Source organism: Tursiops truncatus, chromosome 10 (genome assembly GCF_011762595.2).
Source record: "Tursiops truncatus isolate mTurTru1 chromosome 10, mTurTru1.mat.Y, whole genome shotgun sequence".
NCBI lineage: Eukaryota > Metazoa > Chordata > Mammalia > Artiodactyla > Delphinidae > Tursiops > Tursiops truncatus.
Window position 1 is genome coordinate 28,633,667 of NC_047043.1, and position 144,179 is coordinate 28,777,845.

General features: G+C 40.0%; 3 protein-coding genes, 2 long non-coding RNA genes and 1 other non-coding gene across 11 annotated transcripts in view; 2 read left to right on the forward strand and 4 right to left on the reverse strand.

Moving 5' to 3' along the window:
- Positions 1-900, reverse strand: part of TDRD6 (tudor domain containing 6) — a 12,784-nt gene extending 11,884 nt beyond the window's left edge. Inside the window, exon 1 of the mRNA XM_019949705.3 lies at positions 1-900. This exon is cut by the window's left edge and continues 5,176 nt beyond it. Within this exon, the coding sequence (XP_019805264.2) occupies positions 1-900 (900 nt within the window).
- Positions 901-9,324: 8,424 nt separating this feature from the next.
- SLC25A27 (solute carrier family 25 member 27) lies at positions 9,325-39,280 on the reverse strand. 5 transcript variants are annotated; one of them, XM_073810648.1, is made up of 10 exons: positions 38,975-39,280; positions 36,265-36,456; positions 34,402-34,486; positions 30,820-30,942; positions 28,496-28,608; positions 24,799-24,883; positions 20,322-20,414; positions 19,612-19,714; positions 17,679-17,712; positions 9,325-9,962 (listed from the first exon to the last, which is right to left on the reverse strand). In XM_073810648.1, the coding sequence occupies exons 1-9, from the start codon at positions 39,078-39,080 to the stop codon at positions 17,683-17,685; spliced, it is 930 nt and encodes a 309-aa protein (XP_073666749.1). In that variant the 5' UTR covers positions 39,081-39,280; the 3' UTR covers positions 9,325-9,962; positions 17,679-17,682. The 5 variants fall into 5 exon arrangements, with proteins under 5 accessions (XP_073666749.1, XP_033720017.1, XP_033720018.1 ...); XM_033864126.2 differs by lacking the exon at positions 9,325-9,962 and adding an exon at positions 11,813-14,236; XM_033864127.2 differs by lacking the exon at positions 9,325-9,962 and adding an exon at positions 11,813-14,336.
- A 189-nt stretch (positions 39,281-39,469) lies between these two features.
- On the forward strand, positions 39,470-104,572 carry CYP39A1 (cytochrome P450 family 39 subfamily A member 1). 2 transcript variants are annotated; one of them, XM_073810649.1, is made up of 13 exons: positions 39,470-39,893; positions 43,092-43,227; positions 46,243-46,417; positions 47,932-48,081; positions 49,318-49,411; positions 51,460-51,540; positions 58,955-59,062; positions 64,350-64,440; positions 79,577-79,710; positions 86,871-86,966; positions 87,812-87,900; positions 101,308-101,395; positions 104,051-104,572. In XM_073810649.1, the coding sequence occupies exons 1-13, from the start codon at positions 39,717-39,719 to the stop codon at positions 104,120-104,122; spliced, it is 1,491 nt and encodes a 496-aa protein (XP_073666750.1). In that variant the 5' UTR covers positions 39,470-39,716; the 3' UTR covers positions 104,123-104,572. The 2 variants fall into 2 exon arrangements, with proteins under 2 accessions (XP_073666750.1, XP_019805564.1); XM_019950005.3 differs by lacking the exon at positions 51,460-51,540 and having other exon boundaries at positions 39,472-39,893.
- Positions 67,172-67,280, reverse strand: LOC117314071 (U6 spliceosomal RNA). Its single transcript, XR_004528752.1, has one exon. It is a non-coding gene; the product is annotated as a U6 spliceosomal RNA (small nuclear RNA).
- A 3,141-nt stretch (positions 104,573-107,713) lies between the features above and the next one.
- On the reverse strand, positions 107,714-111,377 carry LOC141279725 (uncharacterized). The gene is made up of 3 exons (XR_012334432.1): positions 111,132-111,377; positions 110,859-110,941; positions 107,714-108,583 (listed from the first exon to the last, which is right to left on the reverse strand). It is a non-coding gene; the product is annotated as an uncharacterized lncRNA (long non-coding RNA).
- Positions 111,378-119,596: 8,219 nt separating this feature from the next.
- LOC109552492 (uncharacterized) lies at positions 119,597-123,067 on the forward strand. The gene is made up of 3 exons (XR_004528416.2): positions 119,597-120,709; positions 121,064-121,144; positions 122,626-123,067. It is a non-coding gene; the product is annotated as an uncharacterized lncRNA (long non-coding RNA).
- The last annotated feature ends 21,112 nt before the right edge of the window (positions 123,068-144,179 follow it).

Here is a 144,179-nt window from a genome sequence, read left to right on the forward strand (position 1 = left end):
ATAGTTCTCATCCCCTGTCCCGGGGGAACCCCTATATATCTGGGCCATGCTCTCGGAGAGGCGGTGGACCTCCTGCGAGAAGCTGCGGAGCCGGCAGTGAATGCGGTGGGGATGGCACACCTGGGTGACCACCATGGGCTCCGTCACGCCCAGCTGCAGCTGGGGGTAGAAGTAATCCAGGCCAGCCTGCTCCTGCTTGGGCGGGATTCGCGGGACGACCGGGGCCCCGGGGCCCAGGACAGCCGCGGTGGCCGAGAGGTAGCGCTTGAGCAGGGAGCGGAAAAGGCCGTCGGGCACCTGCCGGGCCAGGCCGAGCTCCTGCATCTGCTGGCTCAGCTCGGGCACCTCCAGGAGGACCAGACGGTGGAGCAGCAGCACGTCCAGGACCCGTCCGTGCATCTCCTTGCCCTGCAGGTTGCTAAGGAAGTCCACGGCGCTGGCAGCCCAGTGCTGGGGCTCGGCCCCGCCCACGCCGCCGCTGCCGCCCGCAGGCACCAGGCCAGCCAGCACGCAGCCCAGCACCTCCGACGGCAGGTGGAAGAACTCGCTGCGCCCAGGCGCCAGCGAGCCCGCGCCGACCGTGATGGTGCGACCCTCGTCCAGCAGGAAGACGCGGCTCTCCTGCGCCTGCCGGCTGACTACGCGGCCACGGTGCCACAGCAGACCTGCCTGCACCAGGCACAGCTCGCCCGGCGAGGCCGAGGTGCCGCCCAGCGCCCATGGGCCGTGCGCGGCCGCCGCCGCTTCCTGGATCTCCCGGCTCAGCCTCACGTACTCGTCCCGCCTTTCGCCCACCAGCCCCCAGAGCTGCACGGGGATCACCGCAGGCTGCACGTCCACGAAGGACACCCGTAGCACCAGCGAAGCCCCCGGCGTCGGCAGCCCCGGGGTCGAGCACATCTCTGCCGCGCCGCCCGACCCGCGAAGCCCCCGCGCCGCTGGAAGGAGAGCCCCGCAGACTCGGGCTCGCAGGACACACGGACTGGGAAGGACACCAAGCCGGGCGACCCCGCCGCAACGCCGCCTCCGGGCCTCCCGGACTCGCGCTGACTGGTAAGACCCTGCGGCCCGACCAACCGCCCACGGTTGCGCCCCCGCGCAGGCATTTGTAGCGCGAGGTGGCCCGGCTTCTGGCCGCGGGCGGCGGGCGGACCTGCTTACCTGTGCTGGGGGGCGCAGAAGGGGCCTCGAGGGCCGAGACGTGGCGGGATCCGGACGCCACCTGCCTCTTCTCAGAGCGCCTTCGACTCTGGAGCACGCAGGGAGTCGGCCGGGCCTGGGGCGGCGGCGAGGCCCAGACCACGCAGGGACCTCCTTTTCGGCCGCCCGGCTGAGACCGACGAAGCCCGGCGAGCCCGGCGCGGTGCTAGCCATTGAAGAACCGGGGAGGAGAAACGGAGGCGCCCACCGCACGTTCTGGGTGTTGGGCCGGAATTCTCGGAGGCCCGGCGCTCTCCCGCTGCGGGCCGCGCGGTGGCGCTTGCGCCCCCGGGGCAGGGCGTTGGCTGTGTGCTCTCAGCGTTGTGGCCTCGAGCAGGTCGCTGACCGTCTCTTCTGGGAACCTGTTTGATCGCCTGGATGGATACAGTTGTGATAAGGGTTAAAGTATGAGAGTATATGAAGACTGTTAAATGTTTCTTTCCCTACGATTACCCGGTGTGAGTTTCTTTGCTGTATCGTTTGCCCACTTTGCAGGCGTTTAGTCTTCATTTACGCACGGAGCTAGCACAGAACTGGGCTCAGAGAAGGAGGTCAAGAGTTTTGGAAGAAACATGACTTCCAACGCTTGCTGCATCTGCTATGGCGGAGGGCTTCTTGGCTGGACTGTCGTTCTTTTTCCCACCTAAATCTTACCAAGGTAACCCTTAGGAGACTCTGTTTGTCAACGGGAAGGGGAATGGAAAAGTGCAGGCAAACTAGGCGTAACTCCCAGAATTACTACATTTGTGCTGAAATGTTTGTTCATTGGCGAAGTTAGGCACAGTCCTAGGGGTTTCTCATACTTTTCCACTTCACTTTTTCACATTGTGAAATGTCATCAAATTTAATAATAGATGAAATCAAGACAGTGCTTAATATAACCCTGGCCTGACAGTGTAAATCTCAGTGTCTTCAGTCTATCCAGATTAGAGGTTGCCAGGTGCTTCCAAAGCCTCCCGTGCTTGCTATGCAGTTTCACATTGTGTGGCAGTTGTCTTTGATCACTCTGTCATCCCACCAGCTTGAAAGCGCCTTGTGGCAAGAACTGTTTGTTGCATTCCTGGAATCGAGCAGGGGGCTGAGGCAATAAATACTCGCTGAATGAATATATGAAAGAATGATTTTGATTTCTCTAAAATATTAGACTTTTACCTGATAAACTCATCCTAGAAAACTCAGTTCAATTTTCCAAATTTTCTCTAATGTTTTACAATAATAATGAAAGAAAAATAAACATTTGGTTTAAACACATCTAGCAAGTTCTAGCTCAGATGTGTCTTCCTCATGACTTTACTATTCCCAGGCAGAATTGATTATTCCCCCCTTTTACATGCCTCTATTATATTATCTATCACATCTTGCAATTGTTTCCTTTTGCTCTGTTCTGCCAGAGTGTGAACTTCTTGAAAGCAGGAACTCTTCTCATTTATTTTTGTATTCTCAGTGCCCCACACAGTGCTGGACTTTTGATTAGCACACAATAATGTTTAGCAACAACAAAAAAGTAGATAATCTGGCACTATATCCTTGATGATGGAAGAAAGGAGTTCATTATAAAATGGTCTTACTGTCATTTGGGATTGTTTGATCCAACATGGAATCGTGATTTCAACTAATCTTCTATTTCAGTTCAAGCTGTATAACGCAGCTCTTACAGAGACCACAGCGTTGTAGACAACAATCTAAGCAAATGACTTCTGTTTCCTGTTTAACTTGCTCCCCACCCTTTTTCTGTAACTCAGAGCCTCTAATCCTCAATGTCAAGGTGTATCGTGTAGCTGATGGGCTGATCGGAGCCATTCCTCACATCCTCCCAGATATTTCCAGTGTCCTGCCTCTGCTGCAACTGGGATAGGTAGCTTTACTTTGCTCTGTCTTGCTCTGCTGCTGGACAGGGATCTTTAAAAAATCGGACCATGGCACTGTGAAGATTAAACTCCTGCTCTATATTTCCCATACTTTATTAAGCAAAATATCTTGAGTTCCATAAAAAATAAAAAAACTTCCATCTTCTATTTTTTTTAATTAGGGAATTCCCTGGCGGTCCAGTGGTTAGGACTCCGCACTTTCACTGCCGAGGGCCCAGGTTTGATCCCTGGCTGGGGAACTAACATCCCACAAGCCATGTGGTGCGGCGAAAAAAATTTTTTTTAATTAAAAAAAAATTCCTTAATAAGACACCAGTAGTCTGAAGAAGTGGTATCAACTGTTATATATGACTTGTATTTACAACCTCAGTGAAGCTTAATAAATTAATGATGATTTCCTAACATGAAAGCACAAAACTTCCCTCCTCTTAGGCTTTGAGGGCCTTGGCCTCAGAAAAAGTGAGAGGGAGTAATCCGATCCTTTTACAAATATTTAAGGGTTAAAAGAGAAAAGGATAAGGTGAGGCTTAGAATGTTTCTGAGAGATATTTGGATACTATATTGTGAGTTATTTCAGCATTTTTTATGGAAAAAATGCAGAGAAATTGGGCAAAACATATGAATCATTTATTCTGTGCTATCATATCTGTATATGGAGAACTCTAAGCAGAAACACGTACACTTTAGACTCTGTAGTTTCTAACCACTAATTAGCCCTGTTTAAAGATGCTTACTTAGAAGATTACTGTTCAATAAATATTTTTTAAAAATTATTTAAGTGAGAAATACCCTGTTAAGAGAATGAAAGGACAAGCTAAAAGGAAAGATAGGGAAAAAATACTTGTAAACCACATGTTTGACAAAGGACTTGTATCTGCAGTATATAAAGTACTCTCAAAACTTAACAGTAACACAAAATTGAAAACGGGCAAAAGATATGAAGAGACATTTCACTGAAGAGGATATACAGATGGCAAGAGCAATATGAACAGATGTTCAACATCATTAGCCATTAGGGAAAAACATTAAAACCACAAGCATATATCATGACAACCTAGGATAATGACTAAACTAAAGCAACAGTGATAAATATCAACACCGACCAGAATGTGGAGAAACTGGATCATTCTGATTGCTGGTGGGAATGTAAAATGGTAGGCCACTTTTTAAAAACTAAATATGTACTTACCATATGACCTAGCAATTGCACTCCTGGGCATTTATCCCAGAAAAATGAAAACTAGGTCCATGTAAAAACCTCTACATAAATGTTTATAGCAGCTATATTCCTAATAACACCAACCTGGAAACAACCCGGATGTGCACTGGGTAAATGGTTAAACAAACCATAGTACATCCATGCCATGAGATATGACTCAACAATAACAAGGAAGAGTAATGAACTCTTGACACATGGATCAACTTGGAAGGTTCTCAAGGGAATTATGAGTGAGAAAAAAAAAATCCCCAAAGATCACATACTGTATGAATCAATTTATATACTATTCTTGAATTAACAAAAGTAGTGATAGAGGACAAATTAGTGGTTGCCAGGAGTTAGGGATGAGGGGAGAGGGGATGAGTGGCTATAAAGGGATAGCAAGAGGGCACTGTTCTGTGTCTTGAATATGGTGGTGGTTTATATGAATTTAAGAAGGTAATAAAATTGCATAGAACCAGACACCCACACACACTTGTAAAACTGGTAAAATCTGAATCTGTGGGTTATACCAATGTCATTTTGCTGGTTTTGATTGTATACTACAGTTACTCAAGATTGGAAGATGTTATCATTGGGGAGGACTGGGTGAAAGGTGCATGGGACTTCCCTGGACATTTTTTGCAACTTTATGTGAATCTAAAATGATTTCAAAATGAAGTTTTAAAAAAATTCTATGAAATTCAGATTTCAGTGTCCATAGCTAAAGTTCTATTAGAATATACACACACACAAATAATTCAAGACTGTGCTATTATACGGGGTCAATTAGAGTAGGAGGAGCAAACCAAGGAAAGTTATTTATCTGTCCTCTTCTTTCCACATCTGAAAATGGGTTTAAGACACAGACCTTATAGGAAAGTTCTGAAGCATGATTTAAGTACAGTTAACATGTGTGCATTGAATAAATACTTGAGATGCAGAAAACCCCATAAAAAGTCCCTGGTTCTCATCGCAGGATGACATGGACAATGTACTTTTCTAAGTTAGTTTTCTCATCTATAAAAATGGAATTATACCTAACTTTATTATGAAGATTAAATGACACAATATAGATAAAGGTCCCATCACAGCCCGCATATAACAAACTAGAGTTATTAGTAGTTAAATAAAATAAAAATTTAAAATACTTTCTTAGTTCTACTAAGTTAAAGGTTAAAAAATCTTAAATTAGATTTTTTTAAAATTAGGTTTACTGAGGCATAATTTACATAGAGTAAAACTCACTTTTTAAATTGTGTAGTTTGATGTTTTGACAAATGTACACAATTACATATTTGTATACAGTATACAGTGTGCATTTTTATATGATATAAATGCACATCACCACAAATGTACAAATATATAAAGTTGTAAAGGTATACCATCACAGATAAAATATAAAACATTTGTATTATCCAAATAGTTTCCTAATGCTTCTTTGCAGATTACCCCCTCCCTCCATCATGGGCTCAGTTCCTGGCAACCACAGTCCCTGGCAACGTCTGTCCCTCGTAACAACTGTCCCTATCATTTTGCCTTTTCCCAAATTCATATAAATGGAACCATACAGTTTGTAGCCTCTTGTGTCTACCTCCATCATTTAGCATAATGCCTTTAAATTCATCCATGTTGTTTGTATCAATAGTTTATTTTTATGATTGAATAGTTTTTCACTGTATAGACATACATTTATTTGCTAGATAATGGACTTTCAGATTATTTCCAATTTGGGGTGATTATCCATATAACTGTGTAAACATTCATGTACATGTTTTTGTGTTGACGTAAGTTTTCATTTCTCTTGGGTAAATACTAGGAGTAGGATTGCTGGGTCATATAGTAAATGTATGTTAACATTATAAGAAACTGTCAAATTATTTTCCAGAATACCATCATTCTACATTCCCACCAACAACATATAAACTGTTCTGCATCCTCAGCAGCACTGGATATTGTCAGGCTTTTTCATTTTAGCCATTCTTGTCTGTAGTGGTATCTTATTGTGGTTTTAATTTGTAATTTTTAATGTTGTTGAATATTCTTCATGTGTGTCTCTGCCATCATCTGTCTTCCTTGGTAAAGTATCTGATCAACTCCTTTGCCCATTTTTAAAGGTATTGTCACCTTAGTTTTGAGTTGTAACAGTTCTTATATATTCCGGGTACATGTTTTGTTATCAGATACGTGTTCTGTGTATATTTTCTCTCAGTGTATGGCTTGTAATTTTCTTTTTTTTAAATTAGTTATCCATCTTATACATATCAGTGTATACATGTCAATCCCAATCTCCCAGTTAGTCACACTCCCCCACCACCGCTCTCCCCCCTTGGTGTCCATATGTTTGTTCTCTGCATCTGTGTCTCAATTTCTGCCCTGCAAACCGTTCATCTGTACCATTTTTTCTAGGTTCCACATATATGCGTTAATATACGATATTTGTTTTTCTCTTTCGGACATACTTCACTCTGTACGACAGTCTCTAGATTCATCCACGTCTCTACAAATGACCCAATTTCATTCCTTTTTATGGCTGAGTAATATTCCATTGTATATATGTACCACATCTTCTTTATCCATTCATCTGTCGATGGGCATTTAGGTTGCTTCCATGACCTGGCTATTGTAAATAGTGCTGCAATGAACATTGGGGTGCATGTGTCTTTTTGAATTATGCTTTTCTCTGGGTATATGCCCAGTAGTGGGATTGCTGAATCATATGGTAATTCTATTTTTAGTTTTTTAAGAAATATCCGTACTGTTCTCCATAGTGGCTGTATCAGTTTACATTCCCACCAACAGTGCAAGAGGGTTCCCTTTTTTCCACACCCTCTCCAGCGTTTGTTGTTTGTAGATTTTCTGATGCTGCCCATTCTAACTGCTGTGAGGTGATACCTCATTGTAGTTTTGATTTGCATTCTCTAATAATTAGTGATGTTGAGCAGCTTTTCATGTGCCTCTTGGCCATCTGTATGTCTTCTTTGGAGAAATGTCGATTAAGGTCTTTTTTGGATTGGGTTGTTTGTTTTTTTAATATTGAGCTGCATGAGCTGTTTATATATTTTGGAGATTAATCCTTTGTCCATTGATTCGTGTGCAAATATTTTCTCCCATTTTGAGGGTTGTCTTTTCGTCTTGTTTATAGTTTCCTTTGCTACACAAAAGCTTTTAAGTTTCATTAGGTCCCACTTGTTTATTTTTGTTTTTATTTCCATGACTCTAGGAAGTGGATCAAAAAAGACCTTGCTGTGATTTATGTCAAAGAGTGTTCTTCCTATGTTTTCCTCTAAGAGGTTTATAATGTCTGGTCTTACATTTAGGTCTCTAATCCATTTTGAGTGTATTTTTGTGTATGGTGTTAGGGAGTGTTCTAATTTCATTCTTTTACACGTAGCTGTCCAGTTTTCCCAGCACCACTTACTGAAGAGACTGTCCTTTCTCCATTGTATATCCTTGCCTCCTTTGTCATAGATTAGTTGACCATAGGTGTGTGGGTTTATCTCTGAGCTTTCTATCCTGCTCCATTGATCTACATTTCTGTTTTTGTGCCAGTACCATATTGTTTGATTACTGTAGCTTTGTAGTATCGTCTGAAGTCAGGGAGTCTGATTCCTCCAGCTCCGTTTTTTTCCGTCAAGACTGCTTTAGCTATTCGAGGCCTTTTGTGTCTCCATACAAATTTTAAGATTTTTTGTTCCAGTTCTGTAAAATATGCCATTGGTAGTTTGATAGGGATTGCACCGAATCTGTAGATTGCTTTGGGTAGTGTAGTCATTTTCACAATGTTGATTCTGCTATCTGTTTCTATGAATTTGATTATTCTAGGTATCTCATATAAGTAGAATCATATAATACATGCTAATTTGTGTCTGGCTTATTTCACTCAGCATAAAGTTTTCAAGATTTATCCATGTCATAGTGTGTCTCAGAATTTCCTTCCTTTTTTTTTTTTTTTTTTGCGGTACGCGGGCCTCTCTCTGTTGTGGCCTCTCCCGTTGCAGAGCACAGGCTCCGGACGCGCAGGCTCAGCAGCCATGGCTCACGGGCCCAGCCTCTCCACGGCATGTGGGATCTTCCCGGACCGGGGCACGAACCCATGTCCCCTGCATCAGCAGGTGGACTCTCAACCACTGCGCCACTAGGGAAGCCCTTCCTTCCTATTTTAAGGATGAATAATATCCCATGGTATGTATATACCACATTTTATTTACCCATTCATACATTCATCTGTCAGTGGACATTTAGATTGTTTCCACCTTTTGTTTATGTGAAAATACTGCTATGAACATTGGTGTACAAATATCTGTTCAAGTCCCTGCTCTCAATTTTTTGGGTTATACCTAGACATGGAACTGTTGGATCATATGATAATTCTATGTTTAATTTTTTGAGGAAACCACATACCATCTTGTATAGCAGTTGTGTCATTTTATTTTTTCACCAGCAATGCACAAGGGTTCCAATTTCCCCACATCTTCACCAACACTTGGTGTTTTTTATGTTTTTAGTAATAGCCATCCTAATGGGTGTAAAGTGGTGCTCACTGATTTTTTTTGCATCTATATTCCTAAGAGATATTGGTCTGTAGTTTTCTTTTTTATAAATGGGTTTAAGTATTTTGGACTGTAAGTAAACAAATGAGAAGTCAAGGATGTCCTGAGGTTTCCTGGCTGCAGTACGAGGCGTGTAGCACAAGAGAGACTTCTGGAAGAAGAGTACATTGTAAAGGGCGGTGAGAAAGGATTGGAACAAAAACTACTGATTTAATATTGTTAATTTTGAGCTCACAAGGACTGTGGGCCATCCTGGTGGAGAGATAAAGTTGGCAATTGAGAAAACATGAGTAAAGCTGGATAAGTCAGTAAGGACCAGAAACACAGATGATGGTAACATCTACCATCTACTGACTGCCTAGTATGTGTTTGGGAATTACCAGCCCAAGTGTAGTAGCTAAAGTCAGAGAAATGTGTGGCTCCTCCCAGAGAAAGAGTGAATTTTGAGAAGAGGGCCAAGAACAGAACCTTGAAGAACCAAAATTTAAGGACTTGGCAGCAAAGAAACAGCCAATAGAGACTGATGAGGAGAAACAAAAATATAAGTGACAGGAGGGAGTGGTATCATGGTAATCAAAGTAGAATATGATGTCAGAAAAGAAGGGACTAATTTTCCAACGTTTAACTAATGTCAATTTTATTTTCGTCTTTTACCTGTAGCCAGTGAGCATGTCCATCACTGTAACTATTAGTTACCCATCCCTTTTAGTCAGAGCAGAACTGGATTAATAAGGAGAACTGGATTAATAGGGAGTACCCATAAAATAAAATTTATAGCGACAAGGTATAGGTGTTCTTTTTTGCTAATGTATTTCAAGTCTGACATTCTAAATTAAGGTACTTTCTATTTCGATTCTGAAAAGTAAAGATTAACATTTAAAAATCATCTCTAAAATTTGTTATTATCATTTTAACTCAAAAGCACACCAGGACAAAACCACACTAGGACAAAACAAAACCTTTCACAACTCATTAGGCATTTTAAAACATTTATTTTAAAAATCAGAATGATGCACTATATTTACTCACATATATTCCTGTTTGTTACCAGTTATTTTCAGCAAACAGACATCTTTAAGCATCTTCATCTGCTTTTATCAAACCTTCAAAGTGGATCCTGCTGCTGTTGACAATCACAGCAGCCTGTTGGGGGTAAAGTATGGGGAGAGAAAAATAATCACATATTCCTCAGGATTCATAAATAATAAAACACTCGAGTGGGTAAAATGTACATACAAATAGTGATATAATTTTCATATACACTCTAAAATGAATAATATAAACTCATCACATATTTATTAACTGTTAATTGACTAACCAAATATTTTGTATGATTTAAAACTATCAAATTCTAGATTTTTGTAGAATAGCTATTAAACTGATGAATACTTATTTAAAATTATAATAATTACATATGTTTAAAGACACAGGTCTTTTGAAAATGCAGTTAAGCACTGCACATGGTAAAGAATCTCTTGAAATTGAGTGTTACTGACCTGACACAATTATTCTGAAGGTAAGAGGAAAACAACATATGGCTTAATCACGGGTACATAAATGTTTCTTTTTCTTTCCACCCCTAAAAATCTCTGAATTCAACAAATACCTTCTAATTGACTTCTGTGTGAAGTTTCAAAGAGAAACAGAGATGTATTGCGTGACCCTTGCTTGCGAGAGTTCATTTGTATAGGGAGGCAGACACACATCCATGCAGACAGACATCCACAGAAGAAGCAATGGGAGCATGGAGGTGTTGGAGATGTTCAAGTCTTCAGAGATCATTCTAGATGTTAAAGTAGGACTTCCCCAGTGAAGGTGAAGATGAATGGTGGTAGTGACGGGAGGAGAGCTCGGCGGACAGCACAGAATGAACACTGCCTGGGAAGCAGCCACGTAAAGAGCATCTCCAGAGAAATAAGTGGGGCAATGAATTTGCAAGGTGGTAAGGTGCAGGTACCGAGTAATATGCAAAGCTTAGAAAAATGGGTTGAAGCCAGGTTGAGAGGGTCTTGTATATAGTGTCAAAGATTTTAATTTTTCTTGTGTGTGTGAAGGAGTAATTGAAGGTGAATTGCAGGGTGACGTGTCCAGGGTTGCCTGAAGGAAGAGAACTCTGCTACTAGGTGAAGGAAGGATTTCCAGCCACATAAAAAGTTTGTATTCTGCTGTAAGGCCTGAATAAAACTTTCCTCATCCTAAAACACAAGGAATTCATTAAATCCAGGAAACAACAAATCCCAATAATTTTTTTCAATCCTATATTTTTTTCACATGACATTCATATAATGGCTCTCTTCAACTACATGCAAGTTACGATTCTAGAGTTCAGTCACTTCATCTGATAAAGAAATGGACATCAAGAGAAGAGAAGTGAAGGGACTTGATCATAGTTATACTACTTTATCAGGAGGAGAACCCAAAATAGGATAAAGGTCTTGAGAATGCATGTTCAGCCTTTCCTCCACATTACCTGGCATTCAATGATAATATATATTTGTTTGGTAATCATTTTTAAAGAGGTCTGATTTAATTGGGGAGAAGAGAATCAAATATTTTCACCTTCAATGTTTTTAACCACCAAGTATTAAACATTTTTCCAATGGAGGTCCTGAGGGAATCTGTTTTCATTAACAGAAAAGGATATGTATAACTATTTCAATTGTACATAAATGGCTATACTTAAAAATTTGAAGATGACAGAAAAGTAATTTTTTTTACACTTAAAACCTCCCTGAATTTGTTTCCTTCCTTTTTTTCTTGGCAAAGTGAAAGAAATTTCAGACTAGTCTTATGATAGGTACAGATCTTAAAATAATGAAGCCAAAATTAATTGATTCACATCATATGTAACTTTTGTTGAGTACCTAATAGCAAAGAAATGCTACTAATGAGAGTAGAGATTTATATAAAAACAAGACAGTCCTACCTCTAGTGGCTTATAATTAAATAGGATTTGGAGCACTTGATAAAGACACATTATTCTTCACTAAAAGTGAATTTAAGAAATGTTATCTCTTTATTTAGATAGATATGCTAATTCACTTATACATATAAAAAACAAAGGACTGTATATAATTAAAAATAAGAACATGTATATTTTTCAGTGAGAAAAAAAAAATCATTTGTGAAGAGAAAAAATGGGGAAGCTAAGCAAAGGAAGCTCAGAGGTTAAGTATTATCAATACTGAGCTGAAGATAAATACCACCAACAGTTGTATTATAAGAAAGTGGGCTGAAATGGCTGTCTTTCAGTATGGACACAAAATTACTGAAATTTTATTTCTTTTTACTTACTGTGGGTTATTTGGGAGAGGAACAAGATGATTTCAAGTTGGTAAAATAAAGCGAAGTTCCAAGATACATTAATGAAAATGATTTCACTGGAAAAGTATAACTGTGATAGGATATATGTGTTGGATCTACAGGATTTGGTCAGATTCTGGAGGGTCTCTATGTTTTAGCTAAAGTATGGTGACTCCATTCTAAAATGTATGCTAAAGGCAATTCAAATTCATTTAACATGTCTAAGACAGGAAATGCCATAAAGAAAAAATCTGTTTTTGGAAGATTCAATAGCACTGGGCTGGGATGTTGTGAAGATAACATAAGGCATTTACTTGGTACCTAATCAGGGTACAATAACTGTCAGTTGTAATAATAAGTAAGAGATCTGTATCTTTATCCTGGCTCTGCTACTAAGTAAGTTATGAGCATGAACAACTCTACTTCTCTAGGCCTCTGTTTCCTAACTTAGACAATGGAAGAATTAAACCAGACCATCCTAAGGAGTCATTTCCAGTTAAAAAAAACCAATTATTCATGTTGAATCCAGACACCAAGGAATAGTCTCACTATGTAAGCAATGTTTTTACCTCAAGCCCCTCAAAGAATAAAGCTAAATAAAGTTTTTCAGGGTCCAGTTTGCATATAATTATTTTGATCCAATATGTACTTGATTTAAAAATGTATAAAATACACACAAAAAACAAAGTTTCCTAAAGCGGTTCTAATACAGAACACTTGAGAACCTAAGTACATAATATTATTTTAAATATATTTAACAACTCAATTCATACAGACTGACAAATGCAATGGAAAAGTAGACCACCGAAAGATTTTAAGAGATTAAACTTCACATTCTGTAAATTCTACAAAAACGATAAACCACTGCATATTAGTGCATCACATTAAAATATATCTTAAAGCGTACTTCCCCTCTTAAATGGCAGCGATTATACATCAGTGCAACCACAGGGTACTTGTAAACTTTTTTCTGTTCCACATCATTCATGCCCATGATAAATCCTGTTTGCTCGGCTCCACGGTCTTTCTTGGGTCTGAGCTTTTGGGGTTTTCCTATTTTGACAGTTACAGCCTCTACCCATAACTGTAGCCATCCATCCAGAAATGCACACTGTCTGAGGTTGCGGGGAACAGGTGGTATAGAGGTGAATCTGAAGAAATCTCTCACCTTTCTAAGAAAAGGGATGTGATTTAGTGATTGGAGACAAAACTGTACACCATAAGCAGTTTATACTTATCACTTTTTAGGCAGGAGGCTTTGTCAAATTGAATAAGACTCAGGCTAGAGACAGCTTTAGTGTGATTTCTGAGTTCTCTCTCTCTAGGACCCTAAGCGTTAGGGAAGGGGAGATTAAGAAAGGATTTATGTCGACTGACTTCATCTTAGCTTTGCTGTTAACGTGCCACTGAGAGGCTGATGGTAACAGATGTTTCTTTACTACAAGGACCTGTCCACTCGAGCTTTAATCAAATAAACTGCGTTTTTCATATATTGAGATTCTTGAGAGCTAGCGACAAATTCAAGCTGGAATGGGATATGTCACAAAGCAAAGACTCTTTTCTGTTTTCATCAAGATGTGGTCGGTGGCTGTCAGGAAGTCCTTAGCCTGTGTGCTGGCGAGTTAACCAGTGAACACAGATCAACTAACGACAGGGCACTGACGGAAAACGGCTTCTTCCCTTGAGATCCAAACATCATCTCAACTTGATTCTTTTTCATCCTCCTGGCAAGAAAAGGTACATCAACTTCCTTCAACACTAGGGAAATCTCAAAATGTTTATTCATTCACCTCCCTTTAATTTAAAGTATGCACACTTTAACGGCAACAGAAAAGTGAATTATCAAATTTCAGTCGTAAATACTGACACGACAGGTTAAATATGTTCCGTGGTCATTATGTACGTATGTATTTTTCCACATTACTGTTGTCTGCTTCAGGTCTAAGATGCTGTCTCCCTTCTGGCATTTCCTCCTCTAAGCAAGCTCTTCAGCATAGAATAGCATCTCGAAGGTCAAATCTTCTTGCTCAAGGTAAGTGGTCGGGATTTGACTCTTCCTTAGAAAACACTGGGCTGGGTCTCATTGGGAGGCCTTGTGTGATCCAATCAGGTTGCTTTTGAACAAAAAGAGGAGTCAAAGAGAACGTGGGTTTCCAGATAAAAATAAAGTGCTGCCCCCTATAAATCACAGTCTCTGTGGAGTAAGGTGTCTTCCTAAAGAGGTAGAAATAATAGGGGGTGTATGTTGCAGATGCCCGCATTTCAATGATAATGAACACTGTATCTTTAAGGGCTGCATCTTTAAGGGCTTAAAATGGACTGACTCCACTCATCTCTCTGATTTTTTCATAAGTAAGCCAGAACACCAGTGACCAAGGGGTCTGAAAGATTAATCAAAGAAGTTAGTGCATATTTCAAAGCAATTATAAATCTTCTACACATATGCATACACATCTTTGAATGATGAACTCATTTTGAATCCACTTAGGCTGAAAACAAGTATTTTGGTATTTCACCTTTGTAGAGCACCTTATAATTTACAAAGCATTTTCATGTCTTATTTCTCACAGATTTCTCTGAACCATTTACAATGGAAAGGAAAGGTACTGATATCCCTATTTTACAGATGAGGACACTAAGACTTAGCAATCAGATGCCTGTTAGCACGTTGTGGAGCTAGACCATGGGCTTCTGGCTTCCATTCCAGGGTTCCTTTTACTGACTGTTACTGGATAAAAGGCTAGGGCTCAGCGTGCCTGAATTCTAGGCTGGGCTCCTCGCCTCTACGTGTAGTTCACATGTGGAGCATGACAAGGGGGCACTTAAGAACTTGAAAGTGAAGATGAAAGATTATCCTTTGAGAGCTAGGTCATAAAACCAACACCTGGTGTATCACCTAATAAATATAAAAATTCACATTAAATGGAGAAAAGGGCTTTTAACTCAAAGAACTGACTATGAAGGTGTAACTGTGCCAAAAGGAATTATAAGGGAATGAGGATTATTCAATAACAGAAGATAAAAACGCTAAAGACACAGAGGGAAAATCACAGAGGAAACACTGGAAGCAGCCATCAGAGAAAGTGTGTCTCGGATCCAGTTCTCATCTGGTTTGGTTGATAGGTTATGGGTAATATTGATCAGAGAGGAACTCTGATCACATTAGAGTGGAGAAATAAGCTTAAGCAATTAGAATGTAAAATGTATTTGGTTAGAAAGTTTGTAAAGCGATATTTATGTCATTCGTGTTTGGAAATATTGAGCAAGTTATACTGGTAGACTGAGAATATAATAGTGGATTTAGGAGAAGACATCTTAGTGAAATGTACGAAGACACAGACAAAATAAAGAAGTTGTGACGAAACCAGTCTTGTGACAATAAAAATGAAGTGAGCCAAGGATATGACTGCAGTTGGATCTAGAAGCAGAGGTCTTAGTTAAGAATGGACTAGGCAATCATTCCTACTTGCTCTGGTAATCAGACTTCTTCATAGCACCCAAACTATATGCAAATGAAATAAATATTCATCAGGGATTGAGCAAAGCGAGGTCATATTTTCTCTAACTAGTGGAAGGAACTGGGATTGGGTTTAGCTGGGTTTTGAAGAGGAGTTAGAGGAAGATCATATAGCCAAGTAGCACGCATAGTATATAAACGGGATATACTGAGACTCTTCGTAGACGCGCGTGTGGCCAGTACATGCTTTTACTTGTTTTTTCCTCACTGGCATAGTTGCACCACCGAAAATAATCCAAGTGTATGTGAACCCACGTTGTCGTAACTGCTGGAAAAAAAAAGTTTTTCTCCATTCCTATTACTGTGGGGCTCAACACATAAGTGCTCTTGGGTGTATCTTTTTCAATATTAAGTTCACAAATAAGCTCTTCTGTTATTGTTCTGTGTTCAGCAAGCAAACTTCTGATTATAACTTGGCTCCCATATAGCTTGAAGTTAGCTGTCCAGAGGACTTCAGCATCTGGATCACTAGCCAAGTGTATGTCTCAGTGTGGCTGAGCCAACACTGTGGTCCAGTCATCGGTTTCAACGAGCTGGGCTGAAGGGTATCTGTATGTGCAAGGCCAGTTTACTCGGAAGTGCTCAGGAGTTAGGCTTCTAAGCTCAGGGTTCTGCACTGTGATAGATCAACGAGGCAGTGCCACCCTGGTCATCTTTGGTGGTAATCCAGCCTGTCTCTGGTAACGTTTCTCCATCACCACGACCTGTCTCTTTTCTTTTAAAACTTCTATAATGAGCTGTAGGATCTTGAGAAATTCAGTATACTGTCTTAGTTAGGAGCATGGGTTTAGTTAGAGTTGAACAAACTTGCAGTTAATTCCCAGCTCAGCCATATACTAGCTACGTGAACTTGAGCGAGTTTCTTATATACCCTGAGCCATGTTTTTCTAATCTGAAAAAGGAGGATAACCCCACCTATTCTACTAGGTTCTTGTAAGACTTAAAAAAATAATTAATGTGTGCAAAGAGCTTAGCACAGAGCTTGTCATATATTAAGCACTCATTTTTGGGGTCATTTATACTTCGTGAGTCTCACGTATAAAGAGAATGGGTCAGATCAGCTGGTCTCAGCGCTCCTTTGTACGTGATATTCTCCCTGCCCCTCACTTCTCCTGACCGATTTTGTTTTTCATCAGTGGTCTCTCCCGTCCTCATAGTCTCTCACACTAGAAACATCAAAGTCCCATTTCCTTCTCTCTCTCCCTCCCTTTCCCCATCTGATCATTTACTAAGTCTTGTGGAGTCAAGCACAAATGTTCCTGGAATCCATCTCCTCTCCATTTCCACAATCATCTCCTGGCTAGACCACTGCCGAAACGCCCTTTCTTGCGTTCTAGCTTTCAGTGTAGCTTTGACATTGCTGCCACAGTAGTCTTGTCCCCAAGCAAATCTTAGCACATGGCTTCCATGTTCAAACAGATGCTTGCTACCTGCAGAGTTTCACCTAAACTATTGAACTTGCCCCCCAAGATCTTTCTCAGCCTGGTCCCTAAGTGCTCCTCTAGCGTTCCCTCCCACCACCTGCCCGCTGAGGACCTACTGTCCAGCCGCACGGAATTTTCTGCAGTTCACCAGACATGACTTGGTGCCCCTGCTCATGTGGCCCCCTCATGCCTTTCTTGACCTACTGATCAAGAAAACACCTACTGATCCTTCAAAGCTCAGATCAAATATCACCTCTGGGAAGCCTTCTGGGACTTCCCAAAGAGTTCAAGCCATTTTACTCCACTACCTGCGTTCTCCTCTTTTGTTCACAGCACTGGTAGCCTCTTTAGTAAGACTATGTCCTCTGGAGTCAGACTGCCTGGGTTTGAGTCCCTGCCTCCACAGTTACTAACCACCCGGACCGGTCAAGTTATTCAGACACTTTACGCTATTGTTTCCTCCTCTATAGAAGAGAGAGATGATAGTAACCTACTAAATAGATAGTTGGGAGAATTCAGTGAGTTAATCTGAGAGCATGGTTAGCATAGCACTGGCCATATACCAAGTGATTTAGTAATATTAGCTTCATAATTTCTGTAATTTTAACTACTTACGTGTCTATCTTCTCCCATCACATTGTACGCTCCTCTAGCGCAAAAAAAAAAAAAAATAAACATCTTATTTCTTGGTATTACCAGCACTTGTAATAGTGCCTGGTTCATGCAGGCCAAGTCAATATCTTCCTTTCCATTAAACAGCCACAGATTTGAGATAACTTCAAGGTACAATCAAGACAATCAAAATTGTATTTCACAACTTAGGTATGCTTTTGTATCAGATATTGCCAAGGGCTTTGGCTATTAATTTCATGTTAATAGATAGATACCTACTACCCTTGGTGCTGTCATTTATCCCCAAAGCTTCAGTTATTATCTGTGTGTAGACAGTGCTCCAATCTCTATCTCCATCCTCGTGATTCTAAGATCCAGGCCAATATATTAAGCTAGTCATCTAGACGTCTCTTCTTAGATGACCTATGAGTATCCCAAACTTACCATATCCAAACTAAACTTGTCATTCTACCACAAAATCTTCTTCCCTGCAAATGGTCCCCATTTTAGGAAATTATATCACTGTTTGCTCAGGGCAGGAATCTGGGAATGAAGCCCGACTTTTCCTTGCCTTCTCCAACCATTTCCCCATCCAGTCATGTTCTTTTTTAGCTCCTTTCTAAATATTTTAAAATTCTATCTTCTTCTGTCCCCATTGCTATATTCCAGTCCAAGTTATCATTACCTGTCATCTGTCACTACTCCTGGTCTTTCCTCAACCCGCATGGCAGCCAGAATGGTCTTGCTACAAGTGCACACGTCATCAAGCCAATGCCCCTCACTCTCAGGGGTCCTGTGGCCCCTCCTGATCTGGCCCCTGCCTGTCTCTGGCCTCACCCTGTGCTGCTCTCCTCCACGTCTCCGTGCCCTGGACAGCTGGGTTTTCTTCAGTTCTTTGAACGTGTCATATTCTTTGTCCACTCCATCTAGTTCCTCCATCTAGAATGTTCTTTTCTGCCCTTTTGACCTGGCAAAGTCCTACTCATTCTTCACATCTCAATTCAGAAGTCCATTCTCCAAGGAGGTTTTCTTAATCTCCCAGGCTAGGCTGTCCTTACTTGCTATATATATTCTGATAGCACCAGGGATCCCCACCCCATGCCCCCGACTCTTCCACTCATTGCTGCTGGTTTCTTACTCAGTGTTTGTCCTGACCTAGACTGGAAGCTCCTGACCTAGACTGGAAGCTCCAGCACTGGAGCAGGGGCTGAGACTCTTAGGTTCATCCCAAAGCCAGGCATTGAGTACAGGGCTTTGCATGGAGTAGGTGCTCAGTTAATATTATTATATCATATTGTGTAAAGTATTGATTGTTTGAATTTCTAAACCCATAACTCATCCATTCTTTCAAATATGTTCAAACTTACCAAATACTTGAGTACCTTGTTTTTATTATATTTGTTATGTTACTTCCATAAGTCTATCTAATTCTACATCTTAGTTCACTTCAATAAAAAATAGCATCTAGACCAAATAAAAATTATATAATGTTTTCTTCCTAAGCAGAGCTTTGTGGTGATAAGTATTAATGGGTAATGCAACATTTATCATCAAAGTAACTAATTTTGTTTGAAACAGTAACATTTTGATAGGAATGGTCTCTAGTAATGAAATCTGTATACCTGTCTCAAAGTGTAATATTTTGGCTAAATAGCAAAAGGCTTTACATTTCAGAACAATCTATCTACTGGCTTTCCAACAACATAATATCAACCTATTCATTTCTGATGTAACTGAATTATTTTACCTTAATCTACCAAGGGACTTGGAGGTAAAAGAAAATGAAAAGAGATGTAGAAAAGAAAGAAAGAACCATGATTGGGGGCAGAACCATGCCAAAAGCCAGAAGAGAAAAGGATAATATTTAGAAAGGAAAAGTGATTTAAGAATCAATATAAAGAAAACAAAAACAAAGGCAGGAAAAACCTAACTTTACCATTCGCAGCCAGGAGGGTAAAAAGCCTTTATAGAGACTCATGAATCCTTCTCCTTGAACAGCCTGAATCAAGCAGTCAGTTGATGATTTATACAGAAGGCCCCTAAAAAGGAAAGAAGACAATTTTGTTAAATTTCTTATGTGTAAATAGATGTATAAATAGAATGTTTAAATGGTCTAAGAAAAGTTACTTAACTATTTTCTGCTAGCTTAGAAAAAATAATATTGGTGGTTCTTTATATAGAGAGCACCTCTTTCGGGTTTAAAGATATTTTCAAGGTTGAGTTTCCTGATTCACCCCATCCTTGGTCTGATAACTTAGAATTCACTCCACCCGATCTCTTCCAGAGAGAACATACTGTTTTATATCAGGTCAAATTACCCATGTTACCTCTAAGTCATAAGCTTCTGAAGGAAGTGCTCTGGAAATTCTCAGCAGAGTATATTTTCAAAAACTCTTTGAAAACAACAAGGTCATAATGAACACCTTGTGTCTAAATAACACGATGGGTAAATTAGCTTATTTCCCCAAAGGCACAGTACTTTTCCATCAGACACAAAGCAGGTAACTGCATAAAAACAACTTCCTGGTTGAACACATGTAAACACAAAAATACATTTCCATCAAGAATAAATACAGGGAAGGGTCTTTAAAGAACAATATTATTACAGACATTCAGATCCATGGATACTGAAGACTTTCTGTCTACCTTCCTTGTTTATCTCGCGGTTGGTTCATTATTCGGCTTTTGATGACATCAGCGGGTGTTCCCAGAATAGAAGCTACCAGTCCAGAACATAAACTATAGATACAAATAAATGAAATCGAAAGATAATATGTAGCAGTTTCTAAATTTTAAGGAAAGGAAGGGGATTTGATATTTAGAAAGAATGGAATAATAAATCTAGTACTATAATATTCTTCGTAATAATGCTGTTTTAGCTTAAAATCAATGATAAATTAATTCATTAAAGAGGTAGAAAAAAAGAAGAATCTCCAGTCAACAAATATACATTGAACATCTGCTGTAGGCAGGCACTCTTGTAGGCAGTAAACAGGACAGATAAGATCCTGGCACTTACTCAAGGCACTTACTTGGGAGAGGCAGAGGAGAAATGAATAATTTCAGATGTGGTTAGTGCTATGAAAAAAATAAAATGAGATCATGTGATAGGGAGTAACTGGGTGACAGGCAGTCATGGAAAGGCTCGTGGGTGACGGCAGGTCTCGACATAGATGCTTCCTTCTCACCAGCTAGATGAGAGACTAAAGAAGCAGGCAGAGAAGGCTAATTTAAGGAGTTTGATTTATTCTCGATGCGAAGGGAAGTCATTGAAAGGATCGTTAAGTGGGGGAATCACATAATTTGGTTCATAATTACCCCCTCTTGAGAAAGGCTTCTGCTCAGTTACTCAAGACAGACAAAATGGATGTGGCCAACCCACTACAGAGTAAATCAAGATTCTGTAAATGAGTGACTGAACAGTTCAGAGACCACCATCAGTTCCTTATGAGTGTGGGCAGGAGCGAGGCAATACAGGAACATTATCGACATCCCGTAACCCGAGGACCCATTAACTGCTGTAAACTTTTCCAGGAGAAACACAGATGACGAGAAGGGGGAGTGGCTATCCTGAATCACAGGAAATGGAAGGCCCAGGACCCAGGAGGTGGCAGCTAAGTCCACAGACTGGGATCAGGGGGGTCAGACTGGGCTAATGGAAAGCTAGAAAGAAAAACTGTAGAAAACTTTTATGTCCTTCTGGAACATCAGGTACCTCCCAGAGATAAGGATCCCTGAGTTCCAGGCCAAGCAAGGCCTCTGAAGTGTCTGAAGGCTCTGTGGCAGGGCGGCTGAAGCTGCGTTAGGAATCGTCACACTCTGTTGCTCTAACCTGCTGCAGCAGGAAGTCCCCGAGCTCTTTATGACTCTTGCAGCTCAGAACTGATTGTTCAAAGTAGAAACTCACTTTAGGAATTCTTGAATTCAAGAGAAGGAGCCCATATGACCTATTTACATCTTCCAGCAAATGACCCGACCGTGCATGTAACTTTTCTTGGGCCTTTGTCCACATGACAGGCATTGCCTACGTGGAAAGAACTTACTGTTTCACCATATATATCCCAGGAGGTGTAGACTGCTGCTCTTTTAACATTCTTTCCTATTTGTTCAGATACTTTGCAAGTCCAAGTTTAATATCATTTATTTTAATATACCTTCACGTTTTTACATAGAAATGTCTCCAACTAACACAAAATTCACCTACGTTCTAAAACTTAGGTCTACTAGAAACAGCATACAAGATCAATCAAGAGGTAAGGAAGAACAAAGAAACAGGATAGAAAAAGGTACACAATTTCCCCCTCTTGGCTCAAAAGATTGGAGGGAAACGCTACAATTTTACTCGTCCATTTGCTTCAGAGAGGCTGGGTGCCAGCTCTGCTTCACACATAAGAGCCAAGAGGAGAAACGACTTCTACCAGAGTGTTAATATTATTAATAAATTCTATTTTTAAAATGTAGGTAGCCCTCATTAATTAGTAGTCACTAACTAATTAATTTACTATTAAAGGATTTATTTTTACCTGTATAATAACCACATCAAGAACGCCCTTTGGCAACTGTCGCCCCATGTGGCACACAGAGACCTTAGGGGCAGCTGCCAGTGGTCTGCCTCATCCCCTTCTTATCAAATTGTTTTGAGGAGGTAGTGTGATCTGGCTAGGCTCCTTTAAAAAAAAAATATTGAAAGAGAGCAAACAGTATATTAAGGAGGCCTCCAGGTAAGATGGTCAAAATGAGAAGAGAGAGGAGTAAAAGGAACGTCAGTTTCATCAAGCTACTTGGCATGAACATTGCTGCTTTTTGCTATTGACCTTTATCACTCCTTGCTAGTAACACCCCAAAATGAGGCCCAGGACATGGCTAAAGTGATAATGGACCGAGAGTGATTGGGTAAGTCTTCTGTTCTCTCTAGGAGACCAGATGGCCATCTGCAAGGCTAGTTTGTAACAGTCCATCAGCACTCATGCTCATCTGTGATCATCACACAGTGTAAGCTAACCTTTTGCACAGTTTTACCTCTCAGTAGCCTCGTGATCTAAAAAGAGGGAAGAGGGAATTTTTCTGGCTTTTCTGTTCTGTATAATTGCCTGAATTAATTCAACACCCCAGCTTTCTGCTGCGTCCCGTAGTAACGTACTTTGCCACCTGCCTCCCCACCTCCCTAAAATCCTAGCCACAGTCTTCTGCTGCTCCTCCCTCACCCCAGAACTTCATTTTACTTACACTATTGTTTTTAATTGTGGTAAAATATACATAATGTACAATTTACCGTTTTAGCCATTTCTGAGCACATGGTTCAGTGCTTGCGCCACTTTTACTCCTCTTCTTCGTACCAGATTCCTCTCCCTCAGATGCTGACGGCTCGTATCAATCTCTCGACTGCACGGCTGCAATCCCCTTCGAACCTCCACGATCGCTCATTTTACCCCGTGACACAGCCTGCAGAACTTCCAGATCGCACAGCACTGTTTACCTACTTAGCTGTGAGTCTGTGGTTAGCGACTTTCAAGCTGCCTCACGTACCCACAGACTCCTACCAACCCAGTTAAAAACCCGATCCAGCGTGTGGAGCTCAAGAAGGAGCCAAGTACCAGTCACCCCATTTTCTTAAAACCTGACTTAGAGAACAGTAAGACGAAGTTATTTCAGATGAGGGCTGGAACACAGTGATGAGAAATCCTATGTCTTTCCAAAAAAGACAGATCCATTAGGTGGAGTTGGGTCCGTTAGGCAGATTTACACCTGCTGGGAAATTCTTGAATCTTAAGTTAGAAGTGTGGCATTTTGAAGACCATTTGGGTAGAAAGACAATGAAAAAGAAACAAGAGGTAACATCACTGTGGGACTGTTAGAACTGAATATCCTGCTCTGAGAATAGATCATGACACTGAACAGACAAGCCTCTTGAAAGACAAGAGTATCTCTCAAGATGATATGGGTAGAATGATTGACTGGGTAGAAACTGGGGAAGAGTCTCACAAGCAGAGCGAACAGCATGGACAAAGATAGTGAAGGGAAGAATGTAAGGGTGGGTACAGATATCCTAAGGATGTTTATAGGACAGAGGCCTAAAATCCTCAGTCTTCTCTGTGAAAGAGGTGGCTGGACGACTGGCTACAGAAAATATGGTGTCGCTTGTGAAAACACCTGGAGGAAAGTTCGGAATGTGAAAGAAAGCTGAGCAAAGACAGAAAGATTGCCCTAGCGGCACTAAAGATAACACTTTAAAAGAGGAAGAAAAAAAAAAAAAAAAGAGGAAGAACGAAGAAAAACTACTCTAGGAATATTAAGCTGACCCTGAAATTTGGAACCGTTTATATCTATGTCTATTTGTATCTCCAGATATCACTAATTTGGCACTTCTCACATACTTTCAGGGTTGTCTAAATAGCATAAAGGGTCTAGAATTTGGAAACAGGATCAGAAGCTAAATAGAATCATAAGGACCCTCGACATCTATAAAGTTAACTCACTCTAATGGATCATTTGAACTTGTGTTGCAAAGAATTTAAGCTGTTTCTCTTTCCTAGGATGCTCTTCTTTATCGTGTCTCTGTCCGTCACAAGCCACAGCCCTTCAAAAACACTTATCTAATTCTGTCTCCTTCGTAGGCCCTTCTGAGCGGTTATTTTTTCTCTCTGCACCTCCCACCCCAACTCTACAGTAACTAGTTTCTTTCTTTTAGCACTTACTGTGCAGTCTTTTTACACTAGTCTTGTTTTTTCCCCTTGGTACACTCCCTGGGAAGGAGTGTGGTTTACCTTTTGTACCCACTGCAGGGCCTTGCACAGTGCCTTTAACCTAAACGATGCTCAGATATACCCGTTGAATTGAGTTGGAGAATCAGTTATCAGAATCTGACCCTGGGATGGCCCCATCAAGGTGCAAATATTTGGGGAGGTTTAACCTGAAGCATTCTGCAACTCTGCCCCTCCCTTCCCCATTTTAACTGCAATAAACTTTTAAGAAAATTGTTCTTTATAAATGTACTATTGCCTTTCTTTAAGGGTGATATCAGTAGGTTCTCAATCGTAAGAGACAAAAGTTAGAATTTATGCCAAATATGGAAGAAAGGGTGAGATAGGAAAAAATAGAAAGAGACAAGCTAAAACAGTCTTACCTTGATAAGCCATGAGTCATGATATTGTCCTCCAGTGGTGTATTCAAAACCAAGTAGTGTTTCACTGTATCGTAAGTGGTTAAATCTGGCAATACATAGAAAAAGAAAAAGCTTAAATATCATTCATTCAACAATGAATGTCTTTTGTGTCAAGAATGCGCTAAGAATGGGGCAGGAATGTGTAGAAGGATGAAAGATCCCATTCTTGTTCTCAAGCAGAGGAAAGCAGATGGAGGGGGAGGAAAAGAGGAAGAGAGACAGACACCCAATTATATCATTTGAACATCTGAATCCAGCTCTGCTTAGTCAGTTCAACCCCTGCACTTTTCAGTGTTGGAGCTGATGAATTCCTTTTTTTAGCCTAAGTTAGGTTGAGTTGAGATTCCGTCACTTTAAACAAAAGGTCCTGGTCATTATTCTACATTAAGTTTTGTATACTTTTTTCCTAATGACAATGAAGAGCTGTTGAAGGGTTTTAAACGGGGGAGGGATAGATCCCAATACTGGAGTTTTGTAAAGATTACATACACCAAAGTACAGAGAAGGGAATTGGAAAGAGGTAAGAATGGGTAGATGCATTTTATCATTCACCAGATATCTGAGCACCTGCTGTGTGGTAGGCGCTATTCTAGGCTCTGGGGAAAGAGCCGTGGACAAAATGAACAAAATCCCCATTCTTTGTTGGAGGCTGAGACAATAAACAAGTAAGTAAACACATGGCATTTCGGATGGTAGTGACTGCTCTGAAGACAAGGCAAGGAGAGGGGACAGCGAGCGTGTGAGGGTGGGGAAGGTTGGTGTATGTGAATTTAAATAGGGTGATCAGGGAAGACCTCGCTATAATATTTGAGCAGATACCTTAAGGAAGCTTGAGAAAGTACACTTTGTAGATATCTATGACAAAGCGTCCCGGGCAGAGCCACAGCCACAGCGTGTGTTATAGCCCTGAGGCAAAGTCAGCTTTGTATGTTAGAAGAACAGCAAGAACACTAGTTTAACAGGAGCAGAGGCAGCAAGAGTTGGAGAAGGGGATGATTTGAGCAAAGGAGTGACTGACCGGGGCCACGATTTACAAGATCACTCTGGCTGCTCTGTTAAGAGTAGACTATCGGGAGACAAGGCAGATTAGATATGAGGCTGTCGCGGTTCTTCTGGTAAGAAATGATGGCGGCTTGGATAAGAAATGATGGCGGCTTGGATAAGAAATGATGGCGGCTTGGATAAAGGCGTTGTGGAGTGCTGGTCAGAGTTCGGGTGTTTTGAAGACAGAATCAACAGGATCAACAGGGATTGGCCAGCAGATTGAATATGGAGGGAAGGAAAGGAAGCAAAAATGACGGCAAGGTTTTGAGCTTGAACAATTTGAAGGACACAGCTGCCATTTATGCAGATGGGAAAATGAGAATGGACTAATTTAAATGTTTTAAGGTAAGATGAGAGGCCCCAGTGATCCTGATTAGAAAAATTTCAGATGCACAGTGGGACAAAATGGCTGTGGGGTGTATGTGGGGAGACTAGTTAGGAGACATTTGTAGTGGTCCAGTAGGAGGAGATCAATACTACTTGGACAGAGCAGTGGCTCCAGGGATGAAGGGAAGTGGATGAACTTGAGATATGTATGCAAGACAGAACTGGCTGGATTTGGTGACTGGTTGGCTGTAAGGAGCAAGGGAAAGCAAAGAGATCAAAATCAGGCCCAGGTTTCTGGGTTGTTCAACTAAAAAGATGATGATATCATATTTTGAGATTGGGAAGAACAGAGAAGGAAGTGATTTAGTAAATGAGCTTGGGTTGGACACATTCAAAGTGATATATTTAAGATAAGCTGGAACTTGAAAGAGAAATCTGGGCTGCAGTAGATTTTGAAGCAATAAATTGAGAACGACAATCTGAAAGGTTTCCTGAAAACCAAAATATCCACCAATATGATGCAGCAGACATCAATGGACTGAAATAGCAGTATATAAAATAGATTTACTCCCTTTGATGTTTGAGTGATATGTTACTATACCTCTCAAAAATGCTATTTATCAGGTTCTTAGAATCATATAATTTTGGTCTTAGGAGTCTTTCATCCATTGATTCATTCACTAAATGTTTGTTGATTATGTACGAGGGACTGGGGAAATGAAGAAAAATGAAACATAGTCCTTGCCTTCAGGGGGCTCAAAATCTAGAGGAGGAGATAGACACATAGTAGAAAGCAATGAAATGAGGTAAAACCGGTAACAGAGATAAGCACGGGGAACTATGGAAACATATAAAGGGCATCTAACACACCGTGACCTGGGAGGGGCGGCTGCAGGAGGTCTGGGTAAAGTACACGGGTGGGGAAGACACCTCAGCTATGTATGAAACGATCTGCAGAAGAAAACTAAACAGAAGAAGAGGGATGAGGACAGAGAGTACAGAGGTGAGGAAGAGTCTGGTGTGTGCGGGCAGTGGAACATTTTAGCTCTGGACTCTGCTTCCCTCTCTGCTCCAGAGTCAATGAATTGCTCAACCCCAGAAGACACAGGTTGGATTATACAGGCCTGCTGTGTTATGTTATGAAATTTCCACTTTATTCTCTGAGTGATAAGAAGCCAGTGAAGGGTTTTAAAGATACCAATAACATGTTCAGATCTGTATTTTAGATAAAGCTCGATGGATACTGGGTACAAATTTGAGGGCAGAGGAAGAGACCAGTTAGAGGGCTGTGGCAGTGGTCTAGTTGTGTTTTGATGGTTACTACTGTAAAAACAGTCATTTTAAGGATACTAAGGTAGTAGACATGAGGGGGGAAACTTTCTTTTAATTGAAATATAGTTAATGTATAATGTTATGGTTATTCCAGGTGTACTACATAGTGATCTGACATGTGCATACATTATAAAAAGGTCACCACAATAAGTCTAGTAACCATCCGTCCCCATACAAAGTTATCACAATATTACTGTAATAGTTCCTTATACCGTATATTACATCCCTGTGACATATTTATTTTATAACTGGAAGTTTGTACCCCTTAATCCCCTTCACCTATTTTGGCCTCCTACCCTCCTCTCCTCTGGCAACCTCCTGTTCGTTCTCTGCATCTATGAGTCTGTTTTCATTTTGTTTTGTTTTGTTTTTTAGATTCCACATTGAGATCACATGGTATTTGTCTTTCTCTGTCTGACTTATTTCACTTAGCATAATACTGCAGGGGGGCATTTAAGAAATATTTAGAAGATAGGAGAAATTAATGACTGAATATGGGAAGCGAGAGATGGGGATGAGTTAAGGAAACATTCAGATTTCCAGCCTGAGGTGCCCAGCTGTACAGAATGGATTACACGGCAAGAGGAGCAGGATTACTGGGGGGAAAGATTTGTAGTCTGCATTTAATGACCATCACATACGGTACATATACCAGTTTGAATCTGAGAGGAAGGTATGGTGTGGAGCATAGCCCTTAGAAATGGTTTGGTATTATCTCCTTATCGTCACAATTTGCTAGTTTTAGGAAATCCTTTTCATACATCAGCATAGAGTAAAGTGAAAATATTCTAGGGAAAATATTCAATTATGACATTATAACATAAGGGAAGACTGTTGCCAGTACATATTATTAAAAATAATAAAATACATATTCTCATTTTCCCCGATGGAGTGCTTATAATTAAAATGATGAAGGCGATTAGGACTTCGCAGAATTCAATGAAGTTTCCATTACCTCCCATATTCACCAGCGCTGCTCTTTGTATATTGGGTACCCAGCCTGCCCAAAGCCCACGTATTCCTCCTTCAGCTAAGATTTTTGCAAATGCGTGATGCACACCACGAAATCTAAAGGAAAATAATAATAAATGTGAAAACTCTATGCGTTCCTGTGTTTGGAATGCAATTGTATAAGCTTTGCCTATAGCTGTTATGACTTAGAGTAAAGTAACATCTTAACTATCTAGAATTGTTAGAAATTAAAGCAATCCACGTAAGTCTAATTTCCAGATAAACTTATTAGTTTTTTAGAAAAAAGGCCCACTTTTGATTTAAACACTTTTTTATGGAGAGCTTTATAAACTGTGACATCCTCTTCTCAGATTATTAAACAGATTAAAACTCCTTTCTTGATATTTTACATCATCTGTGCCCATATTAACTATAGGCAGGAATAGTGGTTATCAGACCTCTGAGTTCATTTTACTAGTATTGTGGGAGACCTTCAAATTTTGCAATTTTACCAAATAACATCAAAAAAAATCAATTCTCATATCATCTCATAAAAGAAGTGATATTTTTAGACCAAAAAGGAGGGAGGAAAATTTCATAAGAGTTCTTAAAACTGAATACTTTGGGCTTTATGAAAATTTATTATCTTGCCTTTATTTTGCACATTTTTCTATACACAGATGAAAAATGGTGCTGAACCATGAACCGAATGTGGAAACCTATGATATAAAATAAAAGCCTGGGTTTTATATAGTCAGACATACCTGGTGTCAAATGCCATCTTACTACTTACTAGCTGTGTGGCTTCTACTCAGGCATTAAACTCTCTGAGTCTTACCAAAAAGAAGGACATTCATAATTGCTATTATGCTATATAAGAAATATGCTCACGAATGAGGTCACATTAACAATTGCACATTTATTGTGCACTTATTAAGCACCAGATTTTTTATATACATAAGATACAAGTTATTCCTGAAAACTCTATGAAGTATGTATTATTATTCAAATTTTCATCTGAAGAAACTGAGGCTTAGGGAGGTTAAGGAACTTGACTAGGGTAACAGAGCTAAAATGTGGCAAAGGCTGGATTTGAATTCCAGATTGTCTGATCCCAAGGTTCATGCTCTTTACAACATTAAATACTTTTTCCTATTATATCAAACCCAAAATGTCCAACATTAGAGACAGAGAAGGAAAAACATTGAGGTGATCAGTTAAAACTCAGACATTGCTGGACCCCAACGGTTCCTTCTCTCCATGTATCAAACCAAGGCAACATTACTTCACCCTGCTACATAGTAATCAGAAGTTGTTACAGGATGACAAAACGGGTCCTGGGATTCTGTAAACTACTTGGTTAAGTCAGTGCGGTACCCTTTTCTCCTCTGCTGTACATGTTACTTATCTCCCTGTTGGGAAGGGGGCCTGGACTGCCACAGCCCAACCCCACTTTCCACTGAGTCAGCTGGAAGAGCAGCAGAGCAGAGGGCAGTGATCGTGGTGAACCTCCAAAGGAGGCCCCCAACCCCCCCTGACCTCTGGCTCAGCGGCACACCCGCAGTGTTCAGAGGATCAGACCCCTTCATACTCAACTCAGGGCATCCTGCACTTTTCCTCTTTCCTGGGAGAGGTCTGTCTATCTATCTGCAAGACTTGCCCCTTTCCCAGGGGAAACTGCCTAAGTGGTATTTTAGTAAATTGTTGAACAAGAGGCCCTTTGAAGAAAGGCAGACTTTGACAATATAGGGTAGTGCAATAGGAGAATTTTATATCACAACAGCATAATAATAATAAAAATTTGGGAAAAGAGGAGCGAAATTAGGGAAGGAGGAACAATTTGCAAGGTTCACCTTGCTATTTCCCTTCCTTCAGAGAGAAAGGGAAAGAAAGCAAGCTTTCTGGCACCTCATGAGCCAGGCACTCTGTCAAACCATCTGAGACAGTCCCTTTTAAAGATGAAGAAACAGACTAGAAATGTTAAGTGACTTCCACAATGCCAAGCCACAGTGGCAGAATCAGAATTCACACCAGGGCAACTGTTAATGATCAGACTCTTTATATCAAGCTGCAGTAGGGGACAAATCTAGCTGCCTTGTCTGGGAAAGCAGCAAAGAGCGATGCATATGTACAATCTGTCTGGTAGAGAACATGTACACATTGTCAGGCAAAGAAAAGGTCCATCTCACCTCTCCCCTTAGTGAACACCACTTCCAAATTAAGAGTCAGAATTAATGTCTTTCCTGAATGTTGGGTTACAAAAATGCATAAGTCATTAGGGAATGTTCAAGGGGGAGAGGAAAGTTACTCATTGGTTGGAGAACTTACCGCAGTGGTTTTCCTTCAAGTTTCCTTTTTCCTTCCATTTGCATCTGAACCTTCACTAGGTCAGTTGGGTTGGCTAAAAATTGGCCAACAACACCAGCCATCATCCCTCCAATCACTGATTTCCTAATTATAAAAGGGGATACATTTTTTTAAAGGTTGCTATCAATTTCACAGATTCTGTAGGGAATAATATGCTGGTACAGCCCCTGCATTAAGAGATTTAAGACACAGTGAAGCAAAGAATAGACCCAGACAAATCACAGAGGTTTGTCTGTTTACTGATGGGAGGGTTCAAGGACCCGGAGGCGTCGAAATTCAAATCTGAAGTGCCAGGGGCCTTTCATGGCCTGAAATTCAAAGGAAGGGCAGTTGCTTCAAAGACATAGTTTAACTACAGTTTAATTCTGACCACAGGAGAATAAAAACAGCATTGATGTAATCAGTTTAACAGACAAAGGCTGGTAGGTCAATTTTTTTTTTTTTTTTTTTTTTTTTCAGTACGTGGGCCTCTCACTGTTGTGGCCTTTCCCGACACGCAGGCTCAGCAGCCATGGCTCACGGGCCCAGCCGCTCCGCGGCATGTGGGATCTTCCCGGACCGGGACACGAACCCGTGTCCCCTGCATCGGCAGGCGGACTCCCAACCACTGCGCCACCAGGGAAGCCCGGGTAAGTCAAATGTTATGGATTACTATTTTAGTAGTTTTCCAAGGGGAAGGGGTTTTGACAATGCTCCTCTCTTTGAAGAAACTCTTTCTGTCCCTGGACTCTTCCTCGTCCTCACCTCCTGGAGCCAACAGGGAACAAGTCTAGGCTATTGTACTTAAACATGCCCTGAATCCTTCATCTTCTCCCTACTCCAGCTGCTCCTGTCTCGGGACAAGCCCCAGTCATCTTCTACTGAGATTATGGCAGTGGCCTCTTGGGGGGAGAGGGGTAGCTAATTTCTTTGTACTCTAAAACAATATTTGAAGAGGTACAAATGAGTACAGAGTAGAAAAGGGTCCCTATCCCCAGTTCCCCTCTTCTGAAGTGATCGCAACGACTAGTTTCTCTTATACTTTTCTGGAGATAATAACAATGCGTTCACTGAATGCATTACATCAGGCACTGTTTTAAGCACTTTTACAAATATCATTTAATTCTCAGATAGACTCTATGACATTAGTACCACTGTTATTTCCTCTTTACGGGTGAGGAGACTGAGGCACAACGCAGTTAAATGACAGCTCACACAGTGAGGAGTACAGCCAAGATGTAACCCCCAGGCAGTCTGAGTGCACAGTCCACAGTCTTAACCACTAAGTTACAGCTGACGGCTTGTGCACACGTGCGCATATATATAAAGTATCTTTTTTTAAAGTACAAATGCAGGGCTTCCCTGGTGGCACAGTGGTTGAGAGTCCACCTGCCTATGCAGGGGACATGGGTTCGTGCCCCGGTCCGGGAAGATTCCCACATGCCGCGGAGTGGCTGGGCCCGTGAGCCATGGCCGCTGAGCCTGCGCGTCCGCGTCCGGAGCCTGCACTCCGCAATGGGAGCGGCCACAACAGTGAGAGGCCCGCGTACCGCAAAAAATAAACAAACAAACAAAACAAAAGTACAAATGCAGAATGCCAGGTTGTATACTGTTCTGCTCTTAAAGGTTATCTCTGTCAATTCATATAGAGCTGCCTCATTTAAAAAACAGTTTCATAGCATTCCATTTTATGACCACTCCATAATTTATATAAGCAGCTAACTCTTCACTAAGAAATGTGAACATTTATATGACATTTGATTGATCCTGCCAAGTTCCTTTTCACAATACTTGTATCAATTCTTGCTCCCACCAATCACCTATGAGCATGACTGTTTCTCCTCACAGCGATGGGTGCAGTATGTTACCACTGGTTTTTCTCTTTTCGAATCCCATAACCACACCTCCTGTGTGATTGTTACATGATTCTACTTATTTAGGCATCTGTGTCTATTACCGTGAGTCTAGTCAGGGACTATGTCGGAGGACCATGCCTTTTTCATCACTATATCCTCGGTACTAAGTATAGGACTGACACAGCATAATCACTCAGTAAAGACCCAGTGACTGAGTGAATTGTTCTGACTGGGTCAGAGGACACGGAGGCAATCCACCCTGAGAGCTGGCTTCGGTGACATGTTTCCTTTGAACTCCTTACCTAACCCTTTCTCATCTGGAAGAAATTACAGAATGCAAGAACTTCTTCATTCCTTCCCCAACTCTGGGAAAGCAACTAGTATAGCTTAAAACATTACAATTTTTCAAAAACAGCACCAAGAGATTTTGCCTGGAAGATGAAATTCTACTTATTGCCCTTTTCTTATAGTTGTGACTTGGATTTTTTTTTTTTCAGCCCAAAAAAGATATTGTAGGCATCTTTATATGTTCTTCATATAAAACCCATTCTTCAAATAGCTGTGTTATATCTCCCTGTATAAATGTCTCATAACTTATTTGACTACTTCCAAATTGCTAGTTATTTAAATTAAAAAATTTTGCTATTATCAACACTGCTACAGTCCATATCTTTGTGTGCATGTGTGTGTGAGAGAGACTCTATGCATAGGTACAAATATTTCTGAATGATTCTAATCATAAAGGAGGAGTTGCCAGGTCAAAGGACTACACATTTAAAAATTTTAACAGGTAAACTTTATGCTCCAAAAAGGTTATAGTAACTTACATTCCCCTTAACAGTTTAATGGCTAAAAGTGCTTATAATTAATTTCCCTGATTACTGGTGAGGTTTTTTACATTTTTACATGTAAATGTAAACATTTTTACATGTTTAATGAACACTTACATTCCTTCTTCTGTGAGTTGCCTGTTGATATCCTTTCTTGATTTTTCCTTTTATGTTCTTTATGTAGTTTTTATTGATCTACTGGAGTTCTGTGTATTTTACTTGTATTAACCTATTTTTCTCTGTTTCTATTTTAAATGTTATAAGCGATAGGCACTTACATTCATCATCTCATCTAATCTTACAAAAACAAAATCCTGGTTGTAGGTATTAACTTCCAGAGCAGAGAAAACTGAAGATAAAAAAGGTGAAGTAGTTTGCCCAGGCTACATGGAAATAGAGCAGGAATATGAGCCCATGTCTGTTTGACTCTAAAGCTTAGGGTTTCTCAGTAGAAAGAGGCATAAAGAAGGTGCTCCATAAGAATTCTTTTAATATTAAAATATTAAATAATATACACATAATTTTATATAGGTATATACATGTATGTTTGTATACAATATGCAGTAAATGTTCAATTATTTGGATTTTTATTGTAATTATTTATTATTTTAAGCCTATACCTTGAGGCAATTTTGGTACAAATGCACAATTTTATACAAATCTAATGGATAAATAGTAAAACCTTCCGGGCACTAGTATATTTTCTTTTTCTTTTTTAATTGAAGTATAGTTGATGTACAACATTAAAGAATTTACAGGTGTACAATATAGTGATTCATAATTTTTAAAGGTTAGGCTCCATTTATAGTTATTATAAAATATTGGCTATATTCCCTCTGTTGTACAATACAGTATATTATTTTCAAAACAAAACTTACCAAAGGGGATAATGCTTATCTTCACTTTTGCCAAACACAACTTCACGGAGATGTTCGTAAGTGACCATTCGACCTCCAGAGTACACTGTGCAAGACAGAGCATTGAAAGGGTGAATCTGGCCCTGTGTTTAATAAAATAAGAGGATGCTTTGACATGGCCTGGTCAACATCTCTAGCTGTGTCTTTCTCTGACACACCCTAGGCTTCGGACACCTGGTCTTGATGGTTCTCCAAATGGGCATGCCTTTTAAAACCTCAGGCCTTCTCCTGTGTTATCTGATCTTTCTTGAATGGCTTCTCCCTTTCCTGACTTGCTAACTCCTCCTATTCTTTCAATACTCAACTCAAAGAACATGTATTCCGTACCCTCTGACCTGGCCTCCAGTGTTCTAGGCTGTCATTGCACCTGCCATGCTTCTCTGATCCCCCAGAACTATCCAGGCATGTGTCTAATACGGCATTTATCATCTTGATTAGAAATTAACTTGATTTTCTTGTTCATCTTTCCATCAGACCATGAGCGTTTCAAGGCGGGTTTTGTGTCTTTTCATTATACTATATGCCCTAGTACAGAGCTTAGTACACAGCAGGCATTTTCACTCAATAAACATGCACAACTTCACTGGATAATTTATTATGTTAAGGTAATTTTTCAGTCAAGTGTCAAACATATGAAATGAATCTTAACTGTAAAACCACAGATGGTGGTCAACAAAATACAAATGAAAAGAAGTAAAACTCAAGACGATAATGGGAAGCAAGGAGAAACTATCAAAAAAAAAAAGAATGAAAAAGAAAAATTGTGAAAATCAGTACATGGTACTCATATAGAGAGCTTTTCTTGATATCTGAAGAAGTTTAATGAAGTATTTTAAGATATTCAAAAACATACAAAGCACCAAAACAATAACAGTCTAATCACACTTCTGGACAGTTCTTGGTGAATACACTCTAACCTGCTCATCTGGAGAACTGAAGCTTTAAAAACACAGAGCTGGTAAACATCAGTACTGGGCACTTTTCTGATCAAGGGTCCCTACGTATTTGAGGAATGATTATGATTAGAGAAGAAAAACGCCATACCCGTCCTATCTCCTTTTGAAGGCAAGTTTATTCTCCTGTCCACAAGCTGCAACTCAGCAACTCCTATCTATGTGAGTGCCCCTTTGGAAGCAGAGCAGAAGAGTGTTCTCATTGGCAGCAGTGTAATTTCGACTACTTTCCTTTCAGAGTGACTAAGGACCCACCTAGGTAGCCAGAGAACTGAGGAAAAAATCACCTGTGTTGCATTTACTCTATTGCCAAGGTTGGATTAGACAGTCATCCCTGTTCACTTTCAGATCAACCTGGCCTCTGACACATGGGACAGAGACTGGTGAGGCATTGCACTCAAATATAGTTTAATTTTCAAAGAATGTAAAAAAAATATTTTTAATTTTGTGTTTAAAGTTCCTCAAGTGGAAAAAAAATCAACTATTCATCTTTTTCTTTCTTAAACTTAAATAAAAAACATTTTTATTAGGAAGATTTTCAAGCATACAGAAGAGTAGAGAAAACTAATACAATTCCCTATATATCTATCATGGAGATTTATCAATTGCTAACATTTTCACCATATTTGCATCTTTTTTTTTTTTTGCTTAATTATTTTCAGTTACATTAGAGACATCATGACAGTTCATCCCTAAATACTTCTGTATGCATTTCTAAAACCCTAAGGCTATAATTCCTTAATAACCTTATATTCATTTATCATATTAGCAGAAGAAAACTAGCTGGCTTTTGAACACAGCTCAACAGGAAAGCAGAGGAGACAAACACAGAACTCGTGACAAACTCACCAGCTAGAATCAAGATAAATACCTATGTGTCTGTAAATGGCAGGTGTCACTCCTTGCCAGAGCTTTAGAAAGCCTTCCTCTTGGACAATCCCCAGGGCCGTGCGCACCATGCCCCTATAGGGAGCAGACTCTCTTGCACCGTCTCCCAACCGAGCAAGGGCAGCTTCTCCTTGTATTTGGAGTCGAGTTTTTGTGAGATCGAGGGGAAAGGTTGCTAACAACAACAACAAAAACAAAACGAGGGGGAAACCCATAACATTCAGAGAAACAAACAAAATTTTTTAAAAAATCACAGGACCCATATTTTAGTCAGCACAAGATGGGTGATTCTCAAATTTCAGAATACATCAGAATCAGCCAGGGAGGTTGTTAAAAATTACACATTTCCTAGCCCCACGCCTGTGGAGTCTCAGTAGGTTGATGGGGTTTAGACATCAGTTGATTCTTATACACTCCCAAATTTGAGAATCACTGTCCCAGAGCAGCCCCAGAGCACCAGAAAGAAAGCAAAAAGTGACAAGCCCTTGGGTTCTTTTTCAGTCAGAAATTTCAGTCCAAAACCTACTTTAGTCCTTAATGTTTGCCTTCCAATGTGAATAATTTCCAGTATCCATTGCCTGTGATGTGCCCTGGACTGCAACCATGATTAAGAGCCAATGTGACTTTTAGAATACTGTACTAGTTATGACAGGTTCTTAATAAATGCCAGATGAAGCTGAATTCTGTCATTTCGTGGGTGATGTTTGCATGTAGACGAATCACTGACCTGATGTCTGAGAAAGAGAAGATGCAACATAGGGTTTATCATGTCTTTTATATCAAAGGGTGGCAGGCTCAATATTCTTTCAATTAAGGAATATGTTGAGTTGGTTTTCCAGCACTGATGAGTTTTATGCATGGCTTCCTTACAAATACCACCTGTACTTGAAAAATTTTTCCCTAATGATTACATCTTGAATTAGAGATAGACCTCTCATCTGGAAACAGAGTGAAGCTAACTGGCTCACATAAGGAAGATCAAGCTCATAACTTTATACACACAATGATTCAGATAAGTTCATTAACATTAGTGACATTAAGTAAGTCTTTTCAGTGACCACCACCTGATACAAAACCATAGCTATGCCTTTTCCAAGAGAACACAGAGACGGGGGAAGAGAATATTCAGTCTTAACCACTGGTCTTTGGAAAAGTTAATTATCTTGCTGTTGGTTTTTCTAAAACACAAGTTGTGTGCACATAGAGAATTTAAGCAATCCTCTGTTGACATATGAAACCTGAAAAGTCTTAAGATATAGGCACCTCTATATTAGCATAGGTTATGCCTCTTAAAATCACTTTGGTTTTCTTGCTGGTTACTTAAATAATGCTTCAGGTTCTGATCCTAAATCATTTTGTACTCAAAACCATCTCATATTTTGATTCCCCTTCCCCCATTCAATTCTCCATGAAATTTTAACAGGAGGAATGTTCCTTTACAAAAGCCATTGGTCACAGGGGGAACATCAGGTTAAAAAAAACAAAACAAAACAAAACCGGAAACATACCTAATCATTTAGCAATCTGCTTTTAAAATCTGTTTAAGTTAATGAATTGTATTTCAGTAGAAACAATGAATAATAAAAATTCGCCATCAGCTTTGGGAGAAGAGAAAGAAAAACAAACAGAGGGTCCAAAGGGCAAGAGTGGAGGAGCACTAAGGGCAAACAACAGATCATGTTCTGCCTCTGCTGGAAATACAAAGTACACTCATTTTAGAACAGGACAAACTAACATTTACACATCCAAGCTATTCCTTTTTTTTTTTTTTTTTTTTAACGGGCAAGAAAATGAAAGGGTAATCTTAAAATGCACAGTGAAGGCAGGGAAAACACAGGCACTCTAGTCACAAAATTCTTGGAAGAAACACCACCTGTTCTTGCAAGGGCATCATAGTTCTGCTCTAGGTAGCCCCTTAAGTTTTCTCTGACTTGCTTATGCAGATGTAACTGTTCATCCTCTCTGCTCTTATGATACTTAATAACATCTTCATTATAATAAGTAGCATAATGTAATTGTCTGTCTCTGCATGTCTCCCCACCAGCCTGTAAGAAGGTCAGGGCTGGGTCTTCTGAACTCTATCTCTACTGTCTCCAGCACTGTCATAATACTGTTGCAATTAGCGGTTGCCTTGCCTTGGGTTTAACGTTTATATATTATTAACTTCTCAGAGTCCTGCAAGGTAAACACAGTATAGTTGAGTTCCACGCAAAGAGGTCAACTGGCAGATGCTGAGTGGATGCTCGGTAAGTGATGGGTAACGAACTTAAGTCCCACAGGTTGGGTTCACAACTTGGACCCAAAACACAACGATATAGTGAGGCTGCGTAAGAATATAAGTAACAGAGATGACCTCAATAAAGATGAAGAGTGGACTGGGTTTTAAAAAGGGCATCCTCACGAAAGAGAAAATGATCCCTATAGAGGAATGACAGCTCAGGAAGCTTCTAAACGGACACATTCAGGCGCAATAGCACACCCGAGGGAGACGAAATTGGAAGGAAGAGACCTTCGTGACCTCCAATCCCTCCTCCTTACAAGGTTGGCCTTGCCCCCACCCTGCCACACCTGCAGGACAGGTGTGGACCAAGAGGGCTGCATCCACCCAGAAACGAAGCCACCCGCCCGGTCCCCCACCCCCGCGCGACCCCTCGACGACTCGCGGGGGAGGCCCAGGCTGGACGGCCGGGTACCTAGCTCGGCCACGGTGGCCGCGCAGCCCGACAGGAGGAACTTGCTCGCGCGGGGCCATCTCTGGGCGAGCGGCGAGAGCCTCTCCTCATCCTCCGGAGTCGACATTCAGCAGCAGCACGGGAGGACGATACGCCCCTTCTGGCCCGCGCCCCGCGCCGCGGCTGGCCTGCCACCTGGCCAGAGCGGCTCCTCCTCAACCGGCGATCGGCGGGGCGGGGACCATTTGCCTTGCTCGACTCCGCCAGATGGGCCCACCGAACCTGCACCCTCTCCCTAGCAGCCTCGGGCTTGAGCAGCCCAGTGGGGTGAATTCGGAAAACAACGCGAAGCCCGCGAGGCTTCTGGGAAATGTAGTCTGCGTGGCTCCGCCCCTCCTGGACCGAGTTCTCTGATTGGTCGCGGACGAGCCGCCCGCCGCGCCACCAGCCCCGGTCTCCATGGCAACAGCGCCACTTCTCTTCCTCCACCCCCTGCGCCCACACGAGCAGGATCCAGCCCCTTCCTTCCGTCCCGCGTGGCCAGAACTTGAAAGAAAAGTGGACGTAGGAGGGAGTGATGATGCAAAAGTTACCCAAAAATTGGGGCGGGGAAAGGAGGCTACACTTAGGAAGGCGAACAAGCTGCAAAAGGAAAAGCGGAAAGTTGGGAGGTCGGGAGGGTGCCCTGTTCTGGGGGAAGGAGCAAGTACCACAGCAGCGAGACTTTTCCCTTCTCTGATTCAGGAAGGTGCTAGACAAAAACATGGAATTCATTTCCCCAACAGTGGTTATAATCTTAGGTTGTGTTGCTCTTTTATTATTTCTTCAGCGGAAGAACTTGCGTGGACCCCCGTGCATAGGGGGCTGGATTCCTTGGATTGGAGCTGGATTTGAGTTTGGAAAAACCCCTCTAGAATTTATAGAGAAAGCAAGAATCAAGGTATGTGACCTTAGCAGGTGGGGTTTCCGGAAGAGGTAATGTTTTCTTTTTTATTTTCTTTCATTGTATCTCAAGTGCAATGTTAGAACATGGGGAACCTACCTGCTGACCACAATTAAACGATCTAGCCACTTATGAATTCCTCAACGATCAACAACTGTGTCTTATGCAAGGTTTTTCGAAAGAAACAGATTTTCATCAGTTATAAAGTACAAGGCAGCTTGTAATTGCCTTTTTGGAAGTAGAGATTAAAAGTGCTAGTTACTTCATCGTAGCTAAAAAATCCTAAGTGTATACATATTAACTAAATGCTTGCAGTAATTGGGAAGACAGAAGCGTAATACAAGTAATTTCAATTTGCTTAATAAATTCGTATCCAGATCAAGAGTTAACACCAGGCTATTGTAAAAACTGCTTGCAAATTCGGTCTTTACAAACATAGTGGGCACTATATTTTCAGCTGGTGTTATTTGGTGATAACATTTTCACTGTCCACTAAGGATATTAGTAATTGTTGTTGCAGCACATATTTTTGTCTTTAAAATAGCTTTCAAATATATCTTTCAAAAATAGTACATAGGTTACTGCTTTTTTTTTCTTTATTTCAATGGACATTCTTGTGTGTATGCTCCTGTGTGTGTTTGTACTTTGCACTTACCTGATTGTTTCATCACAATGACTTCCTAAAAGTGAAATTGCCCAAAGGGCATTAAATTGTTTATATTATTGTGTTACTCTTGCAAAAGGATGTACAAATCCTTTTTCCTTTTCTTTTCCTTTTTCTTTTCCTTTGAGTGTAGGGGATTTGCCTCGCTCTTCATATCCTGGACCACACTAAGTACCATAATTCTTGTTAGTCTAATAGATGAAAAATAATATCTTTTTTTTTAGAAGTCTCTAACCATTCTTTATTTTTCAATACTCACACAATTTATACTCAAGATTGTATTTTTGAAAATCTTAGGGAAAAATACTATCTTTTAAAGAAATACTTCTTTGTCTCCCATAGCCTTCCTTAGGTATATGATTTTGATAAGTCTTAAGGAATGTTTCTAAAAGCTTGTCTCAGAAGGTCAAGTAAGGTCACAAAGATTATTCTGTTTTCTTCTAAAAGGTTTATGGTTTTGCATTTAACATTTAGGTCTATGATCCACTTAGAGTTAGTTTTCTTGTAAGGTCTACGTAAGGGTTGAGTTTCAGTTGGACCTCTGGATGTCCAATTGTTCTAGTATAATTTCTTGAAGGACTTTCCTTTCCTCATTGAGTTGCCTTTGCAGCTTTTCAAAGATTAACTGACCGTATATGTGTAGATCTATGTCTAGCCTTTCTATCCTATTCCATTGATTTGTATGTCCACTCCTTTGTTAACACTGCACTATCTTAAATACTACAGCTTTATAGTAAATCTTTAAATCAGGTAGTGAAAGTTCATGGTTTTTTGTCATTGATGTGGCATTCAAGATTATTTGCATTTTAATATAAATTTTAGAGTTGGCTTGCCAATATCTATAATAAAGACTGTTGGAAGAATGTTTGGAAGTTTGTTAAGTCTATGGAAAAATTGAGGGAGAATTGACTTTTTAATGATATTTTGCCTTCTAATCTATGAACTTCCTCTATGAACTACCTCTCCCGTTTATTTAGCTATATAATTTCTTTTAGAAATATTCTGTAGTTTTCAGTGATGGGGTCTTGCCTGTGATTGTTAATTATTTTCTGAAATATTTTATATTCTTGAGGCTATTGTAGATACAATTGTTTTCACTTTTGTTTTCCAGTGGTATCCCTCTGGCACATAAAAGACACAATTGTTTTTGTATATTAACTTTGTATCCTGTGATCTTGCCAAATTCACTTATTAGTTCCAATAGTTACTTTGTAGATTTCTTAGGATTTTTATACATACACAATATGTCCTACAAACAGATAAATTTATTTCCTGTTTTCTGATCTTTATGCCTTTTATTTCTTTTTTCTTGCATAAATAAAGAGGGACTTCTAATATATTGTTGAATAAAGTGGTGTGCATAGACAAGCTTGTCTTCTTCCTAATATTCGGGGAAAAGTGTTCAATGTTTCACCATTAAATTTCTTATTATCTGTAGATTTTTTCACAGGTGGCTATTTCAGTCCTGACCTTGATCGATACTCAGAATTCACAGATGCCACAGGGAAATAAATGATGACCTATTGTCTGTTCACTTCTACACACTTCTCTGTGGAGTTTTAGTCCATTTAGTTCTTATTGTTTCCCCAACTCTCTGACGCCTTTAAAAATATGATCTTTGTTATCTATCCCTCTTTTCTCTCATCCTACACAGAAACAGAAGCATCTGCATGTTTTAAAAGCTGCAAAATATTCCCTGAATCATTTCACTTAAACAGTCACCTAATGATTGACATGGTTTGTTTTCCATATTTTACTATTGTAAATAATGTAGCAACAAATGTCATTTCTATGTGTGCAAGTATATCTGTGGAGTAAATTATCAGATTCAAAGTGTAAATGTATTTTTTAATTTAATTTTTATTTTATATTAGAGTATAGTTAATTTACAATGTTGTGTTGGTTTCAGGTGTACAGCAAAGTGATTCAGTTATACATATGCATATATCCATTCTTTTTCAGATTCTTTTCCCATATAGGTTATTACAGATTATTGAGAATACATTTGCAACTTAGAGGGAAATGGGAAACTTTGTGAGTGTTTTGAGCAGAGGAGTGATGTGATGTGATTTAAATTTTAAAGGGTCATTTTGGGCACTCTGTTAAAAACAGGAACATAAAACTAAAAGAACATAAAACATAAAACTAAAAGAACAAAGTTCAACCATAGGTTGTTTCTAACCCTCCTGATAATCTTGAAAACAGGGCTCAAATATCACAGTGTTTGATATAATTTCCAATCATTATTTCTAATTATTATTTCTACTACCAGAAAGGAAGGTACAAGCAAATAATAACACTATCAAAAGGAAGGTTAAATATTACAACAGAATAAATTAGGATTTTTATAATTTAGATTTTGCTCAGTCAAAATTTATAATTATTATATATAATCATAATAGTTTTTATCTTGACCGTGAATTCAGCATTGGGGCTCTTGAGGAACACTGTCTGAAGCATAACCATGGTCCAGTAACTTATTTATTAGAAACGCTTACTAATATGGTCTGTATTTATGTGTTTTCTTTCAGTATGGACCGATATTTACAATCGTTGCTCTGGGCACCCGAATGACCTTTGTTACTGAAGAAGAGGGAATTAATGTGTTTCTAAAATCCAAAGAAGTAAATTTTGAACTAGCAGTGCAAAATCCCGTCTATCGTACAGGTAAACAGTATTTTCAGATAGTTCATTTGAAATGCAACATGGAATCCAAGAGCAGTTTTAGGTAACAATCACATCTTCACTCCTCTATCAAGAATGAGGCAGGCCCATTATTCTGTTCTTTAGAGTAGGGATAGAAAAGAGTATGTGATGAATTTAGCCCATGTAGAACAAATTATTAGCAACCTAAAACATTTGGATATCCATTAGCTATGTGTAAGAGGTGAGGTCACCTCACTGATGTTTACTTGGGAAAATATTGGCATCTGCAGCCTGTTGCAGCTCCCAAACTGTCACTAACTCTGCTCTGCCGCTGTGTATACAATGTTATACAGGCTGTAGCTCTTGGCTTTATCTCATGTTGCTACTCTGCTCCTTGAAAGTAGAACTGCACTGCTTAGTAAGCCCTTTACTATGGCATTTCCTGTCATAGTCCACAGGGTTATTGAGGTAAGTGGGGCTCAGCTTCATATAATTGGTGCCCTTTCTTTCCCCATCCTCAGAGACTGCTGGACTGAATTTGTCAGCACGCTTCCAGTGTGACTGTCTGCCTTTCTTTCTTTCTTTTCTTTTTTTTTTAAAATAAATTTATTTATTTTATTTGTTTTATTTTTGGCTGCGTTGGGTCTTCGTTGCTGTGTGTGGGGTTTTCTCTAGCTGCGGCGAGTGGGGGCCACTCTTCGTTGCGGTGCACGGGCTTCTCATTGTGGTGGCTTCTCTTGTTGCAGAGCACGGGCTCTAGGCACACGGGCTCAGCAGTTGTGGCTCACGGGCTCTAGAGTGCAGGCCCAGTAGTTGTGGCGCATGGGCTTAGCTGCTCTGTGGCATGTGGGATCTTCCTGGACCAGGGCTCGAACCCATGTCCCCTGCATTGGCAAGCAAACTCAACCACTGCGCCACCAGGGAAGCCCGTGTCTGCCTTTATTTCTTCCCAGGCTGCAGACATACATGCTGAGGCCATTTGTCCTCCCAAGAATGCAGAGCTGGTTCATTTTGTGCCTGGTTCTTTTCTCTGCTTTCACAATGTCTGTGCTTGCTTCTACCATCTTTTTTCTCCTTGCTTCCCTTTTTGCATCTTTCTTAGGTTCATTTTCATATAGCTTCTTCTTATGCGTTTCTTGCCATTAAGACAAAAAAGTTTGTTTTCAAGGCTGTCAGTTGATCAGTAGCGTGATGATTGTTTCTTGTTGCTTGTATGAAAAAATCACAACATGCTGGGTCCAGTTTTTTGACCCTTTAATGCTTCTTGATATTTAGACTATGGAATTCCAGATTAAAGAAATACAAATATTTTGAAGACTCTTGATCTGTAAATTCACATATTCCTTGAGAAAAATATACCCACTTACTCACCTATCATAGGTGTATTGAAGTGATCACGTTTTTTCACTTCTGCCTCCCCTGGGGACTTGCATGCTTAAATATTTCTATTTAACAGATGAAATATCTTAATATTTACTCTTGAGCCAGCTTCCCATTCCTTTCAATTATTCCCCTACCACGGAGACAATGCATGCTCAGGAAGTCCACAAATTATTTTTCATTAACTTATACAAAATGTATCCTACATGTAATAGGATGATGAAATATAAAATTAAAAATTAGTTTTTGGAAAACTTACTTTGAAGACAATAAAAGAGGATTAAAGAAAAATATAAAGGAATAGTGTAATGAGTTTAAAAATTCATACACTTAGCACCCAACCAGACCAGGTGTGAGTATCAGGAAAGGAGCGTGAACACTAAGATAAAGGAAACAGTGGGGCTAAAGCTATTGGGGTTAGTTTAGGAAAGCCCTGCTGGTGGAGGTGATATTCAAGAAGACACTTGAAGGAGAGAAGAAGTTAGCAGAAGAAATGTATGGCTTGTAGGTGGGGGGGGGGGGTGATAGGGGTGGGAGGGTGAGATCAGTCAAGTAGAGAACATTCTGAGCAGATAGAAGAGCTCATGAAAACGCTGAGATGTATAAAAGAGTGTGTGTTTTCAGTATACCTGGGATTTATGTTTGGAGGGAGAAAGGGCTAGCAATGTGATTGTAGAGCTGGAAAGAGGGTAGACGCCTTGTAAACTTTGTTAAGGATAGGAAGCCAATGAAAAGTTTTAAACATGGAAATAAAATCACTAGATGTGTGTTTCCCAGAGGCTTCCTTAATCACCCCCATACAAATCATCCCTTAAGGTGAATTACCCTACGGACTTTCACTATCTCACAGTCTATGTTGGATCTTCACTTACTTTTATTTGCAGGAGGTGATTCTATGTATTAGGTGAATTTTGGCTCTAGTCTCTGCTGATCAAGGAATAGAGAGGGAGGTCTATTGACTGTTTGCTTCAAGAATTGGTTGCATAATTCAAAGAGTCATGTACCACAATGTTCATTGCAGCTCTATTTACAAGAGCCAGGACATGGAAGCAACCTAAGTGTCCATCGACAGATGAATGGATAAAGAAGATGTGGCACATATATACAATGGAATATTACTCAGCCATAAAAAGAAATGAAATTGAGTTATTCGTAGTGAGGTGGATGGACCTAGAGTCTGTCATACAGAGTGAAGTAAGTCAGAAAGAGAAAAACAAATACCATATGCTAACACATATATATGGAATTTATTTAAAAAAATGGTTCTGAAGAACCTAGGGGCAGGATAGGAATAAAGACGCAGATGTAGAGAATGGACTTGAGGATGCGGGGAGAGGGAAGGGTAAGCTGGGATGAAGTGAGAGAGTGGCATGGACATATACACACTACCAAATGTAAAATAGATAGCTAGTGGGAAGCAGCTGCATAACACAGGGAGATCAGCTCCGTGCTTTGTGACCACCTAGAGGGGTGAGATAGGGAGGGTGGGAGGGAGACGCAAGAGGGATGGGGTATGGAGATATATGTATACGTATAGCTGATTCAATTTATTATACAGCAGAAACTAACACAACATTGTAAAGCAATTATACTCCAATAAAGATGTTAAAAAAAAAAGTGGTTGCTTCTTTTGAAAAGTGTTTTCTCTGTTTATAGCATCAATCCCAAAGAATATCTTTTTAAAACTGCATGAGAAACTTTATATCATGGTGAAAGGGAAAATGGGAACTTTCAACCTATATCGATTCACTGGACAACTGACTGAAGAATTACACAAACAGCTGGAGAATTTAGGCCCTCATGGGACCATGGACCTGAACAACTTAGTGAGGTAAATAGATGCCTTATTATTTAATTTTGTTTTTTATTTTTTTGGAATAAAAAAATTTGAAGCCTATACATTGGACTTCACAAATTTTCTGGTGGATTAATGACGTCTGTCTAGCTAGGCGATTAAAAGATGCTATTAATCTTTTAAATTCTGATTAATGGGCAGTTTTCAGTTAGCATTTCAATTTGAAGGTAAGCAAATAGACCAATAGAATCATTTTAACACGTTTTAATAATAATTTCTCCCTAGTCATTCCTTATAATTTTGTATGCGCTACATGGATTTTCCTCATGTAATTGTCATGCATCCAATTTTGATAAAACATTCAGTGCAATTTGTGATCATTAGAAGAAGAGGACATTGAGAGGAGAGGGAAGAGGATAGAATCAGAAAGTAGATGACAAGGGTCCAGGAGATGTCTGTGAGACTTGACAAGGTGGCTGAGGGAAAGCCACCCTGAGCCTCGGTACTGAGCCCAGGTCCTCTGAGAGGGGAGGTACTGAGAGGCAAACAAGACAGGAGAGGACAGTGGGGGGAACCACGTAGCACCCAGCCATGTTCTGGAGCTTTCTGGCAAACGTAAGGGCTTAGCAGGGAGCTGTGAGAAGAATTCCCCACACGCGCAGGGCGATTTGGTAAACCGAAGTTACCCATGAGGCACTTTTCCATCTCAGTGGGATGCTGGAGGCATGACCAACCATCCAGACTCAGAAATACAGCAACATCGAATAGTTTGTTAGGGTTCCAGAAAGAGAGAGAGGAAAAGTAAAAACAAAAACAAGCAACCAATCAACCAAACTTTTAACACGCCCAATATCTACAACAAAACAAAGCAAATTCTTGAATGACTTTGAAACTTGGAGGGAAAGGAGATCCTGAGAAATTTCTGTGAGGAAATGATGGTGAATAAAAATGGAATAAACAGTACTTAGTGTTACTAACCTGGGGCATATTAACAATCTCTGATATTCCCTTATTTAAGGACCCCACAGAAATAATTTTATTCACCTGAGGGAAAACTTGCTGATGATAGATACTATATTTCAGTCTTTCGGTATAGTTCAAAGTTATAGGATCCTGGGAGATACTAGGAATTTGGTGACTGATATTGCCCTTGATTCTTCGTTTGGTTATTTTTGGCTGCTGTCTAAAGGTACGAACTGTATCTCAGTTATCGTTATTATTTGCTAAATAAATGCTTGTTGAAATCATATTGAATCGAGCTCTTTCTGTGTGTCATCTCACATTTGTCAGGATCTAACAATACTTGCTTAGAAAGCATTTGAAAATCTTCAGATAAATAAGACCACAATTTCAGTTACCCCTAAGTTATCTTGAGCACAGAAAGCAAATATTAAAACCTCTTAAGAATGACTTCCCCCCCCCAAAAAAAATATATCACATATGATTGTCTACCCCTAATATATAGCTATTCAATAATGCCTTCTTTTGTAACCTATGCTTTTCTTCTGTGGTCATTGGTTCTGACGTTTTATGTGTTTCTATCTTTGTAGGCATTTCCTTTACCCGGTCACAGTGAACGTGCTCTTTAAAAAAGGTCTGTTTCCCACAAATGAGAGGAAAATCAGGGAGTTCCATCAGCACTTTCAAGCTTATGATGAAGGTTTTGAATATGGGTCCCAGTTGCCAGAATGTCTCCTCAGGTAGAGAGTTGTTTCCTATGTTAATTCCCCGATCAAGCTCTTCTCAGCTATTCATACATTTCTCTCCTTTCTTTGTTCTAAGTAGCTATAACAGCAGTTTAAGTGGAAGAGACAGAAGCTATTTCTTAAGACCAGTTTGTGTGTGTGTGTGTGTGTGTGTGTGTGTGAATTGAGGGAGGAACTGAAGAGAGATGGATGATTTCCTCTTATTCTCATTTTGAGGAACAAAAACAAGAAGGAGAGGGGAGAATATGAGAATGAAATGCAGAATCTATTTTGAGGCCTTTTATGCCATTTACAACTTATTATTATCACAGTCATTGCTACATCATCAAGTGTGACCCGTGTCAGAATCCGAAGTCCTTATTCTCCCTGAGGCAGAAGTAGGTGTGGTCAAATGTATTTCTCACAGTTGGCTCAGATAAAAGTTTATAAAACGGTTTGATTGCAAAGTAACACATGATATTTTAGTTTCTTGGCAGTTGGTCTGAAATGATGACTGGTCAGAAAAGATTAAAAAGCTTTTAGTCAGTTTGCTTTGCCTCACTTAACCCAGCAACGGGTCCCTGGGCAAGATTTTGATCCTGCTGTGACTGACAACAGCCAGAGCAAACTTAGACCAAACAAATCATGAGCCCTGTTTTCTCTCTTTTTTTGTTTTTAATAAATTTATTTATTTATCTTTGGCTGTGTTGGGTCGTTGTTGCTGTGCACGGGCTTTCTCTAGTTGCAGTGAGCAGGGGCTACTCTTTGTTGGGGTGTGTGGGCTTATTGCAGTGGATTCTCTTGTTGCGGAGCATGGGCTGTAGGCACGTGGGCATCAGTAGTTGTGGCACGTGGGCTCAGTAGTTGTGACACACGGGCTTAGTTGCTCCGAAACATGTGGGATCTTCCCGGACCAGAGCTCGAACCCATGTCCCCTGCATTGACAGGTGGATCCTTAACCGCTGCGCCACCAGGGAAGTCCCCGAGCCTTGTTTTCTTATTTAGTGCCGGCCCTTTAGGAATGCAAATGTTTATTTGCAAAAGATACTAAAATGTGGCTGCCTTGCCCCCTCAATTTTCCTTGTGGACTAATAAGTCTGAAGGTAGATTTCTCATGAAGTTCCAGCTGAAAATGAAGAAGACATTTGGAGAAATAATTAAAATTCCATAGACATAGTCCCTTTTCTGCTGTGACTTGTTACTCCTAGAGTGCTTTCAAATTAATTTATCCACATATTTTTTCTCACCTAGAAACTGGTCAAAATCCAAAAAGTGGCTTCTAGCACTTTTTGAGAAAAACATTCCAGATATAAAAACATGCAGATCTGCAAAAGATAATTCCCCGGTAAGTATTCCTTAGCTTTTTTTGCTAAAATACCTGAGACGAAAACAGTCATAAACTACAATTGTTAAAAAAATATTTTTGCTAAAAATCATGAGATGTGTTACATAGATACCATTTTTGTGCCAACCACTGTGTTGGATGTTTACATACGTTATTTTATTATTGCATCCTCACAGCAGTGAGGGAGATATTAACCCTATTTTACATAAGAAAAAACTGAGGCTACAGACAACAAAATGACACAACAGCCTGAGGGTTTTTTTAATATTTATCGATTATACAGTTGGTTGTGTCAACAGTCACAGGTGAGAGTTATGGCAAATTAGGCAAAGATAAGAAAGCTCGACAAAGTTGACTTTTTTCTTGAGGCCACCAAGGCTAATTGTTTCTTTCTTCAAATGCAACCAGACAGTGTGGTATAATTTAAAAAGCAACGCACTGGGAGTCACTGTCCTAAGTGTCCTAGATCTGTGGTTCTCTACACGTGGTCCTTAGACCAATGGTACCAACGTCGCCTGGGAAACCACTCAGGGCAAAACGCTAGGAGCCCAGCCATCTGGGGTTTTATACACCTTCCCGATGGTTCTGATGCTTGCTAATGAATGGTTCTCAGCCGTGGCCACTCATTAGAATCTCTGAAAGCTTTTGAAAACTACCTGATTCTCCAGACTCACCGTCTGGAGATTCCTTTTGGCCTGGACTGCCTGGGCTCAAGTCCAGTCACCATTGTGTGACCTTGGGCGTGGTACCTAACCTCTTGGCCTCAGTTTTGTGACCTTGGGCATGGTACCTAACCTCTTGGCCTCAGTTTTATTAACAAATAGTTAATATTTGTAAAGCACTTGAAACATAGTAAAGACCGTGTGAGAGTTTATCATCGTTATCATGGAAGAAATCATTTCATATCTTTTAGCATTGAAAGATGATATCAGACATTTTTGTTTGTTTGCGTTTAGTTATGATAGCAAGTGATAATCACAAACAACTCTGCTTAACACTGGAGAGGAAGATCACCTTAGAAAAAAAGGAATGTGCGAATGTTTGGGGATCTCCCTCTGGAATAAAGGGAATAGAAAGCTAGACTGGAATGCCCTTCACTGACAAACTATGTTTCAGCTAAAGAATCTATTTTATAAATGGATCCAGACAAACACATTTTTGTTTTCATTATTTTCCAGGATTTAGAGGTAAAGCCATGTGTGTATAAAAGCTGTACCCAAATAGATCTGTAATCTATGAGCCTAGAAAACAGGGGTTTTAATGCCCCAGTTAAAACTCCCCGCTGACAATACTTCTAAAATAGCATTTATTTTTCTTACTCTGAAGAAATGAGGCACTTTAATCATAGGTACTCGAACTCCCGCTTTGAATAAAGACAAATTTTGACCTCTGCTGATGCCAATTCAATGTTTATGACCGGGATAGAATTCAGTTTGAACACTCATGAGCTGCGTAACTTCATTTTTTAAAAACTGTTTTGTTTCTGTTTTCCTGCAGCAGTGTTCACACAGAGTTTACGTTTTTATGCCCACAATTTTTTAAAAAATGCAGGCTAAGAAGAAAATAAAAGATTCTGTTGTCTTTTACTGCATGAGTCGATTTCAATGTCCTAGTTAAGCAAAGGACTGGAAGAAGTTTTTTGGTTTTTTGTTTTTTAAGTATTATACACACGTTTTCTCACATCATAACTTTATCACGTTTCAACATGAGTGATTTCTCCCATGTTATTCTAGATATAAATTAAACTAGTATTTTCATTTACAATTAAGACTGCACCACAGAATAGCATATCAAAAGAGTGAAATACATCTATAGGATCTTTCATGAAATATAAACTTTGTACCATAACAACTTGCATTGTAAGTCTGATAGAAACCAGGAGTAAATGAAAATTATACTTCAATTATTTTCAAATCTGGTAATCCATTATTACAGAAACAGTAACAATAAGACATCACTAACGCTTACGGGGTACTTACCCTGTGCCAGGCGTAGTGTTAACACATTCCACAAATTCACTGCTCATTTCTTTTTCGCAACAACTTTAGTACCTGGGAAACTGGGGATTATTAAAACCAGAAAGCCAGGGATCAGAGCGGTTAATCACTTTTGAAACACTACGTGCCTCTGTAAGTAACAGCAACAGCCTCTCGTCATGTATTTTCTTTGAGAGTGATGTAATAGGTATTTTCTGTGTTGTAGGATCTGAAGAAAAACCACTGCGTTCTGGTGCAGCGCAGTTCTCTGAGTCCCTAACCCATGAGAGTTAAGGACTGTGTCTCTAAGGGGCAGCATAGCCTAGTAGCTAAGACTGTGGGCACTGGAGCCAGGGCCAGCCTCGCAGGATTCGAATCCCAGCTCAACCATTGACAAGCTGTATGTCACTAGCAAAGTTCCCTAACCTAATCGTGCTTCCATTTCCTCAAATGTAAAATGGTGACAATAACAGATCTACTCCTTGGAGCTGGGGTGAGGAACGAATGCTTAACTACTTGTGAAGCCCTTAAACAGTACTTGCCTTCCAGAGCAGTGACTGGACTTTAGCTACCATTATTTCTGTTACCTAACTTGAATTAGTTAAGATTCGAAGTGCACAAGTAACTTAGTGAAAATGTTATAATGTCTGAATTTGTTCCTCGTGATGGGGATGACCGTTGGCAAAGGCAAATCTGGGAAGCCTTCCAAGGAAGGAAATGCTTTCATGGAATTTGTGTGATGACTTGAGAGCAGCCATACTAGGTGACCTTGGAGAGGCCCTGATCTGACCTGGCACCGTCCATGTCAAACGTCAGTTCTCTGCATGGTTTTAGAGTATTGCAATATTTATCATATACTGGTTTGGCAATTCCCTTACCCATGATATGTAGGCTGAGAATTTGCATGGCACATGGGGGTAGGGTTTTCTCCTGAATGCTCCAGAGATCTGTGTTGTTTGCATTTTCCTAAGAGCAGATGTTAATTAAAAAAAGAAAAAAATATTTAAAGATAACATTCGTCAAAATGGTAATGTGTACTATGTTTTGTTTTAAGTACTTTATAGGAAGTAACTCATTTAATTCTCACAACAATCCTGTGAGGTAGGGTCCATATTATGACCATTTTACAGATGAGGAAATTGAGACACAGAGAGCTTAAAGTACTTGCCCAAGGTTACCCAGCTATTGAAACCAGGTTCCCATTCCACATGTAAGGATCTTGGAAGTTGCCACTTCATCCTCACACCGAGTAAAAACTTAACAGACTGAAAAATCAACAATTCTTGAAAGAGAGGACACAGAGCAACCTGCTGCCCCCAAGACTAGAGACCAACAGGCAAATACAGGGAGTTGACATTTCCCAGAGCACAGACCTGAGAGTGGAGACTGCCGTGGGAACCTGCGCCAGGGTAGGAAAACCCGAGCTGTAATTAATGAATTGCTAGAGGTTCAGTGCAGACAATTCTCAGAGTTCAAAACTCCATGGGACCTGGGACCCGGTCATAGAAGGACCTCCACAATACTGTGAAACTTACCTCCAGGAGGTGGACCAGTGAAAAATCCCCTAGGGCTTCTGACAGGGGAAGGGGGAAAAGAACAAGTTTGAAATATGCCACAGTGCTCTGTTCTTAACCAGGCCTGCCCTCAGGGGAAAATAGTTAAACAGAACTTAACCTGCTGGAGGATTATCAGAGCCTAACTGACCTGGGGAAGAGGAGTGTCCAGTTGCAGCCACCTCTAGCCATCCTGTCCCACCTAAGGAGGGAGAATAAGACTGAGAAACACTTGTGAAGTTCACAGTCCAGAGGCACAGGCTCATGAAAAGACAGAGATCTAATCATAAGACTTGAATGCTTCCCCTCCCCTCACACCTAACCACCACATTACTAAAGACCTATTTATAGCCATTCCTTTTATCCAGCACAACATGTCTAGCCATCAAGAAAAATTACAAGGCAAAAAGAAACCTCCACAATTTGAAGAGACAAAGCAAGCATCAGAACCATTCATGGCCGGGATATTAGAATTAACAGATTGGGACTTTAAAAAAATATATGATTAATATGCTAATGACTAAATGATAAAGTAGGCAGTATGCAAGAACAGATGGACAATGTAAGCAGAGAGATGGAAATCCTAGGAAAGAACCAAAATGAAATGCTAGACAGAGATTAAAAAAAAACCAAGTGACAGAAATGAAGAATGCTTTTCATGGACTTATTAGTAGCCTGGACACAACTGAAGAAAGAATCTCTGAGCTAGAGGAGATTCAGTCCTTGAAAACCAAAAAGCAAAGAGAACGAAGACATAAAAAACAAAAATAGAACAGAATATTCAAGGACTGTGGGAAAACTACCGAAGATGTAACATTCATGGAATGGGTATACCAGAAAAAGAAGAAAGAGATGGGAACAGGAGAAATACTTGACACAATAATGACTCAGAATTTCTCCCAAATTAATGTCAGACACCAAACCACAGATCTTGGAAGCTCAGAGAACACCAATCAAGTAAACACCAAAAAAACTACACGTCAGCATATCATTTTTAAATTACAGAAAATCAAAGATTTAAAAAATCCTGAAAGAAGCCAGAGGGAGAAAAACAAACAAAAAAACAAAGAAAAAACCCACTATACCTATAGAAGAACAAAGATATGAATTACATCTGACTTGTCCTCAGAAAGCATGCAAGCAAGAAGAGAGTGGAGTGAAATATTTAGTGTTGAGAGAGGAAAAAACATCAACCTAGGACACTGTACTCTGTGAAATTGTCCTTCAGAAGTGAAGGAGAAATAGAGTCTTCTTCAGACAAACAAAAATTGCGGGAATTTTGTTGCCAGTAGACCTGCCTTTTAAGAAATGCTAAAAGAAGTTCTTCAGAGAGAAGGAAAATGATACAGGTCAGAAACTCAGACCTCCATAAAGAAAGAGCGAGCATGAAAGAAGGAATAAGTAAAGGTGAAAAAGAAACTTATTTTTTCTATTCTTAATTGATCTAACAGTTCAGATTGATATCAACTTGATAACAGTTTGTTCAGATAATAAAATAGCAACAATATATTCAATTATATATGCTTATATGTATATTATATGTATATGCATGTGTGTATGTGTACTTATGTGTGCTTATGTATAAGTGAAATGAATGATGGAAATGATACAGGGACAGGAGGGAGGAATTAGGATTATTTTGTTACTAGAAGGTACTTACACTACCTGTGAAGTGGTACAGTATTATTTTAAAATGGACTTGGATTAGTTGTAAATGTATATTACAGACTCTACAGACTCTAATAAAAATAAAAATTGAAGTATAACTTGATATGCTAAGAAAGGAGAGAAAATGGAATCATATAAAATGCTCAATTAAAATCACAAAAGGCAGGAAAATGGTGGAATACAAAAATAAGAACAAAGAATAAGGGCAGCAAATAGAATACAGTAACAAATATGGTAGATACTAATCCAGCTATATCAGTAATCACTTTGAATGTCAGTGGCCTAAATTAAAAGACAGAGATTGTCACAGTGGATCTAAAAACATAACCCAACTATATGTTGTCTACAAGAAACCCACTTTAAATATAAGGACACTTTATATTTAATATAGATTAAAAGTAAACAGATGTAGAAAAACATACCGTGCTAACACCAATCAAAAGAAAGCAGGAGGAGCTGTATTACTTTCAGACAGAGCAGACTTCAAAGGAAAGAAACTTATCAGGCATAATGAAGGACATTACATAATGACAATGAGGTCAGTCCTCCAAGAAGACATAACAATTCTTAATGTGTATGTACCTAGCAACAGAGTGTCAAACTACATGAGAGAAAAACTGATGGAACTTCAAACAGAAATAGATGAATCTACTGTCACAGTTGGAGACTTCAACACCCCTCTCTCAGAAATGGACACATCCAACAGACAGAAATCAACAAGGATATAATTGAACTCAACACCACCATCAATCAACTGGATATAATTAGTTAAGACTACTTAATCCAACAATGGCAGAATACGTATTTTTTTCTCAAGCTTATATGGAATATTCACCAAAATAAACCACATTCTGGGCCATTAAACACACCTTAACAAATTTATTAGAATAGAAATCATATAATGTCTCTTCTCAGCCCACAGTGGAATTAAACTAGAAATCAATAACAGAAAGATAACTGGAAAATCCCAAAATACGTGGAGATTAAACAACACATTTCTAAATAACACGTGGATCAAAGAAGAATTCTCATAAGAAATTAAAATATTTTGAAACAAACTAAAATGAAAAACCAACCTATCAAAATTGTGGGAAGTAGTGAAAACAATGCTTAGAAGGAAATTTATACCTGGAGGTTGAAGCAATCACCAGTGGCCAATGATTTAATCAATCGTGCCTATGTATGAAGCTTTCATAAAAACCCAAAAGGATGGGGTTCAGAGAGCTTCTATGTTGATGAACACTTGGAGATTTGGGGAGAGTGGCATGCTTCAAGCAAGCACAAAAGTTCCTTGGGGGCTTCCCTGGTGGCGCAGTGGTTGAGAGTCCACCTGCTGATGCAGGGGACACGGGTTCGTGCCCGGTCTGGGACGATTGCACATGCTGTGGAGTGGCTGGGCCCGTGGGCCATGGCCGCTGGGCCTGCGCGTCCGGAGCCTGTGCTCCACGGTGGGAGAGGCCACAATGGTGAGAGGCCTGTGTACTGCAAAAAAAAAAAAAAAGAAGAAAAAAAAGAAAAGAAGTTCCTTGGCCTTTACCCCTACCTTGCCCTATACATCTCTTCCAGCTGAATGTTCATCTGTAGGCTTTATCGCATCCTTTTATAATAAACCAGTAATCTAATAAGTAAAATGTTTCAGTTCGGTGAGCAGCTCTAGCAAATTAATCAAATCTGAGGAGGGGGTTCATGGGAACCTCTGATTTATATAGCCAGTCAGTTAGAAGTACAGGTAACAACTTGGACTTGCAACTGGCATCTGAAATCCAAGGAGGGGGTCTGTGTAACTTCCAAGCCTTAGCCAGTTAGTCAGAAGCACAGGCAATAACCCGGGCTTGCAGCTGACATCTGAAGAGCAGGGCAGAGTCTTGTGGGACTATACCCTTAGCCTGTGGAACATGATGCTATCTTTGGGTAAATAGTGTTATAATTGAGCTGAATTATAAGACACCCAGATGATGAACCAAGCATTGTTTGTGGTGTGTAGAACCCCCCTCACACACATTGGAAATTGGTACCAGAACCCCTTTAGCAAGGATGTCCCCTCCCACCACTCTTTTTCAACATAGTACTGGAAGTCCTTGCTAATGCAATAAGGCAAGAAAAGGAAATAAAAATTATACAGATTGAAAGGGAAGACATAAAACTGTCTTTGCTTGCAGATGATGTGAACATATGTAGAGAAAATCCAAAAGAATCAACCAAAAAACTACTGGAACTAGTGAGTGATTTTAGCAAGGTCGTAGGATACCAAGTTAATACACAAAAGTTAATTGCTTTCCTACATGCCAACAATGAATAAGTGGAATGTGAAATTAAAAACACAATACCCTTTACATTAGCATTCCCAAAAATGAAATACTTACATATATATAAAACAAAACAAGATCTATATGAGGAAAACTGCACAACTACAAAACTCTGAGGAACAAAGTCAAAGAACTAAATATATGGGAATATATTCCATGTTCATGGATAGGAAGACAATATTGTCAAGATGTCAGTTCTTCCCAACCTGATGTATAGATTCAATGCAATCCCCAATAAAAAAACCCCAGCAAGTTATAAAATTTTATGGATTCTAAAATTTGTATGGAGAGGCAGAAGACCCAGAATCACCAACACAATGTTGAAGGAAAAGAGCAAAGTTCTTCAAAGAAGTGATGCTATCCAACTTCAAGATTTACTGTAAAGCTTCAGTAATCAAGATAATGTGGTACTGGAAAAGAATAGACAAATAAATTAATGGAACAGAATAGAGAGCCCAGAAAGAGACCCCATTAAATATAGTCAACTGATCTTTGACAAAGGAGCAAAGGCAATATAATGAAACAAAGATAGACTTTTCAACAAATAGTGCAGAAACAACTGGACATTCACATGCAAAAAACTTAGTTGATCTTGGGTGTGGCGATGCCTACTTAGATATAACACTGCAGACACAATTCATAAACGAAACTATTAAGCTGGATTTCATTAAAATTAAGCTGCTCTGTGAAAAGACAATATCAGGAGAATTAGAAGACAAGTCACAAACTGAGAGAGAGTATTGGCAAAATAAAGGACTATTATCCAAAATATACAAAGAACACTTAAAATTCAACAATAGGAAAACAAACAACCCAATGGAAAAACAGACCAAAAATAGACCTTGAGAGACACCTCACCCAAGAAGATATATAGATGGCAAATAAGCATATGAGAACATGCTCCACATCACATGTCATCAGAGAAATGCAAATTAAAACAATGAGATACCACTACTCACCTATTAGAATGGCCAGAATCTGGAACACAGACAATACCAAATGCTGACAAGGTTGTAGAACAACAGGAACTCTCATTCATTGCTGGTGGGAATGCAAAATGGTATAGACTTTTTGGAGGTTTCTTACAAAATGAAACATACTCTTACCATACAGTCCAGCAATTGTGCTCCTTGTATTTGCCCAAATGGTTTGAAAACTTACACCCACACGAAAACCTACATATGGATGTTTATAACAGCTTTATTCATAATTGCCAAAACTTGGATGCAACCAAGATGCCCTTCAGTAGGTAAATGGGTGAATAAGCTATGGTACATCCAAAGAATAGAGTATTAGCGCTAAAAAGAAATGAGCTATCAAGCCATGAGAAGACATGGAGGAACCATAAATGCCTATTACTAAGTGAAAGAAGCCAATATGAGAAGGCTGCATACTGTATGATTCCAACTATGTGAAATTTTGGAAAAGGCAAAACTATGAAGAAAGTAAAAAGATCAGTGGTTGTTAGGGGGTGGGGAGAGATGAATAGGCAGAGCATAGAGGATTTTTTAGGGCTATGAAAATACTCTGTATGACATTATAATGATAATAGATATCATTATGCATTTGTCCAAACCCATAGAGTTTATAACACCAAGAGTGACTCCTAAGGTAAACTGTGCACTTTAGATGACTATGATGTATCAAAATCGCTTCTTCCTTGGTCAAAAATGTCCCGTTCTGGTGAGTGATGTTGATAATGAGGAAGGCTATGCTTGGGTGGGGGTAAAGTTTGTATGGGAAATCTCTGTACTTTCCTCTCAATTTTCTTGTAAACCTAAAACAGCTCTAAAAAATAAGTCTTAAAAAATTAAGCCAGGATTTGAACCAATGCAGTAAGAGCATTGAACCCCAGAGTCCCTACTCCCAATTACTATACTACCAGTAAGTATGTAAATCCCTTAGCATGCCTGAGATCACAAACCTAAGAATGGCAAAAATAGTATCTTTCAGATTAAAGAAAAATGCATGATCTTTGTTTATTAACATCAATCTTTGTCACATAGCTCTGGTTTGACAATATTTATTTCTTTTAAACAGACAGTAATGCAGGCTCTGCTGGATCTCCTAGAGATGGAAACAAATGAACAGAAGAGTCCCAATTATGGGCTCTTACTACTTTGGGCTTCTCTGTCCAATGCTGTCCCTGTAAGTATATTAGTAAAGGAAGGATTGCATTTCTGTCTACTGTACTTTCAGTTTTTCCCTTCATTTTTCTTTCTGTTTTTTTTTTTTTAATTCTTTTCACTTCTTATCATGGGGAAGAAAAATACTGTAATGGATTTGGTTGTGAGATAGAAAAACAAAACTGAATGCCTAAGGAAATCTGATAAGATCACAAAGGAGGCAAAGCAGAGACCTGAAGTGAATTCTGCCCTTTGAAAGGCAGCATGTAACAGGTGAAGGCAAACATTTGCACTTTGGGGTCAGTTGTGACAACACCTGTATATGCAGCACTTTCTGTACTTTCCATGTCAGTCAACATGCTTAGTATTGGTGCTGCAAAGATAAGTAAGTCTTGACCCCAGACATTTACTGGGGAGAGAGTAGGTAAACGGATAGTTCAATTAGAATTGGGCTTGAATCCAGATATCCCAGCCATAGCCATAGAATCTCATGGAGGTAACGAACACGCTGAGCCTCCATTTCCTTATTGGTAAAAAAGGGATCATAAGACTCCTAGTATGGTCTGAGACTCGGGTACTTAATAAACGGTAACGCTCATTTCTCTGCGAGATTGTTGTGAGGATTTAGCGAGATAAGCCCAGCTGCCACCCAGTGCTCATGAGTTCTTTGTCGACCCCTGAACCCGTTCTCCTTCTATGCACCATTCCTGTTTGCATTGCTTGGCATCGTGGTCCTGTAAGCTTCCCCATGAATGGAGCTGGTGACACTGGAACTCACGATACTTCTAAAGAGAGCAGGGATTTTTGAACTGGTTGTTTTTTTTTAAGCTGTTATGAACTAGAATACAGCCACGAGGTTTGTCTAGCACTTCATGTTCGATGCACAGCAGTTTCCTGCATCAGGAGGATTTCCTATCAGCTTAAGCTGCACTTAAATTATTTGAGAGATTAAAGGGTCAACTTTTTATGTATTTGTTTTCTACTAAATAAGAACTTTCAACCTATCTGTAATGATAAAGGTATTCATTTTTTCTTTTTTCTTTCTAACAAATAGAAATAAGATGTGTTAAGTATTATTTGTTTCTCCTTCCTCTTATAAAGGTTGTAGAGGGCTTTCTAAGTACTGATACTCTAGTTGTCTTTAACCCATTATACACTAACTGGGTAACAGAGCAGAAATAGAAATTCTGGCTTCTCTGCTCAAATGTGTGTCAGCCACTAAAATACGTATTTCATCTGGCATGGGCAAATAAAAGTAGTCTAACACTTTCCTCTTCTTAGGTATCTCTAATATTATTCTCTGATTTTTCCTTATACAGTTTTCTTGGAAACTGATTAAGCTAGAGCAAAATTAAAAGGCAAATATCAAAACAACTCCCAAAGCAGCAACAAAACAGCCACTCCTGTCACAGGATTAATTTTCAACAACTCATTAGAAAGACCCCCCCCCCCACACACAGAAGAAAGGGACACAAAGCCTCATTGATCTGACTCAGGGGGAGTCAGATTTTTGGAATTTGTTCCTGGCACTGGTGTGAAAGAATTTAAGTCAATTGCAGAAAGCAAGTGTCTGATGATCAGCAGAAGTTCCATCCTGCTGGCTCTTGTTGGCACTAAGAGGCAGCTGGTGTGTGGGCAGAGACCCTGGACTGGCTTTAGAGTCAGGTCCAAAGGCAGATCCCACGGCTGGGTGACAATGGGCCAAGTGTTTCACTGTGACCCTCAGTGTCCTTATCTGTAAAATAGCATGAATGTTATCTACCTCATAGGATACTATGAGGATTATATTTTTAAGAAGTGGAAAGGGGCTAACAGTCCCTGGCTCAATAAATGTTAGCTTTCTTCTCTTATAAAAAGTAACACCATGGTTTCAATCAGTCATTTCTTTCAATGGCCCACTAATAATGAACTGCCTTGGCTTCCAAAACTTGACCTCTCAAATGCCCAAGGGTGGGAGTGGCCACTGCTGTCCTGGCTTTTGTGATCTCCCGAGGCGGCCAGGAGAGCTGCCAGAAGCCCTGCCAGGGGCCTGTGCTTTCCTGGTGCCTAGATCATTCTCTTCTACTCTGTGCTCTGTCTCTAGGACCACGGAACTCAGAGCTCAGGCTTCAGACAGGCTTGGTACAAGGCACCAGGAAGCCCTGTTATGAGACCAAAGTCTAGGTGAATTTCGGTGGACTGGCCCAAGATATTAACCATGATTTATGAAATTATTTCTATGGGAAAACCATTTCCAAGTCCCAAGAAATTCCTGGCTGCCAAATGTACTTTTTAAGAAAACTTTTCCAAACGAACCTCAAATCTGACGTTTTACCTTTTTAATCTGCTTCTCTGAAGCTCTTTCTAAACACTTTCAGTAGTGACTTCCCCACCTCACTCTCAATTCCCGCAGCATTTATTGGTTACTCTTTTATATGCCTTTCTTTTCTTTTTAAAAGAGTAATTTTTTAATTAAAAATTTTAAGTAGAATATAATATAGATTTTTAGAAGAGAGATCTGTTAAGAGGCATCAAACAGTAACTAACACCATTGCACAACCATTTATAGTTTAACTGAATTCCTTGAGTTTGCTTTAAAATAAGGTATTACCCAATTTTAGTGAATCTCTAAAACTCTAATTAACCACGTAAAACTCTAAACCCCTCTTTTGTGTAACTGAAAAATCTATGTACTATCACTAAGATATATATTTTCCCCAACATGAACTCTTGAGTCTTTAAATAACGAGGTCCTACTGTATATCACAGGGAACTATATTCAATATCCTGTAGTAAACCATAATGGAAAAGAATATGATAAAGAATATATATATAAAAAACTAAATCACTTTGCTGTAGAGCAGAAATTAACACGTTATAAATCAACTAAGCTTCAATAAAGTAAGTTAAAAAAATGATGGATTGAGTATGGAGTGCTTATTAATTAAATCCAATAATTCAGCACTTCCATCTCTAGAGTGTATAGAAGGGGCCCACGTGGGGAGACATGTTGAAGAGAGCTGTCTGAGCATGTTTCCTCTGTAAAAATGAACTAGTTGATCTCTAGGGTAAGCCTTTCCTAATCTGGAAAATGCCACAGAAAGTGGATCTTGGGATAGAGGCCTCAGTTCTCCTGTTCACTTTGTTTATGTAAACAGCACCATGTTTATGCCCACAGTATCAGTTTACTGTCATAAAGGGGAAAACAATGAGTAGTATTGAATTTGGCTTTGTCCAAGCACTTCCTTTCAGACCGTTGTTCTTCCTCTTTTGACCACAGGGGGGAGTATTGGGATCATTTAAAGGTGTTTAACAGTCCCTCACAAGAGACAGAAAGACTTAAGTAACACAGTGTTGTCTGAGTCTTTTCAGGATTGGTTTTCCTAAGATTAAATTTCTTTCACAATATGTGTTTACAGAAAGCAGATGAAAGGGACCCAATCTTCTTTTAATGATTTGATACGTTTCCTTTAATGTGTAACCTAAAAATAGAAGCAAAAATATCTACCTGAATTAATGGAAAATTAATTTTTTTTAGTTGAAGTATAGTTTATTTACTCTATTGTGTTAGTTTCAGGTGTACAGCATAGTGATTCAGTATTTTTTCAGCTTATACTTCATTATAGGTTATTACAAGATAATGAGTATAATTTCCTATGCTGTACAGTACATCCTTGTTGCTTATCTATCTTATACATAGTAGTTTATATCTGTTAATCCCATACTCCTAATTTATCCTTCCCCACTTCTCTCTCCTTTTGTTAACCACAATTTTGTTTTCTATATCTGTGAGCCTGTTTCTGTTTTGCATGTACATTCATTTGTATTATTTTTTAGATTCCACATGTAAGTGGTATACAATATTTGCCTTTTTCTGTCTGACTTATTTCACTAAGCATACTGTTCTCTGGGTCCATCCACATTGCTGCAAATGGCAGTATTTCATTCTTTTTTATGGCTGAGTAATAGTCCATTGTATATATGTACCACATCTTCTTAATCCAATCATCTGTTGATGGACGCTTGAGTTGCTTCCGTGTCTTGGCTACTATAAGTAGTGCTGCTGTGAACACTGGGGTACATGTATTTTTTTTTGAATTAGTATTTTCATTTTTTCAGGATATATACCCAGGAATAAAATTGCTGGATCATATGGTAGTTCTATTTTTAGTTTTGCTTTTTTTTTTTTTTTTTTGCGGTACGTGGGCCTCTCACTGTTGTGGCCTCTCCTGTTGCAGAGCACAGGCTCCGGACGCACAGGCTCAGCGGCCATGGCTCACGGGCCCAGCCGCTCCGCGGCATGTGGGACCTTCCTGGACTGGGGCACAAACCCGTGTCCCCTGCATCGGCAGGCGGACTCTCAACCACTGCACCACCAGGGAAGCCCCCTATTTTTAGTTTTTTAAGGAACCTCCATAATGTTTTCCATAGTGGCTGCACCAATTTACATTCCCAGCAACAGTGCGCAAGAGTTCCGTTTTCTCCACATCCTCACCAACATTTGTAATCTGTAGACTTTTTGATGATAGCCATTCTGACAGGTGTGAGGTGATACTTCATTGTGGTTTTGATTTGCATTTCTCAAGTAATTAGAGATATTGAGCATCTCTTCATGTGCCTGTTAGCCATCTGTATGTCTTTGATGTTTAGCAGTGTAATATTATCTTATAATACCACAATGAGGAAAGATATGAAATAATTTTGTTTGGTCTAGAGTGAGAACTTGCAAACATACTATGTTCAGTAATACCCTATAAACTTGCAAGCACCCTTTTTCAATAGGGTATGAAAGGACCCTAGTTTTGATATAAGTACTCTCATAATTTAGTTGATAAGATTTTAGATATAGTTTCTGGGGCTTATTTAAAATTACCATGTTTCATTTGCAGAATATATGATTTGCTAATTTATTTATACTTCAAGGAATTACATCTTGAAAAATGCCTTTGTTTTGGACTAACATTCTTAAGTGTCATAATTTGTTGCTCCTAAATTTCTAATATGTGCTTATATAATATTTTATGTTGTATATTAGTACAATAAAACACCCTGCTTTTCCCATTTTTTTTAGTGAAAATAGTTTACTCTATATAACCAATATTGTGAAACTATAGTGGCAGAATAAAATCATAACTTTGACCCCTTAGAGATACGTAACATCTCTTTTGTTCATAAAATCTAGTTGTTTTCAAAGATACTCTACTAACATGCTTTTAAGTTTAGTTTAAATATCTCCTTGTTTCTTTTAAATGTTTGTGGCTAATACTATGTATGCTTTTGTTCACGTTCAAAGAAGGTTGTATGTTTTGACATATGTTTTTCTTTTTAAGGTTGCATTTTGGACATTTGCATTTGTCCTCTCTCATCCCAATATCCACAGGACCATTGTGGAAGGCATATCATCCGTGTTTGGCACAGCAGGTACTAAAACTGAATTAAATTGCATTCTTGAAGAGATATCTAATAATGTGTGCTTGTCACACATTATGGGCAAAGTTAAATGCCCATAATTTAATAGAATTTCAAAGTAGTCCAAATTGAACATAATTTGTTATGTGCTTCAGGATATAAATTGATCAGGTAGGATCCTAGAATTTAATTACTGTCAAGGATTTTAGAAGCCACCTGGACCAACTCCCTTATTTTCCAAATGATGAAACAGAGATCGTGACTTGCCTAAATTCCCTATTTAAACATAAGTGTATAACGCACCAAGGGGCTAATCCCTTAGCCCCTTGCCTCAATTGAACTACAAGTCATAGTTTTGGAATTCAGGGTTTTCCAGATTTTATAAAAGTAATGTGGTACATATTCCATGTACTGCTTAACAGTATTAATGGGATATGGATGTCAGGTAAGGCTACAGCACCAAAGGAATTATTTTCAAAGTTACAGTTTTTAGAGGTTGAGTGGGTTAGAACTGCAGGTAGAGATTGCTACCTTGCCCTTTTTGGTCCAGATTTGGGCTCATCCGTTATCGTCAGTTTTAAAAAGCAGAAATAAGCTTGAATGGAGACGTTTCCGCTAGTTTATTCAGCATAAATTGGCCTGTTTGGGAGTAGATTTTTTTTAAACGCTTTAATATGTCAAATTATATATTCTGATGTAAAAAAATAATAAATGACTTGGTTTTCTTGGAAGAACACAATATAACAGTAAGACAAAAGACCGTGATGCCAATGAACAATTATCACTCCTCTCCTTCGTGATTGTTAATATTGGATTTTTCAATTTATTTTGACTGCTTCTTATTGAGTTAAACCAAAAATCAAATTGGCTTGGCCAACATGGATATTGAAGCCATACTGTCTCTGAGCCTTGAGTGTGAATCACCAGATGCTAGGTCGTATTTCACAGAAACGGTGAGCATTAGAATCACTGAGTACCAACAGTGCTAACAAGTGAGATTCTGGAGATACACTGGTGGATGTAAGAGAAGGTGACCTGCCTATATGGAGCTTACGTCTACAAAGCTAATGGAAATGTGCCTGCCTGCGTGTCTACAAATGACAAAGGGAACGTGTTCTTGATCATCACATGCTCTATCTTAGCAGAGTCTGCTCCTGACATAGGGTTCTCCAAATTCCTGGTCTTTAAGAAATAAAAAGGTAGTGATGGGGATGGTTGGGGTAATATGGGGAGCCTATCTGACCCAAAGGCCACAACAGAAGCCTTACCTTAATTGAAATTTCTACTGTGCTTGAATGTTGAACTCTTGAACACAGTTCTAGTGGAGGAAGACAAAACTTTTCCCCTTTTTCTATATTCTTGTTTATTTTCAGAACCTGTTGTTCTCCTCTGACAGAAAAATTCTCCTTCAAGTAGTAGTACCGGTGTACTAGCTATAGTATATCAGTGCTTTCAGTTTATAAAAGATCAAGCGTTTTTTCCCTGCTTATACAGAAGCAGTTCAGATCAATTGAAGCATAAGATGTAGCAGCTCAAGAATTTAGATATTGTGAGTGAAGGCCACAGATCTTTGGAGGTTGATATCAAGGGAGATACCCATGTGCCCATACAAAGGATCCTGTCAAAGGAAGGACATTAAAGTGCATGAAATAAGAATCAGACTGAGTATGGCATTTCTCCCATTCTTTTGCTCTTTTCTTTGCTTTTTTTTTTTTAAAGTTTATTTATTTGGCTGCACCAGGTCTTAGTTCCAGCATGCAGGATCTAGTTCCCTCACCAGGGATTGAACCAGGGCCTTTTGCATTGGGAGCGTGGAGTCTTAACAACTGGACCACCAGGGAAGTCCCTATAATGCTCTTTTCTATTACAAGATTACCTTTTCCTTCTTTGAAGACGCTTTTAGTGAACTTCTAACTCAGCATCTCTCTAGCCTCAATACTCACCGCTAGAGCCCATCCCGGACACTTTGCCCAACTTCCTTATAAAATAAGTCTGAGGGTGAAAGCTGCTGTTGAATACTTGGTCTTTTGTATCTGGCTTCTTTCACTTAGTATAATATTATATTTTGTATGTTGATGTTTTAAGTTAGTTGATTTTCAGATGTTGAACCCCCTTGCGTTCCTGAGATAAATTTTTAGTTATGGTGTGTAATTCATATAAAACATATGACTTTATATACGTTGCTGGATTCAGTTTGTTGAGGAAGTTTGCATCTATATTAATAAGATATATTGATTTATAGTTTTCTTTCTTGTGATATCTTTGTCTGGTTTTGGTATCAGAATAATTTTGACTTTATAGAATGACTTCAGAAGTATTTCCCTCCTCTTTTATTTTTTGGAAGAGTTTGTGAAGGATTGATGTTAATTCTTCTGTAACCATATGGTAGAATTCACCAGTGAAGTGATCTGGTCCAGAAATTTTCTTTTTTGAGAAGTTTTTGATTACTTCAATCTCTCCACTTGTTACAGGTCTGTCCAGATTATCTATTTCTTCTTTTTTAAATTTGAGGTATAATTGACATACAATATCCTATTCGTTTTTGATGTACAACATAATGATTTGATATATGTATATATCGGGAAATGGTTACCACAATAAATTTAGGTAACATCCATCACCACACATAGTTACAATATTTTTCTTGTGATGAGAACTTTGAAGATCTACTATCTTACCAACTTTCAAATATATAATACAGTATTATTAACTATAGTCACAATGCTGTACATTACATCACCAGAAGAATATGGAATGCTTCACAAATTTTAGTGTCATCCTTGCACAGGGGCCATGTTAATCTTCCCTGTATCTTTGCAATCTGCTGAAGTGAGAACTATATATTGCTTCTTGAGTCAGTTTTGGAGTTTGTGTCTTTTTAGGAGTTTATCCATTTCATGTAGGTTATTTAACTTGTTGGCATACAACTGTTCCTAGTTTTCCCCATAATCTTCTTTATTTCTGTAAGCTCACTAGGAAAACATCTCCCTCATTCTTAATTTTAGTAATTTATGTCCTCTTTCTTTTTCTCTTGGTCAGTGTAGCTAACGGGTTATCAATTTTGTTTTCAAAGAACTAACAGTTGATTTTATTGATTTGTTTGATCTTATTTTTTCTATTGATTTTCTGTTCTCTATTTCATTTATTTCTGTTCCAATCTTTATTATTTATAATTTCTATCTCCTTATCGATATTCTCTAGTTCTTTAGACATGGTTAATTATTTGAATATATTTGAAATATCTGATTTATAAGTGTTTCTTTAGTAAATCCAATGTCTGAGTTGCTTCAGGGATAGTTTCTATTGAGTGCTTTTTCCCTGTGTGGACTATATGTCCTTGTTGCATGTCATATTTCATATTTTTTGTCATGTGTCTTACAATTTTTAAATTTTGTCCAATTTAAAGCTGGACATTTAAAATAATATAATGTGGTAATTCTGGAAATCAGATTCTCCTCTCTGCTCAGGGTTTCTTATTATTGCTGTTTGTTGTTCTTGCTTGTTTGTTTGTTTACATAAGTAAATTCCAAAAATATTTGATGTTGATAAATGCTATGTGAAAAAGAAAACAGAGCAGATTAGGGAGGATCAAGGGTGCCAGAAATGGGGGGAAAGTGGTAGGTTTAAATAGTTGGATCAGAGTTGACCTTCCTGGAAAGGTGATGTTGAGCAAGGACTTGAAGATGGTTAGGCGTTAGAAAACACATATCTAGAGGAAGAGCTGGTTTGAGTTAGAGACTGCAGGTGTGGCCTCACTGTGTTCTCACAGAATTCTCACAGGCATTAACATTTGGGTCCTATTTGGACTGTGTTTTCAAGCAATTTTCTTTTCTAATTTAGGATTCCCACTGTGAGTATCTGCCCACCAGCAGAAGGTCATTCGAACTTAAAAACAAACAAAAACAAATAAAAATGCATTTAAATTTTTAAACTGGTTGCATTTGGCCCTTTTCACCTTCTTGTGTTAATTTAGGGTAGCATATACAGCACACTTGTTTGTTTTTGTGTTGTTTTTTTTTTTTGCATGTGTGTATTGTTTTTGGTTTTTAGTGGCGATTCAGTTTTATTGCACGTTTATTTAAGGGAAAAATTAGTAAATTTTTTTCTGTTAATTTACAAGGAATCAGGTTAGTTAACAGAAATGCACCTGCATAGAAACAATTCCTATCTTACATAAAATCATGATTTGTGGATCATAAAAGACACACTACAAAATTTTCCCTGGATAAAAGTCAGAAATTTGATTCATGACTTTCAATCCTGTCACTCACTAATTGTGTGATTTGGGATAAAAGAGAAAATTTACTCAGAGCCAACCAATAACGTTTCTTGACACCACTGTGTTCTGATTTAGCAGCAATCCCGCCTGGGGACAGACCAACACTGTCAAGTGACCAGATGCTATTACCTGGTGACACTAACTTAATGGCTACACTCACCATGCAGTGGTGAGAAAAGATTTCATCTCTGCTCATAATTATAAACAAGCATAAAAACTAGCAGAGTGATAAATGAGGCTCAGATCCTGTGATGATGTTCTAGGCACATTCCATGTTGTTTGCATGATTTTAATTAGTTCATCAGTTTTACTTCGTTGCATTTAAACATTTTCATTTATTCTTGAAATCTTCTCTGCAGTCATCTCTTACCCATGTTATAACGTATTCAACTTTTATCCGCTTGGATGTGTCCCAGTACCATATAGAAAACCCATAGCAACGTCCTTGGAGGATTCTATCATGGCATATGAAAGACCTGAGTCCCTCCAGCTCACTGAAGAAGCTCACTCTTGCTACCCCTCTGCAGCCTGCCAGGGCTTGATAGCTGATTAGCCAAAGTTGTGTCTGTGATGGAGCCTTGGCCCTTATGCCACATATCGACCAAAATACTGAAGAAAGAGATCAGTAGCAGAGCCAAGGCCACTACAATGGAGTTATGAATGGAGAAAAGTTATTTTATTTAAAAAAGTTCTCTCCGTTCCCATTGCTAGCTGGACAACATGAACCTAATCTGGAGATTTTGGAGGCTTTGGCATACGATACAGGAAATTTCTTACATAGCCTCATTTTCCTCTGCTAGCCCAGATTTTAAAACTCCTGGAATAAACTCAGAAGACATTAAATTATGCCAGAGCTTTTCACAAACTACTTCTCATCCATTGACCTTGCAGAATCTATGTAGAATACCTAAGAAAGTGTTTATAAATGCAGGAGATTTCATTGGAAACCCACTCCAAATATATAATTTTCTTGTCTTCTTTTCCCCTTGGCCTTAATGACCAAGATGGTGTCATCTTGGAGCTCAAAACTGGTTACTTTCCAATCCGCTAATCCAGGCACAAAGACAAGGGTGAAACTTGGGTGGTTGATATCTGGCCCCGAGAGGTTTCCCAGGAGGCTACGTTCCTTCCATTATTTTCTGCCTATATAATACCTGAGCTGTGTCTGGTGACACCGTAACCCAGGAGATTTTGTGTGAAGTCATTCTGTCTTCATTTATCGCCTGGCTTCAGCAGGTGGAAGGAGATACCTCTGATAGCTGTAGATTATTCACAAGCTTAGAGATCGGTCCTGCTCTGGAAGTTCTCATTTTATTAAGTCTTTCACTATCTCACCCCAGTGTAGCACAGTTAATCTGCTTTGCTCATTCTCTACATTTTTCATTCAGACACAGTTCTTTTCTCTGAGTGTTCTGTTGGAGAATTATTCAGGCATTTAGATACTCTTTTGCCCTCTTTAGAAAATAATGAGATAAAGGTATTCAAGCCAGGTCGACATCTCTCCAGAGAACGCAATCCAAAAATTTAGAATTATTAGGCAGAGTTTATAAAGAAAGGGTATTTCTAGATCTAAATTGATTTTACCTGTTACTGGTTACCCATTGTTGTCTTTTTGCATCAATATCTCTACCTTTTATTTATTATAAATTGGACTATGGCCTTTATTCCTTGAGAAAAACCATCATAATTATGAAGCAGGCTTCATTTTATATTCTAGTAGGAGAGGAACTGATAATCCCTTTTTACTATATGAAAGAAATATTTCTGCCAGGAACATAGGGTACTATTTTTTTAGAGGAGAATCTTATTTGGTTGTGTTGGTATAATGGCATTAATCTTTTCTCTAAATGATTGAATGGGATTTGGTATATTTTTATATGTGCGTTGACAGATGGAAGGAAGGGTGGGGAAGGTCATTCTGTTGATTCTTGACTCTGTCTTCCGTACATCTTAATAACCTGTTCTGAGCACTATTGTTGTCCTTGGTATCTTTCTCAATTCGTTGTTACAGCTGCCTCTTTCATTCTTGGTCTGTAGTTATGAACATCAGACTGAAGCTGCTAATCAAAGTGTACCTCCAAAAGGTTATTGCTTATAATTTTCAATAGGTGTCAAGCAGAGTGCCGTGCACTGGTTATCGATCCCAGGGGAGGACTCTAAACACTTCTGCTCACTGCATCTTGGTATCAGAGTTGCCAAGGAAAACACAGTGCTGTCAGGCACTGGATGCAACAATGCTAAACTCACATAGAGAAGAAAGAGAGTAAGATCAGCTTCGGGAGTGGGTGTCAGTCCCCCATCACCAGGATGTCTCTCTCCCTGTGGGCGACGCAGGGAAATTGGCCACTGCACACCCTTCTCACACCGCAGTGGAAGGAACCCTGTCCCTTTTCCTCGGAGGGCAGATGTAACAGTGGGGTTGGACAGGTGCTGTATTCTGCACATACTTTAAGCAGAGACAGAAGAGTACTCTCTGCCCCTGAAACAGGAAAGATATTCCCACATAAGGTGATGCACCTGGCACAGGCTGTGTAGAGGCTGTGTGCGCCCTTTGTCTCTTGGTGAGGAAGTGTTCCAGGCCCAAGGCCCACCCTTCCGCAGCTGAGTTGGGGCTGAAAGACTGAGCATGAGACCCGCTTTTCCCAACAATAGGAATATATGTCTGATCATCAAAATTCATCCTAAATCCTTAAGATGCCAAAAAGTCATATCCACCCCTGGAAAAGTCCGAAGAACCAGAGCTGGAAGTTCAGAAATGACTGAGGTGTTTGGAAGAAGCTGGTGACTAGAGAGGGAGAATTGAAGGAGCTGCGACCTGCCAGGCTCCAGCTACAGTCCCTAAAGCCCTAATACCCGTATTCACTGTCCATGGACAGTCTCTAGACTTATTCTCTGCTTTTCCCAGTCTGTATCCACCACAAATACCTTAAGCTGTTTTTAAGTCTTCCTTTCCACTTTCCATCTGTCCTTCCTGTTTATTTAACTGGTATTTCTCTTACATAAAGACACTGGGGACAGGTTGAGGACAGGACCTAGAGGGAGGAAACTATAGCATTTAAAAATATACATATTTTTAGGGCTTCCCTGGTGGCGCAGTGGTTGAGAGTCCGCCTGCCGATGCAGGGGACACAGGTTCGTGCCCTGGTCCGGGAGGATCCCACATGCCATGGAGCGGCTGGGCCCATGAGCCATGGCTGCTGAGCCTGCATGTCCGGAGCCTGTGCTCCGCAAGAGGAGAGGCCACAGCAGTGAGAGGCCCGCGTACCGCAAAAAAAAAAAAAAAAAAAAAAAAAAAATATATATATATATATATATATATATATACATATTTTTAAAAAACAATCTAAATAAAGAAAAAGCCATATCATGTTCCTATACGGGAAGGCTTAATATCATGAAAATGCCAACCACTTTCAAATTAATATATATTTAATTAATTATAAGGAATATTCCAATGGTTTTGGTGGGGAGGAAATTAATGAAATGACTTAAATATTTTTTTTGAAGAATAAGTGTGATTAGAAATCAAGATTAATCGAAGTGTAGATAGGTGAGGCCATATTTGCCCTACCAGCTAGTAAAACTTATTATATAAGTTGCTATAACAAAAGAGTACATGACTGGCACAGGACAAATAATTGATCAACATGGCCCTTATTTGCTTCCCTTTTGCCAAAAAAAGCAAATTCAGAATCTTTTCTTTCAAAGGTAAAAGAAAAATTACAGGAAAAAAGTCACTTTTCTATTTTGTTTCATATTCTTGAGGCAAAAGTTTCTAAACTGTCAACATTTGCAATGAGTTAATATTCTAGAAGCCTGCAGTCATCTGGGAGACTATATTTATAGTCAGTTTATAGGGAACGACTGAGAACTAAAAAGCATGTAACTCCACAGCCTAGCATGTACTTCATAATCTTTCATCTCCTCTCATCTTCTTTCTCTTGATTTTTTAAAAATAAATTTAACTTAATATCTTTCTTACAGAATTTTGTCTCACACTACATGTTCAGTAGTGGACGTGTACAGTAATGGACATGCATAGTAATAAAGGAAGTTAGTATTTTGTAAGGAATAAAACCCAAAGTGTACACCATTTTTCTCTATCAAAGAAACATTTAGGGGTTCCAGATTAATATGGCAGAGTAGGAAGATCCTGAGCTCACCTCCTCCCAGGGACACACCAAAACCACAACTACAAGTAGAATGATTATCTCTGAGAATGACCTGAAGACTAGCAGAACAGATTTTCTACAACTAAGAATGTAAACAGAATGCCATGTCAAGATGGGTAGGAGGGTCAAAGATGCAGGCTAGACAGAACCCATACCCCCAGTGTGGTGACCCACATGTGGGAGGGATAGCGCAACTGCAGAGGTGCCCGCTTCACAGTGAGGGGGTCCAAGCCCATGTGGGGATCCTCAGCTTGGGGACCTGCATAGGCAAGATGAGCTCCCATAACATCTGGCTTTGAAGACCAGTGGGGTTTACATTTGGGAGAGCTGGAGGGCTATGGGAAACTGAGACTCTGCTCTTAAAGGGTGCACACACAAACTCACTTACTCTGAGTACCAGCACAGAGGCAGGAGAATGTGAGGGGTACCTGGGTCATATGCTGCAGGAGCTTCCCTGAACAATTTGGGGGTGAGTGCTGGAGGGGTAGGGATCTGGTGGAATTTTCTCCAGGGTTGAAGGCACTGGCCAATGCCATTTTTTTTTTTTTTAACCTCTCCTTCCACCATCTGGCCCAGTACTGGCAGGCAACATTTCTGTCACTCTCCATCAACTAGCTAACACCATGTGCCCCACGCCAGCGTTCTCCTGAGGACCCACCCTGCCCATCCCACCCTCCCCAGCCAGCCCCTTCAAAGCGGCCCCTGCCCCACCTGGCAAGTGGCCTCAGCTGGCCCCCGGCAACTGTACAACGTGGCTCCACCTCTGGGGGGCGGGGGGGCACCCTGCATGCCATGAACCCACAGCAGTCACAGCAGAGCCACACAGCCAGCCAGGGCACAGGTGCAATCCAACCACACAGGAGGATGCACACAGCACACATGTGGGACATCCCAGGAGCACCTGGCTCTAGTGGCCAAGAGGGATTGCACCCCTGTGCCCCACAGAACACCTTATACATAAGCCTGCTGTTTCAAGAACAGGAGATATAGCTGATCTACTTAATGCATAGGAATAGACACAGAGGGTTAGGCAATTGAAAAGATAAAGGAATATCTTCCAAACAAAAGAAAAAGATAAAAACCTCAGAAAAAGAACTAAATGAAACAAAGATAGCAATTTACCAGATAAAGAGTTCAAAATTATAGTCATAAAAATGTTCACCAAAGTTGGGAGAAGAATGGATGAACTCAGTGAAAACTTGAAAAGGCAAATAGAAGATATGAAAAAAGACCCAATCAGAACTGAAGAATACAATAACTGAAATAGAACATACACTAGAGGGAATCAGCAGCAGATTAGAGGATGCAGAAGAATGGATCAGCAATCTGGAAGACAGGGTAGTGGAAATCACCCAATCAGAAAAGCAAAAAGAATAAACACCAATGATGAAGGCTTCCCTGGTGGCACAGTGGTTGAGAATCTGCCTGCTAATGCAGGGGACACGGGTTCGAGCCCTGCTCTGGGAGGATCCCACGTGCCACGGAGCAACTAGGCCCGTGAGCCACAACTACTGAGCCTGCGCGTCTGGAGCCTGTGCTCCGCAACAAGAGAGGCCGCAATAGTGAGAGGCCCGCACACCGCGATGAAGAGTGGTCCCCGCTTGCCACAACTAGAGAAAGCCCTCGCACAGAAACGAAGACCCAACACAGCAACATCTTAAAAAAAAAAAAACAAAAACCAATGAGGATAGCTTAAGAGATCTCTGGGACAACTACAAGCATACTAACATTTACATTATAGGGGTCACAGAGGAGAAGAGAGAGAGAAAGGGACAGAAAACATATTTGAAGAAATAATGGCTGAAAACTTCCCTAACCTGGTGAAGGGAACAGACAGATAAGTCCAGGAAGCAGAGAGAGTTCCAAACAATATGAACCAAAGACACCCACACCAAGACACATTATAATTAAAATGTCAAAATTTAAAGACAAAGAGAGAATCTTAAAAGTTTCACAGTATTTCTTTTCACATTTAAAAGAATATTGCAGAAAGGAGTTTATTGCTGTCTCTGTTCTCTAAAAACTGACTTTTTTTTTCAGGAGCTTATCTTGAGGTCTCTGCTTGAGAAAATATGCCAGAAAACTAGCTTCCTACTGTTATTCTCTGTCAGCAATTGATGTCTCTGCTTCATTGCCTTTTAAGAGAAATCATAGAAATGCTGGATTTTTTCAAAGCTGTTATATCATTTCCCCAAATAACAGTATAAACACCAACTTTTGTTATTTGATATTGCTTTTTAGCAAAATTATTATAAAATTTGAAAAGCAAATTTCATGACCAAATTTTGGTAGGAATCATTGCTTAAGGTTATTACATCAGATTCTTTATTTTTCAGCCTTTATCTCATGCATTTTTTATCCCAGTTCACCGTCCTTCATGTGTACTATGACCTTTTGCACACACCTTAATTTTAAACATTTTAAATAAGCTGTTCTGTGAATATGAAAGACAACGTCTGTGAAGGAAGACAACTTCACGGTATAGAACAGCAAACAGAACTGAGAATCCCTGCTTTCAAAAGTAAAGAAACAGGTGGTAGAATGTGTAGGGATGCACTCTTTACATTTCAGTGGAGTATGTTCTTTGCTTCACTTCTCTGTGTGTCCCTTGGTAGACATACACCTGTCTTTCATTTGTGGGGAAGCACAGGGCCTCCTCAATGTTCATCCCCACCTTCTGATTCAGTCTCCTCAGAATTATGTCTCCAAAGGTATGAATGACTTGGCAAATGCCTGTCATTCTCCTTTTTTTTTGCAAAACATGGGTTATTTTCCCAAAATGATTAGTTAAATCTTGATATAATGTTACTTCAGGACTATAGGAACAGAATTTTTGTATTTTATGTATTTATTTATTGAATAAATGTGTGTGTGTGTGTGTGTGTGTGAAGGGGAGGGAGCTTGAAATATGAAGAAGACAGAGGAGTCATCTCTCAACAAAGGACCTGCTTTAGTGATCCTGCTTGATTCATGTTCCTTTTTTCTTTAGGTCCAAGAAATCATATTTTTATAATTAATTTTGGAATTTAAGTTACTTTTCTCTCTGCCTGGGTGAGTGCTACTCATCCTTCCAGGCTTAGCTGAAACTCCAGCCCTAGGCAAGAGGGAATGAATGCCACTGAGACTCAAATCCTCTCTTATGAAACTTATATTATAGTTATTTGTATCCAGATATTATTTTGTGTCCTTATGTCCAAGCTCCTTGAAAACAGTGACTGTGTCTTTCTTATTCGTTTCTCCTCTTAGGGGAGGTGCTGGGACCCAGGGAGAAAGGGTAAGGGCTTTTAGTGTAGACAGACATAGGTTTGAAGGCTGCTCTGACACTTTCAAGCTTCTCCTTGGACACATGATAACTTGATAGTCGGCAGATTGTGATGAGGAATAAATGAAGTGGTCCAACATATTGGTGACATTAGATGGTCAATAAATTAGTATTATTCTCTTCCTATCTCTTACAGCACCTATGCTTGGGCTAACATGTAACAGATATGAAGCAAATATATATTGAGTGAATAAATGGTTGAAGTAGTAGAATTTTAATCTATTATATATCCTTAACAAATATAAATTACAGTTACTGTGTTCTAACATGCTTGTCATCATACCTGCGGAAACCCAGAACTATACAGAATATTTTAGAAACATTCTTTGCTATTTCTGAACTCAAGACTCATCCTTTCTTTTATTTGGTTTCAAATATCCTATGATTTGGTTTGACTTTTTTTTTTTTTTTTGGTACACGGGCCTCTCACTGTTGTGGCCTCTCCCGTTGCAGAGGACAGGCTCCGGATGCACAGCCTCAGCGGCCATTGCTCACGGGCCCAGCCGCTCCGCGGCATGTGGGATCTTCCCCGACTGGGGCACGAACCCGTGTCCCCTGCATCGGCAGGCAGACTCTCAACCACTGCGCCACCAGGGAAGCCCCTGGTTTGACTTTTATTGCATTTGTGCCAAGAATTAAACAGATGGCTTCTGAATTTTACCCCAAATCACCCATAGTTTCTTCCCCGGCTGCCTTTTGTACTGGTCCCCATCTCCATTAGGCCCTAGCCCTTTTGATGATTACCTTGGCATTCTTCCAAGTGGAGCCTTCTAATTTTAGAGTCAAAACACTGGAAGAACAAACCACAGATGTGCATTGAAATATGTACAGTATGGGTACAGAGCCATTTCTAAGAGTTATAATAAGAAAGGTCTTTAACCTGAAGATGTTGTTTGAAAACAACATCTTTTTCTTTGTCTAGTCTGAGAATACTACCTTATTTTTCCTACATCACACTGGGACTTGAGAAACTAAAAATATTTTTTCAAAACACTTATTTTCCAAGCGTAGTCTACATCCCTTCTACATTTGTAGGTCCTAATAGATTTTGTTTTCAACTCAGAACAAGCTTTTGTTTATTGTATAATACAAAACATTTTTTTGAACTTTATAATTCAATTCGTCTCCTCAGAATAATTCATAAAAAACTTTTTCTCCAAAAGAAAGTCAGAAACTTCACTATTACCAGAGTCCAAACTTTTTCAAGGCCAGAATTAGGCCTGTCTCATAATAGGTTGGTCACTTTGGAGTCACACAGATCTGATTTCAAACACAAAATCTGACCCGTGGTAGTCATTTATCTGTGATCAATTAGAGAAATATTTATTTTCTGTATCCTATAGCTTCAGTAAAGTAAAATACAAAAAATAAGTAGAGGGATTGTTTGGTGAATTTGTCTAATGTAGATGCTCTAAATAGGTTTTTAAAGAGAAAAACCTTTTTTAAAGTAAGATTTAGAATGTGAAGTGTAGGTTACTGCTCATTTATTTGTAATGTCCATTCGGCAAGGGCCTTCATTTGCTGGGGTCACCTTGGTTTCCAAGATAAAGGTGAAATTGGTCTGAACTCCCTCCCAGAGTTCTAGGGATCTTTGGAGGGAGAAGTGATGGAGGCGGCCAGAAGTGGAGGCCTGTGCCTCTCGGAGTTTCTCTTGACTTCCAGTCTCGCATTTCCTGATTTCTCCACTTCCGCTCTTTTCTCTTCTGCAGTTCTGCCTCTTTTCCATACTGCATTGCTTCCTGGACATACCCAGATCTTTATTACCCCAAGTGTTAACTTAAGGTATGTGTTAGCTGACTTTATTAAAATATTAAAAAATATAGGACAAGGAAAGGGAAAATTGCACAGTAGCCAGAAACAACTTAAAATTGAGTATGTGACTTAAAGTTGAATTTTCTGTTCTTAAAAGTCCCATCTGCCATTTCTCCCTTGGAGAGTTTTCCTTAGTTTTCTAATAGGTTGTCGGTCACCTGCCATGTAGACAATGGTCTTCTTTTTCTTTTTTTTTTTCACTCAAGTACGCTCTAAAAGAAACTCAGGTCCCCTCATACATTTTTAAGTTGTCTTCTAAAATTTGTTATCCTGCATTTCAATATTTCCCTGCTTTTAAGTATCTTCAAATATTTTATATCTCATAGAACGGTTTCCTTGCCTGCATGGTGTACTTGTTAACTGTGTGTTCATTTCTCACCTCCTAGACTGAGTGTATTGCGAGAATGCCTTCATTGTTGTAACCCTGGTGGAGCCTGACTCAACTCCTGCCTCTTGCTCAGTGCTCAAAAATCTGTCAAGTTTAATGGAGTGTATAGATGCCCCTATGGGAATTAATAGACCCAGAGCTCAAAAACCCTAGTTCCCAGACTCCACTAACGAGAAACATTTGCTTCTGACGCCTCAGGAATTCCACCTGGACTGACAGAGAAGGTTTCCCAGGCAGCACCCACCCAACCCTCTTCTGCAGGATGGGCTGGCTTTAGGACAAGCCTTATCCAGAGTCAAAGAGAAATGTGGCTGGAGACCCACATTCCATTCTCATCCACTCATGCCCAGTACAGCTGGGGGGAAAATGTGAACGTTGACTTAAACTGACCATGTTGTTGACTTTTATTAAGCAAATACTGTCAAAATCGAAAGCTGAGTTATTTAATTTTCAAAATGTAAACATTTTACTTGAAATATCACTAATTAAACTGTCTCATTTGACTGAAGGCCCTGACCATATGTTGGTCCATAGAAAGAGCAACCGCAATCCTTTTCCACGTGACTTCAATCTAAATATTAGCTAAGGTATGCAACTTACAGTAGGAATGTTTGATGTACCTGTGTTTAGAGAGCTCATCGTTCCAGATGAAATACATGTGTCCCGTCACCCCTTTCCTAATATTCTTTTTGGGCTTTCTGAAATGTATGATTAAAAAGCAAAAACAAAAACAAATCAGCAGGGAAGAGATAGAAGTAGTAAGTCAGGTGGCTTCTCAGATCTCTTACTTCGTACTTTTGACGCCGATCTTTTATTGCTCTTTCCTTAAGTGGAATGAGAATTTGGACAAGAAACAATGAAATGAGTAAAAATTGAACATCTTTCTGACAGGGACTATCTTAGTCATCTGATAGCCACAGGACTGTGAGAACCAAGGTTGGATACCAATCCATTACATTACAGTAATCAACATTGGTTTAGTTTTATATGCCATACATTTTATCTTGGTAAGAAGAAAATGATGAAAAGAGTCAATAACTTATTAAACTTGGTATGCAAAAGTAATAATAATATTAACACCTGATATCAGAGACAGTATTTAACTTATATAGCTTACATAAAATCATTTTCTGGCCTCTTTAAGTCCACCTTTTTTTTTTAAATTCTCTTTCCAGGTAAAGATAAGATTAAAGTGTCTGAGGATGACTTGAAGAAACTCCCTCTAATTAAATGGTGTATTTTGGAAACCATTCGTTTAAGAGCCCCTGGTGTCATTACCAGAAAAGTGCTGAAGCCAGTTAAAATTTTGGTGAGCAATGGTTTTGTTTTAAAATAATGAACCTTCTGGGGAAAAAAAGTAGCTATTTTGCCCATTTATTATTAGGTAATTTCTTAAGTTCCATGAAGTACTCTGTGACCCTAGAATAGGTTACTAATAAGAGTTGTGCAGCACCAGTTTGTTAATATAGATATCTATCTATTGGCAACTATTTTAGCTAAAACATAAGCCTTTCATAATCATTTTGGCTATGTGATTCTATATCAAAATTAGTATAATCCTATTTCAATCGGGCAGGAGGGTCGGATAGTATTTCCTCTGCTGAACCAACCAATGAGTATTCCTGAGTTGGAATAGGTTGAGGAATTGAGTGTGTGAGGGAAGTCCTTTAGGATAACTGGAAGACAGTTCAGACCACAGATCACAGATACCGGAACAGATAGCAGGAATGCCATGGGTAATAGAAACTGATATTAGGAATTAGTGACTGAGTGAGGTCCTCTCTATGGGCAAAGTAGGAGAATATTCTCAAGTGCACCATGAAAGGTACGTGCATGTGGCAAACGTTCAGTTCAATATCTGGTGAATCATTCAGGCAGAACAAAAAACATTATTTTTTAAAGGAATGATTTGGGACCTAAATTATCCAGATAGATTATAATTAGTCAGCCCTCCGCTCTTGTTAGCTTTTTTCCCCACGGCTTAAGAGTGCTTGGATTAAAATCAAGAAAATTTTGTAGTAATAGAATTCAAAAGAGACAAAAAAATCCAAATTTGATACAAGTTGCAACTTGCTAAATCCAAAAAAAACATAGTTTAACTGATCTTATGTAGATTGTAGCATTTAGTTTCAGTGAGATTTTAACAGTTTTTGCTTTTAAATAATCAAATTATCAATTACTTTAAAACTATGACTATAAGAGAATATATATTTAAATATTTATAAATTTAAATATATATAAATTTATATATGTAGTAAAAGAATATATATATTCTGTATTGAGAGGAAATAGTCAAACAACTTGGTGCAATTAAGTAGAGCAATGTGTTTATTACTTTGAATATTACTATAATTGTTATTGAACTTTTAGTAAGCCTTGTCTATATTCTGGGTAGTAGGAAATTAGCTGAAATGCAGAATAGTTATTTGACAAATAAGTGGGTATTTTGATTGTTATTCTAAGCATATAGATACTATACAAGTTTTGTTAGATTAATACCTAAGTATTTCTGTTATTCTGGAAATGGTATTTTTAATTTTTATTCTTTTATTTATTTTAATAAAGTGGGCTTTTCTTTTTATTTATTTATTTTCTATTTGGCTGCGTTGGGTCTTCGTTGCTGTGCGTGGGCTTTCTCTAGCTGTGGCGAGCGGGGGCTACTCTCCGTTGCGGTGCACAGGCTTCTCATCGCAGTGGCTTCTCTTGTTGCAGAGCACGGGCTCTAGGTGCACGGGCTTCAGTAGTTGTGGCGCACGGGCTCAGTAGTTGTGGCTCGTGGGCTCTAGAGCACAGGCTCAGTAGTTGTGGCACACAGGCTTGGTTGCTCTGCGGCATGTGGGACCCTCCCGGACCAGGGTTTGAACCCGTGTCCCCTGCATTGGCAGGCGGATTCCCAACCACTGCCCCACCAGGAAAGCCCTGTAAATGGCATTTTTAAAAACTTTGATTCTCCATTGTACATTACTTGTCTGTAGGAATATAGTTGATTTTTGTGTGTTGACCTTGTATCTGCAATGTTGTGACATCAATATAGAAACCTAAGTTTCATTACAGTGTAAATCTGTCATTGAAAACTTTTTTTATACATTATTCTTCACATTTCATGCATCTATGGAGTTTTCATATTTATTTCAAGGCCACATTAATAGTACATTGAGTTGATAGCTTAAATATTTAATTATTTCCTGACTCTTGAGAGTTTAGGTAGTTTTTTTTTAATATGGTAATTATTTGTATCTTTGTGCCTAGTACATTCTCTTTTTTAAGGATTATCATTGAATTATGTTTTCGTAGTGGATTACTGGTCCAAGGGTATGAACACATTTATGATTCACTGCCTAAAATCCTTTTACAAAACTGGGCTATTTTATAGGTCCACCACCTATGGATTCCCAATAAAAAAATCTTAATTAAAAGTAATAGATATCCAAAACCATTTAATAAATTATTTTAAAAATTCATAGTCTCTTACTTCTACCTCCTCACACCCACATGTTCTTCCTAGAGGACACGAGGCTCAGAAGCATCCGAGGCGCCTTCCAAGCCCTCGCAGCTGCAGTTATGCCTCTCTCAGTGGTAGAGCAACCCCACAATCATGTACTCAGGCTACTATCATCCCAGAATGCTCCAGCATTTCCTTTCATTATTTTTCACATCTCTTTTTAATATTTGTAAAAGGTGCAGTGTTTCCTGTACCTGCTATTTCTTCTGTACACAAAATAAACACTGCCTTTCCTCTTAGGAGGCCCAAACTAATCACTGTGATGTTCACCCTACAGAGTTGAGACTTTAAAAATAATAAATGGAACAGGTTTTTTTTTTCTTATTACACAAGCAAAGCATGGTAATTAGGGGGAAAAAAGACCATAAAAAGAAGCTAAAGGAAGAAATTAAAAATTGCTTAGAATCTTGCAAGTTAGAGATAACCACTATGAACATTTGGTATTATTATAATTTCAGAATTTTTTTCTGTAATATGTGCATTAAAAAAATAAATTGGGGTCACACAAAGCTAGTTTTCTCACAACCTGCTTTTATTTTATTTAATAATAGATCCCAGATAGTTTTCTGTATCAATAAAAGATATCTACATCATTTTGAATTACAGCGTAATCTAATATATGGACATCAAATAAATTTTAAAATCTGTTCAATGTTCTTGAATATGTACGTGGCTTCCATTCTTTCACTATTATAAATAGTGCAAAGATTAACATTCCTGTAGCTAAATATTTGTGCACTGATTATTTCCTTAGTATAAATTCATATGACTTGGTTCTTTTAAACTTCAAGTATTTTCTAAAACAGGTGAAATGTCTTTGCTGAACATATTAATATGCTCCCAGGAATTTGGATCATAAAAATCATTTCAGATGGGATCATCTATGTTTTGACCAGTTGGACAACAGGTCAAGATTCCTTGCTATGAATGCTAGAAGTATTCTCCACTGCTCTTTCCTAATGGAATCTGAACAGGATATTTATTACAGTCTGAACAGAATATTTAGTTTTGCTCCTATAATCATTCCTTTCTATATTTTTTTGGAATAAGTGAGAATGGACAAACTCTGGTTTCTTTGGTTTACTGTATTCCTTCCTTCTCTTTATTATCAGTGTTATCAGTATTTACTATCAGTATTTACTGTATTAGAAACTAAAGCTGAGAAATTGTTAAAATATTTATTTAATAATTCACTTTAAAAATAATAAGAAACCTAATACCTATTAAAATAATTGTGTGGGGGTTTTTTTTAAGATTTTTTTTTTGATGTGGACCATTTTTAAAGTCTTTATTGAATTTGTTACAATATTGCTTCTGTTTTATGTTTTGGCTTTTTGGAGTGAGGCAGGTTGGATCTTAGCTCACCGACCAGGGATTGAACCCACATGCGCTGCATTGGAAGGCAAAGTCTTAACCACTGGACCACCAGGGAAGTCCCCAGATAGTGTAGTTTTATGAAACATAACTATATTTTTCAAAACACACAAAATATAGAAGAACAGCATCATTTTAAGTATTTGCAAATCTCTCTGATGCCTTTTGCTAATAGAAGCAATCTGAATTCCCATATATGTGTCTGCATTCAGTTGTTGTGATATATTGTTTCCTATTAATGGAAATGAAGAAGAGTCAGCCTCTCACAGACATGTAACCAAAAAAGGAAGGAGTATTTTATTAGCCTTTTCAGATATTTCTGTGGCTATTCTTTGATACTACACTAAAACTCAACAGAGGTACTTTCTTAAAAGTTTGTTGCAATCTGAAAATATATTAATGAATTTTTTGTACTCAGTTACATTAAAATCCATTGGTCTATCCTATACTTTGAATGAGTCTTTTACCCAGGAATGGTTTTTGATCTGGCAGATTCTCTGACAATGTCTTGGGACTCCCAGAAGACCCTAAGCCACCTTTGAAAGCCACTGTTGTGGAGAGAAGAGGGCTTCTTATGTTTAGGATTAATCAATGAAACCACAAAGCAGATGAACAGACTGTACCATATCAAAATTTAACGTGTCCTGTTTTTTAAAGTATAACGTAAATTAAATGTCAGCCAAAAATTAAGAATAAATGTCAGTATAAGTACAATTCAAGAGTTAATAATTATAATATTTAATGAATTCACAGATCCATAAGTAAAGGACTAATATATATATATAGATAAATGAGGATAGGACATGAACACAAAAGTTTTATAGAAGAAAATAACAACATGGAAAATACTCAGCAAAGACATAAACTTTTAAACAGCAATCAAAAAAAAACTATTTAAAATGTCAGATTAGCAGATGAGAGGGCAATGAAATTGATACTCTCATATATTTAGTTAGAAACATATCTTGCTACAAAATTTGAGGAAACAGTTGAGCAACATATATTAATAGCCTTAGATGTTCAGAAGACATAGGACATGTATATTCCTATATCTTCTGAACATATATGTTAAAAGATTTTATATGGACAATGCTTTGTGGAAGAAGATGTTTGTGATGGCATTATTTATTATAGCAAAAATAGTAGAGAACGATTGATTAAGAAGCCACTGGAGAGAAAATTATTTTAAATGAGTATACAATATAAAAATAATACTTATGGTATAATATCAAGTGAACAATATAAGAGTCAAAAATTATTCAGTAGGATAAAAACAATATGTATATACTAGGTATTCATATATGTAAACAATATCAGTATATATAAACAACAGACTATATTTAAAAACAACAATAAAAAAACCGCAAAGCTAAACTACTGTTATTAGGTAAAAGTACTGGAGGGAAGTCTAGCCAACTGATAACTGTCTTTTGTTGCCAGCTCTCTTGTTGTTTTCTTTTCTAGTTTTTTCTATTTTTCTGAATTTTGCAAAATTTCTAGAAAGCAGTTTTTATTACACAAAAGAATATACTTTTAATTTTTAAAGTACTTTTTTTTTTTTTTAAGCAACTAACACCAACCAAGCTCCTGGCCAAGAGCTAGAGAGAAAGAATGTGCTTTGGGGCTCCTCTGATGGACGCTTTGCCTTTACAGGACTCCTCTTTGCTTGAAGTAAGAGTCTGCATTCCTTACACCCACTTTGGTCTTAGCATCCTTCTTGAGTTACAACAGAGAATCCTTCTTCTCTTCCCTCGTCAAGAAAAGCCAGTCTCCGGACTAGCAGATGAAGTTCATCTGGCCTCACAGCATCCCTGTGGGGTGGGCTGGCCAAGTTCACTTCTGTCTACCTGACAGGTGTCATTATTGCCAACACAGGGAAGCTGTGAGTTCCACTTCCTAGTGATCCATGCCCTGGTCCTCTGACTATTTTGTCTCCCTCTTGATCTTTCTCTTCATGTGCCATGTTAACAATGACAGGACCGTCTGGCCCAGACATAACGATGTCCGTTTGCTCAGAGGATTCCTTTGATACAACCAGCTCTCACACCCTTTTCTGCCACTCACCCGCCTGGCATTTGCTGCTGCACCAGGAACTTCTGTCTGGTCTCCTCCCTGTTGCTAGTGTGAATGCTGTTCCCGAGGCTGCCTTTGAAGTCTTCTTCTGCTACCCTGCTTTGTAGGCTGCAGCAGTCAGCATCTCCACATCATGATCCTAGGTCAGCAGCCACTGAAGAGGGCTGTGGGGAGGGTGGGGGGAGGGGCAGGGCAGCAGTTGCCCTGACAGGATGCCTGGCCCAGGGCTGCCCCCAGACATATCACGGCCCTCCCCAGCTGATTTCAGAGCCAATCATGACCCCTCTAGCCTCAGTTGCAGCAGAGGTAGAACAAACACACAAGACTGGGATCTCACAGGTCTTTTCCACTTTAAAAATGGTAAGAGGGCATGAGCAAGTCTCCATCTCTTCCTATCTTGACCTGACTCTCCAGCAATCCTGGCACTGAAATTACCAAACTCAAGCAATACTCAGCAACCATCGGAGTCAACAGGGGTTCTCTTGGGTTAAAAAACGATGGCCCCTCCCCATACTCCACTCCCTGCTCACATAAAAAGACATGTTTTCAATTGGAACATGCTACTGTTGTAGATACGTAAACTTAAAGTAAGTGTTTTGCAGATATCTTGAGGATGCTTCAAAATTACGCAGGATTAAACAGATGTGGCTTCTGATGCTTGGCAAAGGGAGTTAACTGATAAAACGTCTTCACCTCAGTAGAGATGGTAGCTCTCTAGCGATCTCACAAAGGCAAAGAGCGATCTCTTTGTCCTCTGGTTCCTGAACAAGACGATGTAAAGATGATTTTGTGAAATAGTTTTTAGTCCTTGGTATAGTTTATATATCATGAAAAGCTATTATAATGTGAATGGAGAAGGACCATGCAGACTCTGCTGCTTGAGGAAACATACTGTTTATCATCAGTTTCACAACCACTGAGACCTCAAATGTGAAACCAACCCAATAAACCCACAACAACTTGCTTTGTCCTATGTCTTCCTAAGCAGTTGTCTTCAACTTCTTTCTGCCCTAACAGCTGCTGCTAGAGTGAAACAAACAAACAGAATCCACTGCCCCTGCCCTGCCACTGTCATCCGCATCCCCAAAGACAGAACATCCACTGCCCCTGTTCTCAGGGCCAGTATGGCCAGTGTCCTTTCTCAGAGTTAGTTTTTTCTGTTCTAGAACCTGGGAATCCACTGTGGTTTCCATCATCAAGACCACTTCCTGCAAACTCCAATATCAAACATCAAAAGCTGCATTACAGTGGACTTAAAATTTTCACATGTATCTCTATCTTCCTCCATGTAACCAAAGATATATGTATGTATAACTGATCATCAGAATTAGAAATCAGGAATTGCCTACGTTGGAAAATAGAAATGACCCATCTGGGAAAGGGATTTTCTCACCATTGATTATATGATGTATATGTCTTCTCTCTAATATGGTAATATGGTTGTAGGATTATTTTTAATGACCCAAGCTCTCATTAAAGCAGATCTCCAAACATGACTTGGAACCATTTTTCTGTTATAGAATTATACCGTTCCTTCTGGTGACTTGCTGATGTTGTCTCCATTTTGGCTACATAGAAATCCAAAGTATTTTCCTGAACCTGACCTGTTCAAGCCTGTAAGTTGTCTCTTTCAGTATACATTGTCCTTGGATTTCTGCCAGGAGTATGAATTCATAAATGAACTAGGGCTATATCATTAAGCAGCCATATTTCTCCGGTAACTAAGGCTACAAATCCCAGACTAGATTTGTAATATAGATGTCATAACATTTACAAATCAGATAGAAAAGTTTTTGGAATAAGCTTCACCAACTTTAAAATACATTTTTGTCTGAAACCATCAGGACATGTTAAAAGTAAATATGCTTGGTTCTGATAGAAGCCATATTTCATGTTCTTCAGACAATTGCTTCTGTTACTGGTTTCCAAGGAGTACAAAACTAAAAATGAAGCAAATTAAAACTGTGTTCTGCTATTTCTTAGAACTGGGGAGTTACAGGGCTAAACAAAATCTTAAGAGGTCATTCAGTCCATTCTCTGCCTTTAGGTAAAACTGTCAGAAATGGCATCCAGATGAATGAATTCTGCAGACCAAGCTTTCTCCAACAGGGAGGGCTGTCAGTGCCTCATTACTAAGTTTATTACCAAGGGCAATTTTATGATGGAGCCTGAGGCCTTATTATAAATATTCTTCCTCTTCTGAGGTCAATTCTGTGGTTGATTTACGTTGTCATTTACATTTACCACTTAACAGAGTTCTTTTTAAACCTTTTTATTTATTAGTTCCCATTCCAAAAACATAATTGTGGCTGATATTAATAACAGGTTGGAAAAAATTACCAACAACCCTGCAACTTTATATGCAAGGATTAGCTGTACAAGATCATTTTTAGCCTAGAGAAATAAAGTTAAGCTTATTTATATAAGACTGATTTAGAAAAAAAATGCTTTCTTCCCACAGGAACGTTGGAAAAAGGCAAATTTAGAGAAGCATGCTTTCTTGGACTGCTTCATGGCATTTGGGAGTGGGAAGTACCAGTGTCCTGGAAGGTCAGTGCGACAGCTGGGGCACATTTATCCAGAAAGTCTGCGGAAAGACGAGGGCTTGGAGGGGGGAAGCTTTGGTTTAATCCCTCTTTTCTCTATTATCAAAACTACAGGGAAATCTAGGAGACCACATTCTGTTTGATTGGCCCTCACATTGTGCGATGTCTTTGTGGGAATGTCTGCAGTGGCTTCTGATAGGAGACCTTGTGAGAATAAAATATTATAGTTGCAGCTGCCAGATGAAAGCTGGGTTTGTGTTCCAAATGCTCAGCTTTCCTGTAAGGATAATTTGAAGTGGTTTGAGTTCTACCTTTTTTAAAGATATAGATAGAAGAATAATATTTCTTTAACAACAACATTAGCACAGACATTTGCTGGGATTACAGAATGTCTTTAACTTCGAGCATGACAGCCGCTTACTGGGTGGTTTTTCTTTATTGAATTAGTTTGGTTCTATAAAAAGTTGCCTTTGATATCTTTTTGAGTTAAATGAATGTGGCACCCAGGCCTCCTCTTCAATGTGATGCCCTGTTCTAGTGCAAATTATTTACTGTTTATTTATTCAAAAAGAAACCTTTCTGAACATCTCACCTGTGCCAGGCCCTCTGCTAGGCATTAGGGATAGAGCACTGAGGAAGATGGACATGGTCCCTGACCTCATAAAACTTACAGCCTACATTAAATAAATCCCATTTCCTTGTTGGTGATGGTTCTGTTGGAGAAATGTTGGTACCTATTTGTAACAAAATCTCACTCAGTGAACATACAAATCCTTTAAAAATTCTATATTCGAAATATTGTAGTTTCTTAAGGCAATTGTCTTCATTGTTTGAACATAATTACCAATCCGTATTTGCAATTGTGACTTACCCAACAGCATCCGTTCAACTCCTCCTTTGCTTTATGTTTCATAATATCAACTTGCTTTTCATAATTGACACCTCCCCCAAAATGGTTTTCATTACCCTTAGCCAACCATGGAAATTCTATCTTCCTTCTTAGAAGTTATTCTAGAAGCTGAGGGGTAAGCAGATTTGTGCCTGGTGTTTCCCTGGAGACAACTGTTCGTCCTGGGGTAGGTCCTTGACTTAAACTGGCCAATCAGACTGAAAGGAGAGCTTTTCTTCTTTCACGGTTAGGAAAGTATATACTGTCCTCTCCCATTGGGAGTGAACAAGCAAGCAGGTAGGTAGCTCCAGTTGCTGCTAAGAGCAAGTTCAAGAGGAATAAGCTTTAGGGTGGTTTGGAGTCTGTGGACACAGAGTAGAGGTATGTGAAGAGCTTGGTCCATGAGATGTCACGTGCCACTGAATCATCAGTTTTGAGGAGCTACTCTACTTCCTGTTATGTTAGATAATAAATGCTTTTTATTAATAATATATATTACATATATATGTAATAAATGTTCCCTTATTTTTAAGGCAGCTTGAGTTGGAGGTTTCATTGGTTAGATCTGAAAGCATGCTGACACACCCACCAAAAAACTCCAAAGTTAACATTATAATTGAGTGTCAGATACTTGAAGGGAATAGTATAACCAACAAAAACAAACAAAACTACAAAAACCCATCATGCTCACCCTTTCTCATATCATTTTTACTTTAGAAGAGCAGTTCTTTTTTTTAAAATTTATTTATTTATTTGTTTTTATTTTTGGCTGCATTGGGTCTTCGTTGCTGCCCGCGGGCTTTCCATAGCTGCAGCGAGCGGAGGCCACTCCTCCTTGTGGTGCATGGGTCTCTCATTGCGGTGGCCTCTCTTGTTGCAGAACACGGGCTCTAGGCGCACGGGCTTCAGTAGTTGTGGCTCCCGGGCTCCAGAGTGCAGGCTCAGTAGTTGTGGCACATGGACTTAGTTGCTCCGCAGCATGTGGGATCTTCCCGGGCAGGGATCGAACACGTGTCCCTCATTGGCAGGCGGATTCCTAACCACTGCGCCACCAGGGAAGCCCAGAAAAGCAGTTCTTAAACCAATAATACAGTTATTATTTTTGTCACCAATATCAATGTTGTAAGAGTAGGTCTTCTAAAAATGTTAGGTATTACTTTTTTTCAGGTCCCTTTATATATATTCCCAGTTGTAACTAAAGAGTTTACTATAAGCGTCTTTGAAATTGAGCTAGAAGTATTTTAGACCAAGAACTGAAATGCTTTGCAATGAAGCATGTAGTATGGGCCAATGGTCAAGGATTAACTGATGACTATGGTTTCTAAGAGGGGCTGTTATGACATTACTGTGATATCTTTTGAGGCTGACAGACATTTGCTGGAGTTTGACAGTAATGGGTACAAAAGAGGGGACCATGATATTTCACCTCAATCAATAGTATATTATTTATACAGAAACTATACATTTTTCAATGTACCGAGCTTATACTATATGTAAGGCAGTGTCCTGGGTACTGCAGAAGCTTTGGGCAAGAGTAAGACATGTTCTCAGCCCTCAGCCCTGGGAGAAGGTGAGGAGGATACCATATCGAGTTCATAAATGACTTCAAGGGACGCAGGGTGAGAGATGGCCAAGCATCACGCTGTGGGAATTCAAGAGAGAGGGTGTATCTGGTCAGGGTGATCTTAGATGATTTTCTTGGGAGAGAGGCCTTTGAAGGGTTGGATGAACTTCCAGACTGAGGGAACAGTGATCGAGGGGTCATTTAGTACAGGGATATGTAGGTTAGGGGTTCTGGTTTTACTGTTATGGAGACCAGATTACAAGTAGTAGCAAGAAGACAGACTCAAAAGGGACATTGGCCCAACCGGAAAGGCCCTTTAATACCCAGGTACACAGCTCACAAAGCACTAATGAAGTATTAAAACGTTTTGGGTAGAGCAGCCTAGAGTGGGGCATGCTGACATTGCATGTGAGAGAGATGGAGTGGTGCAGTCTACCAGATTTGGAAGATGATTAGAAACAGTGACCAGGCGAGAGGTGGGGTTTGAGGAATGCTGTAGCTTTGAATCTAGGTGGCTGGAAGAGATGGTAGAAATAGAGAAATTAGGAACAGGAGCAATTTTGGGGACAAGATATTAAGTTTTCCTTTGAAAACTTTCGAGTGTGAAGTGCAGCAAAACATATACCATATAACCAAAATCTACAGGTTAAATACGAAGGTTGAATAAATATGACTTAATTTTTAAAAACCTACTTAATCTAGTTTTCCACTAAGCTTCTATTTTTAATAGTCCATAATTTTCCTGTTACTTATTTTAAACAGCCAACTCATGAAACATTTTTTTAAAAAAACAGAAAATTGTTCAAGAGGGTGAATGACTTCATTTGGACAACATATGCCAAGATAGATCTTTGCACTAGAAAGTTAATCCCACAAACCCTTAGTATAATCCCTAGAAAATCGCACCCATTCTTAGTTCGTGTACCTCAAGCCAATTTATTTTCTCATGTACCAAATACTCAGTGAGTCAGAGAAAGTTGCCTGGGAAGTAGATGACAATCAAAGTTTGTCAAGAAAACAGTCTTGTGGCCTCGCAGCTGTCGCCCCTTGGTGTTCGGGCCACTGAGGCAGTCCGAGAGCCCCTCTCCCAAGTGAACACTAAATAAGAACTCAGTGTTGCCATCGGCTGCGAACCAAAAAGCAGAATGGAAGAGCTAGAGGTCCTCCTCAGAACGATGGGAGTTCAGAAAATATACGTGGAGGGTGAACCCCTTGCTAGGCACTTCCCTGTCGTGGAAGGGACCCCTTCCCAGGAAATCTACTGCTGGAGAAGTCCAGTGATTTTGCAGAAAAACCAACAGGAGAAAGCACATGAACTACTAGACTTTACCAGCCACGGTAGTATGGGAAATGAAGAGTGGACATTCTCCTCTTAACTGTGAATTTAGATGGAGGAATGGGACAGGGGATTTCCAGTGGGCGTCTCTGAGAGTTGATGATCTTAGCAGAAAGGGATGTGCTTGCCATCCCCACCCCCTGGAACGCACACCAAAGCCAATAGCCCTGATTTTCCTTGGTTCCCATCCCTGCAAGAGGATCCCAGTTGGCTGTATCATTGTGCTAACTGATATGGGTTAAATTCCAATGTAAAACAATAGCCCTCATCTTTGGCAAGATAACCCCCTTACAAAGGTATATGCTTGGATGAGAAAAGGGTGTAATAAGAGGAAGGCTGCAGTACTTGAGACATGGAAATGAGGCATGGATTCCTCGGGGATAAAAACTGTGATTTCTACTTTTTTGTGTGTTTGGGTTCTTCATGTATCCTAGGGCAGTACAAGTCATAAAGTCATGAACTAATCTGGAATTACTCATGAAAATCACATTGCTGTTGGAAAATTAATTCAAACATAGGTCCAGCTGATAGTAGGTTAGTAGTACTATTATTCAACCCACCAAATATCTCTTGAGCACCTAGTGTTAATATGATTTCCTTCATTCGGTAAATATTTATCAATTGTATGCTATATGTCAGGGTAGAGTTCTAGGAGCTACCTTGGAAAACAAAATAATGGATGAAGTCCCTTCCCTCAAGGAGCTTATAATCTAACTCAAGACACCTTATGAAACACTAGGGAGATTCAAAGGCACATAACATTCCTGAGTTGCTTATAATGCAGTTGGAGAGATGAGACACAGCAGCATGCAAAACAAGCTCTACTGAATAGCAGGAGACGGTGCTTGAGAAATGCCAGAGGACTCATCTATGTCATAATTGTCATAGGAACTCAGAGGGAAGGGCACTGGAAAAGGCTTTATGGGCTAGATGAGAATAATTAGTAAACAGCACAAAAGACAGCATACCTTCCTGAAAGGCAGTGGTATCAAACGTTGAGGGTAGAAATAAAATTAAGTGCTCGCAGGTACCTGTGTGTTAGTGGTAGCAAGGCAACTCTATATTTGGGGTTTGTGAAGCTCTGAGTACAGTAGTTTCTATATGTTTATTATATTAACGATGATGTAATTTTAATAAGTGTGCCTTATTCAGTAAACCAACTTTGAGCAATCTTGTATTTGAGAAGCATTATACTTAGAGGTAGCTGAATGCTCTAGAGGAGTGAGTAACACCAGTCCCTCTGGATTTCATGAGAAGTTACGAATTCAGTTCATTCTGAGGAATTTGTTACATAAACAAATGCATCCCCTCAACTCCCGTTGGTAAATGGAACGGAATGAACTGGATTTACTAACATAATATTGCCCTAACATTTTCACTATGGCCACACACACGTCCTGGAGGGGATGTGAAAAGGGTCGAGAGTGGGAAGAGCGGATGTAGTTAACTCCAAGACTGAGCGAGGCTGCCAGGTCCTTTATTAACTTCTAGCCATGCTTCTCTCTCCTTTCTGCTTTACTGAGGGGCAGTGACTCGCTCAGAGGAGCACAGAAACCATTGGCGAAATCGCAGTCATTACTTTCCCAGCCATTTCATTCTGACACTTCATTATGAGGCTAAGATTTAAGTCTGTCAAGAACAGAAGCAGCAAATTCCAGAGTGATTTTTTTAATTTATTTTTTATACAGCAGGTTCTTATCAGTTATCTGTTTTATACATATTCGTGTGTATATGTCAATCCCAGTCTCCCAATTCATCCGACCACCATCACCCCCCCACCCCCGCTTTCCCCCTGTGGTGTCCATACGTTTGTTCTCTACATCTGCCTTGCAAACCAGAGTGATTTTTGATACTTAGGCCAAAGTGCTTCTAAAATAAAACATGTTCATTTCTGCTCCAAAAATGCCAGAAAGGACCCTCTTTTCCTTCATTTACCAAATAGATCGCTAGCCTCTCAGTCGTGCACAGGACACCTGCACAGGATTTGTAGCTGGTGGAGAGGAAAAAAGGGCACTTTGGGCTGGGTATCTCCCCACCACTTTTTTTTTTTTTTTTTTCATGGGCTTTCTCCCCTCATCAGACTGAGTTACTGCTCTTTGATGAGTTTGGTCTCTTTGTTTTTCAGAAAGAAGTTTCAGCTCCTAGGAAAAGAGGACTGGCATTAACACTGTGCTATATCACGGTTGCCCATGGGTTATTATCTCTCCATCGTTAATGTCTTCTTCTTCCTTGCTAATTGCTCTGATTTTCATTTGGAGATTCGTGGGACGCTGAGGTGCTGATTCCGCCCCCAGCTCTATAGGAGTGAAGCACTGTTCCCTAAGCCAGTTCTCACATCCCATCCCTAACCCTCCCTCCCTTCCCATAGTGATTGATTTTAGTCTTGCCTTGTGTTTCAAGCAGTACAATTAACTACCAAGTGAAAGCTTCTGTTGAGACTTCTGGGTCAGAAATAATCATTCCCTGTAGGATGTGAATAATGAAGCACTTGGCCCCAGAAACTTTTGAGACGGTAAAAGCAGGATGAAGTTGTACCATAGAGCAGAGCAGCAGAGGCGAACTGGCTTTTTGGTAACATCGTTGAGCCGTTGGAGTGATCTCTGCCTGAGGCCAGCACCAGCTCTAGGTTTTTCAGGTACATAAATCGATACAGTCCCTTCAATACAGAAACCAGTCTAATGGGGTTTTCTGTCACTTGCAACCAAAAGCGTCCTAAGTAATAGATAATTTCCTTAAATGCAAAAGCTTTCTTTCAAGATCTGTTGAACTCCATGAAATACTGTATTAACATAGACTGACCACATCAGTTAATAGCTTTCTAAATGGCCTGGGCTTTGTAAGGGGGTAGAGTTTCATTTACTCTGGGTATATCACCAAAGCAAACAAAAACAAATGTCACTTCTTAAATTTTTCCTCCTGGAGGGTCTAGAATTTAAGATATAGCACAAGATCAATTCTATTTGGTGCATAATTCATCTTAATGAAGGCAGTAATGTTCCTTTGCCCTTTTCTTGAATAAGAAGCTTTAGAAAGAGGTATCCAGCGTCTAGCTCGTAGTTCATACATAGGGGAGTTTTTCTTCTAGGAGGATCACCGTTAAAATAATCCTGCCTGCCCCTCTGAAAAGCAGTGACCTCAGAGACAGTACTCCCACTAGGACATGATTCTCATCTCCCCAGTGAAACAGAAAACGGTGTCTCAAGTCCAGAAGCCCTGAGGTCCTCCAGACCTTTCCTCTTTGCTTCCTCAACTGCTTTCTCTCCAACTTGTCCTCCTTCTAGATACGTCCCATTCCCTTCTCTTCTCTTTCTCACATCTTTTCTTCTTTTCCTGCTCTTCCAGTTTACCCTAATCCTGTTCTTATTTTATTCTGGATTTGCTTCCCTGTGCTCACTCTTCCAGATTTTGCCCACACCATCATTCCCAATCAAACGTTTGGTGCCCCGGCCATAAAGTTTCCTGTGTAGCTGAGGTATTCTCGGTAATTTTAATTTTGTGTGCTAAAACTAAAGGTTTGATAAACTACATCTTTTAACTTATTTTTTCCCTTTCTGCTTGTCAAGTGCCTCTAGATCAGTGATTCTAAAGTATGATCCCCAGACCACTAGTAATAACATTATATGGAAACTTGTAAAAAATGCAAATTGGGCTGCCCTTCCCCAGAACTACTAAGTCAGAAAAACTCTGGGGGTCGACCAAGCAGCTTGCATTTGAACAAGCTTTTCCATGTGATTCTGATGCATGCTAAAGTGTGAGAAACACTGGTCTAGATTATTTTGCCTCCTGTCTTATAGGCTTTTATTTTCCTATAAGATTTCTTAAAGGGGATGAGGTTGTGGGAAAAGTACTTCCCCTTTAACTTGAATAGCCATGCTTCAATGAAGGATGTCTGTGAAAGTATGTCTGTATGCTGCCTTCTCTGAATTCCAGGGCAAGACCATTCTATTTTCATAAGCTGCAGCTGGTAGCAACTAGGAATATACTTCAGAGCCCCTGCTCCTGGTAACAGTGGCAGTTTTCCAGCCCATGCTGGCACTGCCCTCGATGACGTCTAGTAGGAAAAAAAAGAGAGAGATTTTCTTTTAAAAAGGGATTCAGTCTCAAAATCTAGACATCTAATACTAAAGTCCTTTCTTACCGCTAACCCTAGCATTCCGCCTGTACTCTCGGTTTCTCTTCCATATCTCACTGATCTCCTAGGCCTGGGCTTCTGGAGCCCCCTTTGCTCCTCCCTCTTCTCGGCCTGCCCCCAGGTGTCTACTCCCACCTCCTAAACCAGGTCGTCATGCCCCAGATGATGTCATCATTTTCTTACCCTTCCCCCAGCTGTATTACCTCTTCTTTCAATCCATCTCACTCACTACATACAGATGAATTTTCCTTAAATAATTAGCTCTAATTGTCACTTTCTTGTTAAGACTCTGGCACCACTGCCTGCCAGCCAAACTCATCAGCCTAGGACTCCAGACCCTCCAAAAATTTGACACAAATACATCTTTCTGCACATCTGGGAATGCCCACCCCAGAGGGTCTACCAGTTGTCCCCTGATTACCGTGCCCATCCCTCCCCTCACTCTCACTCTATACTGGGTCTGGAATGCCCCTACTCAACATGTCTACTTATTGGAACCTGTCCTTCCATCCAGGTCTAGCTCAGGTGTCACCTCCACATAGAGTTGGTCAACTCTGGGTTACACGGCTTGCTCCAGACCCCACATCTCCAAAGCCCTTCTGTTTCCACATGTATCTTACATTGTTACCTTTCCCATCTCTCCATGTGCATTACTAGCAACGTGAGGGTAGAGGCCAGGTTTTGTAGGACTTTGTGTTCTGTGTAGCTTGAGCATTTATTTACCCGTGGGGAAAACACACAAGTACTCAGCATTTAAGGAATTTTCAGCATGTTTATATTTTAATGAGCTTTATTTGTAGATGTGTAATGTTCTTGCAAGTGTAAAAAATACATATTATAAATAATATGCCTCATTATGTTCACTGTTTTGACATTAGAAGTATTAAGAGAACATTCCCAGCATGAACACGGCTCAGCTTGCTTCTGAGGCGCTTTTGTAAAGATACGGGTTTATGAGGCTCGTTTTCTTTGGAGTGACGGAGCTTTTAATGTCACAGTTACGTATGTGTTAGTCCCTGATGTTTTAGACATTGAACAAAATTCAGTAACCTGGTAAAGGCTTGAAAGCACAATTCATTTTATTTTATTTTATTTTTTTCACAATTTATTTTTTGCCATTGCAAAAATATGAACTTTATTTCGTGGATAATTTAGGTAATTCTGCTAGACTATCCAAATATTTGGATTTGGAGAAAATAAGAGTTTTAGCACATCTTACTTTATTATCTGTATTATTAACTCAGCTTACTTTTTTTTAACCAGAATATCAAAATGTTTAGAAATGATAGTAAATGTAATATTAATAGTTATACTATTTCAATAACTAATACTAATTTAATAACTGAACTAACTTAACCCTCAAAAATAAAAGAAGAAAAATACTAAAGCCTCACCATGCACACAGTGTTAGTTGGTCCAAAGCCTGAACTATAGTTTTACCTTAAAGGAAATTCAGTTTTCTGATTTTTAAGAATATCACAGGGACTAAAGTTAGTTAAGGAAATGCTTACAGGTTCTAGTGGAAAACTATTTTAATGAACTGATAAACATTAGCTCTATTTCTAATCAAAACATGCGTAACGTTTCTAAAATAGTTCAACTTGTGCTCTTAAATAGCTTAGGAACTATTTCTTGTTTACATGACTTATTTGCGTGATAGAGGAAATATTCATTGAGGGCCTCTTATGTATAATAATGCTTAAAGAACCTTCATTTTCACATATAAGTATAATTTTTCAGTACAATTTATTCACAAGGTCTGTTGTATTTTCAGGGTCAAAGTCCCAACACTGTCACACGACACACTCAAGCCCCTCGATGAGCCAGTTCCTCGTTTCTTCCTGCTCGGTCCACTCCATTTCTCATCACCTCACCTTCTACAGGGAGTAGACAACTTCCAGGCCCCTAGGCATTCCACGGCCCCTTCCAAGTCTGCGCCTTGGTTACCCTCTGAGTGGAGGGACTTCTTCCCTGCAACAGCCCCACCTACCCTGCCAAATGGTCCGTTGTCCTTATTGCCGGCGCAGTGCCTCTCCTCCAGGGACTGGAGAGGAAGGATGCCAGCCACCTTTTCCCCAGGGGGCTGAGTTCAGAGAGCACTCCCGTCACGGCAAGCTAAAGTTAGAGAAGGGCTGAAAACAGAGTTCTAAGAAAATAGCATTTGTTTGGATAAAGGAGGACCTTCATCCAAAAACTGTTTTATAATTCACAAATGCAAAATTAGCAAGCACTTCTCTAGTGCTGCCAGGTAACCGCTGAATATCGGGAAGTCACTGCTTATTCTACCAAACACAAAATGTCAGTTTAGTGAGCTCATCTAATTTACTTCTAGGAAGGGTGCTAAGGACTGAGAAGGACTGGCTGTTTTATGCAAGCGGGAATGTTCATGTTTCATTTTACACGTGGGTGCTCGTTGCCACCTTTCCCGTTAGATACGGAATTCACGGTCTCCATGAAACGCTTTCTTCACAGGACTTTGGAGATAATCACTCTCTTTTCATTATCCTACCCCTTTGGCTACTTCTTCTCAGGCCCCTTTGCTCACCTGCCTCACATTTCTAACCTCCAAATTTTGGGCTGCCCCAGGGCTCTCTCCTCAGATTTCTTAGTTTTTTCTATTTAACTTGCTCCCTAAGTGACTTCATCCTATCCCTTGGCTTTCAATAATTGTCTGAATAGTGATGACTCTGTATGTATATCTCTTGTACCTCCAGCCCTGACTGAATCCCCACCCAAACACCAGGCTCATCCCTAGCCTCCACTCAACATCTCCACTGGATGTCTCCAAGGCACTTGTCTGGAGCCAGCAGCACTGAACAGGTCCAAAAGTGAGCTCCGCAAGTGCTCTTCCATCGGCCTTCCCCACTGCTATATCCTTGCGTTTCCTCAGGCCAAAAACTTGGAGTCGTCCTTGACTCTTTGTGTTTTCCACATCTGTCATGCAAGCCATCAGCCATCCTACAAAGTATATACAGACGCTAACCATGACTATTCCGTCATCCTGGTCCAAGTCACCACTTTCCATTGCCTGGAAGATTATGATGGCTTCCTAATCAGTCTTCTAGCAGCACATTATATTTTATTCTCAATGTAGCAGCCAAATGATCCTTTTTAAAACTTAAGTCAAATTTGTTTAAAACTGTCTAATGGCTTGTCTCACAGAACAAAATGAAATCTTTAATGTGCCCGTAAGGTTAAGGTGATAGTCAGTCATTCTGTAGAGAATCTGAAGAATAAACATTTGGATATATCTTAAGGAAATAGGACATGGTGTGCCCATCACAGGCTGCTTTGAAAAGCTCAAGTCCCAAGGACAACCATCATGGCCAGAAGTGGACATCCTAATTTGTTAGAAGTGTGACAGAAACTTAGTTGTGAGAGATTCTGAACCTGCAAATTAGCAAAATTGCTTTTTATTGGAATCGCTGCTAACTTTGATCTGAATCCATAAAGATTGGGATGTTGTATTTCATGGACATTGACACTCAGTTGGAATGAATTATCTTTAGCATTTCTAAGTAGGCAGGATTAAATTTACATCACAAATATTTGTGAAGAATTGATCTGGTATCCAAGTAGGTCCTAACAACACCTGGAGTGGTCCAGATTTCATTTGAAATAAAATATAGGCAAGATGTTTCAAGAATACCAGCGGGAAGCAAATCTAATTATCTGATATGAATAGCAGATCATTCATGTTCATTCATTCACTCATGCAATCAACAAACATTGAGGATTCAGTGATAAATAAGACATGGTTCCTGCTTTTGTGAAGATGGTAGTCTATAAGGGGAGACAGACATGAAAACAATTAACTGTAATAGAGTGGGCTTGTAGGATAAGGGTGTTAGTTGAGGGATGTTAAAAGTGCCACAGAAGCATAGAAAAGGATGGAAAGGTAAGGAAATTGAATCTGCTTTATGGAGACATCACCTTCCATCATCTATTCATCTATTCAGTCAACATTATTAGGCATCAGCAGAGCCCTCTGCACTGTGTTAAGGCCCAACAATATAACCCCAGGAGAGGGATGGCCAATAGGCAATCAGAGTTCAGTGCAATAGATGCAAAGGCTGAAATGTGCCCTGGGAGCCATGGAATGGAGAGGAGGGACACCTCAGCCCAGAAGCAAGAGACCAGGCAGGGGAAGGGCTTGCAACAGAGAACATCGCCATTCAGGGAACTCAGGTATGCAGTGTGGCAAGAGCACGGGTTTCAAGGAGGAGCTATGGGGGAGAAGAGTCTGGAGAAATAGGGAGGGAGCAGATCTTCAAGGGCTGGCGGTGTTCCCTGTGGCATTTGGAAGGAAATGAGAAGCATTGACAGGTGGTATGTGTGTGTATGTATGCATGTGTGTAAAATGAGGAAACAGTGATAGATTTCTGTTTTAGAGAGTTTACTCTAGTGGGAGAGTGAAGGATAGAGTGGAGAGAAGTGACACTGGAAACAAAGCAACCAATCTGGAAACCCAGGTGATTCAGGAATCCAGAACATAAATAGATGACGAAGACCTACACTGGGGAGCAGTGGAGGGACTGGAGATAGGGGATAAGGAGAGGGACCGGGGAAACATTTGGAAGATAAAACACCTCGGTGCCTAACTGGACAGGAAGGGGAATGGAGAGGATTGGGTCTGTGATGATGAACAGTTTTCTGATGTTGGACCAATCGTACTTATTAGGGACCATTCCCCCTAAAATGGTTTGCCTTCCCTAAGGAGAGCTCAAAACAACCCACTGGCATGCCAGGAGATGTAGCAGAATTCCATTTACCCTTTTCTCGGTTTTTAAATTTCTATGTATACGTGTCTACAAAGTCGACAATAATACGGTTGTATGCTATACAATCTATAAATAAATGGTTATCAATATATTGCAGAGTGTGCTCAAACATTTTATTATGATCAAAAAACTTGGGGACTGAGTGCAGGATTACAAAAGGAAAAAATTTGGTAGTTACGGGGAATTTTAGGTGCCTACAGAACATTTAGGCAGTAATTTCCAGTGGGCAATAAGGGTCTAGATCAGACAGGACTGTCCAATGGAGCTTTCTGTGATCATAGAAAAGTTCTAAATACGTACTGTTCAGTATGGTGGCCGGTAACCACTTACGGCCATTGAGCACTTAAAATGTGGTGAGTGCCACTGAGGAACTGAAATGTTTTATTTTGATAAATTTGAATTTATTTAAATAACAGCCGCATGTAGCTACCGGTTACCGTATTAGAAAGGACAGATATAAAACTTAGGAGAGAGACCTGGGATCTCATTCATTAAGTGCTTCCACTGGCTAAGCATTTTACATACATTTTAAAGCAATGTGATCATCCCAACTACCCTTCTTTACTCTATCCTTTTAATAGTAAAAGTTTATACTGCAAAGAAGAGCACGTTTGCTGTGAAATATGTGTAATTTATAGATATTCTTTATTGGTAGATATTTATGCATCTTTTACAACCAAGCACCAATTTTATTTTCTTTTTCTTTCAGGTGGCTGGCTCTGTTGGAGATTCAAATATTTATTATTTTAATATTGTATTATTATGACTGTAGTCTTCTAGACCCATTGCCAAGACAGGTAAGTGTTTTCAGAATTTTGAATAGCATGACTTTCTAATTTGATATAAACTCTAACTCTTTGGTTTTCATTACTGGGGATGAGCTGACTGATTTCCTCACTTAGACTCATCTTAACAGATGATCTCTGCAGACTGAGAAGGTACTCCCTTAATTCCAGGTCAATTCTATGTGCCCCATTATCACAAGACCAGGACCTAATAGTAGCATTTCCACCACTTAGTGTTAGGAGCTCCTCAATGAATTTACCAATTTTAACCCTTTTCTCAGGGTAAAATAGACATGGCCTTGATGCTGGGCTTGTTTCCCTAGAAAGGCATGTCTCTGGGTCCAAAAGTGAACCGTGAGTTTTGGAGGCAAGTCAGAACCCTTAGTCCATTTGGAAAGCAATGGCACAAAGGGAATTAACCCACAGTAGAAACAGTGAACATAAATGAAAAGGCCATGACCTTTTCTGACCTCTGACCATTGGATATCTCAATCATTTAACTCCTCTGTGTTGCTGTGGTTCTGTTCTCTTAGACCAATGGCCCTCAAACTGGTGTGAGCATCAGAATTACCTGGGATGGGGGGTTGTTAGAACATGGAGTCCTGGGCCCTAGCCCTAGAGTTCTTGATGAGTATATCTAGGGAGGGGCTTGAGAATTTCTATTTCTGACAAGTTCTGGGTACTGCTGATGCCTCACTTTGAGGACCACTGTCTAGGAAACAAGGGAAAGTTCCATTTAATTCCAAATGTTTGGAAGTCCCTTTGAAAACTCTGGATAAAAAGGTGTTATTTAAACTGAGGGTGAAGTGGAGAAATTAAGTATTGCAACCTCAGGGCTATTCACATAGCATTTTGTGCTATGATTTACTCTTGATTATTAAGGGCTAATATATGGAGGGATAAACTCTTGGGTGACATTTCAGTAGAAATTCTGTAAGTGTATAAATGACACAGAACATATTATATTACTCACACATATGCACATTTCAGCACTTTGCCTTGATTTCTTTTACACTTCTATTTTGAGTACGAGCAACAGTGATAAAGAGCTCTCAAAATCTGATGATGAAAGGGAAATCAAAACACCCTTCACAAAGGTTTTCCTCTGAGTACAGTTTTGTTGGCAAAATGAAGATTGAGGCCAGGGTTTACAGGCACCAAATACTAGTTTCTGATCCTCCGAGTTAGATGTCACAATTTTGCCCACGACTGACTCAGCATCGAACTATTTTCCCACCAGCAAGAAGACACAGGAATGCCTTTTCACATTAGAAGGATGTCATTTGTCAAAACCATGTGACACCGAACTCTGGAGATCAGTCATTTTGACCAGATCCTGAGGCAGGATTTTTCCCAGCACTTTCTTCCTAGCTAGGAGTTCTATTAGTTGTATTTATTATACTTTTTTTAATTTTAATTTTTTTTGAAGATATTCACCATGTATTTCTTCTTTAGGTCTTTCTTTTTTAAAATTTATTTATTTTTATATTTATTTTTGGCTGTGTTGGGTCTTCATTTCTGTGCGAGGGCTTTCTCTAGTTGCGGCGAGCAGGGGCCACTCTTCATCGCGGTGCGCGGGCCTCTCACTATCACGGCCTCTCTTGTTGCGGAGCACGGGCTCCAGACGCACAGGCTCAGTAGTTGTGGCTCACGGGCTTAGTTGCTCCGCGGCATGTGGGATCTTCCCGGACTAGGGCTCGAACCCGTGTCCCCTGCATTAGCAGGCAGATTCTCAACCACTGCGCCACCAGGGAAGCCCCTATACTTTTTTTAAAAAACATACATCCTATTTCTGTTTGGACCCTACTAAGAATATTTTTCAAAGAAATGTTACTTCAGTTTGTAAAAAATACAAGTCTGAGAGAATTCTCATCTCAAAGGGCATTTCATTTCACAGTTTCTATTTTAGAAAGATCAATTAAAATTATTTAATTATTGGACTTATGTTACCAAGTTGTGAAGAAAGCAGGTGATCAAAAAATACAAGAAATGACCTTCCAATTACCAGGCTCTTGTAGGAGGGGGATGAGTTGCCAGGGCATGTTCCAGACACTGTGTTGTCAAGTGCAGGGAAATCACAGGACTTGGAAACCAGCTCCCCCAAAGGAATATACTTGCCACAAGAGCAAAACCCCACACACATTCACCCCTTGTTCATAACCAAGACATAACATAACGTATCAAGAACATCTGGAACCACAAAAGATCCTTATGGAAAATTGTGATCTTAGGTCCCCTGTAATAGTGGTTCGCACCACCAACACCATGTTGTCTTATGAACATCTATAACATGTGGCATAGAGGTCTCACCCAGCGATTATACATGAAGTGTCACAGATTGGGGGCCAGGAATGTAGAAAGAGCTTTTATTAAAGGGTATCCTCTTTATCCGGATATAAAGTGAAAGGTGGGTGGCAGGCCCATAGCACTGGGGTATGTGAAACTGTGAAGAGGCTGCTATTAGAATAAGGGAATTGCCTCCTTTGCTGTCCCTTGAACGGAAGGCTAAAATTGATGCTTGCCATGGAGAACTCATCAAGCAAAACCTTCCAGTCTTCCAAACCTAAACTCTGTACGTTTCAGGAACAATCACATTGAATAAACTTTAGGTCCAAACTGTTGGCTTATGTCCCTTAACTTCTATATTTTCTGCATTTCTGCTTTTAGAGTTCTCTCCATTTGGTGGGTGTCCAGCAGCCGGAAGGACAATGCCGAATTCAGTTTAAACAAAGAAAATGACGTCTGCTGGGCCTAAGGAGGGCCAAGGCCTTCTTGGAGGAGTGACTGCCCCCCATCCTCTAGCCTGGCAGCACCGAGACCTGAGTTTGACTGAAACGTATCACTTAATTTTGTTTAAGGATTTAGTTCAAGACAAGGTCCAGATGGGGTGTGTGTTTGGTATCTCACGAGTAGACCAAGAATCTGACATCACTCTATATCTATTGATATAGAGACCCCAATAAAGGGTTTGTAGAAAATGTTTCCATGATCCAAAAAAGAGGCACTTATTAAGAAGTTGGAATTTGGTTTCATGCATTACTGTATCAAAACTTTAAATAGAAATAATGTCACTTGAATGAAAATTTTACTATATTAAATTTACTGTGAAGACGACATACTTAAACTTCTATTTTGTAAAAGGCTAAAAGTCTTAGACTCTAAAAAGTATTAAATAATGATTTCTGGAAATTTTCTATTTTTCTTAATATGATTCTTAACTCTAGCAATTGAAATTCTTAAACCGCTATTAATATAACTCTTTATTCAACATGTCTAACACTAAAAGTATGAATAATATGATAGCTTTCTAACACCTGTGAGGTCAGGGATCATGTCTGACACTCATTTCTACACTCAGCTATGCCTAGGACAGCACCTTCTCTATAGGACATACCCAATATATGTTATGTTGATTGGTGTACTGATTTGTATTTTAGTTAAGATAAAAGGACTCCTTTGACTCAAGGTGTTTGTAATTGTAGTTTGAGATAATATTTTTCCTAATTTATAGAAACTCAAATTAAATGATGTGTCAAGGCAAATAACAACTTTTCAATCTATTACTTAAGACTTTTGCCTGAAACACTTACTATGAAATCCAGAAAAGAAATCCTATCATGTTCAGGGAAAATATATGATACTAATAACAGCATGATCGATGATGTCATGATTTGTCCTCTAACAGTCAATGAAATGCCGCCTGCCTCCTTGATTTCACAATAAGTAAGTTTTGGAGTGCATGTTGTCCTCTGGATTATTTGCTCCCCTGTGCGAGAATTATCTGGTGGGGTGGATAACGATTGCTTAGTCATCTATTTCCTACCAACGAGCAGATGACTCCCTAGGAGAAAATTAAGTACTTTGGAATGCATTAACTCTCCGGGACTAATACAGTGATTTTGAAGCTTAGCTGGCAGTTTACAGCGTAGCTTAGCAGGCGCGGAGGTCTGGAGACTGAAGGGGCTAAAGAAAGCAGCTTAGAATCCACAGGAGATCTGAGAAAGGCAGACAACTACCTGGCCGGTTCTTCTAAATATGGCAGGTGTGTTCCCAGGGAAGGCTTGTTCTCCCCCAAGCAGCTGAGGCCCACAGCCATACACTGTATTTGCGAATAATAAACACTTGAGCTGAATTTGCAGACCCTCGGGTCAGTGTTTATTTCCTTATTATTGCTTGGTAAGGATGAACCTTAGCTGACAAGTTCATGCACTTTAAAAAAACAGTGCAGATGGAGGAGGTCTACTGACCTTTGAAATGATACATGGTGAGATGAATATACTTGGAGGTCCCTATTTCTTTTTATTTCCCTAGCCTGGGTTTCTATATTATGTATATTAATATAATGTATATTCATATATATATATGTAAAAATACATACATTGGTATACATTTATATGTGTTAACTTGAGTTTTCCAGAAAGCAGAGTCTGAGACAGACTTGTGTGCAGTGCAGATAATTGATTTGAGACGTGCTCCCAGGCGGCAGAAATAAGGGATCGGAAAGAATACACCATACTTGAGTTACGTTATCAAGGTAGATGTCCTAGCGCCTATTTCAGAGGACAAGCAATGAGGGGTGGGGGGACCACGTTCAAGCGTGGGCACGTGACGGGTGGCTGGAGCGCTGGTTAGGTGACGAGCATGGAATTCTCAGTGTAGTTTTGATCATGTTTTAATACAAATGTGAGTTCACCTATATGCAGAACATCCTTGTGCAGGTAGCCGTCATGGCATGTGTAATAATTAATAGTAACCCTCTTTCTTCTCTTGTCCCCCAACAGGCAGGGGCACAAATTATAACTTCATTTTTACCTGGCAGCCTGAAACAAGGAAGAGTTCACGTATTTACTGACAGAATTGCAGAACTAAATGGTGGTGCCCTTGGAAACTTGTAATTAAAGCAGGAAATGTGGAAGGAGGGGCCATTAAAACTTAAATTAGGAAGTCACCTGCTGAAACGTAAGTGTAAGCATTTAGTTAGAGTTTTGTACTCATGAAAAGGCACGTCCTTTCAAGATTTTAATGTGGAAAAAAAAGGAAGTGTCTTAGTCTATTCGGGCTACTGTAACAAAATACCATAGACCGGGTGGCTTATAAACCACCGAAATTTATTCCTCACAGTTCTGAAGGTGGGGAAGACCAAGGTCAAGGTGCCAGTATGGTTGCGTCCTACTAAGACCCTCTTCCTGGTACAGTCAGTTATTTCTCTATGTCCTCACGCGGTGGAAGGGGTGAGGGGTCTCTTATAAGAATAACCATCCCGTTCATGAGGGCTCCACCCTCGTGACCTAATTGACTCCAAAAGGCCCCACCTCCTAAACCATCAACTTTGGGAGGATTCAACATGTGAACTTGGGGAAGGCACAAACATTCAGACCATAGCAGGAACTAATCCTCCACAGTTGCTTAACTTTCCAAGTAGAGTAGTAGAGGTCTAGCTACATATTTTGCTCTGAAGGAGGGCCCTGGATAGCACTTGGAAATGCAGATGAATCCTGCTCTTGGGGGCCCCGCATCTCTTGATGAAGCAGCCAGGAGCCTGGGATTGTCTCTGAGAGCATCCACACAGGAGTGGACCATGACACCTGGCTTTCATCAGCATAGCATCTTTTGTTTTCAAAATGTTTTTAGAATAAATGTCCCCATATTTCTCCATTAATGTTGGGTTTGGGTAATTAAAATGAACTTATTAGAGTTTTCTTGTTAGTTTTTAAATCTTATTTTTTGGTATTTTAATTAATGGCTATGGGTGGTTACTGATAAGGGTACAACTTCTATAAACTATTTATTTTCCTGATAAGATGTCTATTACATTTCTAGAAACCAATAATGTGGGCTTCTATCACTTGAGCAATTACTGTGAGTCAGGCACTTTGCTAAGCCCATTTCACTCACCCACTTTTATTCTCACAATAATCCGGTGTGTCAGGGTGGTTTCTGTTATTATCATCCCTGTTTTACAAATGACAGAAATCGAGCTTGGAGAGACTGGGTGACATACTTCAGGTCACCCAGCTAGGAAGTGGCAGAGGCAGGATTTGAACCCAGGGAGCCTGGCCCCAAAGCATGTCCTCATAACACTAAATAGTGCTACATCCTTCTTAAAGAGAAAATTGTTACCCACCAGAGACAGCACCATTGACTTTGTTGTCATCATAATCTACACTCTGGGTTCTCTCTTAAGTCTTAGGGAAAAAGTGGCTAATTCGTTGTATAACCTACATTACAAATGGAAAAGGACTCCTGTTGTATGCCAGTTTCCTTCCTCCTCAGCTTCCTTCTCTGAAAGCCCCCAAATACCGCCCCCTCCTTGTGAGAATTGTGCAGTAGACCAGCCTAGGATGAGACCTAGCAGATGTGAGAGGGGCCATTCACTCTTTGAAGAAAAATATCTGATAAAAATGCATCTTTTTAGTGAGGGCATATAAATGTAAATGTTGAACAAACGTTATAAATTCTAACGCTATATTCTAGCATGCACTGTCTATTCACAGCAATGAGCTTTTTTTTTTTTTTTTTTTGAGCAGTGTTTTACCTTGTTCCTTCACAAAAATAGCCCTGGTCATTAGAGACCCAGTAGGCCATAGAGTAAGGAATATATATGGATTTTTCTCTTCTGGCAGAGACAGGAACTAGATGAAATCTGAACAGTCTTAGTTCAAGCTTGGTCTTCAGGTGACTTGGAATTTGCAGAAGAAATAACCTTTGGGGAAGGTTATTAACTCATGTAAGAGATGTTGAACAATTATTTTGAAAAGCACTTAAGGGAAGGGGAGTGATGTTTACTTCAGATGCCTGTAGACTCCCCTTTGATTTTTATTGCTGTCGTTGCTGGAGGGGAACATGTTAGAATCATAATACAGAAGGAGAGAGATCAGCCCAACATCCTGGCTTTGCTGCTTAAGAAGCTGAAATCCAAGTGGGAGAAATGTCATGTTACGTGCACTTGTTCGATGTTCCATGACTAGCGAAGACAACCCTCTGGGTGAGGTGGTTTAAATGAATGATTCTTTGAAGACAGAAAAAATGGAACAAATGAGTAAATTCCCAACTTCTTTTGGCAGCAAAACTTTTCTTCCTACAACACATTAGTTTATAGATCTCCAGGACAAAAGCAGATTAAAGCTGATAGATCCAATTCAGCATTTAGTTGAGTATACTTCATTGTTTGCAGAATGCATTACACACCTCCGCAGAGCCCTAGGGGTCAAAGAAGCACATATTGAAAAACACTGAACTAGATAAACCTTGAATGTTAGGTGCTTCCCCAAATTTCGCAGTGTCTTGACAGTTTCACGGGGTCATGTGACCAATTGGGGCCAATGGGATATAAGTAGAATGATGAGTGGCGATTCCAAGCTGAAGAAGGACATCAGGATATATACTGTCTTTACGTCCCTCGTCCCCTGATGTTGCGATGGAGGAGACATGCAGCAACAAGAAGGCAGAGCCTCCACCAGCCTGAGACCCTGAGTGTCAGTGAGGAGGAGAGAGCCCCTCCCATTGTCTGCACTGGCTGTACAGCGTGAGCAAGAGACACGGATGTTTGCTAGCACAGCATAAACTAGCCTATCCGAACAGCCTCAGAAATGGAATTCTCTAGTTCCTGTTCTTCTTTTTTTTGCCTTTAGTCTTCTTTAATCTCATATCTTTCAGAGGGATACACAGTTCCAGCGTGCTGCATTCCAGCTCAAGGGTGGCAGTGGATTATACTAAACTGACTTCACGGATATGCTATGCAGTAACATTTTTTATGGTCGTAACACTGCAGTCAAAATTATATTTTGGCTGCTGTCCTTTATTTTCTGAGCAATCAATTGGCTTATTAAATAGAAAAGGGTTCCCACACAAAATAATTTCTAAGTGAGTCACATAGGTTATTAACTCGTGTAAGAGACGTTAAACAATAACAACCAGTTTATGTTGAGCACCTTCTGTGTATGAGGTAATTATAGGGAATAGAGCGTAGAGGTTCAGTATAGAAAATTTGATATCCAATAACTTGCATTCAAAATCCAACTCCACTATTTTCTGATTGTGAGGCTTTTTGCAAGTTACTCCTCTCCTTAAGCCTCGGGACTACAGTGAAGCAAATAAGGCCCACTCTTTAAGGTTGCTATGGCTTGAATTCGTACTCCAGTACAAAGTCGAGCCATGCTAAGTACAGACCAAGTAACATAATATTATTGATTGGGTGACTTTAACCAACTCTATCATCAAGACCGAAATTTTCTTTCTGTTTTATAAAAAAAGTCTTATTAGATCACTAATAATTTCTTATACAAAAGTATAAGAACAGGAAAAATATTTAGTTCTATTAGAATATGTTGCTCGATTGAATGGTAATCAGGACTATTATTTTAAATTGCTCTCTCCCTTCATTTAATCACCTCAATATGAAATGTTTGTCTAAAAGCAACCAGGGATTTATTCTTTCCCCTTCAATCTGTTAACCAGCCATTGTGTATTTAATTAATTTGATTCATGGATTGCATTAAATATTTTCCATCACATCTAATGTAATATTCCTTATCTGTTCATTAACACATGAGTCTAACCATAGCAGAACTAACTAGTTTAACAGAGATTATTTTCTTCCACTTTTAAAAGTAAAGAAAATAGCAATTCAAAACTGGAACAAATCCAGTTGATGTCCAAAGCTCTCTGAAGTAGGGGATAGGTAGGAAACTATTGTATAAAAGAAAGAATAATTGTTGTGCTGTGGGAAGATACAAGTTCAAATTCTAGCTTTGTCCTTCAGTTTCGTATAATAATGAGCAAATCAGTTCAGATCTTTGAGCTTCAGTTTCTTCACGAGTTAAACATCATACTATACTCTTAATTCAGAAGACTATGTGTGGGACAGCTGGATTTTCACATGCAAAAGAATAAAGATGGACCCCTATCTCACACCATATACAAAAATAAGCTCAAAATGGAGCAAAGAACTAACTGTAAGATCTAGAAAATTCCTAGAAAACATAGGTATAAATCTTCATTACCCTGGAGTAGGCAACGTTTTCTGAGATATGACACTAGAGGCACATACAACAGGATAAACTGGACACCATCAAAATTAAAAACATCTTTGCCTCAAAGGACACCATCAAGAAAGTGAAAAGTGTGCTATGTGTGCTGTGCTATGGTGTGAATATGTGTGTCCATCCCCCCCGCCCAAATTCATAGGTTAAAAACCTAATGCCCAAGGTGATGATATTAGGAGGTGGGGCTTTGGGGAGGTAATTAGCTTCACGAGGGCAGAGCCCTTGTGAATGAGATTAATGCCCTTTATAAAGTGCCTCTTATAAAAGAGGCTCCAGAGAGCTCCCTCACCCCCTTCCACCATGTGAGGACACAGGGAGAAGTCAGCCATGCGCCATCCAGAGGACAGCCGTACTGGCACCCTGATCCCAGACTTCCAGCCTCCAGAACTGTGAGAGATAAATTTCTGTTGTTTATAAACCACTCAACTTACAGTATTTTGTTCTAGCGACCAAATGGACTAATACAAGATCAGAGAAAATTCTGCAAATCGTACATCTGAATGGGGACTTGTACCTAGAATACATAAGAACAATTCCAACTCAATAATAAAAAGATGACCCATTTTAAAAGTGAGCAAATTATCTGAATGGACAGTTCTCTGATGAAGACATAAAAATAGCCAATAATTACATAAAAAGATACTCAACATAACTGTCAGAGGAATATAAATCAAAATAAAAATGAGATACTACTTCACACCCACCTGGATGGTTATCATCAGAATGACAAGTGTTAGGATATGGAGAAATTAGAATCCTCATAATGCTGACAGGAACGTAAAAGGTGCAGTTGCTTTGAGAAACAGTCTGGCAGTTCCCCAAGTGGTTAAGCACAGAGTTACCATATGATCCAGAAAGTCCAGTCTCAGGTATATACCGAAGAGAATTGAAAACAGATGTTCAAACCAAAATTTTATGCAGATGTTTACAGCAGCACTGTTCATAAGAGCCAAAACATAGAAACCACCCAGATGTCCATCAACAGACGAATGGATAGATAAAATGTAGTATTTCCATACAACGGAATATTATTTGGCAATAAAAAGAAATGAAGTACTGATAAATGCTACAACATGGATGAACCTTGAAAAATTTACACTAAGTGAGATGCCAGACACAAAGGACTGCATATTGTATGATACCATTTATACGAAATTTCCAGAAAAGGCAAATCCACAAAGAAAGAGAGTAGAGTAGTGTTTGCCTAGGGCTCTGGGGTATGGGATGATTGAGCAAGTGATAGCTATAGGGCATAGGGTTTCTTTGGGGGAGTGATGAAAATGTTTTAAGTGGACTGTGGGATAGTTGCACAGCTCTGTGAACATACTAAAAGCCATGACACTTTACATGGGTGGCTATGTGTTATGCCAATTATAGCTCAGTAAAGACTATTTTTAAAAGGCTATTACGGGGAATTCCTTGGTGGTCCAGTGGTTAGGACTCCACGCATTCACTGCTGAGTGCCTGGGTTCAATCCCTGGTCAGGGAGCTAAGATTCCGCAAGAGGTGTGGTGCCGCCAAAAAAAAGGAAAAAGGCTGTTGTGAAAAATAATCAGTATGATAAGCTTAACTCTTAGAACTCAAGGCCCAACATGCAACTTTTTAAATACTCTGTAAAGCATCACAATTCTTGATTCTGAGGCCCTGTTCTTTTGGGCCAGCTGTAAAATCTCTATGAATAATTAATTCGGAGGCCCTTTATCCTCCCAAGCTTCAGAGTAGAATTAGGGATGATATCTGATGCTTAGAAAAACGGGCAAGTGCTCCTCGTCAGCAATGTTGTTGTCCACTGAAATCCCATAACTTCCTGCATTTTCTGTGCCTCGCTCAGCATGGCTAGGACTTTGGAGCCTGTGTTTCCTTCTGCCTGGACTCCCTGGGCCTCAGATCTCCATCAGACTCCGGTCCCCAGGACTCGGCCATCTCACCCCTCACCAGCCTAGGGACCAAGCTTCACTGTGGTGTCCCCGAAACTCACTTCTACTTGTTCTTAAAGAATTGGCCTTGATGGCTCATAAAACTCACAACCTAGCTAAATTTTAAGGACAGAAATGGCTTAAACTTAAAAAATTTCCAGGAAGTGATGAGAAAGAGTTACATTCCATTTTTCTGGTACAGCAAAGAAAAGAACAAAGAGAACAGTTAAATTGCTAGATTAGAGCATTCTGGAGGTTTATATATACCTTGATATAATGATACCATGAGTTACAGATAATAATAAGTTAATGCTAATAATAATAAAAATAAACATACATTAATTGAGTCTTTGTGTTTGGCATGGTGTAAGCACTTTCCATGCTTTACCTTTCTTCTGTCAAGAAGAACAAATAAGAGCGACACTCAGTAAGGAAATATTGATTTTGGGCCTCAGTTCCAAGAAATGTGACAAACTAATTCATAAAATAAGCATCCTGAAATTGTTTACAATACTTTATTGAGGACATTGGCTAAGACACCAGGGATGCTTGCTGTATAGTTGCTTACACTGGTGAAAATAGGAAAGAGCATTTTGCTTTTCAGTTCATTTACCCATCAAAAGAAATGGAAGCAGAGTTTTCACTTAAGAAAAAGAGCTTGCAAGGCAATGTTTTTCTTTGCAACCCTCGACAGAGATCATCCACTGTCTCATGGAGAGAGCCCAGGATAAAGAAGGGAGGGCCTTCCTGGACTGGACAGTGGGGCTTAGAAGCAAAAGCTCTAAAACTGAGTCCCAGTTGCACAGCTGAGTCATGCCTTCTGGGCCTTTTGTTCTCCTCTGCAGCATGAGAAGGCTGGCCTAGACTAGAGAAGCCACAAGACCCTCCACATGCCTCATGTCCTCTGATTGCTCTGCACACACGGTTGTGCAATAAACATTGCATTAGTAGGTGCCTATTAAAGGCAGACTTTGTGGAGTAAATAAGCCCCAGCTATAGGCCTTTCTGAATCTTTTGTCATAAAGGAGATGAAGGGCAAAGTAGCTTGGAGCAGTGGGAAGAATCCTGACTCTAGGCTCAAACATCTCCGTCCCAGTTCTGGCTCATGCTTTTATGAGCTCTCTTACTCCTTGACCTCTCTTGGCCACAGTTTCCTAGCCTATAAAACAGGGATAATGATAATAGCTGCCTTACCCTAGTGTTTAGGACGATTCACTTTGTGAACTCCGTTGCCTATCAAGTATCATACAGTTACGAGATTCAACCATGGTAAAGACATGTCTGGATCAACTTCCCCGCCCCTGTGCTTCAATTTTCACTGTAGCTCTCAGCACTGTTAGACCTAGGAAATGTCTAGCTGTCATTCCGGGGAAACTCAACTGTGCTTTTCTCCAGTAGCTGTAAGCACCGCCCTCTGCTTTTCCTGTCACAGTTGTCCTGACCCTTCCTTGCAGTTTCAGGCAAACAAGGCTCATATCTGAGCCCCACATACTTCATATTCTCCTCGGCCAGCTTGCTGTGAACAACTTCAGTTCTTTTCTAACTTAAATTTTCAAGGTTTCTATCTCCCCTTCTTTCTCTTGTGGAAGAGGCCACAGCGAATCCTGGAACCTTCTTCTCCACGAAAATGCTCTTTGTGGGGAGATAAAGACCAAAACCCAACATACAAGACAAAAAACCTTGTCTAGCCTCTGAGTTGCATTTTCAGCATTCTTTTCCCATGTAGTGTTAATTTGTCATCGGTCCAAAAGGAGAAACAAGTCCAAAATAAAAAAGTAAGGCATTATCCTCCACAGGTCAGGGTCTGAAACATAAATGGAGTACACTTCATAAAAATGTTTCTAGATGAGCCCCCAAACTACAATCCAATTTGAAAGACTCTACCTGTTGAGATTTTGCTGAGCTTTTCCTATATCATAATATGTCATGCAAGATGACTTCATGGAAAGCCAGAAACTACTTTTGAGGATATTCATCCATTCATTCATTCATCGGTTCACTCATTTATTCATCACCAAAAATGAACCAAGAGAGTGCCAGGCACTGGGCAAAAAAAAAAAAGAGGGAGAGCCACACCCTGCCCTCAAGAATGTCCTTATTAGGAGTTAGACTGTCTCCCTCCCAAGAGCCCTTCTAATATGATGTATCTATTACAATCCTATGACATAGGTACTAACAGTATCTTCATTTTTCGAAAGAGGAAACTGAGGCACAGAAGGGTTGAGTAATTTCCTAAGTCACACAGGGAGGAGGCAGAGAGCCAGGATTCGGCCCAGGCATTTTGGATCCAGGACCTGTGCTACTAACTGTCTTAGCTTCCTCTTCCATAGTCAACTGTCAGTGCTTTCCCTCAAAGGAGTGAGTCACACAGAGTTTTCAGATAGTATGTTGAAGGCTTTCAAATCCCCCCACCTCTATCTAAACATCAGGTAGACAGTCATCTCTTCCAGTACTTTATAAGCCCAAACATATCTGAGACCTTTTAAATCTCATGCAGCAGTGTTGTGTACTAAGAGGATGGTTTCGTGCCTTTTTAGTTCTTACTTGAAAAATCTGTTTTCCCTAAATCTTTTCACACTTCCTATCACTGCCATCATTGGGAGGAAAAACATAATCAGAGGAAGGAGAATTAAACAGTAATAAAAAGCATTCACATTGTCTAGCTTGTTAGCCCTGTTATCAAGATGCTTCTGTGATTTCACGCTGAAAATATCTACCGAACTCCATCAACATTCCATGGACCCACAGGATCAATCTCCCGACTCAATGTGTGATAGACGGCAAGTGTCGTAAATGCTGCAAAATCTGGATATGTTTCCAACAAAACAGCTACCAGTCAGCAATGACTAGCATTTATAAGGCTTGAGAGTGTAGCTGGGGGGTGGGGGGGAAGCACATTCAACCTTATTCTCCCAGGCAACTAGTTTCTATTAAATATTTTTCCTATCAGTATATTTCACCTGTCTTTTCAACAGTCATCCATTGCCATAATTGAGAAGATTTTTATCTAAGAAGAAAAGAATGGATCAATATTAGGCAAGCTAATGAAATAAAACATCACTTTGATAGACCAAATATGAGGAAAAAATGAACCATCTCAATGGATTTTGAAAAGGCATTCAATACTATTATTTCCATTATTGATTTAAATAAATTATTTTAAATTAAGAAAAGAATGTAAAATAACTCATTGATAATTTTTATACTGATTACATGCTGAAATGATAATATTTTGGGTACCTTGGGTTAAATAAAATATATTTTTAAAATTAAAAAAAAACAGTCATCCATTACCCCCATCAACACACACACACACACACACACACACACACACACACACACACACACACACACACACACAGAGATACAACACATCTTACTGGGACTTTCTGAAATATAGGGCATGCACCCTTATTATGAGATTAAATGAATACATTTAAAAGCAGAAAATGATAGAAAATAATAGACCCTCACTAACCTCAGTGGATGCTGAAATAACTGCTGCTATCAAAATCCAAGAGTGGCTGAAGAGTTGTGTCACCCCTCAGTGGTGGGCATCAAATCCACGTCTTCTAGAACGCAAGGGAAGTTCTATCATCTGAAGCTGCCCTCAGCCTTTTTTAATGTTGTGATCCACATCTTCTTTCATGCTGGAAAGGCAAAAGTAGGAACTGCAGAGCCCTTGCTTTGTGTCTTTTCCCTTCATACAAGTGCCTCTTTCTGTTATCTCTGGTTTTCCTTTGCTGAGCCATTTCCAATCTCCACTGACACCTTCAGAAACTTTTCCCCAACTGTGTTCCTTTCCTCTTGGGAACAGAGCAGCATTGCATTTCCCAGCCTTCCTTGCAGTTGGGCGTGGCCATGTGACTAAGTCCTGGCCAATGAAGTGTGGACAAAATTGATACATCACTTCTAGGCCTATTAAAAACCGTCTGTGCACCACTTTGTTCTCTTCCTCCATCAGGGTGTCAGTGAATGGCTCTGAGTCCCTCAGGGATGGTGGAGCCATGGATGGAAGATGTCTGGGTCGCTGAATGACTGTGCGGAGAAGCGTGACCTCCTCCCAGCCCAACGCGCATTGAAATGTAAAGATAGTACATAATATTACTCAGCCATAAAAAGAAACGAAATTGAATTATTTGTAGTGAGGTGGATGGACCTAGAAACTGTCATACAGAGTGAAGTAAGTCAGAAAGAGAAAAGCAAATACCGTATGCTAACACATATATATGGAATCTAAGACAAAAAAAAAAAAAAGGTCATGAAGAACCTAGGGGTAAGATGGGAATAAAGACACAGATCTACTAGAGCATGCACTTGACGATATGGGGAGGGGGAAGGGTAAGCTTTGACAGAGTGGCATGGACATATATACACTACCAAACGTAAAATAGATAGCTAGTGGGAAGCAGCCGCATAGCACAGGGAGATCAGCTCGGTGCTTTGTGACCACCTAGAGGGGTGGGATAGGGAGGGTGGGAGGGAGGGAGATGCAAGAGGGAAGAGCTATGGGAACATAGGTATATGTATAAGTGATTCACTTTGTTATAAAACAGAAACTAACACACCATTGTAAAGAAATTATACTCCAATAAAGATGTTAAAAAAAAAAAGACAGTACATAATAAAGTTTTACAGCGTTAAACCACTAAAATTTTGGGATTGTTAGTTCTGCCAAATAACCAGCACTTTATGTTTACATAAGAATTGTGTAACATAATTGAAATGCTGTGCTGTCCTTGGAATCAGATTTAAATAAGCTTCAACATCACTTGAAAATTATTTCTGTTACCATGCCATGAAGAAAACCAAACTAAGTTTTCTTAGTTTGGAATGCAAATACCATAAAATGAAATGAAACAAAATGAATTTAAAGCAGATTAAAATTTAATTTGATTTGATTTTCTGTATTTCATCCATCAACAGATGAGATGGCGAGATATCTCTATATACTTTTCAAATATTTATGTTCTTCTTACATGGGTCTTCCAGAACTTGTTTATATGGGTCCCAATGATCCTGTTTTTGTAATTCTGAGCTCCTACTTCAGAAAGTAGTTTTATATTTAATTCAGTATTTTTGATTGTTGCTAAGCGTCCACTTAGTCCAAATTAATAATAACACAAGCACTGGCTTCAAAAGCTGAAAACAGGATGGGTTGGAGTGCGGGCACTAGAGTTACTTCCCTCTGATTTGGAAAAACCAGAGGCTTTGCCTGTGAACCCCCAGAACAATTTTTTTTCTATTTTTTTTCTTCTTTACTAGGAGATTCTGGTCTACTAAAGAAGAGAGTACAAGTGCAAAGTTATGATTGTTAAGTGGTCAGAGGTTCATTAACTCCTCTCCAATTCTTATTCTAAAAAAAAAAAAAAACTCATTTGCAGAAGGGAAACACCTGGCAGGCGAAGAAGGCTGATAGAGTTGGGACTGGGCTGACCACGGGCATGGAAGGAAAAGAAATGACTGCGTGTACTCATTCCAGTCAGTGGAACCTGCAAGCAAAGCCAAGGAACCTGCAAGCAAAGCCAAGGATCTCGGGAGAGACACTTGTAGGCACACGAGCCCAAAGACAGCTACCAAACCAAAAGACTGAGCAATGAAGTAAGTTCAAGGTTAACAAAGGTATGTATGATCATGGCACAAGCTTAGGGAAAATCTCAGGCTGGGTGTGTTGAGCCCACCCAAGTCCCAAGTCTGAAACCTTCCCTTACCAGTTAGCTCCATCCTGCGAGCGTGATGGGCCCCCTGGGGCTCAAGAGTGCTGTGAGCATAGGCATGCTGGCGGCAGAGAACAGGGCAGGGGATTCTCCACACAAGGCAAGTCAAACTTGGCTGAAAAAAAGCCACGGAGCTCAAATGAGATCTCACCTGCTAACTGATAAACAGTGATCGTGCTGACTGCCGCTGAGGAACGTGTTCATCCTATGCCAGCCGTAAGGACAGCTAGTGCGGCCCCTGAGCATAGGAGATGTACAGCAAGGGCACCAGGCTGGCTCCTCTTTGGTCCCTGGCTGAGGCTAATGCAAGGTGTTGGTGGAGTAGAGGCTGGGTGTCTTCAAATGCTCATCTCTCTCCTCTTTCAGCCCCCTTGAGATCATGCTGCCACCATTTCCCCTTTCCCCTCTGACCTCTCTTCTATTTCCCCTTCCTCTTTTCTTCCCACTGCCAGAGAATCTTTTTCTAACTGGGGGTTGGGGTGACCAGAGCCTTTCTTTTTCTCAAGTTTTATTTTTCTCCCATTTTATTGATCAGAGCAAATCACAGACCCCAGCTGAATATCAGTGTGGTGAGCACTGCAGTCCCCTCTTAGGGAACGGCCATTATCCTGCCACGAGCTCCTTCTAACTAATCTGCTGTAGCCAGGATTGGACCTGTAGCCTAGTGAGAGGACCAACTCCACACTGGCGTGTCAAAGAGCCAGAGAGAGGGGATTTTGGTTTGAAGCTTGAGAGAAATACTAAAGCCAGACACAAATCTCAGGAAGATTTTGGCTTCAGTGAGGAAAGTGTAAACCTTGGCAGAATACTAAGATTAGTAAGGCGTAATTGATAAAATGTAGTTAATGAATGAGTTTTGTGTTTGGTCAAGTTAACTTAAAAGATAAAGCGTTACTGGTCTGTAATACACGATAGGAACTCTGAACCTTGGTTTTATGGGGTTTGGTGGGAATGACAGGAGAATCTAATAACAAAATTGTTGGGGAAAGTTGTATTTAGTGAATAAGGGGACCCCCAAAGTTACTCAGAGTTTGGCAAATATTATCTGAATGTCAGTGGAAGAGTTTCCGTCTGTATTTGAATCTTCTTCCTTTGTTTTGTTGTTTGTGGTTTTGCTGTTGCTGTTCCTGTTGTTGTTGTTTCTTCCTTCCTTCCTCCCTCCCTCCTTTCTTCCTTTCTACCCCTCATCCTCCTCCATCTTCTAACTTCCTCCTCCCCCTCCTCCCCCTCCTCCCCATCTCCCCTCCTCCCCTCCTCTCCCCCTCCTCCCCTCCTCTCCCCCTCCTCCCCTCCTCTCCCCCTCCTCCCCCTCCTCCCCTCCTCCCCTCTTCTCCCCCTCCTCCCCCTCCTCCCCTCCTCTTCCCCTCCTCCCCTCTTCTCCCCCTCCTCCCCTCCTCTCCCCCTCCTCCCCTCCTCTCCCCCTCCTCCCCCTCCTCCCCTCCTCTCCCCCTCCTCCCCCTCCTCCCCCCTCCTTCTCCTTTTTCTTCTTCTTCTCCTTCTTCTTCTTCTCTACTTCTCCTCCTTTTCTTTTCTCATCCTCACTCTTCTCTTTGCCTCCTCTTCTTTCTTCCTCTTCCTCTTTCTTCTTCTTTCTTATTATTCTTGTCCTCATCACTGTTTACATCATACCTTTTCCAATTATTTGAGTGCTCAATCAAGTCTCAGAGGTTCTTTCAAAATGTACTTTTTTAATACTAAAACTGTACACCAATTGTCTCAATTAGGTTTCTGTTTGGCCGCATATAATGGAAAAATTCCAGGACATAGCGATGTAAACACACAAGGGCTCTTGATCTCACATTAAGGATGCCTGAGGTCAGCAGTCCAGGACTGGCTTGACACCCCACAGTGTCATCAACCTGACACATAGAAGGGCAAAGAGACCCAATAAGGTCACACATCAAATTACTGGCAGAACTTGGACAGCTGGAAAACAAGACAAATTTTTAACTTGAACAGTGGAACTCCAAATCATTTCTAAATTTGGTTCACTGTGAACTTGCCTTTCTTTTCTCCTTATCTTCTTCTTTTCTCTGATTTCCTTTAGCTGGTTTTATCTTCCCTTTGCAGCATGCATGTGATGAAATACACCACTTGGTCTTATTCATCAGGAAGGCAGTAAGTGTCAGAAATACAGAAGGCACTAACTCTGAGGTGGTGAGGCACCTAATTATGGCCCGGACAGGGTCTTTGGGAGGAAAAAAGATGCAACACCCAGAAGTCAGAAAGGGAGCACAGGTACAAAGGAATCAGAGAGAATTTATGTGATTATGAAATGGGACACAAGGGTCCCATTGACTTAGTCATTTTTGGTGCTTTTGGCTTTTTCCTCTATTAATAACAGTTGGGCTATACTGATATAACAAGAAGGCAGTGGGTGTGGTAGAAAAGGATGTGGGCTTTGATTTCAGATTTCTGAGCTTATATTCAGATACTACTTATTTATCAATTAAGTGCCTTGGGTAAACTATTTCTATAACCTCAGTTTCTTCATGTGTTAAACAGAGGTAATAGTCTCCATTCCAGAAGGTGGTGGCCGGAATTAAATGAGGTAACAAACATAAATGTTTTGGCCCTTCTACCTTAAACAAAGAACAACAAACAAACTGGAACAAAAACAGTCATGGAAATTCATGTTTACTGAAGTAGGTAAGTTAGTTACTGATAATTTGCATTTTTAATAATATTGATGTGGCCAAAAAGTTCGTTCGGGCTTCTGTAAGATGTTATGGGAAAAACCCAAACGTTTTGGCCAACCCAATAATTACAGTGGTTTAAAATATTCCATCCCCAAAGGAAATGCAATGCCTCATTCAATTTTCAGAAAAATTTAATGTCCAAACAATTCAAGGAGTGAACTGATGTCTGTCTTACATACTTTTACATACAGAACCAGAATAGTTTGGGGCACGTGGTATGTATGCAGTAAATGTTTGTTGAATGAATAAATACATGAAAGAATGAAACAACTTTCATTTATTCTCTATATATTTGGCACTGAAGTGGTTGCTGGATGTATAAACAAGACCCAACTTTCACGTATCTCAGATTATAAGTTTGGACCAACCAACAAGATGATTTCAGGTAATGATTAAGTACTATGAGGAAAATTAAACAGAATTGTGTGATAGAAATTGACTCAGTAAATATGAAGGAGGCAAAAAGAACTTTCAATCAGATGACCGGAAAAGTCCTGAGTGATAAGGAAGAACCAGTGATGGGACAATCTAGATTTGTTGTTGAAGATTTCTTCAACAAGCACTGTTTTACATTTATTTGACTTAAATTCATAGAGCTCTATTTAGTTCATTCTGGAAGCATTTTCTTCAGTTATTAGTCCACGAGGTTTATAGTCACAGATGCAGTTTTCTTCCTAGATCTTGCAAAACCTGGAAATCCTCAGGCTTTGGGCTCTCTGGGGAACTAACTTTGAAATTGTTGTATTGAGCAATGTTTTCTAAAGTAGGTCCTAGCAGACATAAGACAGTCATTGATGCACCTTCCAAGAAAGAGGTCCTGTGGTCAAATATGTTTGTGAACCAGCTCATGAATGGTGGTATATTAAAGTCTCAGAGACATCGGAAAGGAGAGTAACTAACGTGTTAAATGTATCCTGATGTTTTTTTTCTCAACTTGTTTTTAAATTTTAGTTTAAATTTATTTTTTCCCTCTTTCTGTACACTTATTAACATTAAAGTACAGTTTGGGAAATACTGTTATAAAGATGAAGCTTTGGCAGAAAGGGAAAAGGAGGAAGATAATCCTTTGCCCATAAGTCTTGTAATTCTAAAATGAGATATTTACACAGACTTAACAGAAACTTAATAAACTCTAGATATCATACTTACATACATTACCCACTTTGACGAAACCTATTGGACTGATTAGGGAGTTACTTTTGTTTAATTTTTCGGCTACTGGAGGTTTTTTTTTAAGTTCTGATATGAAAGGGGGATCTGTTGGGGTTCCCTCATTTTTTGTTCCATGAGAGTTAACCACATTCCAGCAGATCTGCCTTTGGTTTGGTCTGGTTCAGTTATAAGGCAAGCAGTAGAATATGCCAGAAACTTCATGAAGTTTTACATGTGGACACCACGCCCATTTCCATCACTCCATCGCTTACTAGAGATGATTTTAGGCAACTTACTCAAACTCTCAAAGCTTCACTTTTCTCATCTGAAAATAGGGATAGTAATCGCTATATCCCGCTGTCTGGAGGAGGAGTCAAGCTGATGTAAAGGGCTGGAGGACCATGTCATGCTCGCTTCTTTCTGAAATATTTGCTTGAGAACGATGTATTCTCCCCCTAAAAGTCTTTTCATTCCCCCTGGAGATTCAATGGGGAAAACAGAATGTTTGTGTTCGTTTCCACAATGATGACTCACAGAGTGCTGATTTATTGACTCAGTTAGTGAAGAAGTAAAATTAGTGTTCTATTTTATGGGTGTGAAATGAGCTATTCGGCAAGTATCGTGTATGAAAGGCCATGTTCTGAGCCAGAGCTTACCTAGACACTTTCCATCGTATTTCACTTATCAATGAAAAACTGTTGCCTCCCGTATCAGTAAACAAAGGATGTTGCAGCCATCGAGCCATCGCATTACAGCCTCCCTGATGATGAGCCCTGAGGGAGCTCAGGATAGAAACGGGATACCTGCCATCAAGCAGTCAGCAGCTGCAGCCTCCCCTGTGGTGCATTCAGAGACTCAGGATGAGAAAACACAGGATACTGGCCCCAGATAGCTGAGGTGCATATCAAAGGAATGATTTCAGTGAGCCCAGACTCTTGCATCTTCCCATACATAGAAAAGTCAATTCCTTGACTTGAGATGTCTGGTTTTCTTTAATCAACAGCAATCTTTTGATGTTCTGACGACTTGGTCTTTGTTGCAAAAACTCCTATATATCCTGGTTCCTCTCTCGCCTCTTTGGAGCAGTCCCCCAGAGCTATCTGAGAGGCTGTATCCCAGGCTTAAGTCCTCAGTTTGTCCATGGAATAAAACATAATTCTCAACTTTTAGTTTGTGCATTTTTTTGGTCAACACACCCAAACCAAGCTAACAGGAATCCCTGGCTAATGAAATACTCTCTCCTTAGCTCCCTAAAATGTTCTAAAGATGGAGAAAATCTCAACAAGCCATTGTTGAATTCAGTATGTCAGCTGTATAATAATAACCATGGACTATAGTCTCGAACTGGTTTTCCCCCCACAGCATCCTGGAGCAGAGTCAGCTACCCCCAGTCTTACATGGCTGCACTATTTCCAGTGGACCACACACCACCAAATGCAACAACAATTTAACTTTAATAATAACTGATTACGAACACCATTTTAGAAGACGGCTTAACGAAACATATTTTTCGGGCTTAAGGAACATCCATGAAGGACTTTTTAAAGGCCCACTAGTACAGAGCACTACCTTATATCAATGTTTTCAGTTCTCAGGAATTTCCTCTTGTGTCATACCTAATATTAACCCAAAGCTGAACTAGTGGTATGCTCTTTTGGTTTGATTGTTTAGTTTTAATCTTAATGTTGATTTCAGAGCTGTGTAATATAAAAAGTGGAATCATACTACTGGCATGAAGAAAGGGAGCAGCGTATCATGGGAAGTAGGGGAGCAGAAACATTCCACTGTATATCCTTCCTTCTTCTAGGATGCATTGCCTCCTGATAGAAAATGGGTACAATTATTGAGTGCATCCTGTTGCATCAGAATACTATAGGAAAAATAAATCATGATCAGAGTAGAAAGAATCCTGAATGTAAGAGGCCAGAGACTTGGGGTCCAGTTTTGATTCTACTACTTTACTACCTTAGGCAATTTACTCTCTGAGTTTTACTTTCCTCTTCTGCAAAATGATGATTTCATAGATTATTTCTAATATGTCTTCCAGTTTTCTGATTCCATCATGGCCCCAAATTCATAACCTTTTCTCTCTTTCCTGATTTTTCAAGGCATTCAGGTATCTTACTGTTATGCTACTTCTTTACCAGTTTGCTTTCTATTAAATCTTTACCTAGAAGCCCAAGTTGTCCCAGGCTCCACAGGGCTCCTACTGGATTATCAGGAGAGAAGTTAGGTACTGATTGTGATGGTGGAATAGAACTCCCTTCCCTGAATCTCAAAAATCATGAGGTTGAACCTGTAGTTCTAAGTGTTGGTCTTTTTCTATACCTGTTGCAGGTACGATATTAGATTCCAAATAATATTCAAAAATAAATCGTTTATTGGTGACTTTTTCATCAATCACAATGTATGTCTTACCACCTTCTGTGGCCTGAAGGATATGTCAGGAACTACTGGAATAGTAAGAACCCTTAAGGACTTTGTCTCTATTACTGAGGTCTTTCTAATCAAGGTAGAGTGAAAAGGCTTGGGTAAAGAAGTGGATGAAAACTCAGACAAAAATATACCATGTGTTACTTTTTGTGGTATTGGAAATAGGCACATAGAAACTCCTACATGGGAGTGGGTTTTGTGGGCAAAATAGCTTGGTCAATGCTTCATGGGAAAAATGAATGCAGAACCTTGGGGAATAGGAAGAATTAGGATGGAAATGGCTGATACAACAACAATTGAGGAAAGTCATGAAGAAAAAAATATGTGGGAAAGTGACGGGTAGGGGCACTGTTTTCCCGTTATCTTCTCGTCTTATGAACTAAACCTTGCCAAACTGTGGCTCCAAGGACAAAGCACAGCCCACTGGCAAACATCCAAGGATGAGGAACTTTCCTGAAACAAAAGGGAATTCACACAAGAATGTACAATGCTCTCTGAAATTAGAAAATCCAGTAATTAACTTGGTCTTTCACTAGCAATTTCAATAGTAGAGTTTATCCTAGGGCCTAAGGAACATCCAGATTACAAGAGGTTCTATTGGCTGCCCTTGCTTCACTAAGGTTAACTCTCTTAGATAATGTGGCTTTTTCTGGGCATGTAGGTCAGGATCAGAACATTCTTTTAGCATTAGGATGGAAAGGTGGCAGGAGTGAGTTCATCACGTCCCAAGGTTGTTGAAGAAGGTGCCAGTCATGGTAATTTTTTTCAAGGGCACTTACGATGATCCAACTCTTCATTTCACATACAGGAGAATAAGGCTCAGAAGTTCAGGTGACTTACCCAAGGTCATCACAACCTAAGAGCAGTGAGGCTATAATTTTACTATAATGATCTCTTTTAAATGAACAATGTTGATATTAGTTTTCCCATCCCTCTCCCAAAACTATAAAGTCCCTTTATGATCCTGTCCCAAATATAACCGTGTGTTAACATCTCATGTGTACCCAGGTTTTTATGTCCTTGTACACTAACTTGAAGAAAAATTTCACAAGGAATACTTATTGCGGAAAATGAAAAACTACAGATAATAAAAAGGAAAACTAAAACCATCTGCAATTCTGTCCCTAGACAAAACCATAGCTACATATTCTATATATACTTCCTATGCATTATGTACATAGTTTTAATCTAAAAGTGGGGATTTGCTCTTTTAATGGTATGCTATTTTTTCATTCATGTTTGTAAGCAAGTTTTCATGCAACTTACATGTACTCTTAAGCCTCATTCTTGATGCTACACAAAAAAGAAACTGAAGCTATTCCCGGTGAATTGCTTAAACCCATTCCATAAAATGCAAAGTTTCTTCAAAACTACTGACCTTGCTCGAAAAAAATGTATTTGGCCGTAGATGTGCAGAAATGTGAAGCTCTTCCCCTTTTAAAATCAGATGGTATTAGCAACTTCTATTTTAAGCCTGTTTATGGAACTAGAGTAATACTGAACATAGATATATAAAGGTGATTACAGCAGTGGAAGTCTGACCTTTGAAAAATCCTTCCCTGTATAAACAAGTTCAGGAATGTTTTAAAACCTCTAAGCCAGAAAATTTCTTTTTTTACTTATCATCAACCTGAGTCAACATGGAATGTCCATTTTATTTAGAGGATGAAATGATAATGCCTTGGTTGCCTGACCATACATGAAGGAGGCATCTTTGGATACCTTATGCTCTTTGCCTCAAACCCATGAGGCTCTGCTGGACTCTTAGAGCCCCCGCAAACCTGACCTTACCCTGCAGCCCTACCTGACATCCTTGTATTGGTGGACCTGCTCGTTTGATTCTGTCGTGTGTTTCTTCACTGTCCCACACCCATACTGCTCTGGTTCCCACCTCCATATCTTTATACCAATAAGGTTTCCCCTGGAATATCCATCCCCTATTATTCCAGCCCTATTCTTCCTTCCAGGACCACCTGCCTCAGGGAAGCCCTCCTGGTGATTCATCCTGCACCTCTCGCCTCCACCAGGAACTCGCTGGCTCTGAGAGTAAGCCTGGTGGGTATAGCACGGCCACCTTTTCTGTTCTTTACTTTGTATCTCCATTAAGCCTACTCCTTCCTTGTTGATAGAGGCTGTGTTTTAGCTTTCATTTGTATTTTTCACAACAACGTGCACATATTACAGATTAAGTGCAGACTGACAACGATGGTTTGGCTTATGTCTTTCCAAATTTACGACGGTGCCAAAGCAATACGCATTCAATAGAAATCGTACTTCGAATTCTGTTTTTTCTTTTTAATTTATCTATTTTAATTTATTTATTTTTGGCTGCGTTGGGTCTTCGTTGCTGCATGTGGGCTTTCTATACTTGCAGTGAGCAGGGGCTACTCTTCGTTGCGGTGCACGGGCTTCTCACTGTGGTGGCTTCTCTTGTTGCGGAGCTCGGGCTCTAGGCCTGTGGGTTTCAGTAGTTGTGGCATGCGGGCTCAGTAGTTGTGGCTCGTGGGCTCTAGAGCGCAGGCTCAGTAGTTGTGGTGCACGGGCCTAGTTGCTCCGCGGCATGTGGGATCCTCCCAGACCAGGGATTGAACCCATGTCCCCTGCATTGGCAGGTGCACTCTCAACCAATGTGCCACCAGGGAAGCCCTGTACTTCAAATTTTGAGTTGTGATCTTTCCCCAGGCTAGCGATATGTGGTACGATCCTCTCTTGCGAGACTGGGTAGTGGCAGCTGCCCATCAGCCACGCGATCACGAGGGTAAACAACTGATACACTTACAACAATTCTGTGCCCAGACAACCATTCTGTTTTCCACTTTCAGTACAGTATTCCATAAATTACCTGAGATATTCAACTTTATTATAAAATACGTTTTGTGTTAGATGATTTTGCCCAACTGTAGTGTTCTGGGCATGTTTAAGGTGGTCTAGTCTAAGCTATGATATTGTGTAGGTTAGGTGTATTAAATGCATTTTCTACTTATGATGTTTTCAACTAAGGATGGGTTTCTCAGGATGTAACCCCATCGTAAGTCAAAGAAGATGTGAACTCAGGAAATGTTTGTTGATTAATGAGTGCTTAGGGAAGAGAGTGGAATCCCATTCCTGTCTGTTCTTCTTAGTTGTTAGACCTTAGAAAAGTTCTTTAACCTCTCTGAGCTCCAGTTTCCACTCCTGAGAATGTAGTGAAAACACCAACCCTGTAAGGTTGTTATAAAGAGAAAGAGATTTAATGTGAAGAACATGGGTACAAATTGCCCCAACAGGGCTTCCGTGGTGGCGCAGTGGTTGAGAGTCCGCCTGTCCATGCAGGGGATACGGGTTCGTGCCCCAGTCTGGGAAGATCCCATATGCCGCGGAGCGGCTGGGCCCGTGAGCCATGGCCGCTGAGCCTGCGCGTCCAGAGCCTGTGCTCCACAACGGGAGAGGCCACAACAGTGAGAGGCCCGCATACCGCAAAAAAAAAAAAAAAAAAAAAAAAATTGCCCCAACAAATGACAGCCACCATCAAAATGGACTAGTGGACCTGCTCCTTTGACCTTCATTAAAGGCCAGAACTAAACTGTGACCCAGATTCTAAAATGATTATAAATTCTAACTCTTACAAAATCTTTCCAGCATTCTCAAAAGTATATACTTTGTTATACATATCTTTGGTTATAATACCCCATAGCCTGCTCCCAAGACTGGAAATAAATATGTTCCTTTGAATATTCTTACTTCTTTCCCCAAGTCAAATTTACATGCACACACACACATATTTGCATATATCTGTAAATGTTCTTATATTCTGAACAGTGTGAATGAATGGATACATGTTACACATACAGATAAGTGTGCATAATTATACACTCCATTATACAGCATATATCTAACTCAGTAAGGACTTTTGTGGCAAGTGACATTCACACACTCAGACTAATTTTAAGGGAGAAGGGAATTTGGCAGGGGTGGTGGTCAGGTAGATGTCTATATTAGCTACAATGAGATTTGGCCACGTATCATTTTTAACTTTACAAAACTATTTCTTAAGTAGTATACAAATACATTTGTCTCTCCCATAAGAATAGTCCAGCAATATGCAGTCACTGACTCTGGGGTGCCAGGGCGGGGACCCCCCCCCCCCCGATGCTCCACCATTATCAGCACATGGCTTCTACTTCATGATCCAAGATCCTCGAATTTCATTTCCAGGAACTGTTTTAACAAAATCATGGAAGTATAAAAAGAAATATCCTCAAAAGACTTCTTTATAATATCGTTTGTAGTAGCAAAAAAAAGAAAAAAATCAGAAGCAATTAAATATCCAGGAGAAAGGGGTTGGAAAAATAAATTAGCTTAAGAACCAAATAATAAAAAAAATCATGCCATTAACATTCAGATTAAGTCGTAAAAAAAAGCAAGAATCATGAATATGAAAAAATGTCTGTAGATTATTAAATGAAATAAGTAGATTACAAAACCTAATATATAGGATCTCATTATGAGAGTGTCATGTTCTTATGACTTTTCTGTAAGTTTGAAATTATTTCCAAACAAAGTTAAAAAGAAATGTGTTTGGTAGGTAGATAGATATGAAACAGATAATGGACAGATGGAAAGAAAGAAAGAAAGAAAGATAGATAGCTAGATAGATAGATAGAAGAGAGAGCGTGTTAGAGAGAGATTAATGAATTCTGCCTTCTCAAGGAAATTGTAAGCTAAATATTTGAAATATATGAGTGGACTGCCTGATCAACATTAAGTTAAGGCTGGTTAAGAGAGAGAACTGAAAATAAACATACTAAAACTATCGGCAGTGGATATCTTTGAATGGTAAGGTTGTGGTGACCCTTATTTTCTTTGAACTCTCTTCCCCTCCTCTGACCCCTGAAGCACTCACATCTGAAACTTGACATCTGCTGCTCTGTGATATTAGTTGTCTTTTTGAATCTGAGTGTTCAGCTTCTCAGAGATATCGCAAGCTAAATATTCAAGAGATCGGAATGGACTGCCTGACCAACATTGGGTCAGGGCTGGCTTCAGGTCAAAGGACTTTAAGTGAACAACTGAAACAGAGAGCACAGAGGTTGCCATATTCCTAAGGTCGGGCCAAGAAAGTAGTCCCTGTTCAGCAGAAGACTTAGTGCTTCAGTAAGTCCAGACTCTGAAGTGGTTCAGAGCACAGGTCCGAAACCCAGCTGCTTGGCCCTACAGAGTCACTCTCTGCCTCAGTTTCCTCACAAGTAATGTCCACTTCAAAAAGTTGAGGTGACTTAAAACAAATTAATACATGTAAAGCACCTAGAATAGTGCCTGGAACTCAAATGTTAGTCCTTATTAAAAGGAATAGTATTTTTTCTCTTTGTAAAAGTGAATACAGAAACTTTACAAAGTAGCTATAAGGAAGCATAAGGAGTTAAAAACCTTCCACATTCTCAATGCTCAGATATAAAGCTCTCAGATGTAATCACTGTTAATATTCTGAATACATTTTTAAAAAATTTGGTTCTCTCTGTATCTTTGTATGTACATATTTATACATATTTTAACTCTTTTTACAAAAAAAGCGTATCATACTAAAGAGAACTTTATAAACTTGCTTTTTGTACTTACAGTATGGTGAACATTGTTTTATGCAATTAAATATGTAGACGAACATTTTAAGATGTTCTAGTCTTATTTGAACAACAAGTAAACCAATCAGGGCAGATTTAGCAGTTTCAAGTATCAAACGTCTTTCATATGAGTCAATAAGGAGAACGAAAACCAGAGAAAGAGGTAATTTTCTACTGTAAATATTCAGACAGTAAAATTAGGAAATGACAAGAGATTGTGCACAGAGCTTTTAAAGTGCTAAAAATAGCATTGAGGACATTTAGAAATCTAGCCATGGTCTCCTCTTAGGAGGAATTTGATTACTTAACTTTATAAAATAAAGTATTAAATTATTTTCCCTCATTTTTTGTTTCATGGCTATTTATAGAAAAAGAAATAGACTTTATTCCAAGAACAAGGAGATTCTGAACTAGGGCTTTGAACACTTTTACAAATTTAGCCATGATCTGACAAAAACAAGTGCGTTCTTCCAGCTCTTTGGGAGTCTAACCCCAGCCCCAGTGTAAGCATGTCCTTTCTGGGTGGGAGAGAGGATGGCCACCCACCCACGGAGCACTCCAGTGCTCTGAAGGGGTGTTTGCTGGGGGAGGAGACCAAGGTGCAGATGATGTACGACAGGTAGCGAGGAGGGGTCGGCAGCTGGGGAGCTAACAGAGTGGATGGGGTCTGGTCCTGCCACCTCACCAATTCTCCAGACAAGTCATGAACCTCTGGGTGCCTCAGTTTCTCCCTGATTGTACCCTCCCCCCCATAGAGCTCTAGAGAAGACCACACGGAAAGTGCTCAGAACAGGGTCCGGCATAACACAGACTACATGCTCCATAAGGGTTAGCACCATGATCATCATTATCAATTATTATTATTGTTTTTATGATCTTCCAAGGCTCAGACCTCCATGCTTGCTGTGGACATCCCCGTATGGAAAGAGAAGTCAGCAGGTAGGGAGGTCCTGGGCTATCTCTGCATGTCAGAGAGAGACGTGAGGAAAAGAGCTTGCACAAGCCCGTTGCATGCTTCCCCCCATGCCCTCTGCCCAATAACTTAGTGAAATCACATGGAAAATAAACTAAAGAACACTCTAAATGGCCAAAGAAGAGCACAGATGTCAGCGATTGTCAGCGCATAAACTTACTGGGCCTGACACACCTTGTCGGAACACATGAAGGACTGTGGGTAGACTGCTATGCAGGGGAAGCCCAGGTTAATATTCGTGCCAAATACTTGAGACTTTTCTCACCAGTGTCCCCCCGAACCACTGCCCCGAAGTCTGAAGCTGTGGAAATTCCCCCCATTTTCTGTACCCCGGGGTACAAAGGAAGGGGAATTTTCAGCTGAGGTGTGAGGCTGGGAGCAGGTAAAGACCAAGAGATCCAACACTCTAATTTCCAACTGAAAAATAAATCAAAAATATGATAGAAATGTCAGAAGTTGATAAAATCAGCTACCTAAATGCTGATCTGTAAACTGAATGAATTTATATTTTGGCCATGTAAAAACTGCATATTTATTTATTTATTTTTGGCTGCCTTGGGTCTTCGTTGCTGCACGCCGATTTTCTCTAGTTGCCGCGAGCGGGGTCTACTCTTCGTTGCGGTGCACGGGCTTCTCTTTGCGGTGGCGTCTCTTGCGGAGCACGGGCTCTAGGCGCACGGGCTTCAGTAGTTGTGGCACGTGGGCTTCAGTAGTTGTGGTGCACGGGTTCTAGAGCGCAGGCTCAGTAGTTGTGGCGCACGGGCTTAGTTGCTCTGCAGCATGTGGGATCGTCCCGGACCAGGGCTCGAACCCGTGCCCCCTGCATTGGCAGGTGGATTCTTAACCGCTGCACCACCAGGGATGCCCAGAAAACTGCATATTTTGGGTGAAGACAATTTCCAAGACATAAGTCCCCCTCTCCCGTACTTTAATGATGCTACAATCCGTGCCCTTGACCCTGGATGATTGTTTTCTTTCCCTTCTCTTCTGAACACTTGACCTCAGAGATCAATCCCCTTCTCACTCTCGGCTTCCAAATGTCCTGCCTCCACGTGTGGCTCCAGGCTCCAGAATCCGCTTTGATAATGAGAGTCTTTCCTCCGGTCTCAAGTGTCTGGCTGCCTTGGGAACACCACCACAGGAGAATCTGGATAAAACCAGGAGTTTAGTCTTTTAGAAACAGAACCTGAGCTCCAATTCAAATCGTTCCCATTCTCAAAATGGTTTCTGGAGGCAAATCCCCTGTCATGCAACCGAAACTCCTAGTTCACTCCCTTATCTTGGCTGTCCCCACTGGGTAATGGACTCAGGACCTCTGATTCTTTTTCCCTTTGTAGCTCCATTGTCTATTGTAGTGCTTGGGAGGTGATGGGTCATAAATAAATGACCATCAAAATAAGTGTTTTGAATGAATGGTTGAATGAATGAATGAATGAACAAAGAAAATGATATGAAGAAGAACACCGTGCTGCCCTGCCCTCCTCAGGCTCCCATTCCTATTGGGAACATAAGACAGACCTACTAGAGAATGGACTTGAGGACACGGGGAGGGGGAAGGGTAAGCTGGGACGAAGTGAGAGAGTGGCATGGACATGTATATACTACCAAATGTAAAATAGATAGCTGGTGGGAAGCAGCCGCGTAGCACAGGGAGATCAGCTCGGTGCTTTGTGACCACCTAGAGGGGTGGGATAGGGAGGGTGGGAGGGAGACGCAAGAGGGAAGAGATACGGGAACATATGTATATGTATAACTGATTCACTTTGTTATAAAGCAGAAACTGACACACCATTTTAAAGCAATTATACTCCAATAAAGATGTTAAAAAAAAAAACAAAAAACAGGCTGCAACAATACTGTAATCGAAGCTCCTCGGAAGTGAACTAGGAGAGCAGGAGAGAGAAGAAGTTGGATGGAATGATCTGGTGAATTGGAAAAGAGGAGAGATTTAAACAAGTTTTGAAGCATTGGCGGGACCTTTCTCAAATTGTCCACGACTGCCAATGACACCACTGAGGTGCTGCTGCAGATACTGTGCTCTCCTCAGCACTTTTACCCAGACAGTTTAGAAACTGAAGAGTCCTTGGGCCGATTCCTCCACTGAGCATATTAATCTTGGTCTGGTGACAGGTCACAATTTCAGATCTGAGCCTCCAAATCGAGCCCACCCAGGAGATAATGATTTTTCTTGCTACTTTAGGAAACGCCATTCAACCCTTGCCCTACAAATCCAGATAATTTCTAAGATCTAGTTTTTTACTCAAAATGTCTAACATGGAGTTGTTTCTTATAGAAGATAATGTCTCTGTGCTTTCGAAAGAATGATAATGAACTCTGTAAGTATTGAAGTGGATATTTTATATATCCTCTTTCTAATCCTCACTACAACTCTACAGAATAGGTATGGTTATATCAGTTAGGACCCTTTGTGGCAATTGCCACAGTATTCAATTCCAACTGCTTTAAGAATAAAGAGGTAATTCATTGGTTTAATCAGTGAAAAGCCCAGAGTTTGTGGAGTGCAGGCATGGCTGTATCCAGGGGTCCAAACAAGCTCTTTGGCATCCTGTGTCTCTTAATTTCTTGGTCCTGCTTTCTTTCTTTGTTAGCTACTCTCAGGCAGGTTCTCTCTACATTGTGACCTCCAGCAGCTCCATTCTTACATCTTTACAGCTCCCAGTCTAGCGGGGGAAAGAAACCCTCTGCCCAAATCTTAGACAGTATCTCATTGGCCCTGAATGAGTCATGTGGTCATCCCATATCCAATCATTGCTGCCGGGGGATTTGATGCTCTTGTTGGCCAGATCATGGATACATTCTCAGTTACATGCTCGAAGTTCCTTCTGGAAAGAGTGATTCTCCCCCACAAATTGAGGGTGCTTTTACAATAAGAGACAGGACAGAGACTTAGGCATCAAACGATCCTAACAAGTTTGATCTCAGTTTCACTACTAAGATAGCTGAGACTCAAAATAATTAAGGTCACACAGCCGGGAAGGAGCTGTACCAGCCAGAATGTGGCAGGAAAAAGAATTCAGCTCAGGTAGTTAGAGACTAATGATGAGACTATCTGTAGATGTGCAGGCAGTATTAAGGGAACTAGCAAAAGCTGTTGAGATGCTGGGAACCCAGGCACAGCAGGACCACTTTGAGATCTGAGGGGGAAGAGCTGGATCCCAAGCAGAGAGGCCAACTGACCATAGCAGTGGTGATGGAGGGACACCACCTCTGCCAAAAGTGCAAAGTGCAGAGGGAGCTTGGAATGGAAATGAGATCCCTTAACTTATCTCTGCTTCACTCTGATCTTCTTCCAGTACCTCCCACTGGGAACCAGCCACCAGCCAGGACGGGATGCAGCCAGGGCACAGAGCTAGAAAGAGAAGGGCAGGAATGGATGGAGAAGGAAGAAGGGAGAATGATTAAGCTCCACAGCTCTGTCAGGTTCTGAACCCAGCTGTACCTGATCCGAAAGGTTCTATCAACTCCTCTACACACCTTTCATATTTACGAGGAGTCTGCGAGGTCAGAGATCTCCAGGTAAGAAACTCTAGATAAGACGCTGCTACCCTACACGCTGGACTGGCAGCTCTCCCTTTGCAGCTGGCGCCCAGATACCTTGAATCTGTGGCTTCAGCTGTTTGTCCCTGTGGCAAAACCTCCCCACGGTACCCACTGGTCTCATCGCTCAGCACTGATTTTATTCGTTCAGTGCTTCGCCAAAAAAATTGCTTAGACTGGAAGGAGTGTTAGCAGGGACCTCTCAGATATGGTCCACTTCCTTTCATCTGAAGGAGATGCATTGATTATCCTTTGGGGAACCTTTGAGATCTGTGCTCCAACGAGGACAGACTACTTGGCTGTATCTTAAAAATACAAGACTCTAGGGTTTAAGGAAATGAAATCAGAATTCGGACCATTGAAGCCAATGCCCAGTGCTGTCTAAACCTGGGGACCCTTGTTTTCCTGGCAGTATGGACACTATAACCTCTAATTTAACAAAGCGTGAGCTCTCTGAGCTTTCCCCACGCAGATATGTTGAGGGTATTTTCACGTTTCGACACAGATATGGTGGGTGAGCCTCGTGCTTATTTTGATGCCTAGAAAATGCTTTGTGTCCTGCTTCACTAAGGAAGATTGTTTGGGAGAAACTCAGGCAGATTAGCCATTAGCGGTCTTGCTTCATGTCTTCCTGAAGGTTGACTGATATCAGCTTTTCTTGTCATCATCCCAGTGGTCTGCACTTGGATGTTTGTAAACAGTCCTGAACTGAGAGGAAGAAAGGACCCCTGGATCTGGAGGGCACGTTGAGGTTGCCTGGTCCACACTTCGACCTAAAATTGGCTGCCATATGCTCTCTGCCTGAAGATTTCTCATGAGGTAGAGCTTTCCAATTCACAAGGTGGTGCACTGTTGCATGAATTCATATTTTAAAATCCCTCTTTTTTGGTCACGGTGGAATCCCTTTTCCATCTCTCCCTAGTGCTTTCCCTGTCTATCGCATCAATGTTGGATAAATATAGGCACTGTCTTGACCACATGTCATTTTTCCAAATCCTGACCATAGCTATCCTATGTCTCTTTGGTTTTTCTAAAGAAGCCCAAGCTAAGAATGTCCATTTTCTCGTAACTGTTTCTCACGTGACTTGACTTCTAGACTCCTTCTAACTTGATTTCCCAGCAGCAAACGCTCTCTGGTTTATTATTTTCTCCAACAAAATGCGGCTTATGCTCCATGAGGCCTGACCCATGCCAAGCACCACGAGGCCATGGTGTCCAATGATGGGTTAGGATTTTGTTTTGTTTTGTTTTCTAGCTGCTGTGTCATGATCTTGCCTCACATGGGGCCTGACTGCAATAAAACCCCTGGATCTTTTCACAGGGACGCCTGCCAAGCCACAGCTCCTCTCCCTCAATATTTGTGGAATTGATAGCTATAAAAATAACATTCACATTTTCTTTTATTATAAAAGCCGTACACAATAATTAGGGGAAATTTTAAAGATGCAGTCAGGTAATTTGCTGATTAAAAAAATATATCCGCAACAATCTCACTATCCAGAGATACCTGCAACTAATACTTTTATGATTATTAAGGGTAGCAAACTACAATGCCAACAGGACCCATGCAGGGGTTGGAAATTTGCAAAGCAGCCTGAGAGTGAAACAGTAGGGCGTGGGTGGGCCTATTGCCATTGAAAGACGGCAGACATTACTCAGCTAGGGCGACCTATTTTTCTCTGAAAGTGAGAGCTCCAAAAAACCAGAACCAGATATTCTGATTTTTTTTTCAAGAGATACTGTATATGCAGAATTTATGAGAAATTTTCTTGTTGTGACTTCCCTGGTGGCCCAGTGGTAAAGAATCCAACTTCCAATGAGGGGGACGTGGGTTCGATCCCTGGTCAGGGAGCTAAGATCCTGCACGTCGTGGGGCAACTAAGCCCGCGAGCCACAACTTTGAGCCCGCGTGCCTCAACTAGAGAGCCCGCATGCTGCAAACTACAGAGCCCACGTGCTCTGAAACCCACAGGCCACAACTACAGAGCCCACATGCCCTGGAGCCCGTGCGTCACAACTAGAGAGAAGCCCAAGCACCGCAACTAGAGAGAAACCCTAGAGCCACAACGAAGTGACCATGCACTGTAATGAAAGATCCCGCGTGCTGCAACTAAGACCCGCCCAGCTGGGGTGGGGGGGTATAAATAAATAAATAAACATTTTTTTAAAAAACAAATCTTCTTATTAAGTACTGGCAATTAATTTATATTGGGCAATTGGGAGATTGGGATTGACATATATACAGTAATATGTATAAAATGGATAACTAATAAGAACCTGCTGCATAAAAAAAAAATTAAATTAAATTAAAAAAAATTTATATTGGGCAAAGACTTCACGTCTTTGGACCCTCCTGGGTCTTGGAGCTGCTAGTAGGTTGGCCTCTCTGGTGTATATCCTGCCACCCTGCCTTCTTTATTCTCTTGATGTCTTAGAAAAAGAAAAGGGGGGCTTATCCTCTCTACATAACAACCAACTATGACAGGTGATGGCCTAAGTTAACTCTAGGTATCTTTGCTTAGCGAAGCTCTCCTGGTGAATTGCCCTGTCACACACCGTTTCTCCTCTCATACTCATTTCTCTCCTGTCCTCCACACATCTTTCCCATTTTATAGCTCTCACTCTGGTCCCAGCATTGCCAACAAGATTTGGTCCCCCAAACCCTTCTCTTTACCGTGTTCATGCCACTTTCATGCTGTGGACAAGTTCTGCCTTTGGAGTGTAAGTGACCCAGATTCAAACCCCAGTCCGCACTTGTCTAGCTGTATGACCCTGTGGAAAATGGCTTTGACCTCTCTAAAACTTGGTTTCCTCATAATTTGGGAAAAAATGATGTGTCCCCTGAACAAATAGTGTAGAGGGTTAATCATAACGTCTGTAAGGCACCTGAGGAAAACATAGCTGTTGTGATATGATTATACTTGGTTTGCTTATATTAACTGTTTTCCCCAACTTGATGAGGAAAGAGAGGTTGCTTTAGAATATTCCTTAAATAAATGAATAAGTGAAAGAATGAGTAAATGAGTAAGACGAAAAGCTATAAGCCTGCTGGTGGATCCAAGTTATTTTTAAAGATAGAGATACCGGAAAGGGGAAGGAAGACAGGGGCTTACACTGGGTAACTCTGGTTCCTTTCTCTCTGATCCTGCCTTTTTATGTGCCAAAGAAATACTGGCATCAAATCAAGTATCTTGTCAGATTACTATTAGCTTTAATAATTAATTACTAAACAGCTTATGGACTCTGATTTTTCAAATATGTGGGAAACAAAATTCTCAACTCAGACTTCTTGGAAATATTTTATCCTACTAGAGACTCTTCCCTCAGTTATGCAGTGGCATACCTTTCCCTGAACAAGTCATCAAGGACTAGAAATACATACGTTACAGTTCGGGACTCGTGCTCACTCTTCTCTGTCCACTGGAAGCTCCGCCCAAGCCCTCAAGACAGAAAATTCCACAGGGTCTATAAAGGTGTCTTCTGGACTCCGTGAATATTTTTTTTTTTTTTTTTTTTTTTTTTTTGCGGTACGCGGGCCTCTCACTGTTGTGGCCTCTCCCGTTGCAGAGCATAGGCTCTGGACGCGCAGGCTCAGCGGCCATGGCTCATGGGCCCAGCCGCTCCGCGGCATGTGGGATCTTCCCGGACCGGGGCACGAGCCCGTGTCCCTTGCATCGGCAGACGGACTCTCAACCACTGTGCCACCAGGGAAGCCCTCCATGAACATTTTTGAAATAAATTAATAGACCAAGAACAAGTTCAATGGCCAAGGTGAAAATATATTTTATTTACTCCCTTCTCATTCTCTGTTCTTCCCTAGCTGTATAACCCTGTGGAAAGTGATTTTAACCTCTCTGAAACTTAGTTCCTTACCCATAACACTGGGAATAATGATACTGCTCCAACTCTGTGACCTCCACTCTTTGCCAAGTTGCTTTTGGCTGCAAGTAAAAGAAACCCTGACTGAAAGTGACTTAAAGAGTCAGGACATGTATTATCTCACATAACAAGATGTCCAAAGGTAGATGGTTCAAAACTAGTGGTTACCAGTGGGGAGAAGGAAGGGGGAGGGGCAATATGGGGGTAGGGGATTAACAGGTACAAACTAGTAGGTATAAAATAAGCTACAAGGATATATTGTACAACAGGGGGAATATAGCCAATATTTTATAATAACTATAAATGGAGTATAACCTTTAAAAATTGTGAATCGCCTGTAATATTATTGTACATCAACTATACTTCCATAAAAAAATTTTTAATGAAAAGAAAAAAAAATGCTCAAAAAACAACAACAAATTTAGATGGCTCTGCAGCTCAGTGATGTCTGGGCTCTGAGGTGGCCTCTCTGTGGTTCTCCTGGCTCCTTTCATGGCCATACGATGGCTGCACATCCTCTCGCGCAGCATTCAATACAGGAGGCAAACAGAATTCCCTAGAAGCTACCAGCAGATTTCCCCTTAGGTGCCAATGGCCAGATTTCAGCCACTTACCCATACCTAAACTGGAATAAGAGAAGAGATCACTTGTACCAATCCTAGTTCATTCCCTGGGGCTGGAAGGAAGAACCGCCCCTTCCCTGAGCACCTTACGCCCCCAGATCTGAACAAAATGGGGTGTTGGACCTCTAGGGAAAAGAGGAGCTGGTTGTTGGAAAATAAGAGCTAACAGGTATAGCCGTTATTTACTGAGCGCTAGCTGTGTGTCAAACACTCTTCTGGAGACTTCATGAATCCCTCATAACATACCTCTATGGGGTAGGTACCATTACTCACAGTTCACACATAGGGAAACAGAAGCCCTGAGAGGTTAAGTTGCTTTCCCAATGGCCCGCAGGTAGCAGGCTGATAAGTAGACAAGCCAGGATTTAAATCCAAGCTGACTGGCTCTAAAGCCTATGCAATTAACCCCTCATCTATGCCGGCTTCCCTCACCGGGGTCTGCTACCCTTTCCATTTGGCAAAAAGTCCTGGACTCTCCAAAGTAAGGGCTTTGAGCAAGTGAACTGGGTGCCTGACAAATGGATAAGTACTTGAGTGTGGTTGCCGGGGCACAGCCCTAGAGCATAATTACTGATGGTAACAGTGATAATAAACCCAGCCTATTGTACGCCAGAGATCCTTGTGACATCATCTCACTTGATCGTTTGATTGAGATAACAGTCAGCAAGTTCAGTATTCTTTCCCCCAGTTTAGAGGAACATGAGGCTCAATTAACTAGTTGGGGAGAAACTAGGTTTGATCTCAGTTTTGCTCGATTGCAAGATCCATGCTCTTTCTGCTGCATTCCACAGCCTACTTAAAAATTTAATAAATCGGAAGTTTACATTTGCATTAGTCAGGCATCAGATAGCACCTCCAACGTGGTGGGAGTTCCCCTACTGAAATACCAGCCAGGCAGAGTACCCACTGGAGGGGGCAGGAATGATGGAGCTGTGTTCATTAATTAACCAGTGCGTTGGACCACAGAGAACAAGGTCTTTGTGAGGCTGACCCTTCATATTAGGCTGATAAGAGTTTGTTTCCACTTCTATTAAGACATGTATTACCTTCTGGCCCGTTTATGGTAAGTTTATTGCTGTCCTGTTCTCAGAACGAAACTGTAAGCTCTCCGAAGCCAAAGTCCTCTTTTCCTGATCTCCCGGGTTTCCACGGTGCTTGGCTCAACTTCGTAGTTACCGCATACTTGAGAACTATGTGTGGCCTTTATTAAAAAAAAAACCTTTTCATTTTGGAATCATTTTAGAGTTACTGAAAAGTTGCAAAGATGGTGCAGAGCGTTCTTCGCACTCTTCACTGAGTTTTCTTCGTGTTAACGTTTTACATAATCTTTGTACATTTGTCAAAAGTAAAACATTAACGTGAGTACTAAATTAACTAAACTTGAGACTTTATTCAGATGTCACTGGTTTTTCCACTAATGCCCCTTTCCATTCCAGGAGCCAGTTCAGGATATCACATGGCACTCAGTAAGGTAGCATTTTATTTTGAAGAGCTTTCCTTACTTTAAATGTCTAAATGTGGGAAAGGAATCATATATGTATATACAGTTTCTGTGTGTGATAATAATCTTAAAAATAGCTGGAATTTAAGTTCTTACTCTGTGACAGGCACAATTTGAAGTAGTTTATAGGGACCGTCATTTTTTTTCCTCACAAAGACTCTATGAGGTAGGTCTTTATCTCCATTTTATGGGGGGGGGGGGGAAACCAAGGCAGGGGTCATGCATGTCAGTTAGCTACTAAGAGCCATGATTAAAGCCCAGACAGTCAGACTCTCAAATGCCATACACAAATGTAATATTTGAGAATAAGCTGTAAAGAGGTGAAACGATTATTAGGTAGCTTGTTTTATTATTGTGTCGTAGTGAAAGGTAAGACTGAAAAAGTTGCCATTCCTTCCAGACTTAGTTTCTGGGTCTTCAATTTTTCCATCCTCCTCTTATGAATGAAAGAAGGGCATCCTGCCAAGGCAGGGCCGTATGACTCAGGAAAACAGAACTGAAGGTTCTGACACCTAGCCTCAAATTCCCTTCCTGTCGAATGAACTAGAGTGTCAGGTCCAAGCCGGGGATACAAATGATAAATGAATGTGGTTCGTCATCATCTTTTCCCATCATAAACCTCTGCCCAAGGGCTCTCATCCTGGAAGAACTGAGGTGTTGAAAGAGAGAATGGAGGTAAACTGGCAGAGTTCATGGAGAAGCTCAAATGGCAGGTTGGCACCTCCTGACACGGGATGTTCTAAATATGTTTTAGCTATAGCAACACGAGTTCCATGTAATTTACAACAGGGAGACTAATAAAAGAGCAGCCATGAACAGTCCCCCAAATCCAAAAGTATGCAAAACAAAACTACTCTTCTTCAAACTCAAAATTTTTGTCTTTCCTCTTATTAGTCAACGCAATAATCTGTAGTACTGCTTTTCATTTGAAAATTCCTGTTGGGAGCATAGAGCATAATTCATTGCATAGAATTACAGTGATGGTTAGTGGCTGATGAGTTATTGCATAAGTAGGTCCTCGTATTCGTTTAATGATGGCAGTGGAACCAAGGAGGTAAGGGATGGAGTAGTGACAGGCTGTGAAAACAGATCATAACATAACAAGATCCACCCACCCATTCATTGTTCATTCAACAGACAATACTGAATCCTTATATATGTCAGATATGGGGCCACGTCCTCTCTGTCTAGAAGAGGTGATAGGCATGAAACTAAGTCATCAATCTAATGTTGTAGTTTCTATGAAAGAAATAGTTATATACGGGGTTTTACAAATTGTCAGTTATGACCCATATAGCATGAAATAGAATAATGTTGAAAATATCTGAGTCCACTGCACAGAGTAAGTAAAATATTCTTTCGTGAGACTTTCATTTCAGCAACATACAGGTGTGTGTGTGTGTGTTCCAGTGTGTCTATAAAATGTTTCTTACCATGGATTACAGTCAAAGAAGATGGAAGAGATGGAAGATGGTCTGGTTTTCAATGGGGAAACCAAGGTGGGAGTGACGAATTCCCTTTTGGAATAGGAGGAGGGCGGATAGGAAGAGTCTCCACGATGTCTGAGTTAAGTCTTAAATAATGGTTCACCAGGTGGATTGTAAGATGAGAGACACTCTGAACTAACCAGAGCAGAAAGGAAAAGGCAGAGAGAGGCCCGAAAGCCTGGCATATTGCACCCACTACGAGGTTCTGCCTTTCTACTGAAATTTGAGGGCTAGGAACCTCCAGGCGTGTACTGTCAGAGGACCAGTGAGAACTGCTACTGCATGTGGCTGAGAGCAGAGCTTCTCAAATCCAGTGTGCACACAAATCACCTGGGCATCGTGTTAAAATACACGATCTGACTCAGGAGGTCTGGGGTGGGTCTTGACACTCTGCACTTTTAGCCAGTTTCCAGGTGATGCCGATGCAGCTGGTCCAGGAACAGCACTTGGAGAATCAAGATCTACTCTTAGGGAGTAAGAATGAGTTGTTGTCAGTGTTCTGCTTTTGTCCTTGGGCTGTATAGGAGCCTGCCCAGACATAGGCAGGCTTCCAGGGGGTAAGGACACAGGGAGTTGCTGGACCAGATAAAAATACTAAGTCATTGAATATTACCTACCATCTGGCAGGAGCTGTTCTAAGTCTGTTATGTGTAGGCTCTAGTTGGAAACCTATAAAAAGTCTGAAAGGTAAGCAATGTTATTAGTTCCGTGTTATATGTAAGAAAACGGAGTAACTTCCTTAAAGTCACAGGATGTGGTAGAGCAAGGATTCAAATCTCAGGCTGTTACTTGTCCACTGTGCTGTCAGAACAACTGGGATGGAATATACATGCGGTCCTGTCTCTTTACTGAGTTATTTTCCCATATTCTCTTGATTTTTTCTTCTATGAGTGGGAATATAAGGGTTTACTAAACAAAGTGGAAATAACATATATACTTCACTATGTTTTTTTTTGAGGGTTGAATTAAATAATGCATGTAAAACATTCAGCATACTGTCTGACACAGCAGGAGGTCTAGAAAACTATTATTTTTTAAATGGTTGTTTCCGAGACCCCAAAAACCAGAGGTTCTAGAACCAGACTTCCATTTTCTCCCTACCCAAAACAATTCCCCAGTATTCTTATACAGCTCTCTAGGAAGATGCTGGGGCTCGGGGAATTTTTGTTGTGTATTATCTGGGATAATTTTTGCTTTTGTTTTCTTTTTTTCGGTTTGACTTTCTTTTTTCTGAGGCAGTGGAAGCAAAAGTTTCTATTCGTATCCTGCTCAGAGAACTGAATCTCATTAAAGTGGAAGCGAATTAGATCTTCTTGAGGTTCTTAAAGCCAAGTCCAGATGCACCCCCAGCACATCACAGGGACACACTAACCTAACAGATAGAAAGGAGGACCTGTATCAAATTCTATCAGGTATCACCAATCCCAAACCAAAGCTAGCTGTTAGTAACCACATTTCCTTACTTCTTTTCTTCTACATAGTATTACCTTGGGGAGAAGGGGGTTCTATCAAAGAAACAATATATTTTGCTCTGAGTTAAATTCAAGCCTATGATTGTGCTTGTTAAGATTAAGTGTACTGACAAATGAATCTACATACAAAACTGAAACAGACACAGAAAACAAACTTATGGTTACCAAAGGGAAGTGGCGGGAGGAGAGACAAATTAGGAGTATGGGATTAACAGATACACACTACTATACGTAAAATAGATAAGCAACAAGGATTCACTGTATAGCACAGGGAGTTATAGTCAATATCTTGTAATAACCTATAATGGAATATAATCTGAAAAAAATAACTGAATCACTATACTGTACACCTGAAACTAACAAAATATTGTAAATCAACTATACTTCAGTTTAAAAACAGATTGTGTATTGATTCCTTTTAAAGGTTTTTTTCTTGAAATAACTTCAAATCCTATTAAATTATCTTATTCTTTTCCTCTTTTTGCTTTCCATGTCAAAATTCTGATTAATAATAATGTTATTAATAATGTTACTATTATTTTACCACTTTGATCCTTAATATGCTATGTGCTGATAAATATCTCATTGATATTTACCAGTTTAACTCAATGAGCTATTTCCCAAATGAAGTTTGAGGGTGAGCAGGTAAGAATTAAATGAAATACATTTAATTTAATAAGAATGAAATGAAGCTGTAATTTATCAGCCTTGGTTCTTCTTGGTGCACCTTTGGGCCAGGGATGAG

What these genes read in the sequence shown, in the direction of transcription:
- CYP39A1 (XM_073810649.1), top strand. Translation starts at nt 39,717, where the DNA reads ATGGAATTCATTTCCCCAACAGTGGTTATAATCTTAGGTTGTGTTGCT. An exon ending in CTGCAAAAGATAATTCCCCG is followed by an intron (nt 49,412 to 51,459) that starts GTAAGTATTCCT and finishes CAACAACTTTAG; the next exon opens with TACCTGGGAAACTGGGGATT. An exon ending in TTGAAACACTACGTGCCTCT is followed by an intron (nt 51,541 to 58,954) that starts GTAAGTAACAGC and finishes TCTTTTAAACAG; the next exon opens with ACAGTAATGCAGGCTCTGCT.
- SLC25A27 (XM_004316107.4), bottom strand. Translation starts at nt 39,080, where the DNA reads ATGTCGACTCCGGAGGATGAGGAGAGGCTCTCGCCGCTCGCCCAGAGA. An exon ending in GATAAGCATTATCCCCTTTG is followed by an intron (nt 30,943 to 34,401) that starts GTAAGTTTTGTT and finishes TTTTATAATTAG; the next exon opens with GAAATCAGTGATTGGAGGGA. An exon ending in TACCCTCCTGGCTGCGAATG is followed by an intron (nt 14,504 to 19,611) that starts GTAAAGTTAGGT and finishes TTAATCTTTCAG; the next exon opens with ACCCCTTGGTCACTGGTGTT.